This window comes from Homalodisca vitripennis, chromosome 2 (assembly GCF_021130785.1).
Source record: "Homalodisca vitripennis isolate AUS2020 chromosome 2, UT_GWSS_2.1, whole genome shotgun sequence".
NCBI classification, from domain to species: domain Eukaryota; kingdom Metazoa; phylum Arthropoda; class Insecta; order Hemiptera; family Cicadellidae; genus Homalodisca; species Homalodisca vitripennis.
The window spans coordinates 97,920,018-98,064,196 of record NC_060208.1 but is presented as its reverse complement, the minus strand read 5'-3'; the positions used below and the strand labels follow the sequence as shown (position 1 = coordinate 98,064,196).

General features: G+C 33.3%; 5 protein-coding genes across 15 annotated transcripts in view; 3 read left to right on the top strand and 2 right to left on the bottom strand.

The window, feature by feature from the left end:
• Positions 1–2,810, bottom strand: part of LOC124354399 — a 5,119-nt gene extending 2,309 nt beyond the window's left edge. The window contains exon 1 of the mRNA XM_046804822.1: positions 1,674–2,810. Coding sequence (XP_046660778.1) covers positions 1,674–2,581 — 908 coding nt within the window. The 5' untranslated portion in view covers positions 2,582–2,810. The remainder of the gene's footprint in view (positions 1–1,673) is intronic.
• A 27,652-nt stretch (positions 2,811–30,462) lies between these two features.
• LOC124354397 lies at positions 30,463–69,326 on the top strand. Of its 5 annotated transcripts, none has more exons than XM_046804821.1 (3): positions 30,463–30,548; positions 31,339–31,669; positions 69,244–69,326. In XM_046804821.1, the coding sequence occupies exons 1-3, from the start codon at positions 30,539–30,541 to the stop codon at positions 69,284–69,286; spliced, it is 384 nt and encodes a 127-aa protein (XP_046660777.1). In that variant the 5' UTR covers positions 30,463–30,538; the 3' UTR covers positions 69,287–69,326. The 5 variants fall into 5 exon arrangements, 3 of the variants coding, with proteins under 3 accessions (XP_046660777.1, XP_046660775.1, XP_046660776.1); XR_006921679.1 differs by lacking the exon at positions 69,244–69,326 and adding an exon at positions 49,909–50,039 and having other exon boundaries at positions 30,482–30,497; XR_006921678.1 differs by lacking the exon at positions 69,244–69,326 and adding exons at positions 37,145–37,279; positions 49,909–50,039 and having other exon boundaries at positions 30,504–31,669.
• LOC124354396 (uridine 5'-monophosphate synthase) lies at positions 64,904–103,849 on the bottom strand. Its single transcript, XM_046804818.1, has 9 exons — positions 103,449–103,849; positions 99,004–99,264; positions 95,146–95,268; positions 92,673–92,784; positions 84,919–85,201; positions 80,259–80,470; positions 74,445–74,546; positions 69,605–69,807; positions 64,904–68,088 (listed from the first exon to the last, which is right to left on the bottom strand). The coding sequence occupies exons 1-9, from the start codon at positions 103,587–103,589 to the stop codon at positions 68,083–68,085; spliced, it is 1,443 nt and encodes a 480-aa protein (XP_046660774.1). The 5' UTR covers positions 103,590–103,849; the 3' UTR covers positions 64,904–68,082.
• A 4,201-nt stretch (positions 103,850–108,050) lies between these two features.
• Positions 108,051–137,603, top strand: LOC124354392 (zinc finger protein 436-like). 7 transcript variants are annotated; one of them, XM_046804813.1, is made up of 5 exons: positions 108,051–108,954; positions 112,365–112,697; positions 117,183–117,362; positions 123,953–124,135; positions 136,862–137,603. In XM_046804813.1, exons 1-5 carry the CDS (start codon positions 108,298–108,300, stop codon positions 137,207–137,209), a joined length of 1,701 nt encoding a protein of 566 aa, XP_046660769.1. In that variant the 5' UTR covers positions 108,051–108,297; the 3' UTR covers positions 137,210–137,603. The 7 variants fall into 7 exon arrangements, with proteins under 7 accessions (XP_046660769.1, XP_046660767.1, XP_046660765.1 ...); XM_046804811.1 differs by having other exon boundaries at positions 117,180–117,362; XM_046804809.1 differs by having other exon boundaries at positions 112,365–112,925; positions 117,180–117,362; positions 123,956–124,135.
• Positions 131,378–133,336, top strand: LOC124354395 (tigger transposable element-derived protein 4-like). The gene has a single exon (XM_046804817.1). It carries the CDS (start codon positions 131,729–131,731, stop codon positions 132,914–132,916), a length of 1,188 nt encoding a protein of 395 aa, XP_046660773.1. The 5' UTR covers positions 131,378–131,728; the 3' UTR covers positions 132,917–133,336.
• Positions 137,604–144,179: the final 6,576 nt, after the last annotated feature.

Below are 144,179 nucleotides of genomic sequence, written 5' to 3'. Positions count from 1 at the left end.
TTGCTCACGAAAATCAGCCATAGTAAACTTTAGAGGCAAAACCGTTCATTAAACTGTTGCCATTACAACAATAAATATGCAATAATGTTAACAGCTGATTTGGTTGTTGCTAATACTTCAATGTTTCATACCAACTTGAACAAAAAAAATTATTGTACTTTGTTTACATGTACACTACTGTTAGTCTTTATTGAACACCCCTTGTAACAAGAAATAAAATAACAATTAAATAATAAAAAAAGAAACAGAAATAATGGCCAACTTACAGAATATTTAATGAAGAGAAGGATATTGAGGGCAATAGCTGTCACATGAAGAAAAAATTCCAGGTCAAACTAAAAGTGACACAATCATCTGAACTTTTTATTTTCACAATCAAACAACTTGATAGAGCAGCCATATTGTCCCTAGGTAAAACTACTCCACTTGTAGAAGGTAACTCCATGGTTGTAATGAAACTCTACAAAACTCAAATACAAAATAGCTAGTGGTGACAACAAGACACAAAGAACGTCATTATTTTAAAATGTATGGCACTACACATGAAAATCTGAACAATCTCGAGACAGGGAAAAGTAATTTAATAATGACATACACAAATAAGATGGGTATTGGCAAACAAGATAACCTAGGCACACGAAAAACGACAATCAAACTTCATCATTGAGGAAGATACTGTAAAAAAGTGACAAAAATGAGGAACAGGATTGAATAACTCTTAAATTATCCTCATAGTTGATATCTCTACTGATCTCTAAAATTCCTTGTACTTTTTCAATGTGAATGTTGCTATCCCGCTTATCCCCTCGACCAATGCCTCCTTAGCTTAAATTATCCCCCAACTTAAAACCCGATTCCTCTTGGATCCCTACAATGATAGGAATTTTTGAGATATAAACTAAAATTTCAAACATACTAGTTATTGAGCAATTGTGGATTACAATCCCTTAAAAATAGTTTCTGGAAATATAAACATACTATTTCAAGAAATTGATAAAAGTGTTTTAGATCGCTATAGTTAATGTGGCTAATACAAACAATATTCAATCGTGGCTTGGTTCCTTATATATGAGGTGTAAATTAGTGTATGTTACTGTATGAGATTGACTAGTGGATGATGGATAGAAATGGGGGAGGCGCGGTGAACGACTGATGGCACAGGGGCACACAATTACTGAATACGGATGGGCATGGTCGTGAGTGACCTATAAATTACTGTTTGTCAGAATATACAAACATCCGTTTTTATCTTTAACTTCATAACAGGAATTTACATTCTTTATGTACCTAGGCTACATTAGTATAATGTCAGCCATTGTCTTCCAACTACGTAGACAAATATGGTTAGGTGTGTTTGCAACATTTTTAGCTCTAACGCATTAGTGATCGGCCATTTGGAATTTTGTTTTACTCATCGGTACTATCATGAGGGGTGTTTTTTGTTTGTCAGCATCTTATCGTGCTGGACTCTCGCTGATGGCCAAAGGCATTACTGTCAGCCCATTCAACTATTAATTTATTTTACAAGGATTTCAAAACATGTTCAGGCTTTCCAAAACTTAATTGTTTTCTTCTGTCTTTTTTATTTACTTTTAAAGTATTTTCTCCTGCAAAAACACCAAATGATACTAAAGTAAACATTTACCTAAAAGTATAATACATAAAAATCTCACCCAGATTCTTGTTCAGTACTATGTTGGTTTAAATGTCCAGCAGCTTTGAAGAAATGATGTAATCGTTGCAGTCTCGTGTATTTCCTCTTAAACTGATACTCTCCCAGAAGACCACTAAAGTTTGATTTACAGCTTGGCGTACTACTTAAACTGACTTCTCTCCATGTGCGTGCCATAGATTTGTTGAACTGGTTGAACATCTCTGGTTTGACAAAGTTCACAGAGCTTTCAATAGTATATTCGCGAAACTGTTCATCATCAAGGCAGATGCAGATCTTGCTGCAATCAGTCACTACAGTGGTGTTTGGTAATATCCATTTTTTTAATACAGCAAGAATATTGGCAGGTTCAGGATTTATAATAACAACAAAGAATGATTTTTTAGACTCTATCTCCATACCACTTAAGGCTAAGTTATGTGTGTTGGAATGTTTTGATTTTGACTTGTCCAAACTGGATTCAACTTCTACGCACTTTGAATTACCACCCAATTTTTCACTTTTTTCCAAACAATCCCTGATTAATACATCACGAGAATACAAACACAAATCATTAATCAACCGATTACTGAGACCTAGCTCTTCCCTGAACAATTCGTATCTTGGTGGCCTTAAATGGAGTAGCAAAGTAATAAACTGCCAATACACATTGATATCGACATTGCAACTTTCAAAGATTGTATTTACCCTTGCAGAAATCTCCTTGCTGCAATTTCTCTTTTCGTCTCCTGTATTTTCCAATTTGAAACAATAATAATTCAAACTCTCCCTGTTTAATTTTATCAAACTAGTACACTCAGGACAATTTATCTCAGGCTTAAAAACTCGATGTTCAACTAAAAAATCTATTATCAAATCATTATCCAAGTTTAAACTCTCAGTCAGTCCCACATCACACTCTTCGCACATGGCACCTACTCTATTTAGACTACAGTAAATAATGGGATGACTATGACATACTTCACAATGTTAACCTCGTCAATCTGCAAGCCGATGACTCCACACTTCAATTCATTCTAGTTTCTAGTAACTATAAATATAATGACCGACTACAGAAAACGCTAGCAAACAAGTCCATTGAAGTAGGAGCCTGTCAGTAATGTGTCTTCAACACTTCAACGAGCCTAAGCATCACGATGTTTTTTTTTTTTTTTTTTTTTTTCTCTTTTTTTAGCTTTGGGGTTACCATGAAGCTACGTAGTACATTTCCAGTAAAAAAATTTATTAAATATAATTTATAATATACGTAAATAATTTACGTTGTGGTTGCTGATCCAGAGTTTTTAAAAAGGTTATTAGTTTAACTTTAAATGGTATGCTATATTAATTTTTTTGTTATATGTTAGTAGTAACATTTATGTCCCTATTGTTCACAAAGTGTTGTTACTATGATAGTTGCTTTGGGAATTTTCTAAAGAAGGAATAAGCTCCAGGAATTGAAGGTATGGATTTTAGTTGTCTTCTCGCCAGGGGCCGATCAGGCATTCCTAACCCGAAAAGGTAGGCCTCGGAAGCTAGCACCCAGGAGAATGATACATTGATGTCTGCACAGTGTATATGCCTGTTTAGTGTTTCATAAGATAATATTAGCCACTTTAATGTAAGTGTTTATTTCCTCATAAACATGCATATCTGCAGATCTTAATAAACCTACTAAATTATAGGGATGACTACCGAATTTATGTTTAATATAAACGAAATTGTTCTCCCTGACATGGTTATGCATTGGACACTCTAAGATCAGATGCTCCAAAGTTTCCTCAACACCCAACGTGCACTTAAGGCACAATGGTGTGAAATATAGTTTCATCCTATGAAGTCTACTATTATTTCTAGCATGACCAAATCTTAGCCTACATATATTTACTATATATTCTCTATTAAATTTAACATTTTTAAACCAGGGCTGGCCTGGAGGTGTAGACACTATTTCTTTATACCATCTTCCTGTTGTGATAGAACTGAATACTTTCTTAAATTGGTCAAATGATGCTCTACTAGTTAACTTCTTAAAATCTGTTAAAGGCAAAACAGTATTTTGTAAATCAACGCCATCAGTTATAGCCTCCCTAGCCAATTTGTCAACAAATTCATTGTGTGATATACCACAGTGTCCTGGCACCCAATGGATTATAACATTCTTGTTCTTATTCATTATTTCATGCAATACCGTAAGTGTAAACCAATCCCCGTTATTAAAAACGTGTTTCGCTCTTTTTCAAGTGCTTTTATGGTTGCCTGGGAGTCACTATAAATGATGGCTGAGTCAAAGGAGGAACTATTTAAGTATTCTACAGATTTTAATATTGCAATCAGTTCAGCAGTATAATTGGATACCCTATTGTTTAACTTATATTTACCACTGACATTTAACTCAGGTATATAGAAGGCAGCTCCTACGCCTTCTTTGGTCTTTGACCCATCCGTAAATATTTGTATACCGTTCTTGTTTTGTATATATTGTTTTGAGGTTATGTGACATTCATTGAATGATTGTTTTAAAACAATCGTACTATTTTCTTTTTTGTTAATATTATTTCCTATCGTGTCAATACATTTTAGTTTTATATTACTGAGGGCTAGGGGTTTGTCAAAATCGTTTAAGTTTTTTAAATTTAGGTTGTTCTCAGAGTTAAGCCAAAAGCTATCTATCATATCTAAGGAATGAATATATGCTGGCAGTTTTTTATTTTTCCAATAAACCAGATTCGAGGTCAATAATCTCAAATACACGAGTTTATACCAAGTTGGGTGAGTTTTTTCTAAGCTAATTTTATATACCAATCTATCTGTTAACATTTGTCTCCTTATATTAAGTGGGGTAATATTGCACTCAGTTTGTAAGGCTATAATAGGGGTGCTTTTCATAGCTCTGATTGCAGTTCTAAGAGCTAAATTTTGAATCAGATCTAATTTTCTTAAATCTTTCTTATTTGCATTACTTAGGATAAAACTACAATAGTCTATTTTAGGTCTTATAAGGCCCTTATATATCTGTAAAGCCAAATCAGGATGGACACCTTTACTCCCACATGATATAGATTTAATAATATCAATGTCCTTTAAACATGACCTGCTTATATTTTCAATGTGAGGTCTTAGTTTAAGTTTATTATCCAATGTAACTCCAAGTATTTTACATTGTTCAACTACAGGTATGACTCTACCATCCAGTTTAATCTCTATATGCCCTACATTTTTCTTTCTAGAAAAAATTATTACTTTACTTTTTTCACAGTTGAATTTTAAATGTAGATTTTCAAATTCTTCTTCAAGCGAATCAAGAGCATTTTGAGCACTAATTTGAGTCTGAGTACAATTTTTGCTCATGGAGTATAGGAGAACATCATCCGCGTATTGTAATGACTTGGTTGGACTTGTAACAAAATTATTTATCTGTGCAATATAAATTGAAAATAGTATAGGACTCAGAACGCACCCTTGCGGTAAGCCTTTATAGGCATGGCGTGTTATGTTGGAATTTGGATAATTTATAACTAGATTTCTGTCAGTTAACCATTGGTGACAATACTTAACCAACCTCTCAGAAATCCCAAAACCAATCATCTTGTTACATAGTGCAGGAATAGATACATTGTCATATGCACTGCTAATGTCTAATGATACGGCAATCAAAGTTTCATTTAAAGATAGTGCAGTATGGATTTCCGACAAAAACGATAGCATATAATCGTTACAACCCCTCCTCCTCCGAAACCCATACTGAGAATCTGGTATGATATTCATTTTTTCGGTGAACCACTCCAACCTATTTTGGTACTTTGGGATTATACCGACCACACCCAGACATGAATCGTTATTTCACATTTCGTTTCTACTGATTACTAGATTAGCGTAGAACAATATTTCGTCAATATAAAACAGGAATTGTCTTATCGCAAACCCCTCCCCATCCTCAGACAGAGGTCAAAGTCGAGCGTCTAGTAGATAACGTGATTGCAGAGTCTCGCCGCCCGTTCAGCTGGTGCATCGCTTTGTTGTACTTCCGTGTTTTACCTCTACATTTCTCCAAACACAAAAATTCAACAAAAACAAACATTTACCAAACTAAACTTTTTATTAAAAAAACACTCAAAACTTGTTTTTATTCTTGATCACATTCCGCCACCCAAAATGCGAGTGCCTCCGGCCATCAGCGCGGGCTTCGACAGCACCTTCGGTGCTGCCCCGCGCTGATGTCGACGAAAGAAAAACATCCCTCGAGATAGTACCTATCAGTAAAATATCAAATTCTAGAGGGGCTAATCAGAAATATAAATTGAATTGTAATGGAAAGGCAATGATGTACCGTGCAAATCACGTGATGCCGCGCGGCCTGCCGTAATCAGGATTCTCGAGAAAGATAAGATAACAGCGACAACAATACCGATCACAATACCTGGAAATGCTTGTAAGTTTGTAATTTTGTAATTGAAGAGTTGTTTTTTCGTTCTATCATGTTTGTTTCTATAAATTTCTATTTTTGTGTTCTTCATACTGGTGTGGTCGGTATAATCCCAAAGTACCCCTATTTTTTATCATAGTATTCAAAATTTTAACCATGCATGAAATAAGCGATATAGGCCTATAAGAGGATTCCACATGTTTGTCTTTTAAGGGTTTCAACAAACCAATAATTCTAATTTGTTTCCATTTTGCTGGGATTGGTATATGATTATTCCATATATCATTAAATAGTTTCAAAATTAATATTAATGCATTAGATGGTAAATGTTTAATCATTTTATAGTTTATATTGTCAAATCCTGGGGAAGAATCCTTTATTTTAGAGTGAATTGCTATTTCTAGTTCCTCAATTGTAAAGTTTTCATCCAAAAAACCAAAATTGGGATTACCCAGTTGAAATTGTGTGTAATTTATTTCATTTTTATTAGGAACATAATCTGGTGAAATGTTTTTCATGAATAGGTCTCCTAGGTTCTCATTCTTAATTAATTCGGACACATTATTGGTACATACCTTATTGTATTTTAATTTTTTTACTAACTTCCAAGCAAATGAAGAAGATTTTTGTTTACTTATTTCATTACAGACATTAACCCACCCTGCATGTTTTGCTTTTTGTATAACTTCTCTAGCTTCTAGTTGTGCTTGTTGAAATTGATGATAATTTATTGTTGACATGTTATTTTTAAACATATTAAAAGCTAATCTTCTCTTAGCCACAGCTTTTGAACATTCCTCTGTCCACCATGCTTTAGGCCTAAAAGATTTTTGGGGGTTTATTAAAGGCTTATATCTAGGTATGGTTTCCTCTGCGGCTTCCATTATAATATTATAAAATTCATCATAATTTATATCAGCTAATTGTATTTTAAGGATATTAATTTTGTTTTCTACTATCTTGCTATATGTGTACCAGTCAGCTTTCTTAAAATTAAATTTTTTTTCTTCACACAAAATTGGTATTGTAGTTACATTTTTACTTATGCTACTGACATCAAATTTTATTGTGATCGGAAAGTGGTTACTTCCAACTGAATCCTTATTTACTTCCCAGTTAATTAGGAGTGAGTGCATACTAGGTGTTACAAAGGATAGGTCAATAACTGACGGTTGATGCAACGGTGTTGGTAGAGTTGTGACACTACCATCATTTATACAAATAAAAGAGGAATTGCTACACTCCTCAAATATGTCATTTCCCCTAGAATTAGCTTTTTGTGTGCTCCAATAAGGATGATGACCATTCATGTCACCACAAATAATTGTATAACCATGATCATTTCCAAAAATATCCCTCCAAAATGACCGAGGTATATATTTATTATTACAATATATATTATATATATTAATAGGTACTCTAAAGTTTTGAATCTGAATACTCAGGACTTGTACTGCACTATCACTATGTGCATAAATGGTATTGCAACACAGCGATCTATGTACAATACACACTACCCCTCCATAGCCGTCATTTCTATTAACTTTAAGTACTGAATAGTTACTATCCATTAACATGTCGTTATCATTTAGCCATGATTCTTGTATTAAACCTATGTGAACTTTTTGTTTATTAAATATTTGTATGATCTCTGGCCACTTAGGTTTTAGAGATCTAGAGTTCCATTGAAATAGGTTAAGTTCAATTATCATTAATTATTCTTGGTGTTGATGATTAAAATTATTTATTTTTAGTATTGATGGTATTACCTTTACCAATTATATCAACTCTGTTTTGTCTTCCTGGTGGTCTAACATTTTTACCTTTATTTAGACTGTCTGTATTTATAAGGTATGAAGAAAAAATTTCTTCAATTTGTTTTTTCGCTGTATTAGCATTAGATAAATTTATTCTTAGGCATTTACCCCTTAGTTCATTAATTTTATCATGTAGAAGTACTTTTAATTGATCCCTATTATTTTCAGTATCAGACTGTGAAGAGATTTGTTTTACTGTAGGCCTACTTTGATTATAGATTGGAACTGTGTTTTGACCTATTTTGTTGACATTATAGTTACTGTTTGAAGAAGTTTGTATGTAGTTTTTATTACTATTGTAACCTAAGGTGTTATCTTTAGGTTTTCTATATACATATTTACTATCACTAGAACTGTTATCACTGTTAATTAGGTCACTAAGAGGTGAAAATCTGTTAGTGTTAAAGTAAGTAGGCCTATTATTTAATGAAACGGGCAGCTCAGGATAGTCAGTATCATAGTTAGTTTTAATTTTCTCTGCATAAGTTTGTTTTTTAAAACGATTTTCCCTTGTTACTTTATAAGTAATAGGATAGTGTGAGCTAGCAGTGAAGTAGTCTTCTTTATTGGTACTCATTCTGTTTTTAATGAGTTTTTGTCTTTGATATTCAGGACAAAGCTTAGATGAGCTGCTATGTGGACCATAGCAATGTATGCATTTAACGGGTTGTGAACAGGGTTCAGACTCAGAATGGAATTTCTCTCCACAGTCCCTACATAGTCTGTCCTTTTTACATGGCGAGCTAGCCACGTGTCCGTATGAGAAACACCTGTAACACTGTTTAACTGGGATCACAAAAGTTTCAACTTTCATTCTAACATAGTCAAGTGTAATGAATTCAGGGAGATTGTCCGACTCAAAAGTTATTTTAACGAAATGTGTGTCTACCAAAGTATTATTTACTCTCCTTTTAATTCTATGGGCTTGAATTAGAGGATGCTCACTTACCGCTTCAGCTAGAATATCATTTTCATTCACATCAGGCTCTACATATACTACACCTATAGAATAGATCCTGATGGAGGGGACAAAAACATTGTAATTCATTAAATGTTGTGAGTCAATTAGGTTATTTGCCGCAGTGTAATTTTTGCAGATTACTGAAAGGTTATTACCTACACGTGTAATAAAATCTATATCATTGTGATGTAGTTTTATTATTTTCCCTACTTGAAATGGATTTAATTTACGTTTTTCTTTATGTTGGATTATTATTTCATAAGGTCCTTGATTTTTTATTGTATAGTATCTTTTAGTAAAACTTTTTTTCAACGTTGTTTCTATTATACCTTTTGACTGTGAATTAGCGTCATGATCATCATCGGTATGGTCCCTTTTACGTTTTAATTCATTGTCAGTAGTAGATATACTATAAGAGTGGTCTGATTCCATATTATTGAGGTTATTTGAATCAATTATTGATTCTACCGCTTTCTCAAGCTCAAAGGCGTCCATCGCCATTTGAGCTGGGTTGGCTGGACCTGATCCGGACATGTCAGGCCCAGCCTAGACGTGCAGAATTTAAGCTATTTATATATTTATATTAATTTGAAAGGACAGGTTATATGGTAAAATATATTAGTAATTTAGTGGAAAAGATGAACAGACAAGATATACAGGAAGAGAATTACATTGTAACCATAAAACTAAAATACCAGAAGTACAGAGATTTGGTCGAAAGCTATGAGTTCAAGCTACAGTTCACGAGAATCGGCAACCACAACTTAATCGCATAAAGCCCAACACACGAATGACATCACGATGTTGTTTGCTATCTTGAAGTTTGAACGTGTAATCGTAACGAGCTCCTCATGCAGTGGAAGAATAGGACGATCAAGCCAGGCGGAGAGAAAGAGTGGGGGCAGAACCGAGCAGTACCGATAAATCCCGAAAATTCCTGACAAACCCTGTACATGCGGCTGATAGCGACCTCAGTTCGGAACGGTTCTGATTTCTATTATCTTACGAATTAATGAGTCGTTTTATATCCAAACATATCTGCAAACCATAGAAATTATATCGAATTAATTATATTAATATTGAACTTTCTTTATAACTCCAAAGACACTTTACAAAATGTGAGATGGTGCACAACGAATAAAATGTCATAATCTCATCATATTTTGCATAAAACATACCCAAATGAGTGCGCACGGCATTTGCCGTTTGGTCCCATATGAGGGAGCAAGGCATTTTCCGTTGAAGACTAATGACTGTCAGTTCGTTCTCACTGATTTACTGTGACGTCTAGCGGAGATTTTTGGAACTTTTCAGTTGTTCCTAATAGTGTCGCTGTACAGTGTTGCTAATCCTGATCGTGGTGGCACCTGGTGATAACTTTTAAAACTATTTTACGGAGGCGGGACACAAGACCCGCTAAGCCTCATTTTATAAGGCCACTCCCCCAGAATGACAAAGAAGCGTAAACTACTCAGGCAGTGCTATGTGTGCAAACACACCACTCGAACTGGACAAAGAAGAAAAGAAACCCGCTATGAATGTTGAACATGTAAGGTCGCCCTTTGTATATATCCTTGTTTTGAGCAGTATCACACACACTAGGAAAGTTTTAAAACGAGATTATTGCTTTTAACAATCTACAATGTATTTTATATACATTTAAACTATAATAAACAAGTTTATTAACATTTAAAAGTTATTTTTATTTTACTCCCTAAAAGTCTGTCACTGGTCAATGAGGCACTCAGTATGGACCGTCATAGCGGCACGGCAAATGCCGTGCGCACTCGTCAACAGGTTAAAACGACAGTAAATATATTTTTTTGTGCTATTGGAATGTATTCAAATTAATAGGGCAAAAGCAACATATTATAATGTGGAGTCCTTAATTTGTTAGTAAAGAAATTAATAATTACGCTACAAAATCTGTAATAAGAGTTATGTAATAGCTGTAATAAACTAAGGGGATTAAAAAAGAAACTTGCAAGTAAATATTCAACCAAAAACATAATTATAGAAATATGACAAAATCAATGACAACTACCTGACTTAAATACCTAACATAGCACGTGACATCATTAATAAATACAAAATTTTCCTAATTATACTATATTACTGTAACTGACAAATTCAGTTTAAGATCATATATGAGTATATGTTTGGTTTACAATTTTAAACACTTATATTTATGTAAGAAATATTACACTTATATTACAGAAATATTTATGTAATACAGATGATGAAAATAATTTAGTCCTACTGATCTCTAATGCTACGAATATACAGATTTATGATACAATTACAATTACACTATTTTATATAATTTATTGAAGTAAACATTGCGAGTAAATATTCAACCAAAAACATAATTATAGAAATATTTATACAAATTATTACGATCCACTCTTTCTCTCCGCAACTTGCGATCACCCCATCCAGGTGAAGCATGAGGAGCTCGTGTATATCGTATGTTTAACATATTTTGACAGTCTTCAGCTGTTATGTTATGTGACAGCCATGTGCTTACTCAAAGGTTCGTTAGTGGCACTTGATATAAATTAGTAGTCTACTACGACTGAAAGACGACAGTTACAGTCTAATCACTAGTGACTGGTATTGAAACTACTAATAATGATACTTTTACCGTTGTACTACTTGATTGACGGAGTGGTAGCAGAGATTTGACATAACAGGATAAACAACTGTGTTGCCGCTCACTACAGTTGTACCCACAACGTGTTGCAAGCAACTCTCTGGTTCTGTTATTTTGGCAATGTGATGACAGCGAACAATTAATTCTTTTGTTTCATTGCCGGCAACTGTAAGCTTGTCTTCCTCCGTAGACTAATGGTTATAGTCTCGGCTCTCTAACCGAGAGATCACGGGTTCAAATCCCAGGTAGGTCCAGTCATGTACTTTGTCCTTTTAAAATAAAAACCAGTGCACTTCGAATCCGGCATAGCTGACGCTGAGGCTTTAAATGAGATTAGAAAAAAAATTTAAGCTTGACCTCCCCGCAAAGTGTTGCGAGAAACTCCCTGTTATTTTGAAACGAAAAATGAATTCATCCGTTTCGTTGAAGGCAACTGTAAGCATGACCTGGAAACAGTCCTAAGGGGCAGACTCAAAAGTCTTCAGCTGTTATTTCAGCAACAGGGTTATAATAAACAACAGAGTTTTAGAGTAACCAATATTATTTAATTGTTGGAAATCTATGCCTATCAGCTTGATAAAATGCCTATCTGCTCGTACATCAGTTTTATAAAGCCCCATTGTAATATACAGAGTGTCCCACGAAGAGGTTTAAACTTTTGATTTTATATTGCTTGCCCATTTATGCAAAGAACATTTTTAAAGTCTACACAAATAATAAAGTAGGTTTTAGAAATATTCTTTGAAAATTAAAGCTCCCTAAAAATTGTAGAAAAAAAATGATGACAAATTGAAATGTTACCATTTTGCTTCCTATAAACATTCATGTCTTGAATTACTTGATTTGATTACTGCGTTGCAGTTTTAAAGAAGTGCTGTTTAATAATTAATAATTGTTGAAAACAGCTGTTTGATTGAAGAATATTGCTTGTACAATAAAAACATAACATATCCTTCTCCATTACAGTTTTACTCATATTGAAGTTCGAGAAATGGCTTTTAATGTTGAACAAAAAGTGAAGTGTTGTTCGTGAGCTACTGCTTTTGGCAAAATTATAGAAGTAATTAGACAATTTCAGGTTGTCTATCCAGGAGTTGAACCACCCAGAAATCCAACAATAACTAAGTGGAAAAATCTTTTGTTTGAAACTGGAAATGTCGTAAAAAAGTACTCTAGAGAATCAAATTAGGAAAGAGAAATACTATTATGCGCATCAATGCCCCACTCTCCAGGTAAACCGAAATCATTAAGGAAGGTTGAACTTGAAACTGGTGTTCCAAAATCTTCAATACAGAGAATTAAGAAAAACAAATTAAACTTTACAAAAGTCACCTAATTTTACATATTGGTAAAAGTCAAAATTGCCTGTAAATACTAATGACCTCAAGCCTAAAATAGTTAATGTCAACAGAAGTAGCCTAAATGAAAAATCTAAAAAATATTATGACAGAACATCAAAGTCACTTGGTAGTTTTGAGAAAGGTGATAATGTTTTGATTCAAAAAGGTAAAGAGTGGATAGGTGGTAAAGTAATTGAAAAGTTAAGCTGTCCCCCACGAAGCTATGTAGTTGAAGATAAATATGGGCAAGTGTATCGTAGAAATAGAATAATGTTGAGAAAATGTTATTATGAAGTTGGTAAAAATAATTATTATGATTTAATTGTAGAAGATGATGTGGGTAGGCCAAATGATAACAATATAGAAAATGTTGTTGAAAGACCTAATGTTGTTCCTGATAGGCCAGTGCAAAACCAAACAACTAGATGTGGTCGGGCTATCAGAAAGCCTGCTCATTTGAATGACTTTGTTTAGAGATAACTTTTGTTTGAAAGTTTTTGGTAACATCCATTTTCATAATTATATTAACTTTAATCTGTTTGTGTTGTTTTATCATTTTTATTTAAAAAAAGGAGGATGTTACATATTGGTAATATGTTGTATATTTTATATAGTACATATCTATATTGATATGAATGTGGCAGTGTACCAGTATTGTAATGGCACACAGCTCCATGTAAGATAGATTTAAGAAGATGGTTGGAAGAATACATTGTGTTGTGAACATGTGCCGTATTAATTAAATCCTAATTAATATGTAATAATTAAAATATCACCTAAGTGATATTAAACACCTAATGCATATTCTTCTTGAAGATGATCCGGACAGGAGAGTGAGATTTTGTTCTCGTATCATTGAGTTTCATGAGCTAGATCCTAGTTGGCATACTCAAATTGTTGTTTGAGACGAGTCCACTTTCTACTGCAATGGTGCTATAAATAGGCACAATGTAATTATTAATACACCGGTAATCCACACATTCTTCAACAGACACTACTCAAATAAAAAGGAATTACTGTTTTGGCAGCTGTCAGTTGTAATGGGGTGATATCTTACGACATTAATTTCAGACAGTACAATGATTGGGAATATGTATGAATATGTTTTAAATGAACAAATCTTGCCTCATTTTACGGTTCTAGAAATGGATCAAGCAATTTTCCAACAAGCTGGTGCTCCTCCTCATTTCGCAAATCCTGTCAAGCGATTACTAAATGACAATCTTCATGGCCGTTGGATTGGTCGTGGAAGTGATTTTTTTAATTGGCCACCCTGATTCCCAGATTTAACTGTGTGTGATTTCTTTCTACGGGGTTACTTAAAGGAACAAGTTTATACTCGTAGCTTCAATAATGATGAGGAATTAAAACAACCAATTGAAGAAGAATTACTGCTGATACCGCAGCATTTCTTTTTAAGAGCTTACGATTCGTTTGTTAAACGCTTTTATTAGTGTGTCGCTGTGGATGGATTACAGTTCGAATAATTGTGGACTTTAATTGTAGGTTTTTGTATTTTCTATGTTCTAATTTTTTGATTGAAATGCTTTATTTCTCTAGAATATGGCAATTATGTAATTTTACAAAACCAAAAATACTGTTTTTCAAATAAAGTTTTTTTAAATGCCACCATTTTGTTTCAACAATTGTTAGAGAGCTGACATTTTCACAGAAAATGGGGACTCCCGGTATATTTATTAGATAAGATTAATTGTTCAATTATGTTTAATACAAAAAATACATAGTTTAGTTTGACTATGTTCATGGAAACAACAAATTAAAAACAAGCGGGCTGAAATTTGCGTTAGCCTACCAAGCGCCAAACTGACTCAATTGGGATACATACTCATACAATCAATTAGAATTTCTTATATAGCCTAGGTTGAATTTTTTATTCAGTTGTTTTGCTCAAGTAACTAAAAACAGTTGGGCAGTTTAAGTAGGTTGATTTAATTCTATTGATTGTTTTAATTCAGTAACTACGTGAGGAATCCAATCAACTTTATTTTAGCGGCGGTATAGCGAAACCACTATTAGACTATAGTTTACTTAAAACTCATAATATACTTTTCTATAAGTTAATATATGTTTCAATAAGTTAATGTTGTTCTATCAGCTTGTTCATGTTAAACTAAAAAAATTGCTAGTACATTGTAATTGTTTTCGCTTTTTATGTGTAATAAATAATATAGATTAATTATGTCACCGAATGTTTAATAAAAGTATTTTAACGATTATTGAGAATAACCTTTGTTATTGTCCACATATTTAATTTACAGTGATGTTAGTATAATGATAGTGAAATATTAGTTTTGTTTAATAACGTTTAATGTAAATAGGCTGGAAGCAGTGGCGTAGCGAAGGGGGGGTCCAGGGGGTCCGGACCCCCTCCGAAATTTTAAGACCTTTAAAAATGAAGCATGGAGCACGAGAACAAAGGAGAGATCATTACTCTTGTCTACACACATTAAACTGATTGATTTAATTGATGAAAGTGACCGTTGTTAAAAATATAATTGTCCTTTCGTTTAAATCATAAAGTATCAAACGATACTTTTGGGCTCGGCTTTTCGGATAGTGTGTGTAATCACGGTATTTCTATAGGTCGCGGTCACGTGACGTGGCAAAGTAACTTGAACCGTAACCCGGCGAACAGTTTAAATTAGCGACCACTTCGTTCAAATTCGTCTTGGGGACGTAAAATGACCGATTAGAATTAAGTTACGACGTTGATTTTAGGTGTCATTGAATTGTAGACGTGTATATAATTATCAAAAATAAAAAAAAATCACTTTTGGTCGGAAAATACACTTGAAAAACTCTACTGATTAGAACTTCAACTAATTTGGACTTCAGTGATTGAGGTAAACGTGGTGTTTTCGGTTGAGTTAGGACGACGATTTTTGTTATCATTAAACTGTACACTGTACCTATATAATTATCGAGAAAAAAATCACTTCCGGTCGGTAAATACCGAAGAAAAGCTCTCTACAGATTCAAGTTTTGACGATTTATGATTTCACTGGTTGAGTGGTTGAGGTAAAAGTGGTACTTAGAATTATGTGTTCCTCGGTATTTTCCGACCGGAAATGATTTTATTGGCTTTTTTATCGATAATTATATATGTATTAGTCGGCGTTGAATTAATACTTAAAATCAACGTCCTAACATAATTCTAAGTACCACTTTTACCTCAACCACTCAACCAGTGAAATCCAAAATCGTCAAAACGTGAATCTGTAGAGAGCTTTTTTCGGTATTTACCGACCGGAAGTGATTTTTTTTTCTCGATAATTATATAGGTACAGTGTACAGTTTAATTATAACAAAAATCGTCGTCCTAACTCAACCGAAAACACCACGTTTACCTCAATCACTGAAGTCTGAAGTAGTTGAAGTTCTAATCATTAGTTTTTCATGTGTATTTTATTTCCGACCGAAAGTGATTTTTTTTATTTTTTCCGATAATTATGTACTCGTCTACAGTGTAATAATACAAAAAAATCGTCATTATAACTCATTCATAAATACCTCAATCAGTGAAATCCAAAGCAGCCGAACTTCTAATTAGTAGAGTTTTTCCGGTGCATTTTCCGACCGTTAGTTTGATCTGTACCCGAGCAACACTAGAAAATTGCCCTCCTTTTCTAAAGGGTTTTCGGCCGTCAGTGGCCCAATGTCCCTGAAGGGGTATTTCATTTTCTCCACAGAATATAGTTGTGTCAATTATACGCTTGAGTGAAGCTCTGTTTTATTCTTTTTCTTTCCTATCCAGTGAATGCAACATCACATTGGTGCCTTCTACTCGGCCAGAATCGAACTTCGTAAAGTTTCTGTAGCTATACAAGAAAATGTGTGGTGCTAGAGTTGCTGTGAGAGTTGAATTTGCCTATTCCTTCTTTCCACTTTCTATAAGGCGTAGTTACTAAAGCTCCATATTTTTGGTATTTACCTTTTATCAGTGAACTCATTGGCAAATAACACACAAAACGTCCCCCGGATCCCCGTTTTCGGACCCCCCCCCCCCAACGAAATTTCTGGCTACGCTACTGGCTGGAAGTTATTTGTATTGGTAGAATCTTTCATCCAGTTGTTTTATTCCAATGACTTTAATCAGGCAGCTTGAGTCTGTTGATTTATTTATATCAAAGAGTGTTAAAAACCGCTGGTATGTTTTTTTTACCGAGAAGTTGTTAAATATTTTCTGTGATTGAAATACTTGTTTTATAATAATTTTGTTAGTTTATGTTCATTCGTGTTTACTTATGTATTTAACACTCTATTTTACATAACAGCTGAGTTAAATTGTTAGATAAATTTCATAGAAATATTCCTCGCCCTTGTTGATTGTTGTGAGAGTAGCAACACATGTACGTTCATTTTTCTCTGGGAAAATCATTTAATTACTTGTTTGAGTGTATTTATGTTGTATATATTTGTGTTTTGATTTGTTAAAGCGGGATGAATTAATCATGTAAACTCAGTGTGTTAGTTTAGTTACAGTTTTGAACATTCATCGGTTTGATATAATCCGATTGTTTTTTTTTTTAGGTTAATGACTTGTTTGTTTATCTTTCTTTCAATATGGAACAGTACGCTCACGAACATGATCATAATTAATTACATTTCCTCATTAAGGAAGAACTCTAACGTAATGGAATTAGTCAATACAAATTACCGTATGTGCATTATATTTAGTATTTTGTGTGTAATACTTAATTTGACATGTGAAAAAATATATTACATGAATTTATTTGCATTATAATAAAATATAAGATTTTTAAACATTCTAAAATAGCCAAATGGAAATTTAGTTTTGAAGACAAAAATATATAGTTATGTGATTCAAAAATGAAAATGGAAATAATATTGTTATGTTTATAGTGAAAAGAGCAGTGGCAAATTTTCACCCATTTTCAGTTGCTAAGCAATACAATGAAATAAAGATAGTAAAATTTACTCTCGTGCAAATTGATGTGTTTTTTTCTAACTTTTTATGAAGTTAGTTGATGTATAATAGAGTATAAATCATTTTTTTTTAACGAAACAAGATACAATACTTCGACTTCAGACTCATCAAAGTCAGTCATGTCAGATTCCATTTAAATGTCACGAATATCACTCGATATACAAGAATAACCCATTCTGAAGTATTATTTAAGGGGCGTACGGGATCCATTTTGGGTCAAAATTTCATATTTTATTTTTTGACATTTTTGTATTCTTTGGAATCTTACGAGTAATTTGACATATCATACATACAATTTGGATGAGTGCAACCTTATGTAATTAACTTATTTGTAATGGTCTGCACTGTGTTTTTCGCTGGCAGGGGCGTCAGGGTGAGGGACGTATGTTTATACATACTACAGTTGTAGTAATATAAGCTACACATACTTGTTGTGTTGGTAACACTGTTTGTTCTTTACTCTCATATGGTTCTTTGTCATTTGTTGTCATGTCAACGCATGGGCGCACGCCTATGCAAATTGAAAAAGACAATGGGAAAAACTAAACTTCCTGATGATAAAACTATTATTGGGAAAGATAGGTTGACTCTTGAGGCTATAAATGAAATTCAATTATTCTATGGGCTGGTCATTAGAAGAAATGTTGACAGTCTGGAAAATATGAAGAGGGCTGTTTGGGCGGAGTATTTCCATCTCATTTCAACAAATAAAGAACCAGCGCACAGTTTGTGTCCGAAAACTGCTGATACGTGGTGCAAATACCAACAAGCTATCCAGAAGAAAGAAACCTATGACCACAATGAACACTTCCACATTGCCCCTGTAGTAATGGAACAGGTTAAACAAATTTTCAAGGACTTAGCTAACCCCACGCTGCTGGCGAAATTTCTTCATGGACAGACCCAAAATCCGAGCGAGTCGCTAAACAGTGTAGTGTGGTTGCGTATTCCAAAATCGACTTTAGTTATAAAAAAGACCCTTGAGTTTGTGTTTACGAAGCCATTGCCTGTTTCAACAAAGGAAACATTGTTAAATGTGAAGTACTCAAGAAAGTAGGTATAATGCCAGGCAAAAACTGTGTTGAGATTATGAAGCGATTCGACAAGATGCGCATAAGGAAGGCGCAAAAGGCGGTGGAAGAGATTGAAAAGAAGTGTCACCAGAAGCGGGAGGCAGCTAAAAGACGTCAGGAGGATGAGCAGCAGGAGGATCCAGATAACCCAGCCTATGCAGCAGGAATGCATTGAGCTACATGAGTCACTATTGTTTGGGTTATAGCCTGCAATAAATGGAATTCCCAAAAAACATGTTTTTTTACACTTCGGTACCCATATTTTCCAAACTATTAAACTATTCGAGGTAATAGTATAGTTTTTGTTTTGTTCACAATTTCATGGTTTTTATTTACAGCACAGGAAATTTGGTTTTAAAACCTAACACCAATTCTACATGGTTGCAAAGTCAAAATATTTTAATAAAAAAAGTAAATTTTAGAAAAATTTGTTAAAATACCTAAATAAAGTTATTTTAGAAATTCCTGTGCCATAAATACTCTAAAAGACATACATAACAAAATAAAAAAATTAAAGTAGGTTACGTCGTAAGGTTTTAGAGATATGTGTACATTAAAATGACTAATTTAACATGCGCAGCATATGGCTCTCGGACGCCCCTTAATCAACACTGTATGATGCCAACTTTGCTCAGTTAAAATAAAAAACTTTAGCTTTAAATCAAAATGATTCGTTTACGAACAACAATTTCCGCTGCACAGAGGTTAACAACGAAATCACATCTGGAAAAACCACACAGTTTTTAAAGTAGAAACAAAATTAAATTAAATTAAAGACCTATAAACATTAAACTAAACTCATAGGCTTTCGACTAACGTATAAATTTAAAGGTCTTTAACGGGTACAAGTTCCTTTAGCGGTAAAATACCCTTTAGGTGTCGATCGCACTTTGGAAATTACGCGATCGACACGAAACAGGTCGGTCAACGCTTCCAGAAACGCTAAAAGAAATATTAATTCTTCACCAGACCATGGACTCAAGCGCCATTGCTTAAGTAAAGCTACTGGACAAAGAAATTATGACACTATTCGACTCAGTAACAGCTATTAATTACTATCCTCTAACAAAGAAAATTCGATGGATGAAGATATCGTCACTAACAACTTAATAAAAGATTCCTGGCATATTTTTGCCAGGAGTGAAAAATGTTTCACAGATGATCAAAGCCCTAAAGTCAATGGTAAGTAAAACTGAATTCTCGTTTAAGTGTCTTAATCAAGACAGAATTAAACTTTTTCCGTCTTCTCCTGACGCTTACCAGAAAATAGTCAAAGCACTCACAGAGAACGTAACTTTCCATACTTAACAGTTAAAGCAAGAACGAGCATGTAGGGTTGTGCAGAAGGGTATGTATGACTCCATTTCTATTGAAGACCTAAAAATAGCGATTGAAGAAAATTGCCACAAAGTAAGAAATCTGATCAATGTAAGTGCTTGACTTGCATCAACGTTTAAAAAGAAACCACAGCCTTTTAGATATTGTATCACTTACTGTTTCATTTTGGTAGTCATACCATAGAAAATGGCATCGTCCATTTCAAGCAAAAACTATTGTCGTGTCTGTGTTAGAGAAGTTGTGAATAAGGGCGTGGAATGCGATGGAGCCTGCAAACGATGGTTCCATCCTGAGTGCGTCAGAATAACTCCGGCGGAATACAGGAAAATAGCTGATGGCACCCAGAAAACATGGAAATGCGAGCGCGTAGACTGCAACGTTAACACGGATGACCTATCTTTAAAAATTGATCATCTGAACGACCAATTCGCTATAATAGTGCAGAAACTCGATAAGCTTGACAAAATTGACGGTATAATTGCAGGAATTTCGGAAATCAAGACCGATATCCAAGCTATTAAGGCTACTGTGGATTTATTGGAACCGAGAGTGACCTCAAATGAGACGGATATTAAAGTAATCCACGACGAAATAGCCAAAATCAAGCAGACACGAGAAAATTACAGTGGGGGTGAATCTGAGGAGATTGTCATCCAAGAAATCAACGAGCGTCTATTTCGGAAACGGAATATTATTATCTTTAACCTCAAGGAGAGCTTGAGCAGGGACACCAAAACTAAAAAGGAGCATGACACTTTGCTGATTTCAAAGGTAATTGATGCCTTGAATATCGGCATTCATGTCAACGGCCTAAAAATTTTCAGGTTGGGCAAGCCATTAAAAGATAAAGATAGACCACTGAAAGTTGTTTTTTGTTCGGTAGAAGACGCGATGCAGTTCGTTAGCGGCTTCTCTAAAGAGGCAATTTCTGACGTTGATCCCGCCCTCTCTGACATTTCTATATCGAGAGATCGCACCATGAAGGAACGGCAATATCTTAAGAAGCTGAGGGATGAACTGGGGAGACGCAGGATGAATGGGGAAAGTAACATCACTATACGTTACTTGAAAGGATCACCCTGTATAACTACCTTCGAGCCAAAAAACTAGAAAATGCTGGGGTAAACCAGTCAGCTTTGGAACTCTATTTCCAAAATGTCAACGGCTTAAGGACAAAGTTTACCTCATTGAAACAATCAATATCTGTCTGCCATAATTATGATATATTAATACTGGTTGAAACTAATTTAACTCCCGACATTTGTAGTGCTGAGCTTGGTTTGCAGAATTATAATATACCGTATTTCGTTGTGATCGTTCAGAACTGACCTCATCTAAGGTTAGCGGGGGAGGTGTTTTGCTTGCAATAAAGGATAACATACTATCCCAAGAAATCATACCAAAGAATAGATCTGTAGAATGTGTTTTTGCTACTGTCAAATTATCATCTAGTCATCGGATGCTGGTCGGCGGAGTCTACCTTCCACCTAACATGCCCTCAAGCCAATACTTTGATTTTGCCTCAATTGTCGAAGAGCTGCTCTTCTCCTCTGAAAATTTTGAACCTATCCTGTTGTTGGGCGATTTTAACCTCCCCAACGCGGATTGGGATCCTCTCGGCTCTCAAATTCATGATCCTGCGAGCCAGCCAATCAAAGATCTTGCCCATATCTTCAATCTTACACAGGTCAACGGTGTTAACAACGACCGTGGAATATTACTGGATCTAGTTTTCTCTTCCAGGATAGACATCAGTGTCCGAAGGTCTCTTGATCGCCTTGTTCAGGTGGAATCACATCATCCAGCTCTCGATATTACCGTTCCATGTTTCAGACCAGTCACTGATAATAACAGGACCCATATCTACGACTTTAGGAGGAGTGATCTGTTTGAGATATTTAGAGTGATTCAGGGTTGGCCGTATCTGGAACTGAGCAACGTGATGGGGGATAGTGTGGAGACAGCATTCATTGATTTTTGTGGTTCTCTCAGTGGGGTGATCAGGGACTTGACCCCCACGAAAGTACTTGGAAAACGCAACTTCCCTTGTTGGTTTTCATTAGAGCTGAAGGCACTAGTCATTTTGAAAAAGAAGCTGCACGTCAAGTTCAAAAAGTCATTAAAAGACTCTGACTACTTGGAATTTCGTAGTGTTCGTGCAAGGTGTAGGACTCTATCCGCCTCCTGTTACAGGGACTATATACTTCGTATTGAAAACTCCATACCAAGCAATGTGAAGATCTTCTGGGGACACATCAGGAATATGAAACGCAAGTCTTCAGCACTTTCCAACCTGTACCTTGACAACGTGACAGCGGACACCCCTAAAGGCATATGTGACTTGTTTGCTTCTTATTTCTCTTCTGTATACAGGCTCCCACAAACACTTCCAGTTCCTTTGGAGCTGGAAACCTCATTCCATCTGTCAGGTTTTCACATCTCATGTGAAGAAGTGGAGGAGACATTAGCTGGGCTGGATGAAAGGAAGGGCGCGGGGCCAGATGGGATTCCCCCAGTAGTATTGAAGTTTTGTAGTGGTATCTTGGCTCCACACGTCACCCAATATTTCAATGCTCTTCTAACTCTGGGCATTTTCCCTAAGAACCTGAAGTCGAGCTTTATTGCACCTATCCTGAAAAGTGGTGATCCAGTAAATGCCAAGAACTACAGACCTGTTGCAATTCAGCCTGCCCTAGCCAAAGTTTTTGAGTCCTTGGTCTTACGTAGACTTTCATTTGAAGCCAAGAACATCATCTCTTCAGCTCAACACGGTTTTATGAAGGGAAGGTCGGCAACAACCAATCTCGTGACTTTGTAGAATGACATTACATCCTCCTTCAGATTGGGCCACCAGGTCGATTGCGTTTATCTTGATTTGTCAAAGGCTTTCGACAGGATAAGCCACATTCATCTCCTAGCAAAACTTAGGACTTGGGGAGTGACTGGATCTCTCTTGATGTGGTTCGAGAGTTACCTGGCGAATCGTCTCCTCGTCGTGCGTCATGCCGGTGAGACATCTTTTGCATTTGAGGCGGTGTCTGGGGTGCCTCAGGGTTCTCTGCTGGGACCTGCCCTTTTTTCTGTCTTCATTAATGACCTTCAGAATGTCGTCACATCGTCTAGCCTGTTAATGTTCGCGGATGACGCCAAGGTATATAGGGAGATATCCACACTTCAAGACTGCGCCTCTCTGCAATCTGACTTGGAAAGTGTCGTCTCCTGGTGTGTGCGGGATGGCATGGATATAAATTTCGCAAAGTGCTCTGTGGTCTCATTCCATCGCTCAGCTGGGGTCATAGTCTTCAACTACGAGATGGAGGGAACCATACTGAATCGCTCAAGTACAGTTAAGGATTTGGGAGTTATCTTGTCCTCGTCACTGAGCCCTGAACAGCATCTGTCTGCAATTACTAGGAAAGCCACTATTGCCCTCGGTCTTATATTTAGGACTTCTCGAGATGGGTTTTCACCATGGACACTTCGGGCCCTGTACGTCCAGTTGGTTCGACCAATATTGGAATACTGTTCGCCTGTATGGTCTCCCTACCTGTTGGGTCAGGTTGAACTTGTTGAAAGAATTCAGATAAGATTCATCAGGCTGATTGGGTTGAGACTTGGATTTGCCTACGACGGGGTTCCTGTTGAAGATCTGCAACGCCACTTTGGGCTCCTACCCTTGAGCACCAGACGCCAAATTGCTGACCTGATGTTCTTGAAGAAGATTTTGTCGTCGTCTTGTGATTCCCCGAGACTTTTAGAGAGGATCAATCTTCGTTGTCCTCGACCATCTTCAAGATCTGTGCAGCTTTTCGAGAGGGAATTCCTCGCTACGAACTATGCGTACAACAGTACAATACCGAGAATTCACAGGTTGGGAAATGGTCTTCCTGCGCATATTGATTTGTTCAGCATGTCCGACACATCATTCAAGAGGGAGGTCACTAAATATCTCTCTGGCCACACGTGAAACTCTGACAGTGAACGTTATATTTTGCTTGCTGTTTTTTTTGTTTTTGTTTTTTTTGTTAACACTTTTGTTTATATTTAATGGCATCAAACCCTGCATGTATTGTCGCATATTGTATATTTCACTAAATAGAGATGGTTTCTTGTGAATGTTATATATTGCTTGCTATTTTCTTAACACTTTTGTTCATATATTATTATAATAGCATCAAAATTTGCATGTATTGTAGCATGTTTTATATTTTGCTAAATGGAAATTGTTTCTTGTGATTTTTTATATATATATATATATATCAATGAACATAGGCTACGCTAATCTTTATTTTTTCTTTCGTATTGTATTTGTTCATATGCATATGTATGTCTCAGTAGTACATAAGTAACTCTATATTGTATACGCTACCGGTACTTTAATTAAGTCTTTTTTACGGTTCCACCTTCATGTTGCACTTGTTTATGAACTATATTGCTGTTGTAATTTTTCTTTTTATTCACGATGTTGATGTTATTTGGCACTTGTTTTGCTTATTTTTTTGCTTCTGTTTGCTTTAGCATGTATGCATGTAAACTATTTATGTAAGTTGTTTATATCAAGCCTCTTGTATTTTCACAATGCCTATAACAAATGTGAAATGGTGTATACCGTATGTAAATAAATAAATAGAATTACAAAAAAAAACAATATCTGTGTTTTTATTGATTTGGAGCCTTGTGATCATAATAAAGAAATATTTATAATTCAGTATTTACTGAACACAAAAGTGTTATTTGAACCACTCAATAAAAAGAAGGAAGTTGTTCAATGTAAACGTTGCCAACGTTATGGACATACTAAATCATATTGTCAAAATACATGTCGTTGTGTTAAATGTTCCCAGGATCATGACATAAAGGTTTGCAATAAGCCTTCAACAGTACCCCCTTCTTGCGTTTTGTGCTCTGGTGAGCATCCGGCTAACTGCGAAGGTTGTCCTGTATATAGAGAAATACAAATCATTAATTCCCTCCACTTAGTAAAAAGACTTTTGAAACCAACCAGGATCATTCTAGACGAAACAACCCAACTAATGTTAAAGAAAACCAGTCCTCTCAAATTAATAGTTTGTGTAACTTTCGCTCAAGCTGTACAGAATAATCACAGAAATAACAGTTTTCCTTCTATGGAACAAGAATCTAACGAACCGATAGATGAATCTGAAAGTTTTTCTAACATAATTCAAAAATCTTTTTAACGACTTGAAAATATTTTATCTAAACAAGCACAACATGTTAGTACGTTACTTAATCTGATGACTACTATTTTTTCTCGTTTAAAATGAATGTTCTTCTCAAAATCACTTTATGGAATGCCAACGGTTTGACTCAGCATAGCCAAGAAGTCCAGTTATTCATCATCCAACATAACTTAGACGCTTATCTTCTGATTATTCGCCAATTATACTTAATTTAAGTACAGAAGTACCGGTATTTAAAAAAAAGTTAAGTCAAATGTTACATAGTAAATTTATTAACTAGGTTCGATTTCGTGATTTATTAAATGAAAATTTGAATTTGAACATTTTGTTTAAAATTGTTGAGGATTTAAGAAATGCAACAGACTACTTTATCGATTGTTTGCAATGTTCCGCCAAAGAGGCTACACCCTTACACTATTATTCAAAAGTTGACAAGATAGGGTTATATTACCCTAACTGAATCAAGAAAAAAAATCGTTTAGAAAAGAAGATTAAGAAGAATATGGCAAAACAGTAGAAATCCAAATGATAAGGCAAATTTCAACAGAGCAGCTCAACATCTGAAAATATTATTGGTTTAATATTAAAAACCAGTGGTTTGAAGAGTATACCCAGTCTCTGTCAGCAACCGAAGCTACAGACTATTCGTTGTAGAAAGTAACTAAAAGAATTAAGCAGCCTAAGATATCGCATTTCCCTTATTTTAAAACCTGATGGAAATTGGGCGAAAAGTAATGTTGAAAAATCTGAGGCATTTGCAGAATATTTCACCTATGTTTTCAATAAAATGACGCCTTTGTAAATAACAAAGAGGAAATATACAAGTATTTAGATTCTTCACTTCAACTCGATGTTCTGTTACGAAAATTCAAACCATCTGAAGTTCACTCAGTTATAATCCACAATCTCAATCCTCATAAGCTTCCTGGATACGCCTCTATTACTGGAAAAATACTGAAATAACTTCCCAGAAAAGCTATTATATTCTTAACATTATTATTTAACGCTATACTGAGACTAGAACAAATACTTGTTCAATTTAAAAGAGCCCAGCTAATTGTCATCCCAAAGCCAGGGAAGCCCCTCACCCAGCTGACCTCATACAGACTAATAAGCCTCTTACCTATTTTTTTTCAAAACGGTTTGAAAAGCTTCTTCTGAGAATACTATACAATCATTCATCGATGTAGATTCAATAGTACCTGCTCAACAATTTGGTGTTAGGCGAAAACATGGCACAATACAACAAGTCCATAGAATAGTTGAAATGATACGGGAGTGCTTAGAAAATAAAAGTTATTGTTCGGCTACATTTTTAGATCTGTCAAGCGTTTGATAAGGTGTGGCATACTGAAATATTATACAAAATTAAGAAGTTTTTGTCTCACTCTATTTTTTTAATAATAAAATCGTATCTTTCTACCGATCTTTTCAAATCAAATACCATGATGTTCTTACTCAGCTGCATTCAATAGAATGCGGAGTTCCTCAAGGAGGTGTACTTGGTCCATTTTCATACTTACTATAAACCGCTGACCTCCCATAAAATGAACATACTCAAATTGCAACTTTCGCAGATGATACTGCAATTTTATCAGTTCATAAAGATTATGTTCGAGCATCTCATTACTTACAACAGAGCTTAGATGCAATTACTAATTGGTTTAAGACACGGAGAATCAAAATTAACGAAAATAAATCAGCTCACATAACGTTTACGTTAAATAAAAATTCTTGTCCTCCAGTTACATTAAATGAAGCAAGTTATCCATATACAAAAAGTGCCATGGTATGTATCGAATAAAACGTTACATCAAGATTTGAACATCCCAACAGTTAAAGAAGAAATAATCAAATTCAGTCGCATTTATTGAAATCTTTTTCGGATTTTGCTTTAATTTGAAAAATTGAGGCTTTGAAATTTTGTTTCAAAAATATTTCCACACATGGTATTGATGTCGACAGTACGCGTTTGCCAGGTTGAAAGTTGGAATTTTACAAAGATCTGTGTTTTGCCTATTGAAACCGTTCTTAGTTTTGAGAAGCAAATTGGATCTCATATCTTTGCACAAGAGATGAATTTCATCCAATTTGTTATTATATCGAATGGGACATTTTGATGAAGCAGCCGAAATTCTGATCAGACAATTTTAATTTTGTTTGTTCCTGATTTTTTGAGTTTGTCAATTTAGTCCTTCGTTGGAGAGTGGGGTCCATAAAAATTGTTTTATTGCTGGCCGGTGAATGGTCCGGCTGTCGTTTCATCGCTTTCCGCTCTTGACAGCCTCAGCGAAGCTGTTGTGCGGGAGTGTCCTTGGCAGCGCCGGAGACAGCGGTGATGTTGACTGCGAGGTTCTGGACACAGGCGGGGAGGAGGGATGCTCACAAGCAGAGGAAAGGGAAGCTCAAACGTGGCAAACGTCCGTACAGGCATTTTGAAAAAATAAGCTTATCTGTAGCTTATTTGAAAAGACGGAAATTATTAGCAGATCAATCTTTATTCTATTTTATTTAACAACACAATAGCATAACCATTAACAATGAGAATCAACATAAAATACTGTTAGCAAGCATACCAACTATGTTATATACCAGGGCTGCCCAACCTACGGCCCGCGGGCCGCGAGTCAGTTTTATGTGGCCCGCCTTGTTGCCAAAACAACCAAATTTGTTTACAAGCATTTGAAATATTAAATAAATACAAATTTTGAGAACCAAGCAGTCCAGCCGATTTCACGTAGAACGAGCCGTATTCATTTGGTGGAGTATGAGTGTTCAAAGAAGTAAAGTAGTTGCAGACAGATTTCACTGACTACGGTGGTGGCTGCCGGCTGGCGAATAGAGCGCGCATAAAGCACAGCACAGCGCGCGGTGCGGCGACGTAACCCCTACCCAACTCAAGGTCACCACTCGCCACGTCATTTGTATGTCCTAGTATCCTAGTAGGATTAATTAAAATCAATGTATTGGTGACTTTTTTATTGTTCCCTCAGAATTAGAGCAAACATCCAAAAGTCTGGGTTTATATTTATTTCTACTAAAAGTACCTAAACACATAATATATTATAAACCTTTACCTAACAACTAATAAATAATAAGAAATTACAATAATCAGGAAACAAGTGCCAAATAACCTTAAAACTCATATTTTGCACAAGATTTCTGGAACAAACCCCCGGGCAATACGTTTTGTTTGGGATTCCAAATTCCCTGGGATGTTGGCCCGCCTGGCCATAAAGGCTTTACAATGTGGCCCTTGGGTAAAAAAGGTTGGACACTCCTGTTATATACCATAGAATATTTGTAGACTTTCAGCAAACAAAGTCAACTTGTAGCGAAAATAAACATCATTTTATTCAATAAACAAGCTGTGCAAACAGCTATATAATCATATAGTATAAAAGAGAAAAATAATAATAATACGCCGCCAGACATGAAACCGCGACCAATTCAGGACTAGCGCCAAGCGGTCTCTGCTGTGTATATTCACATTTGTCTATGCTAGAGTGTTACAGTGGTACAGTTTCTACTTGTATAAAATGTACTGGATAAAGAAATTTCATACCAGTTCGTAACAGTTTTTTTGGTCTGGTTTTGTAACGGACTTGTATGACTATGTTTGTTATGGTCCTGATATTAGTTTAAAAGATACATCAATAAACATTAGTAAATTCTTTGTTTGAAGTTTATTTTTGACGATGGAAAGATTGTGAAGGAGACAGGATTTTTCGGACAATTGCCATCGTTCAGTGAAACAAAAATCAGTAACACTACGTTTCTAGATCTGCAATCTGATATCTTCTTCAGGTAAATAACTAACCCAATACATAATTACAAACTAGGTTAAAATAAACAAATCATACCAAAGCGTTAGGACAAGACTAAGTCAGGAATCACAACCACCATGTTGTGTGTTAACTTCACTAACTCTAAAACATGCATTTAATAAAGACTAAGCATAACACTAATCATTAAAACTGAACTACAGAATACAGGTCACAATACGTCTGCATTCGTCTACCAACCACCTACGACTACGATTAGGACCTAGTTTGCGCAAAATTGTCTTCAGGCATTTATGTTTTGAGGTCCCTAGCCACATACTGCCATAATCAAGTACTGACGACGGCGTATTATGGCCTAATTTATCCACACCTTTCCTACGGATTGATTTTAAGGGGGACGTGCGCAAACAATCAATTTTACGAGCGTTCAAATTGCAAAAGAAAGCGATTTGAATAATCGCAAAAATAAATTTCAGAGAATCCTGCACACAAGCTTTCAATCAATTGCAACTGTTGACTCTGCAGTCTCTACATTTTGCAAATAATTCTGTTCTGTAAGTAAGAGGTGCCCTGATAAGGGGCCGAGACATAAATGAGTAGGATATCACAGGGAAAGACAGTTACCGAACTGAAAGACACAGAGCGGTTGCTTACGAGCACTTGCCCTTACAAGCTGGTGTTCATTTAATCATCAAATTCCATCAAAAGTTCCCCAACACACAAGCGTTAAAATTTCGCCACAAACGCTTTTTAGTGTCAAAGGCATTTTATAATTTTGGCGAATTTATGGCACACAACTGGGAGATCGATCATTTACAAGACTGAACCCTACGTTTGAAGTGGATAGAATTGGCGTATGAATGAGACTGAAAGAATGTAAAAACTGTATGTAAGAATGGATATTGTGGTATAAATTATAAAACTATTTTAATTTAAATTTTTAGACATTTGCTATACATAATTTTATGTTTTCGCAATAAACAATTTGACTTTCACGTTCCCTGTGTACATACAAAATATCGTTCATTCGGGCAATCGCCCGAACCATATATTCCTAGCCTATGAAGAAATGATATTAGATGCTGTGAGGCAATTCATTATGAACAATATCAATTTGTCGGTGTTGTGGTTTTAGTAGCTATGCTCAGCTACATTACTATTCTGTATGCATAGTGTTCTTTAACGAGCAAACGCACACTGGCTGATTGATAAAGAGAAGGACAGAAGAAGAAGAAGTAGAGGAAGCGCCTGAAATATGTGTAGTTCCAGACTCCAGTAGTTCAGTTAGTAGTTGTAGTATTAGTATTGCGTTTGTTTGGTGTTAATGTTGTTAGGTTATAACAATTTTCTAGCAATTAGATGTTGTAGATGCATAAACTATTTGTTATTGTTCACGACGTTTAATTTTAGTTTGTGGATAAAATACAAACTTTTCAGCAGGCTTAGTAGTTAATATTTTAGTGGATTGATATTGGTGTAACGCCGTATCTAGATTAAATTTTATTCTTTATTAGGATTACTTACAGTTTTCAATGTGCCAACAGTGTGATATTGGACTGATTGAGAGTTTAAGGTTGGATAGTGGTTGGGTAGTAGAATTTTTAGTTGAACATAAAGTTTTTATGAATGAAATAATATGCCCTAAGTGCAGCAGCAGGTTAATACTGAACAAGGAGAAGTTGAATTATCGCTGTCACCACTTCATAGCTAGAAAAAAGAAAAAAAAAAAAAGATGTAATGTAGGTAGGATATCTGCAAAAAGTGGTACACTCTTTGAACGCACGAAATTAGATATCAAGGTGTATTGGCGAATAATTACTTTTCTACTTCATGTAAGACCACCTAGATCCAAATTGTTCGAAGAAGAGCTAGATGTCAATACTTGCACAATTAGTTCTTGGTGTAAGTATTCTCGTGATGTAATGACCCATGATTGTTTAAAAAAAAGTGAAAAACTGGGTGGTGATTCAAAATATATAGAAGTTGTTGAAGCTTATGTAGATATGTCTAAAACAAAACAGAGATCCATACCAAACCAGTTAGTTTTAAGTGGTATTGAGATAGAATCTAAGAAATCATTCTTCATTGTGATTGAAAATCCTGAGCCTGCCAATCTTCTTTCAGCTTTTAAAGAGTGGATACTCCCAAACACCTTTGTAGTGACTAATTGCATCAAAATCTATCTCTCCCTTAAAGATAAACAATTTCTCGATTATACTGTAGAACATTGTGTGAAATTTGTCAAACCTGAGATGATGAGTGAGTGCAAAAAATCCATGGAAAAGACATGGAGAGAAGTTAGTATTAGTAATGTACCTAGGAGCTGTTACACAGACCTTACTGGCTTACTAGCAGAATATCAGTTCAAGCGGAAATACAAAAGGCTGCAACGACTACATCATTTTTTCATAGCTGCTGGAGATTTATACCGACGTGATACCAAAAAGGAATCTGGGTAAGGCATATATAAGTGTGTGCACCTAATGTCACTTATAGAGCTGCAGTTTAGTAAGAGGCCACCACTGAAATCGTATCAGGGTACCAAATTATCAATTAGAAATGGGGAGACTTTAATAAGCGGCCTACACTTGTTACTCGGTTCTTTGATCTAACAATTCGATATATTATCCAACTTCGATATGTAAAAAACGTACACGATAAGACTTATAATAAATTGCTGAACAAGAAGAATTTCGTACATTACAATTTTAAAAACAAACTTAACACTAACATTACAAAACAACAAAACCAAGTATGGCGTAGACTTAGATATCAAAGAAACCTTATAATATTTTTAACTTGCCCGAGCTTAATATCAATGAGTAACCGCTTTTGTGAAATGGAGGAAAGAATTCTCCCTGTGTGTTACCAGAAGCAAAACCTACATGTTGAAGCTGAGTAAACAAATCTCGTTACTTTTTGTTGTTTATTGATTATATTAAAATTACTATAACTAATAAGTTGAAATCATATGCTAAGGTTAATAAATTGTGATATCGGGTACTTTGGGATTATACCGACCACACCCAGACATGAATCGTTATTTCACATTTCGTTTCTACTGATTACTAGATTAGCGTAGAACAATATTTCGTCAATATAAAACAGGAATTGTCTTATCGCAAACACCTCCCCATCCTCAAACAGAGGTCAAAGTCGAGCGTCTAGTAGATAACGTGATTGCAGAGTCTCGCCGCCCGTTCAGCTGGTGCATCGCTTTGTTGTACTTCCGTGTTTTACCTCTACATTTCTCCAAACACAAAAATTCAACAAAAACAAACATTTACCAAACTAAACTTTTTATTAAATAAACACTCAAAACTTGTTTTTATTCTTGATCACATTCCGCCACCCAAAATGCGAGTGCCTCCGGCCATCAGCGCGGGCTTCGGCAGCACCTTCGGTGCTGCCCCGCGCTGATGTCGACGAAAGAAAAACATCCCTCGAGATAGTACCTATCAGTAAAATATCAAATTCTAGAGGGGCTAATCAGAAATATAAATTGAATTGTAATGGAAAGGCAATGATGTACCGTGCAAATCACGTGATGCCGCGCGGCCTGCCGTAATCAGGATTCTCGAGAAAGATAAGATAACAGCGACAACAATACCGATCACAATACCTGGAAATGCTTGTAAGTTTGTAATTTTGTAATTGAAGAGTTGTTTTTTCGTTCTATCATGTTTGTTTCTATACATTTCTATTTTTGTGTTCTTCATACTGGTGTGGTCGGTATAATCCCAAAGTACCTGATATCGAATTATTCCTTCAGAAAAAACATCGAACCATTTGATAAAACCAACCGAATAACGAGTGTAGGCCGCTTATTAAAGTCTACCCGAAATACTTAAACCAACCGAATAACGAGTGTAGGCCGCTTATTAAAGTCTACCAGAAATACTTAAAACTATCAAAAACAAAAACATTTTAGTTATAGTTATTTAAAATTAATGTTTATTAGCTCTTTTTAATGTATTAAAGGGTAGAGTACGATAAGCGGACCCGGTTTTGGGTAGGGTACGATAAGCGGACCCGGGTTTGGGTAGGGTACGATAAGTGGACCCGGTTTTTTATATCGAAATTGGCAAACGATATTACTTAATCATAACCATCGATATAATCAATCGATACTGATTAATTAAAAATGGCTGTCAATCTTAGTAAGCTTCACGAAATTGCTTTAAAAGACGATAAAACATGTTTTTTATGGCTTCAGCATGTTGGGTTAATACCTAAGAATCCATTATGTGATATTTGTGGAAAGGTAACAAATGTGACTGTCAGAGGAGCAAAAAAGAAGGTAATGGTGGACACAATTTTAGTAAAAACGCACTGAAGAATACTTTTTTTGAAGGGTCAAAGTTCGGACTGCGCAATATTGTGACTTTAATGTACTTCTTTTCCAGAAATCAGACAAATTACGATTTTTTAATTCTTGAGTGTAGTTCTGATTTACACAGTCCATCTAGAAGTACGATATCTGACTGGCTGTCGTTTTGCAGGGAAGTGTGTTTTGTTTGGATAGATGATCAGTTTAATAGGGAAGAAAAGCTTGGAGGTCCTGGAGTGGTGGTGGAAGTTGATGAGTGTAAAATTGGTAAACATAAAAATAACAAAGGGAGGTTGGTAGAAGGAACCTGGATTCTAGGTTTAATAGAAACTATACCGGAAGGACAAAAACGTGGGGGTAGATATAGGATAGAGATTTGTCCTGAAAACAAACGAGATGCAAAAACTCTCATTCCTCTCGTACTAAAACACGTACAGCCTGGAACAACCATAGTTATAGATATGTGGAAAGCATATTTTGGATTAAGTGATTGTGGTTTTGTCCATTTTACTGAGAACCAAAGTGAAAACTTTTTAAACCCAGCAATTGGTGCCAACACTCAGACAGTTGAAAGTTCGTGGAGAGCCGTAAAACGTAGTCTAAGAAGTGGTATCCCAGCCGACCTTCTCGCAGATCACCTCTGTGAATATTTATATAGAAGAAAGGTACAATTTTCTGAAGAGGACGCATTCAACCATTTCTTAAAAGCTGTAAAAAATTGCTACCCAGGCGAAGACATGTAGATAGTTTGACAAATTTCCGTTTCCTATTCTAATTATTTTTATGTTCTAATTTATTTTCTATTCCCAATGTTTGTTATCATTTCTTAATTATTTATGGTTTTGCTGTTTGATTGTTCTCGTTCTGATTCATTTAGTTAAAGTTATGAGTTTCCCTGATTTTCGTTATGTTCATTTATTATTTGTTACATCATTAAATTCACATTTTAATTTAAAACATATGATTGTTATTACTTTTATATTGATTGATAGTCTATGATTTTATATGCGAATATTAGGTATCAATGATTATATTCTTCGATATAAAAAACCGGGTCCGCTTATCGTACCCTACCACCGGTTTTTTATATCGAAATTGGCAAACGATATTACTTAATCATAACCATCAATATAATCAATCGATATTGATTAATTATTTTGAACAATTAACTTAAAGTCCTCCTCCGTAGACTAATGGTCTCGTCTCTCTAACTGATCACGGGTTCAAATCCCGGGGAGGGCCAATAATGTGTAGACACGAAACAGTGTGTGTACTTTGAAAATAAACCAGTGTACATCGAAGTCTACATAGCTGAAGCTGAGGCTTAAAAGAGAAAAAAACTAAAATAATCTATATCAACAGCTGTTGACTTTCAAATAATACAAGTAGGGTAATATTTCAATTTTACATAAGTACCATTTGATTATTAAAAATGGCAGTCAATTTTAGAAAACTACACGACATTGCTTTGAAAGATGGTAAGACATGTTTATCGTGGCTTCAACATGTTGGACTCGTACTGAAAGACCCATTACGTGAAGTTTGTGGGAAAGAAACAACTGTAACTGTGAGAGGAGCAAATATGGTCGTCTTCAGTTTTCCTAATTTTGATTATAATAATTTGTTTGATCACTGTAAATATTAAGTTAAAATTTTAATTCAAAACACATGATTATTATTGAGGACTATAGATACTTTTATACCAATTGATAGCCTAGGATTTGAGATGCTAGTATTAGTTATCGATGATTACATTCTTTGATATAAAAAGTCGGGTCCGCTTATCGTACCCTACCCGTATTAAATAACAATATTGTTCCAAATTAATTCTAACAAAGTATAATCACTTATATGGTATTTGAGTAATGGCCACTAGTTTAATTATGTGTTGTGTCACTATCTGTTATTCACATTTATCCTTAAAAACAGTAAAAAGTAACTAAATGTTAAACTATTTTGTTTGTTACATTTTAAAGATACACATAACATTGATAGTTTTTTATTCATCAATCTATATATATAAATGTGTGTTTGTATGTTCCGTTATAACTCTGGAACCAATGCACGAAACATCGTGAAATTTTGTACAGTGATTCTACACGTTCGTGGAAGTAACATAGGCATACTTTTAGAGATTTTAATAGTTTATTTCATTAATTTTTTAATTATAAATTGTTGTTGATGTTGGTGTGTTTTATATTGGATCCGACAGACTGCGCTACAACACGTAATACAAAGCGAACTGATACTTAACAGCTGATAATACTTTCAGCTGAAGTTCATCAAAGAGGCAGAAACATTTGTTTACATTTAAAATTTAAAACATTTTTATTGTAAAGTGCTTGATCAGTAGTGTTTTTAAATTCAGATTGCATCAATGATCAATAAACTATTTAATTAAAAAAAAATACTATTAAACGCTATTATGAAAACAACCTCATTATACAAATCCGTGAATGTTTGCACATAAGTTAATCGAATTTGGTTACATCGAAGGTAAATGAATAGAGCCGAAAGAAGATACTTTATGATCAAAACTTGGTTTCTTTGATACATTTTCTTGAAGGCACACTCCTAATATCACTTTATACGACTCCCATCATACTACATCATAATTGCTTTTACTAAGTAATATAAGGACTTTGGTTCTAAAGATTGCGAGCGAAGGCGCAGGTAACAGCTAGTAAATTATTAATATTTTAGATTTAAAACAGCTGAATTATAATATGATTTTAAATATCTGTAACGTAATTCGTATCATCAACATTTTTGTTTCAATAGTGTAGATAATCATAAACATGATTCTATTGTGATGGTGGCCTCTTATTATACTGCAGCTGTGAAATTTGGCATACATCTAGTCAGTTATAGTGTAAATAACATATGAGTGGCTGAAAGGCAGAATGAACTAACCCACAAATTTTGATTCTTGAGTTGGGTAGATCGCCATATGATGCAAAACAAAATCTTGTTTTTAGTGCAGAAATGGGCTAAACCTCTGGCAGTGGTTTATCTTATATTCAGTAAAATGGGTTAATCCAAGTTGTAATTGTGCATTTCCCTGAAAGGCAAAATGGACTTAACCATAAAATTAACTGGCATTCTAGACTATCCCTCATTAGAGTCCATGTTAAACGGATTTTAATGTTGTGGAAATGCAGAATGGACTAACCTATGACTTTGTTTGACTTTTTTTAATTAATATAATGGACTAACCCACAATAATTGTAAATCAGAATGGACTACTAATTTTTATTGTTATGGTATTTCAAGGTACTGTAGTATGTTGTGGAGGCTACTATTTTTTGAACATTTTTTTCTTACTTGGGACCTTGAAAAACTACATTATTAGAAAGAACAGTATTTGCCTTATTGTGAAAATTAAATGTCATTATGACCATCGGTTCTTGATTTTTACCTCACAAAAGAAAGCAATGTCGGTGAGAATTAGACCAGTCTGTCTTTATTGACTAGTTTTTATTAGGCTATGCATACGCACATATTAAGATATAAAAAGTCAAAGTTTACATTTATGAGCGCTCACATGATCTGAGCTTGAATTTATGTACCGTCTATAGCGATGCTTTTCTTTTTTGTCAGAAGTGTGGAGTGGCGCCACCGAAGCTCGCACTGATGGCTAAGTCATTTCTGATTGGTAATTTCCTGACCTCTGATCACGTACCTGATCGTCCAGTGTGATATGACGTCAGAAAAGTTGGATAATCTGGAACTTAGGTCAGGTGAACGTTCATAAATGTTATCTTTAACTTTGGTACTACTAGTACCATATTTAGGATAACCAAATCTAAACATGCCTTAAATATCACGTAATAACAGTGCCTTACTTCTCGTCAACATCCCTTCCATTTGGAAGGGAGAAAAAAAGAACTGAACGTCATGACATGTAATTTTCACAGTAATTCAAATACAGCTTGTTCTTTCTTATAATGTAATATTTTCCGGGCTCCAGTAGGAAAACTGTTCATAAATTTTGACCTCCGGATAATACCAAAGTACCTATTTAGCACATATTTCACCAACAGCTCCTCCTACAAAATTTCTACGGTCCTTACAGGAATAATAACACAAATTATCTGCCTACCTCTCCATATAAAAAATTGGGAATTTTTTAACTTTATCCTTGAATAGGCCTATCTCAAATCTCACTTTATGGGGTTAGTCCGTTCTGTGTCTTGGCCACTCAAAAATCAATTTAAAAAGCCACAAATATGAGCTCTTTAGCTACGAGTATAATAGTTTTTTTAGCTATTGTGTTTAGAAAATACTGAGACATGACAAAAAAACTGCCTTTTTCCAAGTTTTTAAAGTCTGTCACTCAAAATCAAAAGGCGGAAAAATGTAAAATTCTGCATTTTAACTAGCCTAGTCTTTGTAGGTGCAACTTCCACACACAAAAATCCAAATCTGTGAGGTCAAGGTCCAGACCATCGCTTGATTTGACATGAAATGAAAATCCATGAAAGGAAGATCCATTACTATAGGCAGATACAATATAATAAGCAGCCACCAACACAATCGACGATAATAATCGAAAAATTCGAACCATTGATATTCTTGATCATTTAAAAGACTGAAAGCAAAATGTCAGACCAAATAACGTAATAGATATTTCAAGAACAATTTGGATTTGCTTTTTTTCAATCTTACTAACTAATGTATAAATATTAATATAATTTACAAATTAAAATACTATATATGTTAATATAATTACAACAAAATAATAACATTTACTTACCTTATGTATTTTTTAGCATAAACATGACTGCTTGTGGAACAAAGAAAACACGTACGTAACTGTTCTTGTCACGATTAGTCAATAACGAAAAACTTCATTTGAATTTTGAATTTATTTGTAAACACGTTTTTACTTTGAATAAATTTTGAACCATGATGTCGAATTGAATGCAGTTCTAGGCTTTAAAAACGTGAATATAGAGAAGCTACATTTTTATATGTAAAATCTATTTTTTTTTATTGTATAAAATAACTAAATTGTATTTAAAGTACTCTTGAGTCACGTAGTTTAAACTATTACTTCACATGGTAGACATGTTTGATAGCATTAAAAAAAAAATGCTTGAGTGGATCACCATCAGCTCCTTTTCTTGCAGCCATTTAAAACACTGCTCAGTGTTTATAAAAATATTTTGAACTAATATCTGCATATTCATCGCCATTGTTCTTGTCACTAGCCTTCTCCTACATAAGCGAAATAACAACAGCCGGTCACTAGCAACAACTGGTAATGACGTCACTAGTCTAAATAAAGAGAGCTGGCAATGATTAACTGTGAATATCTATAGCCAAATGTCGTATTCAATAGTATCAATATTTAAAATCGATAATTATCATCAGATTGTGTTGGTGGCCGTTTATTATACTGTAGCCAACATTTTTTGTGTGTCTTAATTATAAATGTTATAATAAAAAGCTAACCGTGAATCCTTCAAAACTTTTATTACTTAGACTTTTTCTCTTATGGCGAATACACCTCATTTTGTTGTGAGCAGCCATTGTATGTTAAGTAATGTACGTACTGTGTTCTGCAATTAGTTAGGTGTGAAATTGTCTCCCTTTGCCAGTCAATGTTTTACTTCTAATTTGATTTAGACTTGTCAATTTAAATATATGGATACGTTTATAGTTGAATTCTTAATGTTAATTTTTCTTTTTCTTAATTTATTTATTAACTTGTTCTTTGCCCTTGCTTAAGTAGCTATTGATATAAATAAATAGACATTTGATTTACAATTATTATTGAGTTTATTTGTCACATGTATGATACGGGGTTTCGTGAATTGTACTGCCATGGGCACCAAAAAAAAAAATTATATCCAACATAGAAAAGGTTTTGTTGCATGTTAGGTTTGAATTTATAAAAAAATAGGTTTGAATTTTGAAAGATTTGGAATCATAAATTGGGTAGATCTTACTTAAGTTCAAGTCCAGTTTCACTTTGTGTGTTCCATTGACACTTATTCATCTTCCAATCATCCTTGTCAGTTTAGTATAGATTTAATACTGGCAATGGTAATCCTTTAAGATCTGAGAGTTCTGGTTGCCATCCAATATTCGAGTGGTCATCATCTAGTAAATGTCTACTCTGTTCTTTTACAAAAATGGAGATTCACCAACTTAACACAAATAATAAAATGTATGACTGTATTTAATAACTCAAATGCTGATTAACCTTGTGTTTTTTAATAAATTTCTTGACAAAAAAAGTTTCATGTCAGTCTCATATTAAGTCATGATTCAAAAGAATAAATTCCATTATTGTAAAGTCACCATCTGATCTAAATTCATTTCATAACTGAAGGTGTTGTAAACTTACTTTGCATAACTCCTTGTTTTTGATATTAAGATTTAATGTAATTTGTGGTATTTGGTCTAAAGAAATTACTTTATTTTGTCTGATGATTCAATTTTACAATAGTTTATGTATTTCTATCTTATATGTATGATAATTTGTTTAATGTTAATGTTAACTCTAAAATAGGTTGCTAGTTTATCTTAATTTTAAAATTTATTGACTTGTATGTGTGTATTGTAAGTTATCAAAATTGTATGGTGTATGTTCTTCTTTTTGTATGGATTCCTCTGTGTGTGTGTATGCACATGCGTGTGTGCGTGCGTGTGCATGTGTGTGTTTGTGTGGTATTAATCTTTTATAAACAAACATAAAATAATATGAACTATTAACTTATCAGAACAAAACTGTAATAATTGGCCCTTAATTATATTTAATTTATCTTATAAATGAAATATAATTAATGCAACTTGCTTTTGCAGAAAACAGTGGTAAATGAAATCTGTTAACTCTAAACATATTAAAAAATTCAATAATTGTTCATAGTGGTTCTTGTATAATTTATTTTATAAGTGTATTTTAAACTAAATAAATAAGTTAATCTAAAGTTTATATTGAAAAAAATCACTCTATTGTCCATCAGAGAAATTATTGTCCATCTCAAATAAGTCCTTTACAGTTTTAATTGAAATAAGTCACTTAAAAGTTAATTTTTTTTTAATCACTCTATTGTCCATCAGAGTAAGATTATTTCTCAAGTCTTATTAGCACACTGTTCATTATTAAATCAGTAATATTGTTCACATTTTTTTTTTTTTTTAATATATGTATATAATCTTGACATTAAAAGAAACTTTAGTTTATTTAGGTTACATCTACACATTTAATTACCTATTGTGTTCATTTTGCATTAATATTCTTTATTATCTCTGTTTACATCATAAAAATAAATTCAAGTATGAAAAAGTTTTCTCCATTACCTCATTGTATTTCAGACTCCACTTTAAAAAATATTAATGCCATTGCACATTATATCTCGCTTCAAAGTTTGTATAAATTGCCATCTAATAACTATTCATTAGTCAACGCACTTAAAATGTTAATTTTTTATCAACATTACAATATTCAAGTTTATTTATTATTTATATTTATTTGTTTATTATCCATTTAAATTTAACTGCATTAGACAGCTTAATATATTGTAAATGTAAACTATTTCATTCCATTCATACATTCCTCTTTACAAAAAATATAACATTTCATAAACATTATACTTCTCAAATAAAATATCATATTACTTTAAGGTAATAAACCAAATCTTCCAAACATGTTTCTCTACAGATTAATGCTTTTTTGAACTTCAGTACTTCTCTCTGTATCATCTAAGTGATGTAACATGACATGGTCCAAGTTAATTATTTGAGTTTTCTTTTTTAATAATATACTGTACGTCCTATTCTATTTGTAACACTAAAAGGTCCATTGAAAATATGAAAAAGCTTTGCTGTTACCCCTTCATAACTCTTTGATACTGGATGTTGTAATAATAGTACTTTGTCTCCTGTCTTGAATTCAGTAGCTTTTCTAGGTTTATTAATTCTAACATACTTCTCTACATTTTTCTTGATTCTATTTCTAGCAATTTCAATATTCTCAAGTTGTGACATCTTCTCTCGTTCTGGTATTTTAATATGTGGTTCCCAAAATCTACGACAATCTTCACTTGTTTGTAGTTCCTTTGGTGTGAATCCGGTTGTTGTGTTGTGTAGCTCATTTAAACAATTATTTATCCATGGAATATACTTACACCAGCTGTGTTGATCATTATGACATAGTATCCTAATAGCTCTCTTTATATTTTGTATGTATCTTTCAGTCATATTCATTTGTGGCCGTCTTATTGGATTAAATATAACTTCTATTCCTAAATTTTCTAATGTGGAAATATATTTGTGACTTCGAAATTGTGTACCATTATCTGATGGAATTTTGTGTGGTGTTCCATATTTAGGGAAATGATCTTTAAGTAATTTGTTCAATACAATGTTAGTAGTACATTTCTTAATTGGAAAAAGCATAATAAATTTTGTGAAAATATTAAAACAACAAATATATATTGTACACCTGCTTGAATTACATTTGCATCGCATTTAATTCCAACATTCTGCAATGCTTGGATGTGTGTCTGGTTTACTTTTCTGACATGAGTCACATGTTGATATAAATTGATGAATACGTTTTGCTGTGTGTTTGAAAGTAAAAGTCTCTTGTAAGATCTTCAAACATTTGTTTGCCCCACAATGTATTTAGTATTCATGACACTCATGTATCATAGGAATTATTAAGACTTCAGGTAAAATAATTTTCCAACAATCAGAATTTCGCTTAGAAACAATGTTGATCTTCAAACATTTGTTTGCCCCACAATGTATTTAGTATTCATGACACTCATGTATCATAGGAATTATTAAGACTTCAGGTAAAATAATTTTCCAACAATCAGAATTTCGCTTAGAAACAATGTTGTCATAAAGAATATACTTATTGGGTACAGTGTTGAAATAAAATCCTGATCTGCTTGTAAAGATAGCATACAGTGGATATAACTTACTTTTAGGTCCTCTTTCTGTAAATTAGATATACCTAACTTAAATACTTCTGAGTTCTCCTTTTGACATTTAGACTCAAAGTTACCCTTTTGGAATTTTGAAATATTAGTGTGCCTTAATAAGTACTGGACTATTTTCATAGTGTAGAAAGTTTAAGATAATCTCAGGTGTATTATTTCCTACTGATGCGACTTCATCCTTGATTTTGATAAAACTTTGATACAAGTATCAGCTACTATGTTTTGCCGTCCTTCACAAAAGTTTATAGAATAATTATATTCCTGCAAAGTGGGAATCCATCTAGTTAGACGAGGGTTTAACAATCTACATGTTTTTAAAAACATAAGTGCTTTGTGTGCTGGCAAAGAGCAGCGCTACAAGAGCCAAGTGGTGAGAATTTGTACTACGCAAGCTCCGGTAACTTTTGGATACCCCCTCGTAGTTTAATTTACTCTTCTTAAGTGTCCGAGATATAAATACTAACTCTGCCTTACTTCCATCATCGCGTATTTGATACAAATGACTGCCAATAGCCTTAATTGAACTGTCAGTCTGAAGAAAGAATTCCTTCTTGTAGTCAGGATCTGATAATACTTCTGTCTCTAAAAATAATGATTTTACATTTTCAAAATATTTCTGCTCCTCTTCACTCCATATGAATTTTGTAGTTGACGTTAATCTCATAAGTGGTTGTACATTTTCAGAAAATCTATCTACGAATTTATTGTAATAATTAATCATGCTTATGGAACCTTTCAATTGCTTGCGATTCTTTGGTGCTGGAAACTTCTTGATCACCTCCATTCTTCTCTCATCTACCACTTTATTTGTCAGCATGTATCCTAAGAATGGTACTTTATCTTTGCAAAACTTACATTTTTCGAAATTAATTGTCATATTTGCCTTTTGTAATTTACTAAATAAGATTTCTAAATGATATAAATGTTCCTCAAAAGAGTCTGAGAAAATACAAGCATCATCAATGTAGAACATGGAGAATTCTTCAACGTTATTTCCTAATACTTTATCTAATCCTCTAAGTAAGGCAGCTGAAGATATGGATAATCCAAATGGAACTCTTGTAAATTGATAAACTTTACCTCTATGTTGGAATGCTGTGTACTCTCTTGATGTTTTTTCCAATCCTAACTGCCAAAATGATGCTGTGAGGTCTAATGTTGTAAGATATTTACATTTCCTACCTTTACTTAGTAGTTCATTGATGCTCCTGTTCATTTCGTAGTCATTTATGATTCACTTATTAATATTTCTGGCATCTGAACATAATCTTATCTCACCTGTTTTCTTTGGTACTATGAAGAGTGGATTTACAAATGGACTCATACTCCTCTCTATAATACCATTAGCTAACCTTTTATCTATCTCTCTACTTACTTGGTTTTGATAAGATGCAGATACAGGATACAGCATGACTTTATACGGTTTATCATTCTTAACTCTAATAGTATATTCATAATTCTTACATAATCCTGGTTTCTTTGAAAAAATGTCTTTATACTTCATTATCAAATTACATAACTGTTCACTTTCATCGGGAGATAATAAGTTTATTTCATATAACGTTTTACTAACGTTACTGTAACTGTTTATCTGTCCATTGTTTAAATAATTAATTTCTATACTATCATCTAGTTCACACTGTTCATATTCATTCATTATGCTATATACCTTGAATCAAAATATTATTTAATTTACACCTTCTATTCTGTGTTCGTGTATTTACCTTACCATTTTCATCTTCTTCTGGAATGTAATTAATTGTCATACTATTATTATTTGCAACAATAACTGCTCATAATTTATTCACAATGTCAATTCCTAATATAACTTCCTTGACGAGAGATGGTACTAACACATATTGGTTGCTAAAATGTATACCTTTCATTTCTCCGGTTAATAAAATATATTTCTTAGTTTTTTAGATTTTTGTCCAGTGGCTGTAGTAATATTTAAACTAGAAATCGGCAATATTTCGTATTTTAACTTGTGTTTATTATCATAGAACCATTTCTCATTAATACAACTTAACATTGCCCCAGGGTCCGTCCACTAATTTTTCTACTTGAATATTTCCAAATTTAATACTTACTTCAGGACATTTAAATTCTTGTAGATTATGTTCTTGTTCGGGATTTTCTTCGGTTAATAACCATTTACTGTAACAATATATGTTCAAAATTAATGTTTTAGAATTATTTAACTGATTTGTTTCATTGATATTTGTGTTATTACTTCCGAGGCTTAAGTTTTCCGCTAAGAATGCTGCACTAAAAAGCAAAAAAAAAAAAACAGCAAAGTATTTTTGCTGTTTTCTGCTAAATATTTCTGTCTGCGGTTGTATTTTTAATGAACTTTTTATGTTAGAGTCCTTAGCATGAGTTAGATTTTGGAACATTTGTATTTATGTTAGGGGATGTCTCTTGTCGAACTCTAACTTGTCTTCTAAACTACGTGACTTCCACCGTTCTTTATCATGTTCGTTTTTAAATTGGATAACGTGACAATGTTGTTCCTGTTCTTTGGTAGGATATTCTTTATCTTGTGGTCTTTTTAAATATCCTGGATTCGTGTTTTGTGAATAATTATCACGCCAGTATTTCTGATTTTGATAACCACCATTCGATTTTCGAATAGACATCCTACAATTGTTTTTGTTTCTGACTTTTAAAATTAACTATTTTCAAACGGGTTGTTGTTGTGTGGCCAATAGTGTTGATTTATGTCAAAATTTCTTTTGTTATAGCGATTGCCATTGTTGTGTTCAAATTCACAATTTAGTTTAAATTTTGAGTGTCTCTCATCAATATCTCCGCGATCAAGTAGCTTCTCGAAATTGTTGATAGTGACTAAATTTTGTACCCGTCTCGCATCTTGAATATTTTGATCAAAGTGCTCACAAAGTATAATGGCATTATCTTCTTCGTCTAATTTTGAGGTTATACTATGCATCAAAAGAACTCGATCAATAAAATATTCTGATCTACTCGAGTTTCCACCGGGTCTATATTTTTCATTGTTCATTCAATTCCAAAATTTCCCCAAGTCATATTCTAAATTGGCAATATTATTAACATCATCTTTAATTACTTTCCACCAACGGCTTACATTTCCCTCCATTGCATAATCTATTTCTTTAAAACTTAGAAATTTCCTTTTCTATCTTGTAATCTCCTAACATAGTTTCACAACTACGTAATAAATTCTTTTGGATTTTTGTGTCAACCATTGAATTTAGGTACCGTATTTATTATTAATAATTATTATTATAAATTTCAACTGGAGCTTTTCCCTTCACAACGAGGTAACGAATGTAGGCGCGAATTTCGCACTTGGCGGGAGATAAGATCGAAATTTTTTGGTGAGAGCTACTGCGCCAAGAGTTTTCAACACACTAACCTCGGATTGGTCTCGTTTTGAAGGGAAGAAGTCAGGCTACGCGGCAGTGTTGCCAACATGTTGAAAAAGTATTCCCTACAGTTGTGAAAGTACCAGTACACCTACTTTCTGGACGCGCCTCGTATTTGAAAAATGGTCCAACAACTATCATTGGATCACTTCATATGGATTGACTCCATGGCTGCTCACATCCAACCTGTGTTTACTCCAGTAACAAACTATATTTTTAAAATAAGAACTCTTTTACATCCCATTCTGAAATTTAGCTTATTTTTATGTAATCAGTTATAGTAATAAAATATATATGTTTAAAAAGTTAAGGGGATGTATTTTCGGTTTTCAGTTAGCTTCAGTAGTTTTTTTAGCTACAGTGTTTAGAAAATACTGAGGCATTCCCAAAAACTGCCCTTATTTGGTTTTTAAAAAACTCACTCCAAAACCAAAAAGCAGAAAAATGTTAACATTTGCATTTCATCTAGTCTTGGTAGTCTAGTCCATACAAATATCATTAAAATATGAATTATTAAGGTCCAAAGTTATTTTTTTATTAGTTGATTTTAAATTGAACCACCCTCATGTAGGACTTATTTACATCCTGAGGTAGAGTTAAATCCCTCTAATGTGTAAAAATCTTAACCTATTGGCCATTAAAGAAAAGCAAAGGCCTGGATCCTCTTGATTTTTGAAATCAAACCACTTAATCCATATTAGTTTGACCTGTCTTCTTATCATTTCTAATTGATTGTTAATGTTTGTGTGTACCATAACCAGTGGGAGGAGGATATAATCCTCCCTCAAGAGTACTAAAAGGTTAACAAATATTGGTATAACAGCCATGCTATTGGTTTAAAATACAGCACTTATGAAGGGTTACTTTCAGTAAGCCTCAGCTTAATCTCTTTTATAATTAGGAATTCCTCCACAATCCTAAATAAAGAGAATGAGGTCTAGAATTAATTTTGACCGTGATTGGATGGTAATATGCCTTGTTAGGACTTATAACTGTGACCTTTTTTTACTGTAAAAATGGTAAAGGTAAATTAATGACTGGAGTGGCATAATCAGATCACTAAAATCACTGGTTAAGATCATTTTTTGTTATCAGTAAAGTTAACGGCCAGAGTTGCCAATCAAACTTTCAACATTATTAATGTATTCTGTTCGTCGTCTTGAATGAAACTATGCATGGTTTTAGGGGGTGCAAATTTCAAATAACTATGTTTTTCAATAATAGAAATGGTAATGTCATTTTGTGGCTATATCTATGTACTGTACTTCTTGTTAAGAATCAAGAGTTTTATTGTCATTCAACACATGGAAATAGACAAAGTCAAAAACTGTTTTATAGGGGTACTAAGTGTAAGTGAAATATTTGAAAAAGTAAAAAAATAACTATGACCAAAAATTGTAACTGTAATTAATTTTTTTTTAATCAGTCTACTTTAACTAAATATATATATATATATATATATATATATATATATATATATATATATATATAAATAAACACATACACACATAGGTTAAAAATACATGTTAAACCTTGTAACATGTCACATTAAAATCTTAATATCACAGGCAAAAATCAATGACAGAATAAAATGCATTTACTTTCATCCTTTAAAAGAATAAGTTTTAATCCACTGAGGTTTACGGATTAGACCACTTTTGGTAGCTTATTAAAAATTGTTATTTTTATAAACAAATGGCTTTTTAAAATTTTCTAGATTTATGGAAGTACAATCAGTGATATAGCTTCTTCTGGTATTATATGTGTGAATTTCATTTCTAATTTTAAAGTTATTTAAGTTTTAAAAAAATACTAATTAAGGTAAAATATATGTACAATCATTATTTTAAGTCCTTAAAAATGTAGAACACATGACTATATCTGGGATGTTTTCTGCCATATGATTACTTGTTGTGAATGGGTGCTATTACTCCAAAGTTTTATGCCATATAATTTAGAATTTAAGAAGGCATGATAAGCTGCAATTAACATTAAGTGATTAACACATTTTTTAACTTTGTTAATAAATAGGTTACTCTAGATAGTTTGAGACACAACTGATTTATTTGATATTCCTAGCTTAATCTACTATATAGATATATTCCTAGCAGTTTTACAGGTTTGGAGTCTTCATTTATGTATTTGTTTACTGAAAATGCAATATTTTCAGTTTTTTTGTTATTAACAAGTAATCCATTAACTTTAAACCACTCCTGAGCTACTTCAATTGAGGTATTTTCTTCTAACAATAAACTATTTTAATCTTTACTTTAACTCAAAAGAGTAGTGTAATCGGCATATAACACTAATTTACGTGGCATATTGGACGCAAAATCATTTACTGCAATTACAAACAGGAAGGACTCAATACAGAGCCTTGAGGGACCCCAACCTGGGTTATTTTAAAATCAGATTGTTCTTCAGATTTTCAAAATAAATAAAAAAATAGTAGAAAGCTTGGTCAACATTGGTGTGCATCCCAAGTTGCGACCAGTTAAAATGTGGCAATAGTTCTTTTAAATGTTATGATGTTATGATTTTCAGCATTATCTGTGCCTGATAGCTCTTGAGTTTTGTGGTCAGAACAGCTTAGATCTGATGTGCTTTTTTGTGTTAGTGGTTGTCATATAGTGATTTTTTTTTTTAAATCAATATACCAGTTTTCTTGATATATTCCAGCATTTTGTGTCTTTTTACTCTGTAAAAATATGCCAGCAAATTTAGTTGGAAATGGGCAAAACTGCAGATATATTGCCCCGTAAAATAGATATGACCAAGGTGCTTTTGGATGAAAATAGTATTCGCAATGGAAAATAGCAAGAAGACTCATTATATCACAAAAATCTGAAAGCAGGATTAAGCTGGCTTCTTATACTAATACTGATCAGTTTCGGTTTTATAATGTGTAGTTGCCCCATGTGCTGCTGCTCAGATCTTGAATTGGTTGTGGCATATGCTCCAGTTCAGTTAAAGTGTAGTGCCTCACGTTGGTTACAGGATGTGTCGTGGGCCGAAGTCGCACCGTACGTCAAATGTATTAGGGTTGGTGTCGTGGTTTGTGATCTAAATTATTATCTTTCAATGTAGGTGGGAATAAATGTTGTGGTTCACTTTAAATAGTCTCAGGGTCCAAGTAGACTAAATCCTTGTGTAGATCAAAAACTCACTGTGTTGAATTTAGAAGATAAAGGTGATTGATTAATTCTATGTTTACAAGTATTCACAGTACTTTCTGGATTGATACTGATTTAAAAAATTTTAAATTGCTTAAAAATGGTATTTTAACGTATGTCTTTGTCTTTACTCTGAAATTTTTCAATTCATCTCAGATTTGTCCAAATTGACTTAATTTATTTAAAAGGTTTTAAATTTTGCGAGTCTATTAATGTTTCCTATAATTTATATTAACACTTATCAATTTTCTCAGCAGATGGGATAGATATTAAGTAGAAGAAACTCATTTTATTATTTTGATTTATTTGCACACCATTTATAACTTAATTTCATTGATTTTGCTTTGTTGTATACCAAAAGAAGGGCGAAAATTTTGAGCTGGCAGTTCCTGTTCCTTTTCCACCTCCTCTGATGGACATCCACGGTGTTCTCTCTTGGGCCAGCCTTATCCAACTCGAGAAACAATAGCCCTCTCAGATCTGACGTAACTGCAGTACGCAAGACAAGTTCTGATCAATTCAAGGCAGTAAACCGCCTTCCTAATAATTTAAAGTTACCAGCACTAACTTGCCAAAGGATTACATATTCGTTTTTATCCTAACTTCTCACAATCTAATTAAAATTAAATCCCAATATTTCTTTCCCAAAATTTTCATTTAATTTAAGTTTTATTAAAAAAAAAAAAAACAACCAATATAGGTTTTAAAACGCTACACCTGTAAATTATTGACACCTGCCTACTACTTTTTTATTGTAAGTAAAATATCCATCTCTACAAATGAATTGTAAACTGACAAGCTGTTTTTTTTTTTTTTTTTTTCAGATGATTGGGGAGCTAGCTACATAGTTCAGGACACTTTTCAATTGAGTACTCAGCAAAATAATTGTTACATGGATGTAGTAAGTCTGCTAAACACCTCTAGAGATTTGATAATAAATCTTTTTTATTTATAATTTTTGCATTATTTCATATTATCCGACTTAAATTATAGTTATTTCAACTCCTAATCCTAGGAGAGTTAATAGGCCACTTTCTGGTTGATCTGTTCATTAATAAGTGCAATCGACCACTTTATGACTGTTCGGTTTCAGAATTATACTATATACATTTAAAAGTGACATTAAAATTCTATTTTTTCAACATAGTCACCATACAAATTCGGACACATCATAGCGGTGAACTAGATTTTAAATTGCAGTGTTAGTTATAAAATGCTGCAATCTGAGACTTCAGCCAGGTAGTCACACCTCCCACGTCGCCATTAAAGCGCTGCGTCGCAAGCCAGGTCTTCATTGCTGGAAACAAATGGTAGTTGCTGCGTGTAAGGTCCGGTGTGTAAGGCAGATGTGGCAACACCTCCTACTTTAAACAGGGTGGCCACCCAGCCGGGAATTTAACGGACCGGGAAAAAACCTGGAATAAGCCGAGATTTTTCTGAGAACATAGTTTGACAGCTTCTTGAATCAAAAACTGATTAACCTCGTAACATCGTATTTTACGAGATGGGGATCATGAAATTGTGAATGAAGATCGACACATGTTCATGAGCAACATCTGACACCGGTTGATCTAAGGTTACCTCCACTAGTGTAGTGACTTTATCTTGGTTAGTTCTACTCCTGTGCCGCGGCAAGCTAAACCCCCCCCATTCCCCAAAAAAATGTAACAATGCATTGGACAATTAAAATCGGCCGACCGATCGTTTCGGATTTCGGTACTAAACGAGTGTTACGCTTTAAGCGGTAAAGCGGCAGAGATACAAACGACACATCGACAGACACAGACATAACAATCAAGGAGCTTAAATTAGGTGATAACCATAAATTGTCACCGAGTTTCTCGTATATCGCTAGCGACGAAATGCTAGAGCACCGCAGCTTTGGGGCATTTCTAGCAAATACTGCTAGTGACGATAAAACGTCATCGTTGCACTCGGCTTAAGGGTTAAATACAGAAATACAGTTGTCTATTTGGTTTGAAAATAAACAAGATAATCGCAAATTTTTTAGATAGATTTTTAGTGGCCACCCTGTTAAAACATTTAAGACTTCTCGAGTCCGATTTGATGTGTGTGGTCGGGTATTGTCATGCGAAAACAAAATTACCTATCTTGCACAAAACTTGTGGTATCCTAACCTCTCCGTAACAATTTCATGTAAGAAACTCCTTGAAATTTAATGAAAACTAAGTGAAATTTCTGTTATTGTGAATCGGTGGTCTTCTTTAACCTTCTCATCAACTTTTGAGACAATTACTTGTTCGTCATCATGCACATTAGTTTGGCCATGTTAACCCTTTTAGTGTCAGAGATAAAATCAAATCCATGTTGAAAAGTGCCGAGTAACTTTGTGTAACTATGCGAAAAGTGTCATCTGAGGGTTTTGGACAAAAACGCAAGGTTTTAGAAGAAAATGTGTATAAAATTTATTTTTTATCATATAAAGTTTCTGTTTACTTCTTTTTAAAGGATGTACTAGGTACCAGAAACTATTAAACATTTAAATTTTTATTTAATTTTTGAATAAAAAAAATCAGTAACATTACCACGGAAACAAAATAAAACTCAAGTTTGGGGTAAAATAGTTATTATAAAAAAGTTTTATATTGAGATTTCATTACTTTCATGATAAATAGAATTTAAAAACAACCCAAAATCATGTGTAATAACTTAATATTGTACCGTAAACAAAATTGTTATAAATAGGTAATTGCTAGAGACTATTTTTTACTAATATACAAGGTTTCATAAAAAATTCACTTAAAATTTTTTTTGATAGTTAAAAGATTCTTTTTAAAGATGAATTAATTGTTTATCAGAAAATATGTGACAATAGGATGTTTATATAATTTAAAGAAGTATAAAATCATTTTAAACAGTGGCTTTTCAACGGAAGCAAAATAAAAATCCAATTTAAGGTAAAATACAGTAACTAATATTAGAAAAATGTATTTTTAAATTTTAATACTTTTATAATAAAGTGCATTAAAAACACCTTAAAGTCATGTGTCATAACCTAATATTGTACAATAAACACAATTATACAAATTATTCAAGCGCTAGAGGTTTGTTTTGCTAAAAAACGCAGGGTTTTGGAAAATATTCAGTTGAAGTTTATTTTTCACTATAAAAAACTTTTTTAATTCTTTTCAAAACTTTAATACTTTAATGATAAAAGCCATTTAAAACAATGCACAATCATGTGTAATATAACAATAACTACTAAAACGAAACTCAAAACATAAACATAACCTTATTCAGGCAATTTTCAAACAAACTCCACAACACTGTCTTCATGGACACTCGGAAGTAACTATCAACACTTTTTTTAAAATTAATTTTAGTATCTAATATAGCGTGGAAACATTTTAAATTAATAAAAATGCACAATTATATAACCTCAAAAACACTCCGCTATTCGTCTTGACACCGCGATCGCGATCCAACTGAGAAAATGTATTTTAGTTAGTTGTTTACGTCACATAACAGCGTTAAAAAGTCGAAATAATATTTGAAAAGGTTAATTTAGTTAATGTATCAGCATTTTGTATGATATTATTCAGTATTGGATAAGTTATAGAGGTAATACAAATGAAATAGAAATTGTCTCGTTCCGAGACTCCGGCACTCTTCGCGTAGGAACGTGTCGTCTCGGAGCGAGACTCTCGGCACTCAAGTGTGTTTTTAAAATCGTCTCGTAGCGAGATCCCTGGCACTTAAAGGGTTAAAACCTAATGCACCACTGACGCATTCCACCTTCAGCAATCACATCGTTCCCACAAACTTTACAGAGTTAGCGATAAATCTCAATTGGTTTATTGTGCTTATCCATCAAAAACCGTATTACCGACTGCACTTGACACCTCGTGGGACTTTCAATTGTGTCACATATTTAAACTGCTATAAAACAACAAGGAGCGACAGTAACATCTCACTAGAAAGACTGGTAAGCCAATGAATGGAGAAACGCACTGAAATCAAAATGGCTGTGATAGTAGCCCAAAGTGGTAACAGAGCGAAATATAATTACTTTATGGATAACCCTCATAAAATTGTTAGTTTGTATTAATGGTTATTTGATTTCAATCTACATTGTTTATCAGCTGTTTCATGTGCATCACTTGATTAGCCAAAACAGTAGGTTTTAAACCAAAATGAGTTTTTTTTCTGTGGATAATAGTTATGTGCATTACAGTATTCAATTATTGTGTTTGTGTTGAAGATGAGCCACCACTAAAGTAAATACAAAAAGTAAATTTGTTTTTAATAATAGTTAGACATGTGTTATTTTAATATTAATTTGTCCTGTGTGGTGTAGTGTGTAAAATAAAATAAAATCATTACTGGAATTATAGTCCAGGAGAAATAGAAGTTAAAAATGGTCAAATAAATAAATGTTTTCTTACAGCAAACTAATGGCAAAATTTAGTCAAATACATCATAAATAAATAAAAAAAAACCATTCCGAACCAAAATCATCTATTAGGGGGTATAGGAGGGGTGGTTTTTTAGGGGTGAAAATGGTTTTTTGCAATTTGTGAGTAAACAATGCATCCTATTGAAAAAAGTCAAATGTAAAAGTTGTTGGAAATAAAAACATCTACAACTTATGTACTAATCATTTTTGCCCTAACCTCAAAAATTTCCCCAAAAAATTCAAAAAAAAAACCGTTTTTTTTTTTTTTGTTTTTAATTTTACAAAAATGGTTCGATTGAGCTGAAAGTTTGATCAAATATACTTTGTTCTATTCTAAAAATACTGTATTTTTTTCATTAAGAAATATTCAGCCGTTATAATAAAATTTCACTTTAAAAAAATATTTTGATAATTTTCAATCACCATTTTGAAACATTTTTTTTAATCAAAAAAGGTTCTCTGACGGCTCATTATTTTTGTTTTTTTGTCTATTTTGAAGAAATGAAATAGAAAATATGTAGTTTAATTGAAAAAACTGCAGAAAAATTGAAAATAAACAAAATATTGACATTTTTCATTATACATTGTATTATTTACGTGGAAAAATTGTTATTATTTATTTAAATTATAATTTTTTTTATGACGAATATTTTGAAAAGTTTAGAAACATTGTTGAATGTGAAAGTTGGGTTACAGGTATATATAGTACAGGTATATAATAGTGTCCTTGAAGCAAAAGGGCGGGGTCAATCCTATTCTTCTATTATGCGGGTCTCAGTATGTTTCTAAGCATTCAATAATCAGCTGCTTTGTCGTCAGTCAAGTTATATTGGAGTAGTGTCGTGATTAGCACTTTACAAGATTTTTGTCCATATAAAATATAAATCGTAAGTAAAACTTTAAAATTTTGCAAAACAAAATTTTATACAAATTATTCAATAAAAATTATTAAAAATAATACAGATCATAAATCTTTGTCTCTGTACATACAATTTTACGCATGCTATTTATCTAGTAATTTTTACGTATTTTCAGTATACTAATTCTATCGTGCTTTCTGCATTTTATAGATTCATGTAAATGGTGGAAAAGGTACCTTCTTGTATCATTTGTAAAAGCCGCGATGGAGATTTGGTGAAAATAAAAAGTCGAGGGATAGATACTCTTATTTCGTCAAGTAAACAAAGCAATGATCAGCGGTACAAAACATTTCAGAAATTGACTGAAGCACACATTCATGATGGTTGTCAATCGGCATACAATAGACCTCGATCAATTGTTACAGCTTCCAAAGAACAAACAAGAAAAAAAATCTATTGGGAAGAAGATTATGAAAGAAGCATGTGATTTTGATTTTGAGCATCATTGTGTTTTTTGTGAAGAACCTTGTAACCAAAATAGAGCATTTCGCGGCATGCAGAAGGTTGAGACTAAAGAAAAATTTTATCAACATTAAAGGGAAGAGATGTTTCAGAATCATTTAACAAAAGTCTGTTAGTTAGACTGAATTTTCTCAAAGAATCAGATGAAGTTCAAGCTTATTATCATAATAGGTGCATGTCATCTTTTTATGATTGGACAAGCTCAACATCTTGTAGACATACATCGAGTTTGATTCTAAAGATTTCATAAGTTACTGCGTGTATTACCTAAAAAAAATTCATCCCAGTGCCAATTTTCCCTTAACGAAATTAAAGAAGATTTTGATGGTGATATCCCAACATTAAATACATTTACAAAAAAATTGAGTGATAGTTTTGATAACGATCTTGTGTTTACTTCAATGAAAGGAGATACAATCATTACATTTAAAAAAGCAGGGACAAAATTGAGTAGAATATGGTATGAATCACGATCAGATGACGTAGAATATGAAAAAAAAGATATTTATATTTTTAAGTTCAGTGAAAAAAATACATAAATATTAAAAAAAAACTTTTGGAAAGAAATAATGGTTTCTTGATGCAATTTCAATAAGAATTGTAAAAAATATTGTAAAGAAATAAAAAATATATGATGAAAAATACAAATTTAAAAAAAATTTACTAAGACTCGAATTCTGTTTTTTGATTTATTTAAAAATTTCCACGTAATTGTTAAATATGCATGATTCATTATTATTTTGCTTAATACTTACAACTAGCACTGGTATAAAAAAATTATAATTTAAATAAATAATAACAATTTTTCCACGTAAATAATACAATATATAATGAAAAATGTCAATATTTTGTTTATTTTCAATTTTTCAGCAGTTTTTTTTACTTAAACTAGGCTACATATTTTTTATTTCATTTCTTCAAAATAGACAAAAAAACGAAAATAATGAGCCGTCAGAGAACCTTTTTTGATTAAAAAAAATGTTTCAAAATGGTGACTGAAAATTATCAAAATATTTTTTTAAAGTGAAATTTTATTGTAACGGCTGAATATTTCTTAATGAAAAAAATACAGTATTTTTAGAATAGAACAAAGTATATTTGATCAAACTTTCAGCTCAATCGAACCATTTTTGTAAAATTAAAAAATTAAAAACCAAAAAAACGGTTTTTTGAATTTTTTGGGGAAATTTTTGAGGTTAGGGCAAAAATGATTAGTACATAAGTTGTAGATGTTTTTATTTCCAACAACTTTTACATTTGACTTTTTTCAATAGGATGCATTGTTTACTCACAAATTGCAAAAAACCATTTTCACCCCTAAAAACCACCCCTCCTATACCCCCTAATAGACGATTTTGGTTCGGAATGGTTTTTTTTATTTATTTATGATGTATTTGACTAAATTTTGCCATTAGTTTGCTGTAAGAAAACATTTATTTTTTCAATCAGGTAATACGACTGGACTATTATATTATATACATTTTGAATGTTATTTTTCTAATCTTCTTGAAAGTAATACTGAATTTTACATGATTTAATAAATCTAAATAATAATAAATAAGTAATCATGTTCTAAATGTAGTGATAAGATAAGTGTTTGTAATGGAAAGGTCACTATTAAGTTATTTCAGAATTATTTGTAATAGAAATTGATGTAAGTGATTTTCTTGAGTTAAATTGGATTTTTGTGTAAATAATTTATTTCTTTTGTTTATTTTATTATACTTTATGACAATTGTACACATGCTGTACCAGATTGCTTCATTAAACAAGCGAATTAAATGTACAGTGCCTAATGAAAAATATATTTTTGTTATAAGTTGTTTAGCAACTGCAGATAGGAGCTAAAAATTGCCAGTTAGAGATTCTTCTTATAATTTAATAAACATATTGATTGACATGAAAGTCCTCCAGTTCACACCGCATCGAAACATTGGCTACACAATTATCTTCTAAAAATATTTCAACCTCTATGGCCATCTTCAGTCATAGATATTAAACAAAGGTTCGGTTTAACATCTATTTAAAATCCACCCAACAAGGCTGAACTATGTCAATGACAGCATTACTTGAATTGTCATTAGGAAGTCCATCAAGGCTCTGCTCTTGGATCTTTTCTCTTCATTGTGGTGATGAATGACTTACCTATATATGTATTGGGGTACAACCTTGATCGTTCCTGACCATTAAATAACCACACAATTCATTGCTTCAATCAATCATATTTTTATTCAATTTATATATGTTTGTACAAAGAATAGTGTGCACTGAAATACAAATCCTTAAAACTAATATAACCTAAGGTTCCTTACTGCTGGTCAGCTCATAAATTCATTAAATGAGTAAAGAGCATGCTCTGTCGGAAAGTCTTAGAAAACTTGTTGTCATCTATATATTTAATAAAATGTAAAATTAATTATGTATTAAGTGAATATCAGTCCACACAGTAAAGATCATCTCTTACTTAGTTTTGATGTAACTGTATTAGACTGTTCTCAATTGGAAGAGACGAGTTGCTCAGGATTGTTGATTTTCTCAATAACAAATGGTCAGGTGGATACAATGAAGTCCTAGTTGTTTTCTTGAAATATTTTAAAATTCATTTAATGAAACCTTTATTACATTTGATTGACTCTTTTGTTTCTGGAATATTCCTAGAAGAGCTAAAAATTTAAAAAGTAGTTCCAGTCTTCAAGGGGGGAGAAGAAACCACCCAGTTTCTATTTACCGGCTGCATCAAACATATTTGGAAAAGCTATGCATAATAGATTAGTTGACCACTTGGTAAAAACAATCTTTTTCATTCGAACAACATGGTTTCAGAGAAAGTAGATCTACTTCAACAGTTCTGATTAAATTTACCGAATTTATAATATAATCTACCAATGTTAAAAATAAAGTAGCTGGTGGAGTTTATAAGGATTTATGCAGAGCCTTTAACACGTTCGCTATTGAAGACGCTCTTGCGCGTCATCGGCATACTGCGGCATATGCGTGTGACACACAAGCACATCATTTTGCATCAAGTCTTTTTCCGCCTTTCCCCCCTCCCCCCCCACTGAACCTTCAGTATCCACCTAATCTTTGATTGAGTGAGTACAATTAGAGGTTATAGTTACTGTGTGAACATCCCGTTTTTCATTCATCTTTACTGATATTTGACTTACAAGCGTTTATTATGGATTATCCAGGTGAAGATACTTCAAGACACTTAACAGTGAGTGAAATTGATAGAATAATTGATTCCGGTTCGGAATATGAGGCAGAATGCAGTGATGAATCGTATAATCCTAACAGTGATAATGGTAATATTTCAAGTGATGATAGTGTGGAGGAAAGTTATCAGATTGATATTTCTTCAAACAATATTCAAACACATAAAACACGATAGCTTATATCGAAGAGTGAGGCGCTCTAATGACCAGATACTTATGGATCAGTACCGTTTAATTCGAAACAGGGTTAAACAACTTCTGCGTAATTCCAGGCTGAGATATACTCGAGGTCTTTTTGAGAATAGGAAACAGTCGTCAAGCGACTTATGGCGTAAGGTTAAAAGCCTTGAAATAGGAAAACAACGTATTTCACAGCCAGTTCTTATACCTCTGAATGAGTTGAACCAATTTTTTACATCTTGTAGTCAAAGTTTTAGTCAGGAAAAAGTGGAGGACTACTTAAAACATCTTCAAAACCTACCTCGCCGTAGTTGTGGTTATCCTGAGTTTACTTTTAAACCTGTGATACAAGGTGACGTGTTGAAAGCTATACGCCGTATTCGCAGTAATGCTGTTGGGTACGATGGCATCCCAATACGCCTCATAAAGAATATTCTATTTGCTGTCCTTCCAATAGTCACATTTATTTTCAACACGTCACTTAGGAGTGGTATTTTCCCATCACAATGGAAGTCTGCTTTTGTCCGTCCTCTTAATAAGATTTCAGCACCAGCGTCATGTTCAGATTATAGGCCGATAAATATTCTTCCTGCATTATCTAAAGGCCTAGAGAGAATTGTGCACTGCCAATTCACTGAATATCTATCTTACAACAACATATTTAGTGACTATCAATCTGGTTTACGGACCAACCACAGTACAGAAACTGCACTTTTAAAAGTGACGGATGACATTAGACTTGCTATGGATCACAGACAGGGCACAATTCTCACTCTTTTCGATTTCTCAAAAGCTTTCAACAGCGTAAACCATAAAGTATTGCTAGCTAAACTAAGGCTAATAGGGTTTTCTAGTCATGTATTAACTTGGCTGAGATCTTATCTGTCAGGGAGACGGCAGTGTGTAAAAGTGGATGACATGACTTCGGACTGGGAAATTGTTACTTGTGGGGTGCCACAGGGATCGATTCTTGGTCCTTTATTATTTGTACTGTACGTGAACGACATTCATTCTGTACTTAAACATAGCTCATATCACATGTATGCTGATGACCTGCAAATCTATTCACACTTTAAAATTGACTCCATTAATGAATGTATCACCAAAATCAACAGTGACATTACAAATATCGTTATGTGGTCCAAAAATCATGGCCTGAGACTAAACCATGCAAAAACGAAACCAATCATTATTTGTCACTCTCGTTTACGAAACTCAATAAACTTCAATACTATTGAAACGTTAACTGTAAATGGTAACACCCTGCCATACTACGACAAGGTGAAGGATCTTGGTTTGACTATAAACTCGACTTTGACTTAGACTGACGCTGTTGCGGAGATTTGTAAACGGGTTTTCGCATCTATTCACTCACTGAAACGTTTACAACGATTTTTACCAGAACATATCAAGCTGCTCTTAACTAAATCACTCGTACTTCCACATTTCAATTACTGTAACTCCGTGATCAATGATATGACCATAGTACTGAGTGAGAAGCTGCAAAGAACTCAAAACTACTGTATACGTTACGTTTACGATGTGAGACGGGAGCAGCACATCACACCGTACTATATTCAGTCAAATATTCTAAAATTAAAAGATCAAAGATCCATCAAAATTTTAAAACTAGTTCATTCAATATTGAAATTTGGTTTTCCAAGATATTTTTCTGAATATTTTAAATCTGTGTCTCATGTAGGTGTAAGAAGCACTCGCTCTGGCTCATACATTTTGAGAATGCCTCAGCATAGGACTGCAGTGTTTGATAAGTCATTCCATGTAATGGCTTGTAGGTTGTGGAATGCCCTTCCCCAAACAATTACTTCCATCGATAGCAGTTCCCGGTTTGTGGCGAAACTGAAAGATATGTATCTTGAACGGTTAGCCGGGGCAGTTCCGGTCTGAGATGCTGTGGGCGTGACACTGGCAGAGGGATGAATGTGAGATTGTGTGTGAAAAAGTTCATTTAGCAATAAATACTTTAATTTATTTGTATATTAAAAATATAAATTTATATTATGTTTTAAGAATAGTAGAGATGGTTAATTTATTAATGTGTTAAATTTTAATTATTACACGTTAAAATATTACATTAATTTCACTACTTTGTGTAAATGTAATTATTTCTTTATTTTATTATCTTTATTATGTTTTGTTTTATTCTTAGGTAATATTTATTATTAATGTTTTAAATTTTACATTGCAACAGGTTAAGTGTAAGAAAGGGCCATGCGGCTCTAACTTTGCCTGTAAAAATAAAGAATTTTTCATTTCATTTCATTTCAACACATGAAATGTCAGCTGACACGTCCCAATCACAAACAATATGGGTTGATTCCCAGGTTACTTATTTGTTCACACAAGGATTGCGTGTTCCTGTACCAGGAAACAATAAGCCACTTGATCATTTTACTTTGTTAGTTAATGATGTTTTCCTAGAGGGAATAGTTCGTGAGACAAATGTTTATGCAGAGGAATTGTTCTTATCTGCTGGGACAGCAGAGCGATCCGAATTACTGAATGGAAGGAATTGACTCTACAAGAGTTCAAAACCTTTATAGGCCTTCTCCTTCACACAGGTAATGTAAAAATGCCAAGACTGCACAATTACTGGCAAAAAGACAAACTGTTCAAAACTTGTTTCATTGAATATATGCCCCGTGATAGGTTTCTGTTAATCCTCCCATGTCCTCATTTTGTCGAAAACAAACCTGATGATATTGACAAGCTAATGAAAATTAGGCCCATTATCGAATATTTTAACAATAAAATGTTATGTGTTTACAATCCAGGTAAAGAATTGTCACTCGATGAGTCAGTGATGCTGTGGTGAGGACATCTTTTATTTAAGCAATACATAAAACACAAGCGCCATAAATATGGTATATAGTTTAACACACTAGCTGAGCCTGATGGTCTGGCTATCAAGTTTTGTATATATGCCGGGGCACAAAGCCAAGGTGATCATGCATTTGATGTCAGAACGACTCGGTAAAGGACATTTATTATATATGGCAATTTTTATAATAGTGTTGAGCTATCAAAACAACTTTTGGATGAGAAGACCTACGTCACAGGAACGTTGAGAGTCGATCTCAAAGGAAATCCAAAGAACGTAACGAAAAAAATCCTCCAAAAAGGTGAAAGTTGCACCAAGTATCGTCAAGATGTTATGGTGGGACAAACTATACGCTTTGTACCCATCTACACAATACGAAAATGAAATGACTGTCGTTAGCAACCGGAGAGGTGAAGAAATCAGGAAGCCACTGCCCGTTGTGAAATACAATGATTTTATGAGTGGTATCGATCGCAACAATCAGGCACTAAGCTACTATCCATGCGAAAGAAAAACATTACGATGGTATAAAAAGGTATTTATATATATACTGTAGATGACTACGGTCAAATCTTTCATATTGTGTAATAAGCACACAATTGGAAACAAAACACCATTGTTTGATTTTAGAATGACAATCATAAAAGTCTACTGACCCGCCAGAAACGTTAGTCAACAAGACTTGGCACGAGCTCACCCAGCGAGAGCTGAACATCTCTCTACCAAGTCTCCTGTAGGGAAAAACAACAAAACTCAAAGAAGGCAATAAAGTGAATGTTACAAGAAGAGAAAAAGAAAACAATATATCAGTGTGAGGCATGTTCTGGGAAGCCTGCTTTGTGCCTCAAAGATTGCTTCAGATTATAATAATAATAAATTCGTTCATTTGTTGTAAAACATGTTACATGCATTGACAAAGTCTAATTCAGCTACAGACTAAATAGCATTGTCTCTAAATAATATTTAATAAGTATAATACATAAATATTATATATATATATATATATATATATATATATATATATATATATATATATAAAACAATATAAGGCATTAATTGTCTAGTTGAAAATTATACTAGTTATATCATGAGTTTATCTTAAAACAATCATTAAAAGTCTATTTTGTTAATAGAAAAAAACTCCTCAATATTATATAAAGGGTTTTTTAACAGCCATTCATAAAGTTTATTTTTATAAATTTTAAGAGGGTATTTTTCTATAAAATGTTTTAATTTGTTATACACCTTCAAGCCAATTATAACATGACTATTCAAAGATTTGCTCAGTCGACAATATTCAATTAAAATGTTATTTTTGTTTCGTGTGTTATAATTATGTGTTTGTGTTTGGTTTATTAAGTCCTTATTATTTAAAATGTAAACAGATAAGTCAAACAAATATAAATTAACTATTGTAAGTATTCCTTGGTTAATGAAAACAGGTTTACAATGATCAAGATATTGAGCTTTACCAACAATTCTAACAGCTTTCTTTTGAAGCACCAGTATTTCCTGAACTCTAGCACTATTTCCCCACAGTATTAATCCGTATCTCAAAATTGACTGAAAGTATCCAAAATATCAATAAAAAAATAATATACCATTTGTGAACGAAATACTTGAAAGTTCTAACTAAAACAATGACAGTTTTGTTTTTTTATATTAATATTTTATACTTTTTACACTCGACAATGGTATTTCAAGTTAATATATCATGTATATTTCCTAAATGTGAGTTTTTATACCTAAAACAACTATAAAAAAATGATGACGCACATGCAAGCATTTTTAATGCAAAATGCAGATGACGTACTTGTGCGTCATAATTAAAAAAAAATGTAATTTATTAATTTTTATTGATAGATACACTTTATAGTGTCAATTGGGGAACAAAAGTACAAATTTTGTTAGGTTCCGATATTTTTTATTGTTCCGCACAGCAGACGGGACCTGCTAATTAGACACGCAGTCAATGTGTTAATAGCTGATCACATGACAAATTATTGAATAAATTGAAACAGTTAAGGACTGGTACAACTTCTTTCAAATGGTTTAAACCATATCTAACCAACAGAGGCAGCAAGTTGAAATTTCATATTGAAAACACATCAGGTAAAAGAAAGGCTAAGGGTCTATTCTTAGGCATGGCAGTCAAATCACGGAAAACTATAAACTATGCTTGTATGCAGATGACTCAAATCTTATTGTATCCGCACCATTACACGTAGAATTAGAACTGGCTTAAAATACAAAACTTTATAAAATTAAGGAGATTTTTCAAACAATAATTTTCAATACTAAATAACAAAAAACTAGTTTCATGACTTGCACCTTGAAAAAGCGAGCTATTGCAGCAATTTTGCGAGCTAAATTATATATGTACCATTTTGAACAATGATCACCTAAAATATCCAACCATTTATCAATCAGACAATAATGGCTGGGTACTGAAAAATGACAAATAACACTTTAAATGGATTGAAGGAGATCAGCTACCAAGATTGTCAGTGATTAACTCCAAACTCAAATCAGGTGTGTAAAAAAATGGGCTCCAAACTTGGGCTATAAAATTAGCAGACCATTTGGTAAATCAACCTTTAGTTGGGATTAGGCCACTTTACAATATTAAAAAAAGAATTAACTAGGAAAACTTAAAAGATATTAACAATCAAACAAACCTCAAGCAATAAAATTCGTACCCACACTATGGCATTGACGTCAAGGACAAAAACATCACCAGAGAGAGCTGCCCTTTATGTCAGTAGACTTGGCTCAACATTAACTTTATACATCAGGGCTAAAAAGTTTGCAGTCCAAATGAATTGTGGTGAAATGTGAGAAGAATCTTAACACAAACTCGCCTAAAACACAATCACGACGTGATTGGCCATATATTGAGACAACTTAAATTACAAGTCAGGGCACAATCACAAGTTTTTCAAATGTAGTTCATAAAAACTCATTATATGTTACTTCATTATTATGTACAAATTTACTTTATGATATATTAAAATAATAGTCTCGCATGAAGGGATAATCTATTATACGAAAAATATTAATTATACTTACGGACAAAGCACATGAGGTCCTTCACAGCAGGAAGCTAGTTGGCTACAAAATGCAATAAAGAAGAGATTACTACGCATGACAATTAGGCTATCATTCTGCCAAGAATTTCATTCCAAGAACATCAGGAAAATATTGATAACCAATAACGAGCTACAGTTTTATGTAAGATGTATAAAAAAAGAAGCGGTAACATAGTTTTTATTTATCACTCATTGCAATGGAACTGTTAGCTGAAACCACTCCACAGCAGTTGTGAAATTGTTCAAATGGTTCTGCATCGGGGGCAGATTGCTAAATAGCTTTTACTGGGTCTCCCTATCCTATCTTATCAGTCTAACAATTGAAGTATAGATGCCCAAATTACATAAACAGATGTATATAAATATTGTCTTGAAGAACAGTTTTGTCATTCAATCATTAACATTAATCACAATAATATTTATTATTCATCCAGAATATTCTATATTACCTTTATTCAAGAAATGCTTTGGTATTCATTTTGCTTCTTCAGAAATGCTGATGTGCATTATTCTTCATATTAAATAAAACCTGGTGTTCAATTAGGTTGCTGTGTGTAGTACCCCCTACGACATCAATGAGACCAATTGACATTGCAATTAATTAGTTGAGTAAACCTGTGACATCTATAAATGCAAACGTTAACCCAAATGTTATTTGAAACAGGGAAGTGAAATCTATCAAAACAAACGCAAATTTCCCTAAATAATCTTTATTTTAAGATATGACTTGAACAATGTCATTAACAATAACAGTAACAAGGAATGTTTACTTTTCTAACCAAGGGAATGATTTAGTACAAAGGAACAAATCTCGTTTAAATGATTTCTCATAATTTAAAGATAAACTATTACATTGTAAATTACTCTAATTGAAACTAATTCTGTCTCAAACTATATGTGTGGAGTTGAATCTTAAATCTATTCAGTTGTAGAATTAACTACGGGTATGATTATGTTTTTACATGACATTTTAAACACTGAAATACCTAAGTAATATGAAGTCAAGAACTGACCCTTCAAAATGTTTAGCTCTTTTGAACAATCAATTCTAAAATGAATGTAGGTATACACAAATGAATTCGTCTGGAAGACATAATTAACTGCAGTCTTAATAATGTTAGAATTAGTTTATGTCTACAGCTATAAAAATATTGCTAGCTCTGACTATTGTCTCCAACTTCACTAATCACAACTTATATTACTAAATATGACAATTCAATGAGCTAGTTTTGTTACATGGAATGTGATTATACCTTCTTCCCATAAACAAGTATAAAATATTTAATTTTGCAGGTCGTGAGAAACTGTTTACTAAAGAACACCAATGCAAAATTATTGATTGATTTATTTGTGTGTACACTTTTCTTTATATGACTGACAGTGAACTTTTATCTTTTTATTTTATTGAATTTTTATCTTTATGTTTTAAGTGTTTCAAACTAAAAGAAAAGGAACAACGGACAAGTAGTATGAATATAGCTCATAATAATACATCATATATTGGATACAAAGATCTATAAAACTTCTAAATCATACTCCCAAACTTTTAAAACTGGTAGCACATGGCCATGATAGTTTCATTACTACCTTCATGAGGAGTAAAACATTGCATATCTTTACTTCCAATTTTAAACTTATATGTTACTGTTTTCAAAACATAATTATATTATCACAACTAAGTCTATAGATCTTAATTAGGTCATCTGATAAGTTATAAAATGCAAAAACACAGCTGCACAGTGTAAATAGTAATTGTAACATTTTTTGTGGTCGTATTTATAAAATGGCTGGTAAAAAAACAGCAATATGATTTCAGTAGGATAAAGAACAATTTATCCTACATTAAACTTTTAAACCCTCTCTATAAATTTAATGAGAACCACCCACACCCAGTTACTTAATAAAATCATGTCATAAAGTAAAACAAATTTTTAAAGAAAGATAGTAAACACAAAAAACTATTCAATGCTTTCGTATCATTTCTACACTCTCTCTTTAAGGTGGTGCATTAAAAATTTGGTAGAGAAAATATTTTTTAGCTTAAAAATAACTTTCCTGAAAGACATAAAAAGTGGGAATAAGTTTGTTGATTGCTCCATGAATAATTTACAGGCATTTAAAGCAGGAAATTTAAGCATTTATTTACTCCGGTATAAATAAAAATGGGCTGAAGATAAAAATTGTAAAACTTTTACAGAAGATATTCTAAAATAATTTATTCCAGACCAAAAACTGATTACACCAAGTTGTACTGGTACATTAAGATACAAGGCAATATCTGAACACAGAATACCTTACCAGTCATCAAATAATTTATTTCCTAACAGTAAAAACTACAGTTACCAGACATTTATGATCAGTCTTAAATTTATTATTAGTTCCTTTGAACCATATACAGTAAGAAATGAAGCAGATTACCCAAGAAGATTCGACAGCCAAGCTAAATAATATGAACAGGCAAATAATTTGAAACAATATAATCTAAACTCTGCTCTCTATACTACTAGTCATATAAAAAGAAACCATTCAATCATAGAAGGCTGTGTTCTATTGTATTAAAATTTAATATGTATCTGGTAAAAATATAGAACAAAACTAATATTTAACCTTCCAAGTGCTAATTTAAATCACTACAGTGCGAAGCTATTTTCTAGGACACTGCTTGAATTCTTTAAATGTTGTTTTTTGAATATGAATGTTATCATATTATATTACCTATTATATGCAAAATTTTGCATAAACATGTCTATAACACACAGAAAAATTCAAATACTTTGGGCCTGAAAAGGAGACCATGTCAACTGGAAGAGTTATAACAAATATTTTCTCTGCACTGAGATATATACAGTATGTTATCAAAGTAAATGAAATTCCAAAATATATCAATTTTTGTTAATGAAAACTACATAATGAGTACATTATCTAAAGGATATACCATTTTCACACCATATTGGTTACAAATATGAATTTAAAACTGAAGAACACAAAACATACTTAAACAATTATATTATACTATACAGCAAAATAAAACCGTCAGTCACGTGGTGTTTGGCACCAGTTGAACGGAAAGGAGCACAACATGCCAACAACTGACTGAATCAGCTAAGTGTTATTGCATATCCTTTTAGAACCTTTGAAATAGCAATTAAAATTTGTCAGAAAAGATTCTTTGTTTACAAACCAAGCATTTATGATATAAACTCTTAAGTTATAGTTTGAAGTAGTATATTTTTCTGTGCAGTACCAACCAACACTTTAATTGTTCAAAGAAACCACACAGTGTGATTATAACACTTGGAGGGTTAAAGTTGAAAATATTGTTATTGTTTTAGTTTAAAAGGAGAATGACAATATAAAAATGCAATTCTTAACTGTAGGTAAATCATTTCAAAATATGGAAAATACAATTTATTTTAACAAATAATAAAACTGTTAAAGTATACATTGCATTGCTAAACATTAACAGTGAAATGAACAGTATTTTTCATCATTAGACACATTAGTAAATGAGGGTTTAAATTAGATTATTCATTATAATAAATGTACAAACAATATTCCCAAGGAAAGAAATCTATTATCTTAAGAAATATACCATTTGAGTACCACAATATGTTCTATGGATACATAAATGTTACAATTATATCATAAACACTATAAATATTTCTTTTCTAACAAAATATTCATCTCAGGTGGGAATATTCATAGAAAAATCTATTCTATTTTCTAACATTACAACCCTTTACTTATTATCACTTAAATCTGGTAAAATCAATGAGTGTTTTACTATAAAATATATGTTGTACGACTTGCTCACAATTTCACCATGTTCAGGAATGCTTCTTCTTGTGTAATAATGTTTGTGGCACTATCCAATCAATCCTGAAAAAAACAAATTTCCTCAGTGTAATTACAAAACAAATATCAGTTGTAAATTAATATAAACAATTATCTGGGGGAGGGAATGATTTTGTGGAGAAAAGGGAGTACCAGGTTATATTGGTGTATGAAAATGGTAAATGGGGGGGGGGTTTATAATGACGTTTAAACAAAGAAATTACTCTAATTTAGTACACTTGTAAAAATAAATTAATAATAACCAATAAAAAATTCTAGAATGTATACTTGGAAAAAAGTTGAAGGTTAAGTTTATTTTTCAGCTCTGGTAACAGATAACTCTTACTAAGAGTAATGGCACAGCAAAAAACTGATATGTCACTTATATCTGGGCAACCTTATGGATGTCCAGGAGCGGCACATCACTAACCGCAAATGTTGAGATTCTGGGGTGGAAGGGTAATTAGATAGGTCTAGTTTACAGCGGGAGATAACTGCTGAAGCTGGTGGGGTTAGTTCGTTAAGTATCAGAGGTTCTTGATAGCCTCAACAAAAGTGTGCCACCCCCTGCCTGCTTTGACTGGAGGGGCTCAGAGCTGGTCTCCCCTTCTTCGGGGGGGGGGGGGAGGACATTACTTTGAGATTAGTGCCTTAATTCTTCCTCATGGATCTCATTAGGAGGTGGCCCCTACCCCTACCTTACACATCCTGAATATCCTGTCACTCCAGAAGCTTCGCTAAGTGCTCCTATAGGACTAAGTGCAATTTATAAGCTTCTTGTCCTAAAAGAAAAAAAGTTGGGAACTACGAAGAGTGATCGAAACAATCTAATTTAATGTGACATATGGTGGCTGCAGTCTTTTATCTGTTGCTGGTTGAACTGAGATACTGAGGCAGTTATTTAAGACTAAATGGATAAATGATGTAAACAAATATATGTAGTGACCCCAATTGAATAAAAATAAAGCATTCTGATTCTGAAAGAAATTGCTCTATACAACCAAAGCTATTAGGATAGCTTTTCATGGTCTTTAACGGAATGATGATATTAGATTATCATATAATGAGACAATAAATGAAGCAAGTAATGTAAAAGTCTGACATGGGATCTTTAGACTGAGGGTTGAGAAACTTTTATTACTGAAAAATTGTTGTGCAACAATGAAACGTTTTAAGATTTTTTTAACTTTATTTTTTTAGCTTTGGAGACTGGCAACACTACAATTTGGGAAGGGAGAAATAAACAGATGATCAAACAGTGAGCGCATAAAGTATTAATATTGTGCAAGTCTACTTACTGTACATTATTTTCTGATCAGAAGGTATTATTTAAGACATTCCTTCGAGAGTAAAATGTAAATTTCCTTATTTATTATTCCATTTACTTTTGTATTGTAATGGCAAAAATATGAAAATAAAAATTTTTCAAAAGAAAAGATGTATTTTATTTAGAACTAAACACAAAACCAACCCACAAATAACAAAATTAATTTTTATTTAATATTTTTCTACGAAAGATCATTACAAGGTTTAAAACAATAACAGACTTTGATTAACGAACCTCTCGTACAGCCTGACTATTCACACGCTGTTGGTAGGCTTCCCAAAGTAAAGTCTTGTACTTTAGTGCTGCATGAGCAGGGTCATCAGCAGACACTATCGCACGACCTACAATAGCAAGGTCTGCCCCACGCTCACACACCACCGCTAATGGTGAGTTGTACTGTTGGCCCAGCGTGTCCGTTGACTCTGCCAAGCTCACTCCTGTAAGCAAAACAGTATCTTAGGGTTTTCAAAGGGGACATTTCTCAGAACAAGAAGGTACCATACATTTATAAGAGGTGTTTGAAAAAATAAGTACCACTATGCACTGTTACACAGTAGAGTATCAATCAGCATTGAATTCTCTGTCTTTCTAGCTTTGCACAGACACCATTATAGCACAGTGCATTGGAATTTATTGTTTATTTGCATTTTTTAAAATATTTAAGGCCAAAGCTAGATAGCAATCAAATTCTAAGTGCAAGATATAGTCTACTGACAAATTGTAGGTAGATATTGACTGAATTATATGTAACAAGGAGTTTTATATTGTAACCATCCACCTAAATAACCAGAGCAGATAACTGAAACATTAGTGTTTGACTTATTATGTGGCCAATTTTATTGTTTAAAGTAGACAGATATTCGACAATAATTCATAATAAGAGGATTTACATTGTAACTGTCAACATTAGGCAATAAAACCTGACTCCAGTGGCCTACCCAATATAATAGTCAAGTTCGTCAGAAGGCTGGATGCTGAGGCTATGTTGGCTAAGTGAAGGGTCAAGAGGCAGCTGTCAACACGACACCTGGGGCTATCAAGTGACAGTCCCATCTACATCAATAAGTCACTGACACCAACCAGGCGGAGGCTTCTGGCCATGGCTCGGGAAACACGGCCCAAGAAAAATTATAAGTGGATTTGGGTTAGAGGTGGAAAAATATTTCTAAGAAAAGAAGACAAAGAGGTCCAGTATCCATTGTAAAATGCCAGTCTAATCTACATAAATTGTAAGTACTGTAGATAAATATAACTTAATTATACACTAGTAATAATCTATGCCTTTACTGCATTTTTTTCTGTTAAATTTTATTGTAAATACTCCTAGTGTTTTTTTTTTATTTATTATTGAAACAGGACATATTTGTATGTATATGTTTCAATTTATAGTATTGCATTGCATGTTTACAGACACTTCTATTATATTACATGGATAGTTGTACATATGAAACAATACATTTTATTGACAAAGATACTGGTAGATACTTTGTAGTCCACAATAATCTTAGAAACATCAGAGCTAACTTCGATTAGTTTTTGGGTAATATGTCATGTCAATTATTAAAAAACCTTCCTAAAGTAATTGTGTTTACAGAAATTTGGATAAAAAATGCTGAGGTTTCTTTATATCAGATACCTGATTATATTTCATATTTCCAAACAAATGAAAATTACAGAGCTGGGAGTGTAGCTATTTATTTCCATAAGAGTATTACTCAGTTCAAAGCAATAATTTCAGAATTACAATTTAAATCAGCCAGTTTTTCTTTTAAATATTTAAGTTACGAGTTCTTTCTAATTTCAATTTATAGGCTACAGCCACATGACGAGGAATTGTTTATGAATGAATTGGGTACATATTTGGATATTCAAAAAATTAAATTAAGTTCCAATATCCAAGTAACCACTAACTCGGTCAAGGTCACAACATCTCACTCACCACCATCGTACCGTATAAATTTTAATCTTCTTGGTGCACAGCTTAATGGCACGGATTGGGGGAATGTTTACTTGGTAAGAACTGCATCACTTGCTTTTGATGTGTTTATTGAAATACTCAAAAACGTTATTGACAACTCTAAAGAAGTAATTAAACCAAAGGATTTGGGAGTTTCTAAGTTAAAACCATGGATAAATATTTCAATTTGTATAAAGATTAAAATAAAAAATTAACTATTCAAAAGGCTAAAAGGGCAACCAAATAATTTACAAATTAAGCAGTATTTTATTGATTATAGGAATAAGCTGCAAACACATATAAGATTACTGAAAAATAATTATTACAGAGCGATGTTTGACAACAATAAAGGGAATTCTAAAAAAATTTGGAACACTGTAAATGAAATTACTGGAAAATGCCACACAACTTTGACCCTAATATTTATAAATATATTTTTACTGAAACAAACTTGCTGATTCAATGTTTCTTTCACCAGTGACTACTTTTGACTACTAAATAAAGCTGTAGAAACTTTAAAAAACAAAAATTCAACCGGTATGGATGGAATTGGTTCAATGGTAATAAAAAGGTTTTATATGAGGTTTAGTAAGGTCCTTTTATATTTAATTAATTTGAGTTTCGAAACTAGTTTTTCCTGAAAAACTTAAAACTGCTGTTAAAAAGAAAGGGTAAAAAATGGGCTGTAACAACTATCGGCCGATCTCTCTTTTTATCTTCTTTCTCGAAAGTAATTGAAAAAATCACAAAGGAAAAATAATTAGTTTTTTGGAGAAAAGTAATTTTTTTAGCAAAAATCAATGTGGTTTTAGAACAGGCTTGAATACAGAAACGGCACTTTTAGAGTTTATGAATAACGTGTATAGTGGAATAAATGATAGCAATAAAGTGGGGTGTTTTTGGACATAACAAAGGCATTCGATACAGTGAACCATGAGATACTTTTGCAAAATCTATACAACTGTGGAATTAGAGGAGTCACACAGTTTTCTAAGGGGTTTAATAGCTATTTGACAGGTAGAAAACAGTGTATAAAACTCAATGGTGTGCTGAGCCAGTAAGCAGATGTAAAGCATTGCGTACCTCAAGGATCTGTGTCAGATCCAACTCTCTTTTTCATTTATATTAATGATTTATATAATGCTCAGCTCTATGGTAAAATAACATCTTTTGCAGATGACACTGCACTCTATTATTGTGAGCGTTCTTTGGCAGAAATTGAGAGGAAAATGAATCTTGATTTAGAGGCTTTACAATGGGGGTTCTCTAAAAAATACATGGTATTAAAAACAGATAAAACTAAAATTATTAATTTTAATCTTAGTGGAGATAGTTGTTTTAAAAATAAAATTTTATATAAATGTATTGATTGTTTTGTAGTAAAAATGTATGTTTATCAGAATGTGAATAAATGAAACGGGAAACTTGTGTAATGTATTTAGGGGTTTTATTGGATAATGGCTTAACCTGGAAGCAACATTTACACAAATTAAGAACAAAATTAACTACTTTTTTTTTTTTTGTAAGAAATTTGTGTGACAGTAATGTATTGAGAACTTTATATTTTCCATTAGTGCATGGTAGGTTTGTATTATGGTATTAATGGTGGGGAGAAACGTATTATTCAAATTTGAGGACTCTTGTCACAATTTTCAGAGGAGGTATTTGTGACTTATAGCCAAAAAGCCTAGGTATGAACCATCTTTTCCTCTTTTTGATTGCTATAAGATTCTTCCACTCAGATACTTGTACGTCTACAAGGTACTAAAAGTTTTTATCTTAAGAAGTCAGGGCTGCAATTACAGTAATGAATACAAATCTAAACTAAGAAATGCTGAAAACGTTAATGTACCTAGACCAATAAGTAATGCTTTTAAAAAGTTTTATTTTTTACTTAGCACCTTATCTATTTAATAAAATTCCTTTGAAAATCAGATGCTGTAAAAATGTTTATATTTTTTGTAAACTAATTAGAAGATTCTTATTTTTTTAAGGGCAGTGTAGAGGATTTCTTGAATTGGTAAATAAGCATGGAATGAATTTTTTATGCCTTGTCTTGCATGTATTTTGTGTTTTTAATTCTGATTGTATTCATTGTTTTAAGACAATTTTTATATAGGCCTCGTGACTCTTTTTTTTAATGACAAACAAATTAATGAGTAATGTAATATAAATTTCGATATACATTTTTAATGTTTGGGGGTTTTTTCTTTTGTTTTCGTAATACAATTGTTTTATAAGTGTTTAAGCCTATTTCAAATTTTTTACATTTAAATTGCCCCTTCACACAGGCTTGGCCTTGGAGGTACACCTTTATTTTCTCTTCAAGCTTTTTTATGTGTTTTTATATCACTGTTATATTAGTATATTCAGTTGCATTGTGCTGGTCAAACTTGGCATTTAGGTTAAGTTAAGTCTGTGCTATTGTAATCGTTATGTACTCTTGTAATGCTTGATTGAGAAAATAAATATTTTATTATTATTATTATTGTTTCCAGAGATATTGCTATAACCGTCATCTTGAATAATCAGCAGATAACAGAAACATTACTGTAGGCTTATTATATGGCCAGTTTTTGTCTAAAGTAAACAGATATTTGACAATGATATGTAGCAAGAGGTTTTTACTGTAACCGTCAACATTATCAGAGACATTACTAAAACGTCAACTTGAATAACCAACAGATAACTGAAACATTAGTGCAGGCTTATTATATGGTCAGTTTTGTTGTCTTAAGTACACAATATTATGTACTAAGACCAGCCCTCATGATAGCTAACAATGACTATAACTTAATTAGGCAGTGTTTTATATCAAGGTTGACAGTGGCTAATTTGCACCCTCTGTATTTCATACACTTTAGATTTTTAAAAATTAACTAAGAATAAAATTGTGTCAATTATATTTTTTACCTAGAAATTACCAAAAAATGTAGAGTAAAAGAATGAAATTGACAGTCATATTAGAAAATGGCGGACATTTACAACATTTTAAACTAATATTTTTAAACCTCTTCTAAAATAAGGTAAGTTCTCCCTTTTAGTGTTTTTGTAAGATTTATAGTTTAGAAGATTCCAATGTGTGTATTAGTATTATCTTGTACAACAGTGTAATACCTGGAGTCAGCTGAAGCAGACCAGGTGACACAACAACATCAGGAGACTGACACACAAACCCGACAATCAGCTGGGGAAAACTGGTTGCTTGCCGCATCACACCTGTAAAATAATTATTTCATGGTAAACTAAGATAATTCAAATGACCAAGATGTCCAGTGTAATCTAACGTTAATGTACAAAAATAAAACTTTTGACCCGAAATTTGTGTGCAAACATTTAAGATAATTCCCTACCTAAAGTAACTTACAAAGAATTCAATTTAGATTTAACCGAAAACATACATTTCACTACAAATTTGTACTCTTTTTGTTTAGTGCAACCAAATCTTTTTCTGTTTCATAAAACCTTACTCATATTTTTAGTTAAAGTTGAGCAGAATTGAACTTTTTTAAATTGAGCTAGCTTGAGCTTTTTTTAAGACATGCTTAAAAATATTGAAATATCTTTTTGTTTTATTTTTCTGGAGTTATAGAATAGTTAACCGTACTAGCACGGTGCACTGACCTTGTTCCATAGCAAACCAGATGCCATCTATTATTATCAGTAACAGTTTCATCAGCACTGTACTGTCAAATTCCAGACTAATAAATATTAAGGATATTTTGCAATTGTAGAAATTGTAGTTTGTACAATGCACTATTTTTAAGACCTTTAGATAAACCAGGAAGGATGCTGATAGGCCTGTATTTTTGTGGAATATATTAATGTGTGGGATATATCGAAACAAGAAGACTATTTCCAAAACTGCAATCAAGATTTACCTGTATAGCCCTACAAATTTATTCTGTGATATAATTGAGACAAAAGATAGTGGTAAGTGCAATAATTTAGCAATGATAATTATTCCCAAACATGCAACTCAGTCAATCATGATTACGTTATAAGCAAAAATGAATTGACATGGTTTTGGCGAGGAGACAGTAATGTGGGACAGATCTTATCTAAGCGATAGAAAACAAGTTACCAAGCTTAGCCAAACCTGCAAGGAAAAACTGACTAATACTTTGACAGGATGCAGCAGCAAACTGCAAAGGCATAAAAAGTCATGGAATGCCAACCCCCCTGTACAAAGAATTAACCTAACTACCACAAAAAAAGAACATACACCCCAGGTAGTTAGAAGCAAGAAGGCAAATGTTTTTAGTGTCTCCCTTAAAGTGGCAAAAGCTGCTGAAAAATCAAATGCCCAGGGGCTTGAAAAACCAGCCAAGTTAAGTTCAAAAATGAGGTTAAGAAACTCTCCACCTCTAAATGCAAAGTTAAAGAGAAGTGAGGAAAGTTATGAGGACTTCTTTCTAAAAAATATTGCTTTCTTCAAGAAGCATATGAGGACACACTACAGTTATGCTGGGACTACAGATGCTCCATCACAGATAAACCAAATATCTCTGCACACAACTATTTTTGACGACAGCTTGCCCGACAGTATCGTGCTTCCTGCAAATCACACTGCTTCCACAGACAACAGTCCAACAACTTGCACAGAGAACACTTTTTTAGAGGAAGGAACACGACAAGAAAATATAATGGAATGAAACAAAAAACCCAGGATCAAATCTCAATAGCTCACCAAAATATAGATGGCCTAAAAAAACAAAATAGAAAGACTGACACACTTCCTCCACAAGTTCAATCCACACATAATAATTCTAACAGAACATGGGCTAAATAGTGATCACTTAAAAAACACCAGGATACCTGAATTTCGAATTCATTGGAGGCTTCTCCAGAACTCACCACAGGAAGGGAGGAGTTGCTGTATTTGTTAGCTCTAAATTAAAAAATACAATCAGCATAGTATCCATCTCTGACATATCATCTGAGCTATCGTGTGAAGCCATTTTACTAAAGATAACATTTAGAAAATCCAACTTTTACTTAATGGGAATCTACAGATCACCAGACAGCAGGCTAGAAAACTCACTGGATGCATTATCAGCTGAACTGGACAAAATACACTGTATAAACAATCCAATAGTCATTATGGGTGATATTAATGTGGACAACTTGACGAACAATAATGACAACCAAACTTTGACAGATGCCCTAGAAGGATACAACATAAAAAGACTAGAACTGCCTCCCACACGAATTACACATCATAGCCAGACATCTATTGATTGTATCTGTACAAATCTGAACGAGGACCATCTATCACATGAAGTAATCAGCTCAGGACTATCTGACCACACAGCGCAAATCTGCTACATCAAGACAGACTTACAAAATGACAATACAGCAAAATCCAAAAAAAGACTAATCAATCACAATACAATAGAGGAAGTGAGGAAAATCCTAGCCTCCCAAGACTGGTCACAAGTTACTCAAAAAACAGGCACAGAAACAGCTTTTTCAGCCTTTAACAGCGTTATGAAATACGCGATGCACATATCTTGCTCACATAAAACTTTTAAATTAAAAACCAATCACGCAAAAAGAGTATGGGATACTGAAAGTGAGACACTACGAAAATCATATTTGGAAGCCTTGAACATAGAAATACTTACTGGAGATGTAAATTATAAAAGGGAAACAGCAACTAGGAAGGAGATGTATGATCTTAAGCTAAAAGAACTTAAGAAGAAGCAAAATGCGGAATTCATAGAGCAGGCTGACAATAAATCAAAAGCTGTCTGGAGGGTAATCAACTCTGAAAGAAAACAAAACACCACAACCATAATTCCAGCAAGCTTCATTATTGAAGGTGAATTACACAATTCTCCAATAGCATTGCCAATGCTTTAAAACAATTTTTTTCCAGAATAGCAGAGAAGACACTTGACAAAAATAGAACACTGAATCAAAATCCTACACCAGCAAATGTTATTCAGGCTCACTTTGTTACTAACTTGCAGCACCACAACACTACTGAAGAAGAAATAGGAACAATTATTGACTCAATGAAAGCTAAAACATCTGCTGGAGAGGACGACATTTCTTCAAAGCTAATTAAACATTGTAAAAGTGAACTTTTAACCCCACTGACAACTCTTATAAACAAATCTCTGGACGAAGGAATTTTCCCTAACAGTCTAAAAGTGGCTAAAGTCTATCCCAAGTACAAAAGTGGCCAAATAAACGACGCTGTTAACTATCGACCAATATCTCTGATATCAAATTTTTCTAAGATCCTAGAGCGAGTAATATTGAACAGACTTATAGCACATCTGCAGCAACACAACCTCCTGACCTCTAGACAACATGGATTTATCAAGAACAGATCAACAACAACTGCAGTAGTACAACTAATTGAATACATTATTGATAAACTAGACCAGGGATGTGTTGCAACAAGTGTCATGCTCGATTTCAGCAAGGCATTCGACTGCCTGGACCACAACCTGTTAATTGGAAAGCTCACAAGGCACTTGGGATAATTGGAAAAGAAGCCAGCTGGTTCACAAGTTATCTCAGCGATAGAAAACAATTGGTTGAGCTCAGCTACAAGGATAACAACACCCTTCTCACAGTAAAATCTGAAACCCTCCCAATGAAAAGAGGAGTGCCACAAGGATCTGTCCTTGGCCCTGTACTTTACATACTTCTCACCAATGATTTTCCAAGTTACCTTACAGAGTTTTGTGAGACAGTGATGTTTACTGATGACACAGCACTACTTGTTGCCACCAAAAATCGACAAGAGATTGAAATAAACTCCTATGTGGCATACAACATGGCAAAACAATACTGCCTTCAAAATGATCTGGTCCTGAATGAAAGTAAAACCTATCAACTGATATACACATCACTTCCCAATGACTACCAAGGCCTTCCAGAACTAACAACACTAAACTCGAATAAATATCTAGGCATAGTCCTTGACAACAATCTCTCATGGACACCTCATGTGACCCAACTTTGTAAAAAACTGAACATGGGTCTCTATGCTATACGAAGGCTAAAGCAGGTCAATGATAACAGAACAGCCATCATAGCCTACTACTCTTTATTTGAAACCCACCTAAGATATGGTTTAGTGGCCTGGGGTGGGACAAGCGCTTCAAACCTCCAAAGAGTATTGGTAATTCAGAAAAGAGCCATAAGAACACTGAAAGGACTAAGACCGCAAGAGACATGTAGAGAAGCCTTCAAGGAGCTCAGGATCTTGACAGTTACTGCACTCTATATTCTTGAAACAGTAATGCATGCAGTAAAAATAGGCCGAGCCAGATTAGGAGACCACCACACATACAACACAAGGCATAGGTACAACTTCGCACTCGACACTCATCATCTCTGTCTATTCGAGAAGAAACCATCTTATCGAGGAGCTGCCTTCTACAACTGTCTGCCAGAAGAAATGAAGAGAATCCCTGAGAAGAATCTGAAGAGAAGACTCATGGACTGGCTGCTAGAACGAACAACATACACAGTCCAGGAGTTTTTGGATTGGAGAACTCAGCAATGAAGATGAATAATGACAAATTCTGTAACTCTTACTGTACATACTTTTTACCTAATTCGAACTTAACAGTTGTAATTCAAATGACACAATCGCTGTACTCAATGTATATGTGAATAAAGATTTGATTTGATTTGAAAACTTCCCAGCTGCTCCCTAAACTGTGTGGTGTCCATCAGGGTAGTTGTTTTGGATCAATATTCTTTAACTTATACACATCTGATTTTCCAGACTATACCAGGTCGTGCTGTACATATTTATGCAGATAACAGTCAACTGAATTTGGAGCTTGAGCCTACAAATATGGAATCAGCCATTTGTTAAGAAAATTCTGACCTCAAACATATATCCATTTGGTTAGTCAAAATTGTCCTGAAACTCAAAGCGAGCCAATGCACAGTTTATGTTGTCCTACACGATCTGAAATGGACCCTTAATGAGAGTGGGGTCATGCTTGATGCCATGGGCTTAACTGTTAGTGATAAAGTAAAATCTCTCGATATCGTGCCTGGCCATGATCTTATTTTTTCTTATCATGACACCCACGTTCTCAGCATGCTCTTGGTAGGTTGAGGGGTCTGCACAGACTCAGAACGCTGCTGCCTGAGACTGCAAAGCTTCAGCTAATGCATTCATTATTTCTGTTAGTTCTTTGCTATTGCTATCCCGTATGTGGAAACAGCATGTGAAGGGAGGATATAAATAAACTTCAAAGACAACAAAAACATTGTAATAAGGTTTGTTTTTAATTTGAAATGCATTTGACTATGTTTTCCCCTTTCAGGGAACTGCCAAAATGTTTATTTGTAATATTAACCCTTTATCATGGTTTCACGTCTGTCTCGGTTGGCAAATCCACAGAGAGGTGATTTCACATAAACTGTATTAAACAGTAATTTGTCTTACTTAAAAGAAGACAATGAAGTTCATCTTTCTGTCATTACTAAAACAAGCTCGATCAAAAGTTTCAATTTCAAACTATTTATATACTCCTAGAGACTTTACTAGAGGGATAATGGCTGCCAGGACACACCACTAGCCATGCATTGACTAAGTTAGTTGCCACTGAAATACTGTTACACAATAAGTCAGTACTTACTATCATTCCAACCTTAAAGTTGATGTTTCCAAACAAGATTTGTTAAACACCCTGTGTGAGTTCTGATCATGCAGTTACCCAATAGCAAAATTAATAATATCTCACTAATTATTCAACATGTCTGCAATTGAGTTACCTAGGTATTGTAATATTGAACATTAGTTGATATTTGTGAATGCTAAAGAGTTTTTAAATTATTAACAAGGTAAGAAGTTTCATTATCAGTTCAATATAACTCACTCTTCTATGTTTTTGGAGCAGTCAGTTAAATTTTATTACTTACTCCTTAATCAAAAAGGAAGCTACTCACTCTTAGTGTATTGAGGGGTGATGAGATTACCACTGCAGCTCAGCTGTGCTATGGGGACAACTCCTCGTGGAGATTCTGGATATTTGGCTATTTCAGCCTGTATCCCCTGCAGCAGCCCATCTCCAGGGAGACCGTGTACAGTTACAAGATCTGCCCAAGGCCGCACCAGACTGTACTGCAGTCCTGTTGTGTGACCAATGTCCGCAAACTTCCTGCCAATGGGGAATATCAAGAGTTACAAACAATCAGTATCTATTGTTTCAATTAAATGAAGAACTTTGAGTGTCCTTGAATGTGATGCCAGAGATGTTATTAATAGACTGAACAACATTTTCTTTAATCAGTTTGATGTTAAGAAATCCTAGTACTGTGATAGATGTTACTTTTTACTACAAGAAAATGTAAAATGGTTTATGAACGGCTTGCCTCTTCTGACACATCCATCTTGTATCATGAACACGTCTTCTATAGAGTAGGAAATTTTTCACCTTATGTGTTCACCTATAAGAACTGGTTAGGGATTTATATTGATATAATATTGGCATACAGAATTTAGATTTTTATTGCAGAAGATTTATCTCTTCTGAGGAGAGCTGTTTCCTGTCGGTAAGGGAACACGGAGGTGCAATCTGGAGAACTGCCAAACTTGCTTCATTGAAGAAAAGAGCAAGAGCTCACTTAAGAAGTGTGAGGGAGAGTTGTATTTGGGATACATATCATAGGATGTTTACCCACCCAATATTCGAAAGCTGTAAGGAGGTCTAAATGACTATCATGGAGAAGATCAGATGAGACCATTTCTGATTTGTATGAGGTGGTAAAACCACTGGTGAATTTCCAGATTCTATTGTAACCTTTTCCACTGCACTTTTCACATCAGGAGATATGGGTCAGTAGTGCAACATCAACCAGCTTTGAATGAAAGCCAGCCGCATTGTTATCCCTAAGCTGCTGCTGCGATTACATACCACCGTTTAGAGACATGTGATGACAAATAGACAGTATGCTTTATTAACAATATCATCAAGACATGTTACAGAGTCAAAAGGTTTTTACAAGTGAATTTTATTATTAAATGATAGGTATAATTAAGATTCATCATTCCATGAGAAAAACTCATCGAATGTGTAGTATGCATGGTTTTGCAGCCAACACCATAGGTTTCTCTTTCTAGATCCTGGGTTGTCTTTCAGATGATCTAGTAGCTTGTTGAAGAGTATCATTCCAGCATATGATCGTTTTATCTTGAACATTGCTGTTCTATGGACTGGTAAAGTGTAATCTCTTGCTTGTCTAGTGTAATGGCAGTGTAGATCTCTTTGTTTTGAAGGATCCTTACTTATGCAGTAAAGTATGGTTTCTAGGATGTAAATGGATGTTATTGTCCATATTTTACAATTTTTGAAAATGTTTCTGCAGCTCTCTCTGGGTCCTATTCCAGCCATTAACCTTATTGCTTTTTTGTGCATTACCAGAACTCTGTTGAGATTGCCACCTGAAGAAGCACCCCAGACTGACTGCTATTCCATAACAGAGGTGGCTTTAAAATAATGCGTGATATGCTATTCTCGTGGCTTCATGAGTACTAGTTCTTTTGGTTCTCTTTAATGCAAACAATGCTGAGTTAAGCTTCAGGCAGAGACTATCTATATGGTTTTTTCAGCACATTTTCTTGTTAGGTATTACGCCAAGATGTTTAACTTCATCAGGTTTTGATTTTTCTCGCTGAGAACGAGGTTGTTTTTAATTGTATATTCTTGAGCCATGTTGAAAGCTATGTATATGTTAAGTTTCAGTTGTTCAGTATTTATATTTGCTGCAAGCAGAACTGTGTCATTGTGTCATCTGCGTACATGATCATTTGGCAATATTCCTTCAAGTGTTCTGTAAAGTCATTTATAAATAAAATAAACAAAACTGGTCCAAGGACCGAGCCTTGTGAAACTCCTGTTCTCGTTGGTAGGGAGTGAGATTGTACTGATTGTGTGAGTCCATTGGTTGTTTCCCTCAGTTCCACAATTTGCTTTCGTCCTTTGAGGAAGCTTTCAAACCAACTGAGTGCTGTTTGTCGGATACAAACATTTTGAAGTTTAGTCAATATGAGTTTATGTCCAAGGAAATCAAAAGCTTTACTGAGATCAAGGTATAAGCTGGTGATGATGTTGCTGATCTCGATATTGTCAATTATATATTCAGCTAGGTTGATAATTGCAGTTGTGGTAATGTTTCAGAGATGAATCCTAAAAAAGCTTGTCAGTTAGTATTTGGTTCTGTCTTAGATACTTTATGAGTCTAATAGAAATTACCTTTTTAATAAATTTTGAGACTGATGGGAGAAGAGAGATTGGTTTGTAATTGGCAATGTTTTTAGGGTCACCTTGTTTAAACTTTGGATAGATTTTGGCTATTTTTAATTTGGATGGGAAAATGCCTTTCTGAATGGACAAATTTTGTAATTTTTACAAGGGGTGTTATGAGTTCATGAGCACATTTGAGGATCTTTGATGAAGTTTCATCTACTCCAGAAGAATATGAGCTCCTTATAGACCTTACAATTTTGTACATTTCATCAGCTGTAGTTAGTTCCAAAGTTGTTAGAGTTTTTCTTAGAATTCCTTGGACATGTTGAGTACCTGGGGCTGAATCATTGTTTATGTTATTTATTTTAAGCGTTTCTTCAGCTATGTTTGCAAAATACTCGTTAAAACAATTAGTTATTCTTCCAGTATCTGTCAACAGTTCTCCGTCATGACGTATTTCTATTTTAGTAGTTTCAGATCCTATCTTTCTTTGCCTCTCATTGTTTAGTGTTCCAGATAGCTTTGGATTTATTATCTGATTGGTATGTAGCGTTGGCCTCTTGTTTTGACTGTTTAAGTGTTTGGTCATATGTTTTCTTAAGTTCGCTGGCAGCCCGTTTGTCATTTTCATTTCCAGTTAAGAAAAACATCTTGTGTTTTCAGGAATTCTTTTTAAGGATAGACATTTCTCTAGTATAAGTAATCATTTTTCTCTTTTTTGCTTAAGATGAGATCTTACCTTGGGGCATGTCCAGTCAATTTCAAACTGGAGAGATGCGCCAAAGTGGAAATATGCTTTGTCTATCTCATTTTAATTCATAACAGAGTCCCAAGTTTCCATAGCCAGTTGGTTCTTTAAGTTAAGGAGATTATGTGTAAGCCTTTCTTTGTAAATTATATATGCTTCCTATGGTCTCTTTTGGCATGTCAAGTGTACAGTATTGTCCTCTGTGGTCTGATAGCCCAGTGTTAGTAATTTCTACACTTATCATGTCTTGATCTAAATCTGAGCATACTATGTCTATTGAGGATATAGAGATTTCAATGATTCTGGTAGGTGGAAAGTCTAATCTGGATGTTATATTCCCTTAGTAGTTCGTTGAATGCACTGCATTCTCTTGATATCTCATCAAGATTATCTATATTTACATCCCCCATAACAAGGTTTTTAGTACCCAGTGGTAGTTTGTCCAGAACTTCAGACAGAACTTGAAGTACACTGTCAAAATTTGATCCTGGTGGTCGGTACACTCCAAGTAAGTATAAGCACTTTTTCTTGGTCATTTTTTATTTTTATAGCTGATACTTCATAAGTCATTTCAATACTATATTGTTCTAAACCTAAGCTTTCGGTTTAATGGGAAACAAATGGAACTTTAATGTGATGGTCCAAGCTTGGCACAAGTCTGTACATTCAGATGGTGGGCAGTAGGAGGGTATACTATTGTAACTGTAAACTGATTGGCCTCATGGTATACTTGCAGGATGCACAAAAGACCCTTGATGCTTAAGTGCATGGCAATAGGCTGTCCCTTAGAAGAAGAAGAGGGAGCAAGGCATATCATCTCCAATGTGAGAAACTGTTACACTTTAGGAGCTAGTGGTCATACCTAAATTACACAGGAGTTAAGTAGCAACATACACCACCAGATTATTTGAAGTGTACTTTTCTTCAAATTATTGGCTCAATGGACAGATATTTTACTCACCGTGACCTGGAATGGTATAATGATGAATCCAAGACAGAGAGGGGAAAAGATGCAAAGATTACGAGGAGCAATCCGGTGTGGATTACTACATTCCCATGGATGAGTACCTCCTCCAGGAGATATGCATGTTGTGTAATCAATTCTTGGGCAAAGGACAAACACCTAAGTCAGGCCACAACTCCCCGGTTCAGTATGAGTACACTTGTTTTACACTCACCTTGCAGAGATGTTGTCTCTGAGACACTAAAGCTAGAGAGAATTGTTTTGTGTCACATAACAGCACTTGTTACAGGGAACTGTCATCTGAGAAAATACAGTCATAGGATGGGATTCTTCAGGAGAGGAAAAGAGACGCTGTGTGTAGGTTGTGTGGACATGAGAAGACTGTATATGACTATGGTGAGCTTGTAAGAGGGAAACCGGCATTGTGATACCCCACAGGGAGCTCATTGGTAAGTTACAGCACTTCATTAAGCTTCTTGAACAAGCTGGGGTATACTGAAAGACTGTCTTTTATTCAGGGAGGAGTGCAAAAAACTTCTGAAAACTAACAGACAAATGACTTTTTAGACCACCTCTTGTGAACAGAATAGAATATATTTAGCCTGATTTGCCTACTTTTATTGTACATAAACAATATAGCAGACTAACCTGTCTTCCATGATGAGAAAATCGTGTTGTTTTGCTAGGCTGGCGAGTTGCAAAGCAACATTGGGCGACCAGTCAGTTATAATGTCGGCATGAGTCTTAAGCAGAGCGACATGAGGTCCCACTGCCTCAGCGAGATCCAACAGTTGCTGTGATGTAGACACGTCTGCAGCAACACAAAGCAGAGATTGCTTTCTTTCCATCAGCCGTAGTAGACGGGCAGCCACAACATGTTGTGCCTTGTCGGCACGAGCACTGAACGACAGCTCTAGACGTGACTCTTCCTCTGAGAACAGAAGAGACAGTCCATTATTTTCTTGCCCATAGAATGTTGTATGGAAAAAGATAAAGCAGACTGAGAAAAAGGAAATAGCTAGAAATTTTAAACTGAGCAGAATGTCTAATACCACTAGATCTGTGTGGCTATTCCCATGCTTTGTATTAGTTTGTATAGCTAAAATTTTTGTTTAGTCCACTTTTAGAAGTCCTATTATATAAAATCCAAAGGTATTGGTCAAGGGAGCACCAAAGAGTTTTACTATCCTTACTTCCAGAAAATCACAATCCGATACTATATATATGGCTGTTTGTTAAGGTTGATTTATAATTAGGTGCAATATTGAATGCTCTAATGCATACAGTTTGTCCCTTGTTGACAAGCGACTTGTCCCAGGTGCTTTGCCTGTGTATTTCCACTATGTGTATGTCTATTTACAGTTTAGTACAATGCCCTCTGTACACGTGTACATACTGTTGGTGTTGCTTTACATCAAAATATAGAAGAAGAAATATACCAATTTTGTAGAGATTATTTTGAATTAAGATTATTAGGTGGTGGAGAATTAAGTACATTTTTCAAATAAGATACCAAGAAATTTAAATAACTACCTTGTACACCATAGCAATAAAGTTTATTTATAAGTAACTCGTGAGGTATGCTGTCGATGGCTTTAGACAAATCAATTAAGGGTGCAGATGATGTTGTTTTATATTCAAAATTATGAATAACATTACAAACTAAGAGTTTCTACAGCTTTTGTAGTATTTACTCCTGGTAAAAACCCAAACAGCTCTTTATAAGTAGACTCAGAGCTCATCTTCAGCGGAACAACATGAACCTTGAAGGACAGCATGGCTTCGTTCCGGGCCGCTCGACAGCAACAGCTCTTGGAGATATCATTGAATGTATGATTAACGATTTGGATGCTGGGAAAACAATTATTAGTACATCACTTGACTTAAGCAAGGCATTCGACTGCCTTGACCACAAGATGATTCTAAGCAAACTTGAACATCTTGGAGTTGTCGGAATAGCACACTCTTGGTTTAAAAGCTACCTAAGCAGTCGAATGCAGCTTGTGGAGCTGAAAGGAACCGCCAATGGTATTACAACTTTGATCAGATCAAAGCCACTGAATGTTAAGAGAGGAGTCCCCCAGGGCTCGGTCTTGGGTCCAATGCTGTTTGCCTTGTTCACAGCCGATCTTCCAAACCATGTCAGCCGGTATAGCAAGGCCATCATGTTTGCCGATGACACCATGCTCCTGACTAGCGACAAGGCGGCAGAAGCACTGGAAGTGAACAACTTCATTGCTGTGAGCTCAGCACAAGACTACTGCATCAACAACGATCTGGTCTTCAATGAAGAAAAAACTACACAGTTGATTATGGGAAAGCTCAAAAATAAGGTCATTGGTCCTCCTAACATTCAAACCCTAACTTCAACAAAACACTTAGGTATAGTTCTTGATGATGAGCTGTCTTGGAGCTACCATGTTGACTCTCTTTGCATGAAGCTGAGCTCTTCAATTTTCGCCTTGAAGCGTATTCGAGCCATCAGCACGGCTGAAGCAACAAGAACATGCTATCATGCCCTCTTCGAGTCTCACCTCAGATATGGTATAATATTCTGGGGTGGGGCAAAGCAAGAAAACTTGAAACGAGTGCTGGTGCTCCAGAAACGAGCTCTTCGATCCATGGCGGGTCTTCAGCCAAGAGAAAGCTGCAGGAACTCCTTTCAAAGCCTTGGAATTTTAACTGCAGTCTCATTATACATCCTAGAGACAGTTGATTTCGCTCTAAAATCACCTCTTCCAAGAAACAGAAATTTTCACAACTACAACACAAGGCACAATAGCAACTTTAATCTTCCCATCCACAGAACTTCTATTTTCTCAAAGAAACCCTCATACGCTGGAGCAAAACTGTACAATATGCTTCCACAGTCAATAAAAGAAGGCACACCCTCCACGTTGAAGAAGAGGCTCCGGCAATGGCTTGCAGACATCCCACTATACAGCATGGAGGAGTTCATCGCTCGCGTAAGACCTGACGTCAGCAGTGCTACTTGACACTACACTACAAAAAATAAATAAATAAATTATAATTATAAAAATTTTGACACCATTCTGTGCTTGAAGCTCATGAATAAAGTTATCTGTATCTGTATCTGTATCTATATAAGAGATCATTTATCATGAAAAAGGTTTGTAATTAATACAGTATTAAAATATTTTGCTAAAAATAGGTATTAAAGATATGGGACAATAACTGGAAGGGTTTGTTTTATCATCCTTCTTGTAGATAGGAACCACTTTTGCTATTTTAAATATTGAGGAAATGTGCCTTCAATTAACATCCCATTAAATAGATAAGTTAGTGGTTCAGCTACGACACTGATAATCTGTTTAGTAATCTTATTTGAAAAACCATAGTAATCTTCACTACCAGATAGATTTAATTTCGAAACACACTTTAAGATATCTTCAATAACAATTATTTTCCAATATAATAGTATTTCTTGAAGTACAACTATTTACATAATTATTTACTAAGTTAAGAGCCTAAAATCAGCAGGTACTTGTGTTTTATTCATATCAATCGCTACATTTATAAAATATTCACTAAAAATATTAGAATTAATAGGAGACTCAAGAGATTGTGATTCTGTGTTTTTTCAGCTTTCATAATATTCCATGCAGCTTTACATTTATTTTGAGACTCAATGTAATCTTCATTTGACAATAGCTTTTCTTCCTTAATCAAAGTTTGATACTGTTTTCTAGCTTCCTTGTACACAGATTTAGCCAACAGTTCTCTTTCTAACCTTTACTATTTTTTACATTGTCATAACAAACTAAAACAAACCTTCTAAAGTTTTGGTGTATATTTGGCCTTTTTGGATTTTTAACTATAACTTCTTTTAAATAACATGTTTCTTTATGTAAACTAGTCAATAAATTAATAAAATAATAAAATGCCTCATCAAGTCTAAAAAATATTGAAGCTTCAAGAAGTAGTATTTAAAAATATCAATGGTGATAGGTGTCATCACTCTTATCATTTTGTCCATGTTATTAGTTTTTACAGTTTTTTAGTTTTTTTGTATGTTTGTCAAATTACATTTATATAAGCTAGTTAAGATGCCAGCATGGTCAGACAAGTGGTTCTACTACTCTTTTAAGTTTTCCTGCACTTATACTAGTGATAATGTTTTGTCTAAACATGCCTCTCCTCTTGTTTTTCCAGGTTCAATACATATTTTCTTTTTTTAGTAAAATTGCTGAAGCTTCAAATAAAAGAGGAAAACAATATAGTTTTCAAAGCTAATTATCTGAAATTCCATCCCAACCCTGGCACATACACTGCTTCCTCCTCTTATAAGGAAAGGTTTTCTGCAATAATTACTGGCTACATTAAACTCTAGTGGATGATATAGAAGTAATTCCTCTTCAACAAGCCAATGTTTATTATTATATCAATAGTTATATTAAGTTCATTTATCCAAATATTTAACATGTCAAGTTTATTTTTAATTGACTCCAAATGAAAGATATTAAATGCCATGGAGTCGGTTAATGTGTTCTCATCAGTGGCGAGGGTGGGTGGCGACTTGGAACTGGGGATTGTGAGTTCCCCGAGTTGTTGGCTTCATTTGTTTGGGCTGACTGCAACACTGGCGATTCGGTACAATACTGATGGACACTCGTGTCTACGCTTAGAAATGATGTGGGTAGCTTGTCTGGATTGTGTCATACTGTTGTATTATCTGAGCCAGCCACCTTTTTCCACTAACACTAAAGTGTAAACCATGTGTAGTATGCAGGTGTTCATTTACTTTACTGGCTTCAACTAATGTCACATTAGGATACTTCTCAGAGAGTTTCTTCAGGATTTCATTGGTTTTCCTTGTCTCTTCATTAAAACACGACCACTCGTCCAGGTCATATCGATTAGGCAGTCCACCAAAACTACATTACTTATGTAACATTTTGCCATTTCAAGGGCTTTTGTAATGTTACTAATGGCAACTTGAGATTCATTTTTAGCAACATCATTTGCTCCACACATAAGAACAAATACATCGTTATTTGTACAATTATCTTTTTCGAAGTTTATCATATTCAGGACTTGTTCACTCTTTCCTAAGGGTTTGACATAACCTATAGCCTCAAATGAGTTTTGTATATTATTAATATTCCAAGCAATATCCCTTCCATGACTGTCTGAACATAGTAGCAATTTCTTTTTTGTAACAATGTTTTCACATTCATCTGCAACATTCTCAGCATCAATACTCTGGGGTTCTTCATAGTCATCCATGTCAAAAGAAAGTACTTCATAGTAAATTGTAGGTTGCAACTGTACTTAACCCATTGGCTTATACATATTTTTATTATCAGCTCAACTGGAGTTATCCTATTAAAAATGCTAAAAACATAAGAGTATTGTTATACGTTTATAAAAAATTTATTTTTCAAGTTATTTGGTTATATTTTATATCTTTTTGGATTAACATGAAATGGACTTTAATAATAAATAGATAGTGATATATTTGGTCATAATTTAAAAATAATAATGCTGTACAAACTAAAAAAGTTTTGGAATTTTTTAAATAAAAAAAAATTTTTTTTACTCATATAAAATTAAACAAAAATTATTTAGATGGCGCTGTACTTGTCACGGAACGGTTCCGTGATATAAATTTTGAGCCCAGACTAGCTGTCACGGAACCGTTCCGTGATACAAGGCCAATGGGTTAATGGCTGCTTTTTTATGCATTTTGCCTTTAGAAGAATTTCTGATGTTCTTACTTACAACATTTCAGAAAAGTTCTTTTTCTGATAATGCTACTGGAGTGTTGTGAGGTTTTTGAATGTTCTTTGCAGGAGGCAAACTTTTTGTTTCAGACTGCCATTGTTTTCCTTTATTTACAATCATTTGGTCCAATAAAGCCTTTAATTTTCTTTCAAGTAACAAGTTCTTCTCTGCTTTTTCTAAGACCAAAATTTCTAGTCTTGAACTATGACTTCTTAATTCTGCTATTTCTTCCTTGGCAAATGTAAGGTCTTCATTCAATGTCTTAACTACTTCATTCAAGTTTTATATTTCTGAAGTTAGGTTCTCATTTATATTTTCAACATCTTGGTCTTCATTGTAGCTCAAGTTAATTAAGTTACATTCATTGCAGAACCACAATGTGTTGTTTCTCAATTTGTTTAAACCCTTCTTGTTTTATGTCTGTACACTTCAGATGAAACCACATTGAGCAGGTTCCTATACATAACACAGCATGATATTTACCAAGATTTGTTTACATTTTCCACAATGATATTTAGGCATTTTTGATACTTTGTTTTTGATCCTGTTAAAAAATAAATATAAAATAACAATAATATTTATTTTTATTATTTTTACATTAATATAATCAATATTTTACATTTTCCACAATGATATTTAGGCATTTTTTATACTTTGTTTTTGATCCTGTTAAAAAATTAATATAAAATAACAATAATATTTATTTTTATTATTTTTGCATTAATATAATCAATATACAAATTTTAATTAAATTACTAAATAAGAAAAACAATTTAATACTTAAAAATGTATAAATAATAAACACGAAAGAGAAGAGAAATATTGATTATTAATAATAATTTGTTATTTTGACTAGCAAAAAGATTCACTGCCTCGAGTAGGATTTGATCTGAGGACCCCAGATTCACTAAACACAAACTATAGCCACTGGACTATACAAGTTGAAAAGAGACTCAGAAGATGAGTCTGTTATCCTTCAGCTGCACAAAAACAAGAATAAACAAGAATTCTTTGGTAGGTTTTATTCCATCCAAATAAAGATATTATTAGCACACCAATTAAAATTAATATCCTTGTACTATGCCTACTAATAAATGTGCTTTGATAATACAAATTGTCACAAATTACAATTACAAATTCACAAACAAAATTTCTTATTTTATAGGTTTTAGGTTATCAAACCAGTTTAGAAATAATTATTATTGAATTACAGTTAACAGTTTTTGTAAACTTTTATTCAGTAAATTTGTTTACAGTTTTAAAAATATATTTAAAATGTTTTAAGCACTTACAACACCAAATTCTACTATTAAACTAACTAAATAATAGAGCTCACTCAAGTTCTGTTTCAATTCAAAGCAGACGACTTCTAACACATGATAATTTGTGAATAAGACCATCAACTACAATATTACTGAGGAGCAGTGATAGTATACACCCTGCGGCCAGACCTTCTTATTTGAGCTGTGATCCTAAGGAGTTGAGATTATATCACTCTCCTTCACATCAAGGAACTTATCAATCTACATATTGGGGAAGGGGGGCAGGCATATGTGGTGAGCTTTAGTGCACAAATACATAGATTCGATCCTGTCTGCTGCTGTCGACTAGCATAGTGTGCTTTAGTGCAAAATGTATGGATTCAATCTTGACCTGCTCCAGTTGGTCAGTGTGCTATACGCAAAAGTTTATGGGGTTCTATCCTGACCAACTGGAGTGGACTCGTGTACTGTGCTTTGGTACAAAAGTTCATGGGTTCAATAGCAGAGAATGGGACTCAAATAATGAATGGATACAGCTCCTAGGAGTGAGTGAATTCCTTTATTGGAATTTAATATCACTAAACACTAAACACAATATTCATGTAATACATTCAACGAATGTTTATTCATTAACTTACTAGCAGTTACCCACGACTTCGCATGAAATTTTCTTCTGAAAAACAGGGAAACCATGGGCATATTGTTTTAAAATGAAATTCAAAATACTTTAAAGATAAGTAATCGTCACTGAAAGATATTTCAATCTCATGAAATTTTATATTTAAATTTAATGAGTAGTGTTTTGGGGCCTCGGAAAGTAAATGAGTTTTTACAAGCACCTATGAAATAACTTGAATTTCTTTCCAATATTTTATTGAATAGCTCCAACAATTTCAGTAAGAATTAAATTATTTTAAGTCAGTGTGAAGGAATCCTAAAGTTTAAGTCCTTTTTTTAGTTGACATACTTATGATGTATAAATGATGCAGCTCTATATCATTTTGAAAAGGAAGTAGGCATATTAAGTACACATTATTTTAGTGTTTATGGTTAAGGTGTTGCAATCGATTTTGGGTGGAGTAACTTAAAAAAATATAATAGTCACAATCCTTCAAGATACCCTTCCTGAAGACAGAAAAGGTACAAAAACATTTGTTGGTAAAATTAATTGAAATTAATTAGTTGAAATGAGAAATTATAGACATTTGAAATAGTAATTTTGGGTCTTTATATAATCAGGCCCAATTGAAAAACACAAGAGAAGTACCAAATTCATGGCTTTTGCTGGGAGTTGATGAATCATTCAGGATATCTCCTTTTATACATATATAGATTGCTAATAAATTTACAAATTTAATTAAAAGTTTCATCTACAAATAAAGGTTACTCAATCACCACTTTTTATAGGTTCTCCTCTTGGATCCAACTGGTTCTGCTGGACATAGGTTTGAATTCTGTTGATGGTATTGTCATCAATCTTCCCGGCTGCCTTCAGATGACGCAGTATCTAACACAAATGGAAGAAGCATCTCAGTTTTCAATGGCTAGACAATACTTGTAATTACGTTCATTCAAATGCCACAATATTCTTAGGTGACATTTAATTCTGATAATTTGAATTTAAAAGATAAAAGGAGGAAAAGAATAGCACCAGAATAGCAATACTTAAAATAAGATACATAACAATTCAAGAACTACATTTTAATCATCTCCCATAGCAACCAAACGCTATGTTGTCAACTACTTTTTGCTGAATGTGTACCTTAGTAACAAGCATTTACACGTACAGATGGACATTATCCCTTTAATAGTTGACCTCTAGATGTTTCAGCATTGTAAAATACCAAGACCACCACAACTGCTTTTACACGCTTAATTATTAAATTTCATAACTTTTGTAAATATTGTGCTATCACCTAAGTTTTTGTGTTCACGAATTCTAAGTTTGAGGTGCAATACTCTCAAAAACGTAAGTTGAACCCAAATAATATATCATAACTTAAAAGTACATATTGTTTTGAGCATATAACAAGAGTTGCATATTCTACAGAACAAGCATAAATAATTTAATTTTAGTAAAATTCAAAAGTTGTAAAAATGCCACTCTAAGGTGAAAACATATTATATTACTACAGAAACAAGCAAATATCTAATATTTTATTGTTAAAATTATATTAACATTAATAAAATATGTATACCAGGAACCACCAGAGAGTGCAGTTGGCAGCAAAACATTGCCACAAAACCTCCGTCTGATACGGCATGGTGTGCTGTGGCCGACAGACCGTTGCCACAGTTGTACTATACAATCCTCAAACTAACACTGATACTGAACATTGAAATCTTATCAGTATAAAGATAAAGGCTCAACAAAAAGTTATTAAAAATGCTATGAGAGTTTCCTATATTATAGTTTAATAATGTTATTATAAACTAACCATTGAATAAAACAAAAATAAATCGCCCTGTCAGCTAGTCAGTGTAAAGTGCTTGCTTATTTACCATACAATATATACGACAATCTTTTCAGATGAGACTATTTAGGCCTGTATTATAAACATTTTTAAATGATTACTAAGCATTGTTTTTTAATATATAATATGATATGCCACACTGTGTTGCTTAAATTGAACACTAAATATATTGCTTGATTGTAAGAAATTACCCAAAATTATAATATATAATTACAATTTTAATTTATCAAATAATCCCAATTTTCACTAATTATTACAATTGTAAAAAAGTAAGTTAAAGAGTATGAATGAAATTAATATTCTTACCTTTACACTTGTATAGGTATTATTTATTCGTTCTTAGGAAGCAATACTGTAGCCAAAACCTCAGAATCATTATCATTTCCACTTTCTGCCTCACTCATACTTGTGTCGAAATTATCTGCCAATTTTATTATTATTATTATTTGCTCTATAACACTTGTGCAGACACATTCCTTTTCAAAATCAGCTTGCTGTAAGACTTCTGAGTGAAGAACTCTGGATTGCCAGTCTGCTTAAACCATTTTGTCCAGAGTGTCATGAATAAATTTCTCAACGTCGTTTGTTTTAAATATCTTATTTTTTGTGATAAAAACAAGTGATGGACGGTGATACAAACAGTTACTTTTGAATTGTAGAAGAAAGTGTATTCATATTATAAAAATACTTGTGATGCATGATATTCTCAACTGCTGCCAGTTTAAATATTTAAATCACCCAGGTGTGAAAATAATCATACATAAAAAAGGGATAAATTTGGCTTCCAATTCCAGTTATCAATATCAGATGCTATCATCAGTTTATCTGACTCTGAACTGACTGCTTTGGACCAGGGAGATGCAGCCAGTGGCCTGTTCTATGACCTCCAAAAGGCTTTTGACTGTGTTGATCAGGAATTATTATTAAATAAGTTGGAACACTATGGTGTTAGAAGAGTTCCTCATAAATGGTTTAGGACCTTTCTGAGGGGCTGCAGTCAGGCAGTGAAGATTAGTCACAGTAGTGCTGGCTTTTTTATTTATTTTTATGTATTTTATGTCAAAAACCAAAGGTCAATGACATAAAGTTCCACGCAGAGCCACTATATGCTCTAGGTACCGCACACATCGAACCTCTATGGCTCATTGCAGTCAAAATAACACTTATTAAACAAACTGACAATTAATAATTATTCACATGTTTTTTTTTTAATTGTAAGAATGGATTGAAATATACATCAACTATACCTGAACTGCGGTTTTTATGACAATAGCATTAGAGTACAAATCTAACTACATCAAAATGGTTATCTTTTTACTGCTTGATGACATTTGTGAAAAATTGTCCTTACAAAATCTTGAACTTCCCAAGTTTTATCAGGATTGGATTCTTACCTGAGTGAGCGTCATGAGAGGCTTCAAGGAGATCCCCTGCCTTGCCAAGTTGCCAATGCCTCCTTGCTCCCTGTCCAACACTGCCACTACCTCCTTCACTACCAACCCTTCATGTTTCAGATCCTGTTAGAAATATACCTCAATAGAATTTACAGTAAAAAACAGGTTAGATTGAGAAAGTATAAAATAAACAAACATAACATTAACATTAAACATTCTTTTTGATAATAACAAGGTGTCTGGAATGCAAGTAACCCTCTTGCTGCACAATATTGTCATTACTCTGAGTAGATGTACTTATAGTACATCATCTGATCAGCTCCACACTGATGCCACTACAAAATGACTAGTTTTGTACTTACTGTGGTTGTCTAAAATGTTTAAAATGTTTTCACCGACTGTAAGACCAGGTTTGCCATTTAGCTTTTTCATGTAAGGAATATCAAGGCAGCAGAAATATGTCGTAAAATCACGGATATTTACAATGAAAATGCAATAAGAAATGGAATGGTGCTAAATTAATTAAACAATTATATGAAAGGTAGAGAAATGTCCATGACAAAAAAAAGTGTCATTTACAGGAACAAATGGTGATCAGAGGGTACCAGAATTGGTAAAAATTAATGTAATAAATAGTTTAAGGTACAATACGATAGTTCTCCCACCCACCTCATAATTTACTGTTCATATAAATTATTAAGCTGAATCAATGTATATAAAAGACTTTATGTGGTCTTGTAAGTGGTTGACAATGCACCTTACTGCAAATTAAGATTTATGGCAAATAAATAATTTATTTTTTATACAATTACTTTGTTAACACACGGCATTAATACCATTGTGTGTATGGTATGGTTTTGTAGTGCAGTTGGTTTTATGTTGAAGAAGTTGTTGTTTCTTGAATCAGTTATTACTTCTTTTTGTATAATACAATTCAAAACTTATTTATTTTAAATTATAAGAGTATATAGCTATTAATAATTTATTGACAACACCCTAAGTAAAATAAAAGCAACATTTTTTAGACTACATAAATTTAAAACTTTTTACGTTATGTAGACAATATGAATGTGTGTTGCATTTGTTTCTCTGTACTCTTGAAGTTAGATATTATGCTATAGAAGTTAGACTGTTTTATAAACTTTTGAGACTAATAAGATATCTACATAAGTAGTTTTTAAATACAAATTATTTAAAATATTTGAGAATTTCTTATTAAAAAATATAATTAAATATTATAGCTGAGATATTATTAAGAAGATGAGTTTAAAAAAAATGTGAACAAGAGGTTTTAGACATTGAATCTTTATTAGTGAATTTAAATGCCATATTTTGGTTGTTTATGACAAAACATATTCAAAATAAATATGTAATAAAAATGATGTTGTTATTAAGAATAATGCATTTTTGTAAATCTTTGACTAAACTCCTTCCAAAATGTTAATTAATGGATTAACTTAAAGATACCAGATTTACTAAGAAGAATCAAGGGTTTTAAAACTCCTCTTATTTAGATACTGTATTACAACAGTTGAAATGTTGAAGATAGCCTACAAAGACGACGCTATGGGGAAAACCCAAGCTGCTTCAAATCACAGCAGGCTTCAATTCGACGTTCCTTTTGAAAGTCAGTGAGAGCATGAGGCACAAACTTGGCAGCAACCCTTTTCATGTTCAAATCTTTGGTTAAAATCCTTTCAACTGAGCTCCATGACAGCCCACTAGCCTATGATATTTGCTCGATAATCTGTCGTCGGTCTGCAAGCACAATTTCTTTCACTTTCACAAGATTTCCATCTGTTTGGGAAGTCGATGGTCGTCCAGAATGAGGTTTGTCCTGAATTGACATGTCACCATTTTTAAACCGAGAAAACCATTTGTACACTTGGGTTTTCCCCATAGCGTCGTCTTTGTAGACTATCTTCAACATTTCAACTGTTCAGCGACGTTTTTGCCAAGCAGAAAACAAAATTTTACAGCTACACGCTGTTCACTCAAACTTGCCATCATAAAAAACGGCACGATCGCAAAACAGCACTAGCTAAAACTATTACTGCACGGGGACAGAACACGTCATGTCAACGCAACAGGAGACACTGAGCTGGCAGATAGCAGCGCTATAAGAGCCAAGTGGCGAGAATTTGTACTACGCAAGCTCCGCCTACGGCAGAGCTATTCCGGCAACTTTGGGGTACCCCCTCATATAAAAGAAAATAACACAATTATTTTTATTAATTTTCCTCTTATATAATATTTAAATCTATGTGCCACATTTGGTTTCTTTAGCCTCACTATTTTTAGAGATAATAATTTTTTTATAAAAAATATAAAATGGTGGCTAGAGGTTAAACAAGACATTTCTCGATCTATGTTTATATGACATTTATTGTTTAAAATTATAACACTATCAACCACAGAAGTTTGTGAACTTCCTGCATATATCCTAAATAATACATTGTTTCTCTTGGAGAGTATGCAGTTCACAAAAAACCTATTATGTGGCAGAGGCATGCTTTTTGCTTATCACGGTTGGCTGGGAAGTATTTTTAAATTACCTAAATTCCATGGCAGGGGGAGAGGGAGACCATTACTCTCGCCTCGCACATCTGATATTCTTCCTTGCGTGTTGTACAGAGCCGTAACCAAACATCTGTTGACTGCCAGTGGCATGTGTTAAACTCAATATGACGTCACAAATGTGTTTACTGTATATCTCGTTATTGTGTTTTTCTTGTTAGGATATTGTTCACGTTAATTGTTTTATCTTGTGTTATAGTAAATTGTAGTTGTGTTGAATTCAAATTATACTATTATAACAACTATTATAAAGTACTTGTTATATTAAATTATGCTGGTTAAGTTTAAATTATAAAATAAAATAATAGACAAGACAAGAAAAGTGTAATAATTGGTAGTTAAAATAATTGTTCAAACTTGCTATATTGTAACATGCATTTGAATTTGGGTCAAATGGTCAGTTTTGTAAATAGTTTATTTGTCAATAAAAAGGCTAGTTTTAATTAATAGTGACAAATTGTGTACAAATTGATTTCAAAGGAATCTGCCTTTTGCAATCACTCTCATCTTTTTATATCTCAATGCAATGAGCGTACAAAGTTATAAGAAGTATACAACATTGAGGGAAAAATTGTAAACACGATAATTACTGTCGTCCTTACATTCAGACTTAACAGAGATATTATTAACACATTGCTTGGTTGAGGTTGTTGCCAGTCTTAACCAATAGAACATATCAAAATGGATGTCATTTGCATTGAGATCAATTTTTATTTTGGGTATTTTATAGATGGTGGCAGTTAAAAGTTTTAGAAGTATACAATTAAACTGTTGTACAACAGTGTCTACAAACATGATTTTAGATTAATTGTAACTAAATTAAGTTCATGTTTTTACAAAAGAATTTATACACTTATAACAATTTTGTTTTGTGAGGTTTCAAGATTATGAAGTTTAAAAGTTTTAGAAGTATACAATTAAACTATTATTGAATATGTTTACAAACATGATTTCAGATTAATTGTAACTAAATTAAGTTCATGTTTTTATAAAAGAATGTATACGCTCATAAAGATTTTGTTTTGTGAGGTTTCAAGATTATGAAGTTTAAAGTGCTAGGACTATATTAACATGCCAACATTGAGAGTTATTGTTGCATCAGTGCTACTCAAATTAAACGTCTAAACTAATAATGCATCTTCAGTTTGACATTACAAGATGAAAGCCACATGTGAAATACACCTTTTATGATCTAACGAATAGGTTGAGGTGTTGGGCCACTTAGTTCAAATTTAAATTCCCAAATCCAATTTTCACAATAGGTTTAGTAGGACTACTTACGTTTACTGTTTCCAAAATACTGGAACCAGTGGTGACTACATCCTCGAATATAATGCACAAATCATCTTTGCTATAAACACCTTCGATAAGCTTCTTGGTGCCGTAATCTTTTGCTTCTTTCCGTCTTATCAACATCGGTAGATCAGCTTTTACTGCAATCAGTGTGGCCAGTGGAAGTGCAGTGTAAGGCACTCCGCAGACAACATCGCACTCCACACCCTCTGACTTTGCGAAGTCCCAAAGTAGATTGGAGAGAGACTCCTGCAATTAAATATTTAGTGTCAGATTTCATATAAATTTGACCAGCGATGGTGCTACCAATGCCATGACATCATCACTAGTTTCAGAATTTGGTTTTTAAACTTTCTGTGGCAGTACTTACAGATAACAAATAATAAATATATGTATTTAATCAAATATAATTTGTTATTCTAATAAAGCATTGTGGTTTGTGTCCCTAAGTATTTTAAGAGATTAAAACTATATAATATTATAACATATAGCCTATAAGCTTACAAAAAAATTTGGCTTTCTTCTATGTTTAGATGAAAGGAAGGTTACTATAGACAGCTACAACACATCTGTCCTATATAAAATTCACCTATACTTTTGTAAGGTCTTTTTATTAATTTTACATTGAGGAACTGCAAAACTTATAAAAATCAGGGTACATTTAAGGAAATATGATGGACGCCTGCAGGGTCAACTCTGACAACTGCAGCTTCATGGCCTTGAATTAGATGTTTAAAAGTTATTAAAAACTGTCTCTCAGACCATTCAGAATTTTGCAACTTGACCACTTTTTAACTTAATTGAAATTGAACACCTGTCCACTGAAAAAAATTGCAACAGGCAGTACAAACATAACGACCATGCAGTTAGCAATCCAGAGATGGAAAATATTACAGTTACTGTATTTTCCTTAAGCCTGCAAAAGAATCGCCTAGGAGATTAAAATACAAGGATAAAGCTTTCAGCCCAAAAGAAAATTAATGTGTTAAACGTCTTGAGAAAAAAGCAAATGATGAGACTATAACTCAATAAAATAACAAGAGCAAGACTACTGGGTTGTAATCAATAGTAAAGGGCTTCAGAACAGTATTCTTAATATCTTAGTATATTCGGTTTTAGTTAAATATTTTATCTGTAAACTGCTATATCAGATGTGGTGTGGCAGTTTAATATTACAGATGGTACAAGTGCAGATCTGGAAAAAATTACAAAACTTTTTAGTGACTATTTTATAAATATAGCAGACAAAACCGTCCCACTAATCTTTTGGGCTGGGTCTTCGGGTTTGTTAAACTTTATATATTTTTGTTCTTGTAGATCCCAGTGTAAATAAAATAATAATCTTTATCAATGATGTAATCCTTTTTTACAATTTTCACAAAGAAGAATGATATGCACATACAGTAGACCCTGATTTGAATGTGTATAGAAAGTTTTTATCGAAATCTTTACCTAAGTTTCTGAGGTACGGTCATTTATAGATTTTTTTTTTTTTTTGCATTTTGTCTGTGAAATAAAGTACATTTTGTTCATGAAAAACGGTATTTTTAGTTTTAGAATGTATGTTAACCCTTTCCGAGCCAATGACGTTACTAGACGTCATGCCTAAACTAGCGCTAAAAGCCAACGACGTCCACTGACGCAAAATCAATTTAAAAAAATATATTATTTAAAAGCATTTCTGGGTAACAAACTTAGTAAAAACTGTTAAACAAGTTTTATTTAAACAAGGGACAACCGTTTGTGTCTATTTTGAAGGTCACGGCACTTGTTCGAGCAGCAAAAAGGCGGGCAGCCGGATGTTCATAGTCTCCCGAAGAGCCAACGACGTCTATTGACGTGCACTCAGTCTGCCTGTAGCCTTCCGTGGGGTTAGGTGTTTATTCGCCCTTCCATTTTCGAACCGCGTATTTATCTTTTCAATTTTGATGTTAATCAATATTTTTAATCAATGTACAGTGTAGTTTATGTATTATTACGTGATGTCAGAATGTCAAAATAAAATTTTTTCAGCGAAATTATGATTTTACCATTTTTTGGCTGTAAATTAACAATAAAGAGTGAAAAAAATATGGTACTTTGGGATTATACCGACCACACCCAGACATGAATCGTTATTTGACATTTTGCTTCTACTGATTACTAGATTAGCGTAGAACAATATTTTGTCAATATAAAACAGGAATTGTCTTATCGCAAACCCCTCCCCATCCTCAGACAGAGGTCAAAGTCGAGCGGTCTAGTAGATAACGTGATTGCAGAATCTCGCCGCCCGTTCAGCTGGTGCGTCGCTTTGTACTTCCGTGTTTTACCCGTACATTTCTCCAAATACAAAATTCAACAAAAACAAACATTACCAAACAAAAACTAAACTCTTTATTGAAAAAAACATTTAAAGCTTGTTTTCGTTCTTGATCACACTCCGCCACCCAAAATGCAAGTGCCTCCGGCCATCAGCGCGGGTGCTGCCGAAGTCCACGCTGATGTCAACGAAAGAAAACCATCCCTCGAGATAGTACCTATCAGTAAAATATCAAATTCTAGAGGGGCTGATCAGAAATATAAATTAAATTGTAATGGAAAGGCAATTATGTACCGTGCAAAAAGCTTAAATAATCATGTGATGCTGCGCGGCCTGCCGTAATCGGGATTCTCGAGAAAGATAAGATAACAGCGATAACAATACCAATCACAATACCTGGAAATGCTTGTAATTTTGTAATTAAAGAGTTGTTTTTTCGTTCTATCATGTTTGTTTCTATAAATTTATATTTTTGTGTTCTTCATACGGGTGTGGTCGGTATAATCCCAAAGTACCAAAAATATTTTGTCGCTTTTTTACCTCTTATGTTATAAGAATTATAAAAACAAATTGGTTTTGATTTGTGGGAATTTTTTTATTTTTAAGGTGTATGGCTCTTAGGAGTAGTTTTGATTATTTATTTGTGGCTCGCTAAGGGTTAAGTAGATTCCCTACATTATGTTTTGTATTTGTTTGTTTTGTTTTCAAATAATAAAATTAATTTAGTTTTGTTAATTGAACTGGTTCAGGAACTAGGTTAGTGGTAGCAGCATTGCAGCTAAACCCTTCTCATTGTTGTCTTTAGATTTACTATAGTAGGATCTGAAAACACACTGTGCCAGTACTTAAAGGTTAGGTTTTTCCTTTTGGAAAAACAAAGGGTAGAGTACGATAAGCGGACTCGGTTTTTTATATCAAAATTGGCAAAAAATATTACTTAATAATAACCACTGATATAATCAATCAATACTGATTAATTATTTTTAACAATTAACTTAAATAATCTATATCAACAGCTGTAAATACTTTCAAATAATACACCTAAGGAAATATTTCAATTTTACATAAGTAAGATTTGATTATTAAAAATGGCAGTCAATTTTAGAAAACTACACGACATTGCTTTGAAAGATGATGACATGTTTTACGTGGCTTCAACAAGTTGGACTCGTACCAAAAAATCCATTATATTAAATTTGTGGAAAAGAAACAGGTAGGGTACGATAAGCGGACCCGGTTTTTTATATCGAAGAATGTAATCATCGATACCTTTTATCTCAAATCCTAGACTACCAATAGATATAAAAGTGTTTGTAGTCCGCAACAACAAACATAGCCTTTGTTTTAAATTAAATGTGAATTTAATATTAACAGTGATCAAATAAATTATTATAACCAAAATTAGGAAAACTGAAGACGACCATATTTACCTACTCCTCTCACAGTTACCTACATTTGTTTCTTCCCACAAATTTCACATAATGGGTTTTTCGGTATGAGTCCTACATGTTGAAGCTACGAAAAACATGTATTATCATCTGTCAAAGCAATGTTTTTTTTTTTTTTTTTTTTTTTTTTTTTTTTTTTATTGACTGCCATTCAATAATCAAATGTTACTTATGTAAAATTGAAATATTACCTTGCGTGTATTACTTGAAAGTGTTTACAGCTGTAGATGTAGAATATTTAAGTTAATTGTTCAAAGTAATTAATTAGTATCGATTGATTATATCGATGGTTATGATTGAGTAATATAGTTTGCCAATTTCGATATAAAAACCGGGTCCGCTTATCGTACCCTACCCAAAGAAACAACTAACTGTGAGAGGAGCAAATATAGTTGTCTTCAGTTTTCCTAATTTTGGTTATAATAATTTGTTTTATCACTGTAAATATTAAATTCATATTTTAATTTAAAACATGATTGTTATTGAGGACTATAAATACTTTTATATCGATTGATAATCTAGGATTTGAGATGCGAATATTAGGTATCGATGATTACATTCTTCGATACAAAAAACCAGGTCCGCTTATCATACTCTACCATACAAAATGCTGAAATATAGCCTGTCACCAAGGAATATTTAACTCATAGCTATAGGTTCCGTTAGCCTAGTCTATTACTCACCATAACTGTTGGATAAGATATCATCATTCTTAAATCAAAATACACAGGAGAGTTGACACCAACTTTCATTTTAAAATCTCCAAATTTCAAAGCACCAATTTGGTACAATTGAAGACAAAGATCTCTAACTCTGGATTCCATGTTTTAGTGAACAATTGTCAGATGAATTAAAGTATATATGATTTAACTATAAAATAAGTAAGCTTAATAATTAAAGTCTACTAAAAATTCGACTGAGAATTCTATCCTTTCAGTTCCAGCACCTATCCTGCTTCTTCCTAGAGTTTCTCTTTCTCTTTACGCTGAACCTTACTTACTTTAACCTTAAACTTAACCTTAACCTTAAAAATTACACGATCTTTAAACTTTCCCTCAACAAGTCAACATGTGATGATGCGACGTGTTTTCATTTTTCTATTTTTTTATAGTACAGACAGTGATGATAAATTCAAAATAATCGATAGTTACGTTTGGTGACTTTTGTGATTATCAACTTTTCATTGTTAATTAAGTTACATGACGATATGGTTATAATACATATATGTAATATATAGTACTCTTTTTTATTCTGCTTACTATTTTAAGTAGGTATTACATGAAATAACGTATTAATTAATTTTACGTCATGTGATATATTATAGGCTTGTTCTTCAATTCACTCATGATGCACGATTGCGAGATGTTGAAGTTTTCAAATGTGCAATTTCGAATCTATAATTAATTTAATAAATTTGGTATAACAGTACATGTTTTTATAACTACCATATTTTAAATAAGATTTATATGTATTATGAAAATGCTATATATATAAGTAAATGCGTAAATTTTTAGTATTGGCGATTCTGTATTGTCTTCTTCCACTTAGCCCTTATTGTTTTGCTCGTGCTTTGTTATTTGAAATAACGGTGGAGAATCGGTACTTTTGCCATATTATGTACAAGTTAATGGGGTTATTTCTTAATACTATTTATTATTAACTTTTTTGTTGTGTGTACAAAGTTAATTAGTTAAACGATGCGAAAGAAGAACTAGAGAAAAGGCTTGGAGGACATGAAATTACTAGAACTAATTGGGTCCTTAGCATGAGTAAAATTCTTCACACCTTAGGTTCTACTCTGACGGGGATCCAGATCTTGAAGATTAGAACATTTTTAAGCTTACAAGAGTGTGTAACATTTTAAAATATAAGACCGTTTGGAAGACCTATATTCAATACTATTAGTTCGGGCGTATTACAGTCAAGGAGATTTTACAATCTATATACTTTAAAAGATATAAGCAAATGATAAGGCTATAACTCGATAAAATAACAAGAGCAAGACTACTGGGTTGTAATCAATAGTAAAGGGCTTCAGAACAGTGTTCTTAATATCTTAGTATATTCGGTTTTAGTTAAATACTTTATCTGTAAACTGCTGTATCAGGTGTGGTGTGGTAATATTCAGATGGTACAAGTGCAGATCTGGAAAACATTACAAAACTTTTTAGTGACTATTTTATAAATATAGCAGACAAAACCGTCCCACTAATCTTTTGGGCTCTGGGTCTTCGGGTTTTTTTTAACTTTATATATTTTTGTTCTTGTAGATCCCAGTGTAAATGAAATAATAATCTTCATCAATGATATAATCCTTTTTTACAATTTCACAAAGAAGAATGATATGCACACAACCAGACACGTTAAGTCTGGAGTATTTTATGGATAATATTTATTTTAGCCACGTTACCTAAACCGGATTTATAATTTTAATTGCTTGCTTATAGTTTTCAATATTTGATTATATGTTTCAATGAAGGCTTGTCCTGTGTTATCCTGTGACTAAGTCTTTGAGTAAAGTGTATGTAAAATCAAGAGTTTTGCGCGCCTACAACAAGATGGCGGCCGCCGGAGATGGATCAACCTAAGTTTATGTAGTGGCAAGCGTCAGAACAACCTACCCTCGCTCTTAGCACATCCCTCACTCATTCAATACCCGGACTCTATAGACATACTCCACGGACCACGTATTAATGCTGATCAATCGAAGTCTATCATGTACTGTACTTAAAATTTTATAGTTTTTTTATATTTTCTCCTTTATAAAATTATGCATAACTCGTGCGTTGTGTACAGCTGTGTCAATAGATGAAAAATAAAAGGAAATATCGAACAGGGGTAAGTTAACTATATTTAATAGATACATCTCATTATTGATAAAAGCAATGTACATAGGTCAATTATCACGAGGTTAACTAAAAAAAAAATGGATTCGTTATAATGTATTTTAATTGACTACAGGCCAAACAATATTGTTACGTTAATATATTACCTACTACATGTTCATAATACTCAAGCGACCGAAATAAACTTGTTCCATGAATCTTTACACATATCAAAACAAAGTAGGTTACTCCATTGAGTATAGCTAGAGTGTTTTAGACCACATGTATAGTATGTATGAATATGATACTATACAAATGAAGATTCATAAATATTTGAACTAAAATCGTATATTAATGTTTGACTCTTTAAAATGTAGATGTAGTATTATCAATTCCCAAAATGCATCTAATTAAAACATCTTAGGTTGATTTTTTAATCATTCATGTGCATTATCCATTATTTTATGCCTAAACATTTTATTTTGAGACATTGAAGAAATAAACCTCTAATTATTTATACAGAATGGAACCGTATTGGATTTAAAAACCTGAGTATGAAATATGTTCTTTATTTATAAATATAAGATTCTGGAATAGTAAAACTCGGGAAAACTTAGTACGGCATGCTTTTAATTCAGTTTAAATTTTAGCCATTAAATAAACATTTTAATTTATAAGGAATTATAAAACTTTCAAAGATAAATTTGTAGACTAACTAGGTTGTGGTGTTATATGAGTATATTGTCAACAAGGCCTGGCATGGTTGCAATAAGCTAATCAAGTAAGACCCCAATCGATATATTAGCGCAAATAGTAAACTTTATCACAACTTCATCAAACGAGACTTGCAAACAAGCCTTGAGTGATTGCGATTTTAATAGTTAAATTAAAGTAGTTGATTTACGCATGTTTAATATATGATTTATGTTACACAACGATGTTGTGAAACTGAAGTTAGATGGGGTTTTATAGGACGAAGTTTCCTGTATAGACTTACATATAAATCAGCTTAGCTGATTTTCCATAAACTATAGAAATTGGCTATCTTTTTATAATTTAGCTTGTTACAGTATAGATGTGAACTAATATGTTACTTTGATTAGGAATAATAACTATATTTGACTTTTAGATGGTACCATTAGTGTCCTTGACTTATCACCTTCACTCATGCAAAGTTTCAAAACTTTATCTTTACTCTAAGTAGACTAGATCATAAGTTATTTGCAACAGGAACATTGACATTTTGCACCATACTGAGCTTAGTTTTGTATATTTCTTGCCTACGACAAGATGGCGGACATGGCTACAGCTGATGTAATGCCAATTATATAGGCATAGTCCATATATTGGCCTTATGTAGTCTATGGTCTAAACCTTTACAGTAAATCAAAAGTTCAAAACGCTTTATACTGATTAACACGTTTACTCAGCACTATCAAACGATCTGATCGATCCAACTGTTGCCATGTTTTTAATTGCGTTGCAAATATCCGTCAGTTGCCAAAAATGATCGTAGAAATTGTTATCTATAAGGATAAGTGCACTTATAGCACTTGCAGGCGTTTCCAGGAATATTAATGAATATTAACGGAATTTTGTTTCACTTTCATAGCGCACAGGTTATAATATTGTACTCGGCACTTCCACTGTCTGTTTTATATTCTCCTCGCGATTATAGAGTAAAAAGGAAAGGCTCAAATAAAGACTTCAAATTAACTTATAAACTTTTGGCCGTGGGATACAGGTGTTGTGTGGTTACTGCATGGTTAATTTGAGCAAGGGGGTAAGGGAGGTGTAGGTCAAACCAGGATGACGTGACGTACGTCACAGCAGCAGACACAGTAAGCATTTTTGATTTACATAGGTTGATGTGATCTGCCATTCAATGTTCCAACATTATGGTACAACACAGTAAATTACAGTATATCATGGTACAATATCGTACAAATACTGTAATTGTATTATTGTTGAATACAAACACATCACCTATAATAATTATATGAAAAATATAATGTATGATGCTCATAGTTTTATACGCTCATTTACAATAGCATTGTTACTCTTTTAATTGAAAGTATACTTGTGAAGTATACAGGTGGATTGTTTCATTACTTAATAATAAGCAGCGTTTGCAAATTTGTACATTTAGATTTTCATTAATTTTGTACACTGAAGGAAGTAATTAGTTGTATGTTTGCTTGGTGTTTTATATTACAGATACATATCAAACATCCACTCCTATAAGAACAATTTGAAATGTGTAATTGTTAAAACATTTTTATAGTATAAAAGGTGCTACCGGAATGAGTATGTCATTGTTTTTGAAGTTAAAAAGTATTTTCTCGTATTTTAATAAATTCTATATGACGATATATTGATTCAATAGTAACACTTAATTCTAATGGCATTGCCTTTGACTACATCTGTCAACGATGATTCAATACAGCTGTTTAAATTTTGTATAACGCCGTTTAATTGGACTTCTTTTATTATTTTGTCTAGTCCTTTTATTGAATAATTTGGAAACCTGTGGTCATGTTACAAGTGTATATCGTGTTTAAATCATACATAGTAATTATTATGTAAAGTTTAATTGTGATTCTCATATTCTTAAGCCAATAAATGTTGAAACAGCAAAGAGGATTTGTCTAAAAGCGGTGCCATCATAGTATCAGTTTGTAAGTAAGCACTCCCTTCAATCTATATAATGAACCACATAGCCCAGTACAGAAATGGCTTACACCACCAAATACATCACAACCCTTGTCCTCCCATCCACAACTTCACAGGGAGGTTTCCAACTCCTAACTTGGGACCTTTGCCTGACAATGTGATGATGCCTCAGATAGTCACTGAGGGGATACAGTACCATAATGCCCCTCTGCAACCATTCCTTACAGCAACTGATAATAGACAGCAACAGGATGATAACAGTGTAAAAATTCCAAATCACAGAAAGCAAGTTATGACTCCACGTAACTTTCAGCCTGTTCCTGCTCCAATAATCTCTACACCATCATGTTCTTCGAGGCAAGAGCCTCAAGCAAAGGCACCAGATACTGGGCCTACTTGTACTGAGAACAACTATAAACCTCCTCAGAGTGCAACGGTCGACAATCATCAGTTTGTTCAACATTGTGATCAGGGAGCAAAAAACTGTGTACAGTGTTACAATTTGGCTAAAGGAGAGCCCTCAGGTACAATTATTAAGGTTATGGTTGATGCAGCTACAATGACGGATCAAGATGAAATGGATCAGACTGGGGGCTGGTCAATAGTTTCAAACTCATCACCTCCAGCCAATACAAAAGTCACCGAATATCTAAGCAGTTTACGACAATTCCTTAAAGTGGATCATCCAAAGGTAGGAAATTAGTCAACTAAATCATTATTTCAGACAGCCTAGAAAGTCACATGTAAGTTACCTTCTCAATAATACTTTTAGAAGTGAAACCCTAGCCTATGGCTAAAACAGTACTTTGATATTATCTGGAGGCAACTATTTTTGGAACAGTTTGTCTTACTTGGGACCAAGAAAGTTATTAAAAAGAACTCAACTTCGAAAATTACATGCTATCATTAAAGGAAGCAATGTCGGCGAGAAGTATGCCACTCTGTTCCTTTGTTCTTCTTATTATTATGCAATATAAGTAAGTTTAGATTAGTTTATCATAAATATGTTACTAGTAGTATCAAAGTTAAAGATAACCTTTACAAGCGCTCACGTAATCTGATCTCAGATCATGTTTGAGATTGTCCAAATTTTACAATGTCAGATCATATTGCGCGATCTGGGATTTGATCTGAGAATGTACTGATCGGAAATGCCCCAGGGCATCAGTGTGGGCTGCGGTGAGGCACCACTTGACACTTTTGGTGAAAAAAGAAAACGTTGCTCCAGGTAGTATCCAAATTCAAGCTCAGATCAAGTCAGCACTAGTAAATGTCACCACCATTCAAACATTTACTTACATACGGCTTGTGGAATTGTTTCATAATACGGTACTTTCTGATTAAACACTTGACAGTATTAAACGGGATTTAGCAACTTTGGGTGGGTAGTTACAAAATAAATACTGTTGAACATATTTGTTTATAATCTGTACACAATTATCATGTTATAGGAATTGTTATCTGCTCCGACAGTTAAATCAGTGAAAGTATGTCAAGTCGAGGTCATTAACCGGTGTAGGTGCAGTGCTCTTATCAGATTGTACTCGATTCGTGTCTCTGTTTATCATACATAACCTAATTCTGTAGCTTATTGTTATGTTTGTTTTCGTACTGTACCTACACTTGTTCTAGTGATTTGTAGATAGTACAATGAGTGATGTTATTTTGATTTGGGATTTATCAAAGAGCGAGAAAGAAGCTATATCGTTTTTACAGAGTAAAGGATGTTTGCTGTCACTGAAACAATGTGTGAATGGTCATAACATGAAATTGTATTTTACTGCTAATAATCCATTTTTGCAATGTAACAATAGACCGTGCTGAAAAAAAATCAGACTTCGTGTGGCTACATGGTTTTCTCACAGTAGGCCACCATTTTTCACAATTGTCCGATTTTGTCACACTTATCACCGACCTTGTTGAGTTTTGGAATACTCAGATATAATTGTGTGTTTATAATTTTGTAAAATACTTAATAAAGGTATAGTTTTTATGTTCATAATCTAATTGGACTTTTATACCTACTTTTTTAATCGTTAAACAGGTGGCCTCCGTTCAATCAGAAAGTTCCAAAACAATAACTGTACCAAGCAATAAAGCCCAAACAAATCGAAACTTGGTACAAAAATGTATTTACAAATATCTCGGCTAAGTAAAGATATAGACAGTTTTAAGATATTGAGTACATTTATAAATCCCATAATAAATTAATATTTCAGTTTTTGGTATATTAGTTATATACAGAGGCCGCTATTATAAGTGTGTTGCAGTCAGCAAATTAGATTAGATTATCATTGAATTTAGATACTATGTCAAAGGATGTTATTCTTTTCTCATCAGTCTGCACTGATGGGCAGGGGCATTTCCAATCAGTCCTTCTCGACTTCAGATCGTTATCAGCACTATCAAAACTTAATTGCATTTTGTTATTATTTGAAATTACTTTTTAAGTATTTTCCTGTTGAAAAACAACAAATAATGTAAAGTGGCTATAGTAGAGATTAAAAAAATATGTATTACAACAACAAAAATAAAAAACCAATTATATCACTTTTTTTAATGCACTTGGCAGTTAAAAAAGCCTGTATTGGCAGGGTTATGTTTGCTGTGTTGCAAGCTATACTTCAAAAATTAAATATATTTATAGTTTACGTATCATTTTCTCTACCAGAGACTTTTTTAACTGCATGTCCCCATAATAGGCCAGGTTTTGACATTTTATTGAATCTGTACATAAGAATTCTTATAAAAATTATTTATGATCAGCTATAATTTTGTTTTTTTTTTCTAAATAAAATTAGTAATAGAAATGGTATTAAACTTTATTACATTATAACTTTAAAAATAAGAAATATGTGTTTTACCTTTTTTGGAGATTAATACAAAATGGACTTGGCACAGAATATTAAACAAATTAATATTTCTCCCAAATTCACTCGGAAACATACATTATATTTTTGTTCCATGAAGAAAAGAACTTTATAAATAACATTTTTATGGGTGTATAAATGAATCGCTAATTGTATTGTTAAGTGCTGATCTAAGAACAGCTGGACCAGAATGCTTTCCCCTAGAGAAGAAGTAGGATTTTCCCCTAGACGTTAGGCTTCTCAGTCCTTTTTATGTATATATATATATATATATATATATATATATATATATATATTTCTTTTTCCGCATTGGAACAAGGGAAACTCAACTATGGCACTGCAAATATCCTAAACCGAAAATAAATTACAAGAATAGGAAGTAGACAATTTTTTATCGAAGTAGATTTCAGAAAACTACATATGTTTAAAGGTTTTTGATCGGGACAATAAGGCATACTCAACTTAGGTAGTGCAAGTGAATTTAAACGACTGGAAATAGACATCTTTTGACTGAAATAGACTTCTCAGTCATAAGTATGTGTATATATTTTCTACATCAGGACTACATTGACAAATGCTACTATGGCACCAGAAATATCAAAACTTTCTGTATGTATCAAGAGCTAAAAGTAAATGCTTTTTGACTAAAATACAGTAGGTACCCAAGATCTATGTATTTGTATTTTGTGGTCATGGAAACATGACACATGGAAACAATTTGAGAAAGAAATGCTCCTACACGAGGAAAACATGGTATAAGAGTCAGGTTTCCAATTCTCTTAACCTTGAACATTGCAATAATATGTACCTGATGTATGAAATTTATTGAAAATTACCTGTGAAGCCACTTAAACAGCTAATGGATTAATACAAACCCTTCCGTTTATTTATGAATACATTCTGTGATCCGTCAGCAGACCAAAAGTGCGATAGTTTCTCCAAATTTATTAATGTTGAAAGTAGGTTACAATTAATAAAACCAATAATCGATTAATAATATTTGATGTTAAATAATGTTAAATATGTTAAATAACTCTGACTTTGTCAATACATAATATCTTATTTTTCCATGAGTTCCACAAATAAGGTTAATTGTATTAATACCATTTAAGTAGCTTAAGTTTCTTGTTGAACTTTTCTGGTACCTTAGATGAATATTCTTAGACTAAACCTTACATTAGGTTAAGAATAATATTAATTTGAAATTTTAAATGAATTGGTTTTCCTGCAGATAACACAACCGCATGAAAGTAAAAAGCAGCGACAGGGTGACATACGGATAGTGACGTCAGCAGATGGCACACGTCTCTACTTTTGTCCTGAGTGTCATGCTGCTTACCCAGACAAGAATCTACTGGAACCCCATCTAGCCGCACACAAGATTGAGCGCAGGTTCATCTGTAATGTGTGCGGTGCGGGGCTGAAGCGTAAAGAACATCTAGACAGACACCAGCTGAGCCACAGCGAGGAGCGACCCTACAGCTGCGCTGTTTGCGCCAAGACGTTTAAACGCAACGAGCACCTGTCCCGACATTCAGTCATCCACTCGGGACTCAAAGCACAGGTGTGTACTGAGTGCGGGAAGAGTTTCTATAGGCGCGATCATCTACGGAAACATCTGCTAGGCCACCGGTTCAAACAGTTCCGACAAAGACAGAAAGAGGCTGGCTCCGTAGTTGTTCATAATGGCTCAATGAGTGGGCCAAACCATTTGCTAAACGCGTCGAACGGTCCGTTGAATGCGGTGAACGCTGCAGGTAGCTCCATGACTGCAGACAATCAGTTCTTGGAGGTACATAGGCCTAAGTTTAACTAAAAGAAATAAATTTCACTGCATGGTCATTTTAAGATCACAACGTTTCCCTACCATTCGTTTTAACCCTTTTCACTGTCATATTCATCACATTAAATTGTCCAATCTTATTGTCAGACCTATATTTTTTATCAAAAGGAAAAAGATGCATTCATGTAATTGCAAGAGCATATAAATTAACTAAACTAGAAATATAATTATCTCTAGGCCTGTGCGATTTATAATTAATTTCAGGAGACCATTGTTGTACTCCTCTATTACACTATATATATTAACTGTCAAAGGTGATTTACATCCATATTGTAATTGCTTTGGTAATCTATATCATAAATCAGCACGAAACATAATATGAGTTCCGTTCATATTTTTTAGTAACAAAACAACAGAGGAAAAATATTGTAATATGGGGCGGACCTCTCACAGAATACTTTTGTAATAAAAATAAAGTCTAGGATAATTTATAAACTTTCCAAATTTTATAAATTTTCTCTGTATAAATATTTCTTTTTGGTTTTTATAATCAAATAATTAACCCTTTGAGTGCCATAGCTATTTTTATGTTAACCCCTTAAATTGCTAGCCTAATTTTTGTATATTTGGAAGATTTGTGGGGAACATTGTTCAATAACCACTACATTTTTATAATTTTTGTGTTGTGTTTTTTGGGAAGAGAATGAAAAATATAATAATAATAATATAATTTTTTTTTCTTGTAAATAAAGTGTTACAAAATTTTAAAAAAACTTTTGAGTTTTAATAAAAAATTTTCCACTTTTTTAGATTTTATTGAGCTATATCATATGAAAAGCCGTGGAATTATAAACATAATTCATGGATTCTGTTATATTTTTATGAATGAAAACAATTGTTAAAAATATTTATAAAAATGACTACCCCTTAATCACCAGCATCATATGCTCTACTACTGAGGAATGTTGAGCTAATAACTCTCGCCTTAAGCCTTTAAGAAACAGTTTTAACTGTATGAAAAGTTTTCTTCATTCATTGTTATAAATAAAAGATATCAGATAAAGCACAAAATAACACTTCTTACGCATTAAACTAATGTCAACAATTAATAGATCGTTAAACTTTTATGCACTTGACAGCAATAAAACAAACAAAAGCTCATTACTATGAAATATCCAATTATTAATATTATTAGAGGAATAAATGTAAATTGTACACTGCTTTATTTTTTAATCCGCATCTGACGAGTTCATTGGCTCATAGACCATAATATTATCATGCCAAAAACCTAAGTAAGTCAAGTAAGTCAAAAACCTTGAGGAATCAAACGTGAAAAAACGGGCATTAATCATTACATCGAAACATATTGAATGCAGATTTATGATTACTAGGATATTTCAACTATACTATATTAAATATCACCTAAATGCAGAAAGTCACACCAATCAACACCGGAAATTTACGAGGTTTTTATCGCATCAAATTTGCCAATACTGTGACACTTAAATGATTAATATTATTAAAAAAGCAAACAATATGAGGGTAAATAATTCCATTAACTTAGATAAGATTTTCTTCAAAAATTAACAAAAAATCTGAAATACTGTAATTAAAAACACCTACTAGAATTTAGAGTATAGCATATACCAAAATAAAAATATACATAGGCCTGCTGAAATAATATTTTCAACATCTCCAACTATCAGCTTGTGGATACAAATGAGTGTTAAATTACTTTGTCCGATAGGCTTCCAAAATATAAAACTTCTTTGTTGGAATTTTTCTAGCAATACAAACTGTTTAGGTAGCAATAAAATTAATTTTTAAAGAAGATGTAAAATGCAAACTATTTGTCCAACTACAAAATAATTTAATTTGATTCGATCATTTTAATTTTCAGTAGTAGTCCAAAATTATTTAAAATGTGATGAAAACTTCCAATTTATAAATGTATGCTAAAATTGCAAATTGCACATTATTGAAATGTGATAATCTGAATAAAAATGGAAACTGATACTATTATTTATTATTCCATAACAAGTGTTTATAAATGCTTTACAATTTCAGCCTACAGGTCCTTTTCATATACTATTTGTCCATTAATCACCTAGCTGGTATTTTCAGAACATTTTTCTGTTATTCAAAAGCCCCTATCAGATATCTATAAAACATCTCTCTTGTAAGTCTCCAAATCACCCATTTATAAAAAGCTGTCCGGTTTTGACAAAATTATACAAAAACACTTGTTGCACTATCTAATTTTACAAAAAAGGAAACATTCCTCCCACTGCCTTAATTCTTTCCCATGAGCAGAATTAACAGTGGACTTATAAACAGTGCAAACAAAACATTTGTTGCATCTAATTGTTTACAAAAGAAACATTCCTCCCATTCCCTTAATTCTTTCCCATGAACAGAATTAACAATGGACTCAAACAGTGCAATTCTCAAAACATTGTTGCATCTAATTGTTTACAAAAGAAACATTCCCCCCATTCCCTTAATTCTTTCCCATGAGCAGAATTAACAGTGGACTCTCTTAAACAGTGCAATTCTCAAAACATTTGTTGTATCTAATTGTTTACAAAAGAAACATTCCTCCCACTGCCTTAATTCTTTCCCATGAGCAGAATTAACAGTGGACTCTTAAACAGTGCAATTCTCAAAACATTTGTTGCATCTAATTGTTTACAAAAGAAACATTCCTCCCATGCCCTTAATTCTTTCCCATGAGCAGAATTAACAGGTGGACTCCTAAACAGTGCAATTCTCAAAACATTTGTTGTATCTAGTTGTTTACAAAAGAAACTTTCCTCCCACTGCCTTAATTCTTTCACATGATGAACAGTGCCCTCTTAAACAGAAAAATTCCTAAAAAAGAGTATTGCAAGTTCAATTCCATAGAATGTGAAAATAAAACAAAAAATAGCTGTAGGCAGTATGACAGACTTATTAAAAATTATCTATTATGACGCCAATTAGAAAGAAGCCTCTAGAATATTTAAACATAAATAATTAAATTAATTCTGTGATAAAATTATTTTAAATCGATGTGGAAAATCTTTGAAGATAGTTTTATCAGTCAAGATAGAAAAATTATTTTTAAACATATTAAAAAATTGTTTTCTTTGGTCTACCAGTGTTTTTAAATTTGTTTAAACATGTTTAATATTAGATTTATCTTGGTTTCATAGCTTTCATTTTGATAGAATCCATTTTATAATAAGGTTTGATTAGCTATTGTTATGTTATATTGTTTTCACAAATCTCCAAATCGTACTTTAACTTATCTAGCTGTTTCTTAATTGTTGAAAATTAAAGGTGTAATTTCTTGATTTCTTTTTAGCATTGGATAGATTATAAAAGCATGGTATTTAATTTTTAATGTTAAAAAAGATATAACAATGGGAATATCCAATATCCTGTTTTCCTTTCAAATCACCTGTGAAACAACAACAATCAAATGTTGCTTCTTTTTCTGCCTCACCTGGGCAGCAATACAATCTAAATCTGTGGGGCCTTGTTCAGTGATCTTGTGCCCACCGTCAGGACTCTTCTCTATCATGTTACTCACTTTAACGAATTTATTTCAATACTTCTTTTTTCAAAGTCTGTACATACAAAAACTTAGTTAGAAACAAATCGAAACTTGGCAAAATAGCTGCTTCATTTGTAGCAACGTGGCTAGATCTTAGGTATTACATTTTCTAATGACTGAGAAGGCCGATGACTTTTTATAGCAGTCTCATAAATTGGGTTATAAAAATAAGTTATTCAAAGCCCGGTAAGCTTTGATAGTTCACATTTTCTTTTAATTCATTTATATCGTGTTTCAGCATGAAGTTATCGTATATCTGGGATGTATTTTACACTTTCATCTTTAAACCTGTAATTTTATTTTATATTAATCATATTCTTGTCATTGTTTGATAGTGTTGCATGTCAGTGTAATTCTTCCGCACACTTATTCGGACTGAATCGAACCGAACCATTTTTGTGGGAAATTTCTCATTTATTTGCTGTTAATACTTCAAATTTTGAATATCAACTCATGATGTGACGGATTAATGTAAACTGAGTTAAAAATAATCAAATTTAGTTTTGGATTAAAGTAGGTTTGGATTCTCCTAATAAGTGTGCTTTTTGAAAAGTTGTAAAAATTGTTGACTTGGTCTCAAAATTTGTAAGGTAAAAAGGTTCGATTCGGTTCGAGTGAGTGCGATCAGTGCGCGTTCTTGTGAGCAGACATGACTGTTTGATTAGAAGGAGCGGCCGTGGGTCTGCGGTGTCTGTGGGGCTGCGCACATACGCAAGGAACACCTCGACAGGCATCAGCTGACGCACACAGACGAACGACCATATGCCTGCCCACTCTGCCCGAAGGCGTTCAAACACAACGAACACCTCTCGCGCCACTTGGTGATCCACAGCGGGCATAAAACCCAGGTCTGTACTGAGTGCGGAAAGATGTTCTACCGGAAAGACCATCTTCGGAAACACGCGGAAAGTCACCGCAACAAACGGCTCAAACAGGAGCATCCCCCGATTGGTATCAGTAACGTTTAAGTGGGACGTGGGGCAGAGTTAATGTTGAAATCCAGCACCTGTATGATTTTTCGGCTATCTAAATGTTCCAGCGTGTTCGCATCTTCTTAAATAATGATTTTGCTGTTTTGGAACAAAAACATCTTGTATTAAATATTTAAAAGTATTGTGAATAATTAGATTAAGTTCCTAGTATTTAAATGTGAATCTAATTTCATCAGAATTTTAAATAACTGTGCTCTAATGCTTTACACGTAATTTACGTTATAATCGCGCATTATCATAATCTAGTCATAATAGATTTTACATGCAGAAGATGTTTGTAGTATATTTAAAAATGTTATCAAAATGTTATGGCTTATTAATTTTATTAGTAGTATATGATTCATTTTTAATATTACTTTTCTTTATTAGGAATAAATATAGAATGTGAAATCTTAAAAAAGAATTTCATATATGAGTACATACATAGATTTGTATAAGAACCACAAATGTAATTACGAGGCGTATCCTGAAAGTAAGTAAAACAATTAATACAGTGACAAATATTTTCAGTTTTGAAACACTCACCATATTTGTTGAAATTCAAGAGCTTATCACCAATCTCGCGTGCTTCAAGTACTAGAGATAATAGTTGTGTTAAGTCTGAACCACATAGTGACTAAATCACCCCCTTGTGAAAAAAATGTGTGTATGGGTTTATACGTAAGGTTTCAAGAAGGTAGCTGTGTAAAATTGTACAATTATCTCAGCTGTTACAAAGTGTCAGACATATACTAATCACAGTTTCATCACTGAAATTCAATATATTTGAAACTAAAAAAAAATATTAAAGTAAAATTATATAAGTATTCAACACTTTACATATTCTACTTGCTCTATTGCATAGAATTGAAATTTACTGTTTTCATATTCAGTCACGATTGTCAAGATGGTCTAATTTGGTACATGTTGCCTTTGCTAATTCAATTTTTTTAAAGATAATAAAATGTTGGACATTTGCCATCGTTATATGTTACAAAATGTATATTGCTCTGTTTCGTGGTTTGAAATTTACCCTCTTCTTCAGATATAAAAAACCGTAATACATAAACAAGTAATTAAAATCAGTAACATGCAGCAATGGACTGCCACAAAAAAATGTTATCATACCTGAAACAGCTTTAAGTCCAGACAGGAGAAAATTAATGATAGATTTCAAAAATTATATTGTCCTTTCAAACATCAATCGTCAATTTTTTGTATGAACAAAGTGACACCAAGAAATCGAGCTGGTCTAACAAATTCTTATATGTGTATGGGTCTGTATATTATCTTGAGAATGGTTTGACATATAGTAGAGTGCATTAGCACTAAATTTTGTGTATTGAATAGTAAGGCTCAGCTAGAAGATAGAACCTTTTACTCAAACTCTGAGATTGGAAGTATATTACATAATATTAGATGCTTTTTGACCGAAGTAGACTTTTTAAGCTTAATTGGGGTAACAAGGCAAACTCAAATATTTAAAAATTTACTTAGACAAGAAGCTGAGAAACTCTAAGTGCACTTAGTCCTCAAAGGTCCTTAGCACATGCTTCTGGAGTGACAGGATATTCAAGATGGGTAAGGTTGGCTGCCTCTTGTTGAGATGCCATGAGAAGAGTGAAACGTAAAGGATGTATTATTTCCCCACCTGAAGTTAGAGTTAAGACATCTCTCTGATACTTAACCTGGAGACCAGAGCAAAGGTGATTTCTGAAACACAACCAATGGCCAGGCAGGTGGGCTGCTTACAAGGGTAGACATCCAAATAGCAGCCTTGCTCGACATTGCTTGATTGGGTTCCCCGCAACACTGTGCATTAGCCAATGGCACCCATAAGAAGGAGTGGTGGGCACTATATTGCCATATCATTCATAACGGCTATGGACAGGACTTCCTAATGTACAGGCTAGCAATAGCCAATGAAGGGAGCTCTACGCACTCCAACAGTCATCCTCCCCAGCAAACTAGACCTATCGATCCATCCTTGCCCACTCATATACTGACGTTTGTGATTAGTGGTGTGTTGCTCCAGGACATCCATAGGGTTTCCCAGATTTAAGTGCATATAGATTTTTGTTGTACCCAGTGTAGGTTCTTGAGGGTATATACTTGCCAGAAGTGAAACATTTTTTGGGGTAGGAAATACCTTTGACCAGAAGTAGGTCACAAGACCATGGAATTAGATATGCTTTGACCAAAATAGATTTCTTATATCTATGTATTATATATTTTCTTGATCATATAAGTAAAACCCAACTATGGCACTGGCATTATAGTTCTTTGAACAAGAAGTGCTCCTACATGTGTAAACTGGAAACAAGTGCGGATAAAAGTGTAGATCACTTAACTTTGATAAGGCTTTCACATTTAGAATGAGCATTCTCCTAGTGTTGAACTAGGCATGACATTGCTATGACAAATTTATAGGTTGCACAAAAATTAATTAGTAACATCTATATATTCATACAAGAGAATAAAAAAACTTTTTCTGACACAAAGTACTTAAAAGAAGAGAGTAAATCTTAATGTTACAATTATAAATTTTTTTTTCAATTCCAAGAAAACATTGTCTCAGAATTTTGAATAAAAAAATACATTAAGGTGTTAAAATAATATTAATTGCCGGTTACCCAAAAATTTCCTCATAAAAAGCTAAGCATGTTCATGTTTTAATCCAAAAAGTAAGTATATAGTAGAATTTTGCTAAACATATTTCATTGGGACAGAAGCCTGTTTGTATTACTGTAAATTTCACATGAAACCACTAATAATGTGATATAGAAAAAGGTAAACCAATGGAGTTAAATGTATATTATAATATTATACACCTGTGGGTCCCAGTAAATTTTATTTTATAATTGTATAATACAAAGAATAATCAGGCAAGTTCGTACATTAAGTTCATTCAATTTCAAAATTAAAATGTTATTAGAGTTATTTATAAATTTATTTTTTTTTGTTCTGTGACAAATGTCTTATCAGCTCTTCTATTTGAAAAATACAGAAAATTGTAAAAGTAGATTATCTGTTAACTGATACAAACAAAAAGTTTATTTATGCCAATGATATTGCCCTAGCCTCTCAATACCAGAAGGAAGAATGAAGTTACCAGCTCTAATAAGTGACCTTGCTGCTCTTAAAAAACTACTTTAGACCAAACCTCAGATAGACAGAAGTCACCTGTTTTTATCACAGCAGACTTTTTGACTACAAGCTTAAGGTAAATTTTTATGGTGCTCTTCTTATTCATAATGAATAACCACAGTAACTGGTTAGCCAACAAATTATATCGTTTTCCAACATATGAAAGCCATTTCTTAAAGACCGCAGGGAAGCTTACAACCAGGCTGAACATGTGCGGCATCTACCTATTATAACTTGTGAAGTCGTTTAAAATTTCTGTTTATTTCAGCTTAGTCCTTAGTATTTTTTAAGTTGTATAAATTGTTCTTCTGTATGGTTCACGGAGATATTTATGGTCAGCTTAACAATGTCATGAAAACTATAGTGATATTCTCTAGCCAACTCCATTTTCCTGACTCCAGGAATGTGTCATTGGATCTCTTTGAAATTTGACTCAGAGAGTAGCTTGTAAGATCATGTTCACCGCTTCTTTACTCCTTGTAGTATCTGTGACCAGAGAGATCACGGTTACAGAATTTGCCCTTGCAGTTAGAACCCTTGCTCTTTTCTTAAAATCTTCTCTCCTATAAAAGTTTGAGGTGAATCTTGGGAAGGCTGAAGTGGGAAATCAAATCTTGATTTCCCATCCAACAATTGTGGTGGTTGGTATGGATCTTCCCAGGTAGGAGTGATTGTAATATACAGATTTTATCAGTGTGGGTAAAATTTTCAATCCTTCGAACAATACCTTGACGTTGGTCAGATTACCAAACAACAAATCATATAGTAAACCATTCCTATGCGCTTGTTCTTGAGTGGGGGAGGATGTTTCTATATACAGTCATTGTAGTATCCCTAAATTACCTACAAGGCATTGATAGAATATATATAAGGAAAATCAGCTTTTACCACTGATACAAATCCTAATATTATAAATGCGAAAAAGTTTTTGTTTGTTTTGCTTTCACACGTAAACTATTAAACTGATCTCAGTGAAATTTTGCATGGCTATTCTTAGGGTTCCTGTGATGAATATAGGCATATTCTTATTTTGAAAATCCCTCTGCACTGCACCCCACTGGTCTCTAAAGCTGCAAAAGAAGTTAAATGTAATCAACTGTTTGTGTCAACATTGTTTTTGACAGTGCAACCATATGTTTATTTATTTAACCAGTATTTTAATGGTAATATTTTTGTTTCATAATAACTGTGAATGTTTTTGTGCAAGAATGTCTAGATGTAGGCTTCTTAGCCCTAAATATATTTCTTTCATTGGGAGAACGAGACAAACTCAACTGTGGCACTGGTAATACTGTATATTAAACTGGAAGTAGATCACAGGAGCTGGAACTAAGGGGTTTTTTTTGCCAAAGTAGGTTTTTGAGATCTTTTTATAAATTTTCTCACTCCCACGCAACAAGGAAAACTCAGCTGTGGCAACGGAAATATAATTAATTTGAACCAGAAATGCTCCTATACACATAAAACGTGATATAGAGTTAGTCCCTCAACCTTTGATTGTCTATTCATGAACGTTGAAATACTAGGTACCTGATCATATGCCTACTTACGTTTGAAAATATCATAGGGGACCATTATATGATATCATAAGTGCTTTGACTAAGTAGACAACAGACTTTGATTTTAAAAATTGTGTGCGAAGCCTCGGGTAACATCTAGTACAAGATATATTTAAATTTAAATGTATGTTTGCGAAATGAAGGAAGTTGGAAAGCTAAAATTGCATACATAAGTTCTTTTTTGGTGACTAAAAGCTCATCCTGTTTGGAATTTCTGTAAAAAATGGTCTATTTTAAAGAAAGATTGGCAAACACAATTCAATTCAAAAATTAGTATAAGCAACTAGATGGCAGATGGCATTGTTCTTCTCTTCAATCAAAGTTATCCTTCTGATTGGTTTACTTGATTTTCAGTTTCTTAAGGATTGTGGGCATGAACAATATCAAGCCCATCATTTTAAAGTTGTCTGATCATAATAAAATTCATAATTTTTAAGTCTAAATAACAAGAAAACATTATTTTAATAATACACTGTATTACACTGTTTAATTTCCTTGTACTACATTGAACACAAAGGGATTCTATAGAACAATATTACATATCAACTTATTCAATGTGAATATTGATTTTCACGTTATGTGTAAAAAACTCGGTTACTACAAAGAAATGGTGTAAAAAGTTTAAAGATGACTAAACTGATGTGCGCGATGAAGGAAGTCAAGGACGCATGTCTGTTGATATAGACGGCCTTGTTAATCTAGTTGACAAAATGCTTAGAGAAAACCATAGATTCACAATTAGTGCTTTGTGTTTTGAATTTCCAGAAGTATCCAGATCTTCTTTTTACTCTATTGTTATGTGCTTGCTGGGTGCTAAAGATGTTGACTGACACAAAACTCGCAAATGGCTTCAGCTTTAACATTTCTTGAATTGATCTTTGAATTTGACATTCGTCCATCTTTAAACTTTCAACACCATTTACGCACTACACCATCACTCATAATATTTTCTCTGTAAACAGACATAATAGATGTTTTGATCTATCATGTCAGTGGGTGGAGCTTGACCTACCATTGCGGTATCAAACATTCGTACACTCAGTACACATCCAGTGGCGGTAGTGTGCAGGTTTTGCCTTTCCTACTTTGTTCTCTGTGGTTTGTTAAAGTCTGTGCTTCAATAGAAAATTCCATGGGGTGTGATCTGTGATTTTCCTTTGTAAATATGGAAATGACACTGCTTTCTGAACCTGTCTTGTACAATGACAGCAGCAGCATTCATAAGGTAGTAGACACTTTGAACTAGTAACTGATAACATCATCTCTAATGCTGTTTAGTGTGGAATTTTGTTTTTTTTTATGCTCCATTTTGCAAAATAAAAGTTGATCTAGTATTTGTTAAGAATATATAATCTTTCCAGTTCAATCATTTCTCCATTTAACCAATTTTTTCAGTGTTTCAAATTTTAGGTTAAAATATAATTTTTGTAAACTTTATTCTACTTTACTGTTAAAATGTAGTACAATAGGTCTCTTACTTGACTTATTCAAGCGTGGTTAAGTAAATCTATGAAAAAGTCAACATATAATGGTCAAACTGCACAACTAGTTAAAACAACATAATCTAAAAATTATGGTTAGCTAAAAACCCAAACACTATTACATAAATCGGTAAATCTAGTAATGTATCTGATAAACACTGTATATAAATTAGGTCATTTAAAACATATTTAATTTGTATAAATGAAACTAAATTTATAGTTTTCGAAGGTAGAAAGTTCAGTGCGCGTACTAGTGAGCAGATATGAACTGTTTGATTAGAAGGAGCGGCCGTGGGTCTGTGGCGTCTGCGGGGCTGCGCACATACGCAAGGAACACCTCGACAGACATCAGCTGACGCACACGGATGAACGCCCATACGCCTGCCCACTCTGCCCAAAGGCGTTCAAACACAACGAACACCTCTCACGCCATCTGGTGATCCACAGCGGGCACAAGACTCAGGTCTGTACTGAGTGCGGAAAGATGTTCTACCGGAAAGACCAACTTCGGAAACACACGGAAAGTCACCGCAACAAACGGCTCAAACAGGAGCATCCTCCGATTGGTATCAGTAACGTTTAAGTGGGGGTGAGAATTAATATTGAAGCTTAGCTAGCATATGTCTTAATTGTTGCCATCACTAAATTGTATAATATGTCTTTCCCCAGTAATATTTGACTATCCAGGATTAAATCCATGTTATAGTATTGTGTTTAATAAAAATTTAAATAAGCAGACTAAGTAATTTTTCAACATGGTTACTTATCTTATATGGTGCAGCTTGATCAAGAGTTCCACACACAATCTCTTCTAAACATGTAACCCTGTAATATCATGTAGGTTGTTAAAAGAAATAGGATTAATAATAAATGAAGGAATTATGAGGAGCGATCATATAATAAGGTTTTCTTGTTATAAAAATAGACAGCACTGTTTATTTCCTTAACATTATACATTGTCTTAAAGCTTAAATCTTTTGCTATTTTTCTATATAAGTTCCATGTGTATTTAAAAATGTATTCACCTTATTCTTTTGTATTCATATGTCATCAATTCTTTCGGTAAACTTTAATCTCTTGATTATGCTATCCTGAGTTGTAATTTTGACAACTTGTTAACTTAGCTTTGAAAGAATATATCCCAATATCAAACATTTAAAAATATTGTACCAACTTAAATAGGTAAAAAAACACTTCCAAGTTGGAGAATATTATCACTTTGTTTATTTACATCGCCATAACTGCAATCTTCTGACTGAAGCCTATTGGATATTGACGAAATTGAGCAAAATAAACCAACTAGAATGAAAACCAATATAAACATAATCTTTGTTTTGCCTACAACGATACTCAGTCAGAATAATTCGAGAATGGTCCTTTGGTCTTAAAACACTATTCTATTGACCTTATCGTATGAACAATCTCATCTGAAACTGAAAGTATGTTACTCTACTCTTCATTGTGAGTTTCCATGAACCTCCAGTGAATTCTGAACACCATTTATGAATGTGTTAAGCAGAGTGTAGTTACACTTGTAGTTAAAATTCTTTCTTTTTGAAAAACCTATCAGGGAGCATTTTGCATCTGACACTCGCTGTGATTGAGAGCTCCATCTTGGTGTAGCAAAACAGGATTGGTAGGGGTAGAGATTGGCAGAGTTACTGTATTGTTGGTTTTGCCTCATAAATCTTTCTATGGCTTTTGGAAACTTATAATAAGATCTCCCCTCGTATCTTTTAAAATATCACTATTTTAAATATATAATAGCTTCTAATATAGCTTGATTAGCTTAATAGCTATTTATATATTCAATTTAAGTAGTTTTGTTTACAAATAAAAGAAATAAATCTTACTCAGTTTTGCTGGGTGATAAGTGGAGTAATGCAACTGAAACTGAATCCTCATGCAGCACACTTGCCATATAGTTGCTACTCTACATATATGTGATGCTCAGAAGCCAATCTGACTAACTCCAAATAATTGAAATTTTCAGTACAAATGCTAAGTTTTTATTTAAATATAAAAAAACTCTAGTCTTTGTTTAGTATGATAAACTCATGTATATTTTAGTACTTTAGGACATATTTCCATCACGTTATTCATTTTTTTAAAGAAATGCACACAAAACAAAACTTTGCATGAATAAATAACCATTATTATTTTAAGTAACTATCATGGTAGCCTGGGTTCAGAAAACAGAACAAAAAACTGATCCTAGGTATAAAATAAAAATAAAGATTTGTTCTTAAACCCCTCTAGTGTGTGTAAGTTAGGCGTCATCACTTTCAAGTTCACCCTACAGGGTACTTCTTTCAGTTTTTCAGATATTTCTTTCAGTTGTTGTGACAGTTATGATGAACTGGAGGCATGAATTTCAGTAGGTCGATCATATCTTTCTTCTTAGGTATGGTGATCGTCCTACATGTAGGATAAAAAAGATTTTGAGGAACATTGGCCAGGCTTTGATGTTTATTTTTCCAAATGGCATGTCTGGTAAGAAAGTAGATTTATACTTATTAGTAAATGGCTCTTCCTTTTCAATTCTAATCCATTTTGTTTTTAACCAGTTACCTGCCCAACTCCAACATTTTTTCCTGTTGGTAATAGCTTTTTCTAAGGTTTCAGTTGAAGTGAAGTCTTCATTGTTCATTTTGTAAGTATCTATCTTTTTCTGCAGCCAAGTATAATGTCATACCAATTGCTTGGTGAAAAGATATTGTTACTAATTTTTGCTCTTTTTCAATAAAAGAAAGATTTGAATCGTTTGGGAGGTAGACATGACCTAGTTCATGTCAGTAGTTTCAGTGTTAACATTTTCATTGAGAAGTTTTTCATAAGAGATGGAACAACTTTGATGTTGCGGTTTTGGCCAACGCATGATTCGGAATACATGACAATGTGTTTTGCATTATTGCCATGAATGAGTCAGGTGTTTTGTTTGGCAAGAACATATTTTCTGCAAACCCCTAGAACCTCCAGTTTCAGGCCACACATAGATGTAGGCTTTTTTGTCGTTGAAGACGTGAACACCAAAGTCATAAGATTGTACACATAAGTAATACTACACACACAAACACTGTACACTCCATATACAACACATTTGCACTAACAACCTTTTACAAAAGTCAGATCAACAATAAGCATCAGCTGTCATGGAGCCAGGGAGTTGATCACTTTGGCCTCTGACACAACTGGTAAAATGCTGTCACCTGAGTGATTAGTGCTTTCTAATGGCAAACAACTATGGAGTTAATCGTTTCTCCCACTGAAAAGTATTCTCTGATGTAGTCCAACCATGATATTAATCAAAAACTAAATAAAATGGAGTTAGTCAGTTTGGCCTCTGATCGCCTCATATAAAACTCAGTCTTGCATTCTTGAATAGACATATATAGGTATAATAACAGAAAATTAATAGAATGATATAATATGAGGGTCACTTTTTAAAGTAAACACCATTCTGTAATGGAATAAGTGAAATTTTTTGGGCTGATCATCATAGAACTATGCTACATAATGTTATGTCATTTAATAACAGTTTCTTTAACTTGTCATCACTTTCCAATTGCTTTCTATTATAACTATTATGATTTCTTAAGTTTTGGAAAAAATAAAATCTGGTTGTGCTTTATGATGAATAGTTCAATAATTCCAAATGAAAGTTGCCCAGTTGCATCTTTGTTGGTGCATCAACATAAGGTCAAGTATTGTTATAAAACAGAATGATGCCGCAGAGCATTCCTCCACAGTGTTTTTGAATGACACACCCAAGCTTTAATAAGGTGTCAAAATACCTCTCAGTATTAATTATCGTTCCTCTTGTCAGAAACTCTATTAGAAGGATATCTTTTCACTCCATAAAAACTGTAGCTATGATTCAAACGATAGCTTGGTTTTGAAGTTTCTTGGTTGCTTGTATATGGTTTTTTGAATGATGCCAATCAGGGATTGATTTTTAGTCTCTCGAATAAATATACAACCTACTTATAATTACTGCACAGACTTGATGCGCATTCTATTCTTACTTTAAAATGAATCCTGTACTTAATGTTTGTTTAATTTATTTAATTAATGGTCCAATTCCGCCTTTTTTTGTATATAAGAACTTTATTACACTTTGAGTGATTGAATGTAATATTTGTAAAGTGTGTAATACAAGCTGATTCAAAAGGGGAGGGTACCAGAACATTATTGTCTCAGTCACAGATGCACATCAAATATATTTCTATTGATCTCTATGTCAGTTTCTTTTTTTATCTTATAGTCAGTAAATTATTTTGTTTATTTTATTAATACTAAACAAAATTAATTTACATTAGGAATATCTTAATAAATGGATCTACAAATGCTTCCAAACCTTTTTTAAGGTGCCAACCTGCAAACGTAGCTTATAAAAATTATCTTTTGTTACTGCAATGAAACTAATAATTGAACAATAACACATTTAGTACTATGGGTGTAATGAACATAAAGTGTGAATCACATTTTGTCCCTAAAAACTGTGTGGCTTCCTTTCCAGGGTAGTCTTGGGTTACAGTTAATGTTCAGGGAACTTACAAACTGGCTGCACTGCGCTGTAGCTGATGACGTAGAATCAGGTGATTGCTCTCCATTGGCCAAAACAATTTAATATACCCCTGTGGTTGGTACATGAAAGGGTTAGAAATTGCTTGGAGTAAGGTCATGGCTATTAGCACTGTATCCGGCGAGTGGTTGAACAATTCCCAGCCAAAAGCATCAGATATTTTCCCAAGCTTGGATATCAGTGTGAGGCTTTGCATTGTCGTGAAGAGCAAGAGTTTATTTCTCGGAATACTGTGTGTTTTGTTCTGAACCACTTCACAGAGCTTAACAGTGTATCTTGGCATAAATCTACTAATGTAATGAAACACCTTGCCCATTCTAGAATACAGTTGCTACAAACTTGCCTGTGAGAACATTTGGTTTTGATTTTGACAGAAGAAGTTGTGTGCCATCAATCCATGGATTGTTGCTTAGATTCAGAGATGATATGGGATAACCTTGTTTCACCTGTTGTGTTGATTTAACTGAATATGTTATCCCCTTCCTTGTCGTAACATGTTAAAAAGGTCAAGGAATTGTTCCATTCTTGCGTTCGTTTCTGTTAGGAGTTAGGGTACACATCGAAAATAAAGTTTCTGAATTTTAGGTTTCCTTAAACAGTTTTACACAGGATAGACCTACCTTTACCTTCACTTATTTCATAATTACTTTAAGCTGGACAAAAGCTGATGATGAAGCAATGAACACGTTTCTTGTGTTAAAAAGAACGCATGCTTGTTACGCCACTTGCCTGAACTATACGAGTATATGAGACAACAGCCCTTACTTAAAAACAGCATGATCACATGTATAATTGCAAGAATTTACTTTACTAACCAGCTGGTATTATACTATTTAGTTTTCGGTCAAAGATCCTCTCCTACTCTGTAACATCATAAAAATTACTTGCAAGTAAGAAATTTTGTGTACAGCATCATATAAATATTTAGACAGAGAATGATAACTTGGTCTTGTAATACATTTACCTGTTTTATGTCGAGGATGGTATGAGGTTAGGGTTTAGTGAGACTTTCTCTGATATCCCAAAGATAACACAGAGCCTTATGAGGGTGTTAAGGTCTATGCAAATCTAGCGATATTTGGAATTAATGATCTGATTTCAGAATCTACAATTAATCACCAAGATATGAATATCTGTGGTTCAACTGCACACACAACTTTAAACTCCCTTGTTGGAGCTATTAATACTTGTTAAGCAAGTTGGTCTTAGCTCCTAATACTGTAGTGTTTACTCATTGCATATATACTTAAGTATCTCTACGTCTAAGATTAATAATCGAATAATGGTTGTTTTGTGTGACTAAAGATAGATATATTTTAATTATTTGTGGTGCAGGAATTTGTTTTAAATTTAGCATGATTGGTTGGGAGAGTAATAAGTAATATGCAAATGGTACCAGTAAGTTCTTAAGTGGAGTTAGCACTCAGATCTTTCCCTCATATGAGATGTCTGCATGAGTATGCACTCTGTGCCTGCACAAAGTGGATCAAGAGCATAAGAACGTATAGTGAACATCCTCTATTACCCGCTGATGGCCACTTAGTGTGTTGGACGAATCTTATATTGTCTTGTAAGATAAAATATCTTGAAGCTACGTTGTGTTTGCTGACTGATATTCAAATTATCATTAGTCAGCGAAAACGTTGGCACGTGAAATATCATAATTAGCTTGATATTTAGTTTCTGTATTTTTTCTGATGTTGGTTCTGTTGTGGAGCACGATTTACATTCATCTGAGGTTGACCGTTTATTGTTATTCTTGATGTAGTATAATATTTTACAACATTAACTATTGTAAACATTGTAATCAGAATAGCACTAGCTAAGTATTGTTATTGGTTATAATTTAGTGTTACAATCTTATTAAATTTGCCAATACATTATTTATCATTAAACTTTTAATAATGTTGGAATTTCCCCATGACCTGGAAGTCTGCCTATAGCTATCCACTTTAAGGAGGGACGTACAGATCATGTCTTTGATAGCACAAAATAATTTGTACCTGCTGATGTTGTCACTGAGATAAAAAAACTGAAAAAACCTTTCACTGTACTTAAAAGTGTAAGTTATTCTGTGCGACTTGAAGTGTGAGAAGATGAGTGATTAGAGCTGCAACCTATCGAGATTTCATTGGTACACACACCATAAGGAGGTATGGAGGACATTATCTAAGTCATACCTTCTTGGAAGAGACTACCTGTATCTTGAAAGGGGAGGATTCTTCCTTTTGTTTGGGCTCATAAAACCTTACAACTTTAAGGGAGCCTCACCCACTCCAACAATCATCCTTCGCAATAAACCAGACATATTGATCAAGTCCCCAATATCTGAACATTAGCAGTTAGAAATGCCACTCCAGGACATCCAATGGACTGTCCAGATGCAAGTGTGGATTCTACTGGCAGGCACACATAAACCAGCTAGAAATGAACACTCATGGGAGAAAATATATTTTACAACATCCGTTTTATATACTGTATATAAATGATCCGTCACGAGTAGTCGTGATGTGTTTTTGTGACATTTTTCACTAGAGCTATTGAAACCTTATTAAATATTGCAATGCTAAATGTTAATTTAAGTAGTTGGGTAAATCTTTTGCTTTTGCCTTATGATCATTCCTCTGTTAAGAACTGTTGTTACCTATTTCAACGTGTGAACATCCACTATCTTAAAAGCAGTTGAGGTATACAAATTTGGAAAGAAAAGAGCTTTTTGTAGTTATCAGCTTTATTGTAGATGATAATGAAAGATGTTAAAACATTTTCTGAAAGTGTTTCAATGTGATAGAAATTGAAATAATAACTGGTTTTTTTTTAACAAAAAATATTTGATTAAAAAATATAATTTACGTCTTAGAAGTAAATTGGTTAATTAAAAAAGGTTAAATTTCTCAAAGTCACAAATTTAGATTACTAGACAATAAGAATAAAAATACTGTATCTTGCAGTGTATAATGGAAATTAGGGTAATAGGGCTAATTGTAGGATAATCTTTGTAATACAGTCGACTCTCGATAACTCGAACCTCAATAAGTCAAATTCTTTGATAACTCGAATTTTTTTCCGTTCCCTTGAGAAAACCTGCCTAAGTCGAAAAAAAACCATGCGTAACTCGAATTAATTTTGCACCCGAATTTTACCTATATAACTCGAAGTGATAGAAAAATTACCTCTATAACTCGAAGTTCAGTAGATAAGTCGAAGTCTTTAAATACATTACCTCTATAACTCGAAATTTTCACATCAACCCTCGCTAACTCGAAGCTGTGCTGTGTTTACAGCGAACCTGTGTTAGGTCATAGACCTAACCGAACAGGTCTGAACATGTCGCTGAATTGTCCGACTGTCTGCCAAACGTCAGTGCCGTGTGCAGTCAGTTCCCACGCATTTAGTCAATAGAGTGGCACGTTCTCGTTCCCGGTCTAACCCTGTTTTGCGTTTAGTGAATGTGAGTGACTACAGTGCAGTATGAGTGACAACATGAGCACTAGAAAAGTGAAAACTTTGAATATAGGGGTCAAGTTGAAGATAATAAAGTTAGTGGGTGAAGGGAAGAGGAAAAAGAAAGACATTGCCGCAGACTTCAACATTCCTTGCAGCACGCTGTCAACGATCTTGAAAAACAAAGAAGAAATTCAACAAAGGGCTATCGAAGGTAACTTAAAATGTAAAAGGAAAAGAAATGCTGAATTTAAAGATGTAGAAGAGTGCATGATTAAATGGTTTAAACAGTGGAGAGAAATAAATATTACATTAGGCAGCCCATTGATAAGAGAAAAAGCTGAGCACTTTGCTAGATTTTTGGGCCACACAGAGTTTAAAGCCAGCAATGGGTGGCTTGAAAATTTTAAAAAAAGGCACAACATTTCTTTTAAGAAAGTTTGTGGAGAAAGTGGAGCTGTAGATGAAGGCGTAGATGATTGGAAGGCGTCATTACCAGATCTCATTAAAGATTATGACCCCAAAAACGTATTCAATGCTGACGAAACTGCTCTGTTCTTTAAGTGTCTCCCTGATAAGACTTACGAGTTTAAAGAGGAAAAATGTCACGGGGGCAAACACAGCAAAGAACGAATTACTCTTTTGCTTGCGTCAAACATGACAGGTACGAATATGTTAAAACCTCTAGTGATAGGGAAATCAAAAAAACCTCGATGCTTTGCTGGAGTAAAGTCATTACCTGTTGACTACACAGCAAATAGGAAAGCATGGATGAATGCGGAGTTGTTCGCAGATTGGTTACTTAAGTTAGATAAGCAAATGGGCAAAGGGAAGCGAAACATTATTTTATTTATTGACAACTGCAGTGCTCACAACACTATTCCTGAGCTCAAATGGGTAAAGGTCCAGTTTTTACCAGCAAATACGACATCAAAATTACAACCTCTGGATCAGGGCATTATTAAGAATTTTAAAGTTCTTTACAGAACTGAAGTTGTAAGAAGATTTGTGGCTGATATTGAAGACGGAAAGGAGTGTTCAATCAACCTGTTACAAGCCATGCGGTTGATTGACAAGTGCTGGAAAAGTGTAACAAAACAAACTGTTGTCAATTGTTTTAAGTCGTGCGGGTTTGCAATAGATAGGGACCAAGATGTTCCAAGTGACAATGACCATGAACTAGAACCGAGACTTCCCAACGCTGAAGCTGAGTGAACCGTGATAAATAACGAGCTCCCGAATTTAGACTTTGATGATTTTGCAAATGTCGACGAGGGTGTTTCAGTCTACGGATCATTATCGGACCAAGACATCATCGCAACTGTAACAAGTGAAGACGTCCTCTCTGATGATGACAATGACGACGGCATGGAGCAGCCACCGGACATCACAACCAAGGAAGCCAAGGCCGCAGTGAACACTTTACGTAGCTACTTAGAACAATCAAGTGACGTACCAGACAACGTGTTCTCTGCTGTTGTTGTTATTGAGAACATTATAGACTTAAATTCTGAAAAAAGCCTGAGGCAGAAGAAGATTACGGATTATTTTCAAATTTGAATTGTATGTACGTATGAATTGTAGGCATACATTGCAGTGTGACAGTAAGTACAAATGCTGTATGTAGTTACAGTACATAAATTAGTTTTGTAAAGGATATAGGGAATAAAAAACATAGTTTATTTGTACCTCTATAACTCGAATTTTATTTTGTTTACCTCTGTAGTCGAATTACCTCTGTAGGTCGAATTTAGTGAAATATTACCTCTATAACTCGAACTATTCTTAAGTCGAACTATACGTAACTTGAATAAAACAGCCGTTCCCTTGAAATTTGAGTTATCGAGAGTCGACTGTACATAAAGTAGTTGTAAAAAAATTGATGTGAAGGGGTCTCACAATATTCCTCAAGCTACCCTTAGAAAGCGTAGACTCGATGAACTAGAACTTGATATGAAAATTATAGGTTAAATTAATGGTATTATTAGTAGTGGCCGACGGATAGTTCTATAAAAGATTTTTAGTGAGATGGTTGTTTGTTTTTGTCTTTGGTTTACAGGGCAACCAAAGACAAACAGAATGTATATAAACAGAATGTATCCAACATGTATTGTTACCTTCAGCAACAGCTCATGTTTGTAGCAAGTAATTATCTTTAAGAAGTATTCACAGTGGAGGGTAATACTACTTACAGTTACCTCCATCACGTGGTGTCAATGCTGCATTGCCTCAGTACCGTTACAATCAAAAATTTGATTTTTACATAAATATCATTTTATTTTTGGACGATACATGATGGTCTTATTGAATTTTTTCCCTCGGGAGAAATAATAAATGGCGATTTGTACTTTCAACCCTAAAGAAAACTATGAAGGGTGGTACAGAGCAAAATATTTTAACAAAAGGAGTGTCCGTGTTTGGTTACAAAAAACATTTCCACACAGCCAATGCTACCATGCACGTCTGGGATCCATTTAGTTGGGACATAATCAACCAACTCGTTCACAGCCCTTATCTTAAACATTTTATCTCCTTACCTGTCTGAAGTTGTTACTGTGTAATAAATGTTTTATAAAGATATCAAAAAGCTCCCTTTAGCTCCCAAAGTGCATAGAGAACCAAGGTAACTACTGTACATTGAAAAATAGTGTTTGACGTACAGTATATCAATACATTTTTTAATTTTCCTTAATTTATTATCATTTTGATTTGCAACTTAGTACTTTTAATTTCTGAGTATGGCACATTTTTTAAAAGATAAGTTCAAAAATTGTTTTTGGAATTAGGTGGAGTCAGTGGCTTACTAATGGACGGTAGTACTTTGAAGGGAACTAAATTGGTGTTACTGTAGATCAACTCATTTCAAGAATTGTTTTTGGAATTAAGTGGAGTCAATGGCTTACTAACGGACGGTAGTACTTTGAAGGGAACTAAATTGGTGTTACTGTAGATCGACTCATTTCAAGAATTGTTTTTGTAATTAGGTGGAGTCAGTGGCTTACTAACGGACGGTAGTACTTTGAAGGAAACTAAATTGGTGTTAATGTAGATCAACTCATTTCAAGAATTGATTTTGGAATTAAGTGGAGTCAATGGCTTACTAACGGACGGTAGTACTTTGAAGGGAACTAAATTGGTGTTACTGTAGATCGACTCATTTCAAGAATTGTTTTTGTAATTAGGTGGAGTCAGTGGCTTACTAACGGACGGTAGTACTTTGAAGGAAACTAAATTGGTGTTACTGTAGATCAACTCATTTCAAGAATTGTTTTTGGAATTAGGAGGAGTCAGTGGCTTACTAATAGACGGTAGTACTTTGAAGGGAACTAAATTGGTGTTACTGTAGATCGACTCATTTCAAGAATTGTTTTTGGAATTAGGTGGAGTCAGTGGCTTACTAATAGACGCTAGTACTTTGAAGGGAACTAAATTGGTGTTACTGTAGATCGACTCTTTTCAAGAATTGCTTTTGGAATTAGGTGGAGTCAGTGGCTTACTAATAGACGTTAGTACTTTGAAGGGAACTATATTGGTGTTACTGTAAATCGACTCATTTCAAGAATTGTTTTTTGAATTAGGTGGAGTCAGTGGCTTACTAATAGACACTAGTACTTTGAAGGGAACTAAATTGGTGTTACTGTAGATCGACTCTTTTCAAATTATATTCTAAAGGCTGGTTTTTTTGGGAACAATTTCATCTTTATTTTTCTTTTATGAGTAATTCAATATATTGACGTTAGACTTTGTTATTGTTGAGTAAGATATTGTTATGGATAAGTCCTTGTCTTAAATAATTGTTTCTTCACTTTATTAATATTTTCTGTCTATAATGTGCAATTTTCTATGTAACTTGACCTCTTTTGATTTTGTCTGAGTCAGTCTGATATGGTTGTGACAATATTCTAATCTCTCGATAAAAATTATTATGAAAGTCATAGTTTTATTAATGGCGGAATATTGGACTTAGGCTGTAAGTGTTGTGACCAACCCAGTAAAATGTTCAAACAGTTTAGATAGTGAATATTGATAACAATTATTTGGAGCTTTAATTGTTGAAAATCAAAATTTTTTGTTCACAGTGTCTCTGTTAATAAAACTAACAGTATTTTTGACAATAATCCACAAACGGAGGAATTTTGAAATAAATTTTGTATATGAATTCAATGGGTTTTAAACAACTGCTTACAAGATTGTGAAATTTGTTGATTTTATTAGGATTGTATGTTCAGTAAATAAAAATACTTTTTACTAACAACATCTTTTTATCATGAACTTGTAACACTCAAAATAGATTTTAATAGTGCTATTGAAGGTTAACCATTTAATTGAACCAATTTTAACTATTTAATTGAAACTTTACTAATGTTTATAAACTTTATATAATTGTGAAGCATGTTAAAAATTGTGTAACTGTAATAGAGTTTACACTTTGTATTCAAAAAATATATTGCAAAGAACGTAATTTTGGCGTATTTAAAAAAGAATAGTGTTGTCGGGTGAGGTCATTAAATATGAAATGACTTGTGCATTAATAGCAGTTGTACCCTGTGAATCTTTGACCATGTCAGTCTCATCTAGAGCTAGGACTGTAGATTACTCGCATAAGTGTTCATGATACACTTGTTGATAAGAGTACATACACACTCAGCTTACACTGAGGGCTGACATGACTCAAAATTGTACAGGCCGTAATTACTTATTGTCTATATTAATAGGAGTATTTTCAAAATTCCAAGTTAATACTTAGTATTTTTGCATTAGCTATGGAAATTGTTTTAACTTAACTCATTAAATCCATGTACATTCCATACGCAACATTTTAAAATTCCATTAGATTCTTAAAAGATAGTAAAGAGACTTTCATAACACATTTTTTTTTACATTTGTAACTCGAACATCCTTAAACCGTCACAACTCTTGTTTCAATATTTTTCACTACACTAATATGCATTCTGGCCATGCTGTGCATGAATTGCTATTGTACAAGTTAACATAGTCTCTTGTACAGTAATTTGTAAGTATATGAAAAGAAATTTTAAAAGTTACAAGTTAAATACTTTTTTAATTAACAAGAATAGTAACTAAATTTGTAATTACATATTCAGTAATGTTTTTTCCTCCAAAACTTGTTAACACTGAATAATTTTACTGGGTTGGCAGGACCGGCCGTGGGTGTGCGGCGTATGTGGGACGGGACATGCGCGCAAGGAGCACCTGGAGAGGCATCAGGTGACACACTCGGACCTACGCCCCTATGCGTGCCCCGCGTGTCCAAAGACGTTCAAGCGGAACGAGCACCTGTCGCGTCACTTGGTGATCCATTCGGGACAGAAGTCAGAGCTGTGTCGGGAGTGCGGGAAGACCTTCTACCGAAAGGACCATCTGCGCAAACATGCAGAGAGCCATCACAACAAGCGTGGCAAACACACGCTACCAGCGATGCCCCCTGCAATGCCTCCAGGGGCTGCTGTAATGCCTCCAGGGGCTGCTGTGATGGCCCTGTCATAGTGGGTGAAAATAGATAGGTAGGTTATCAGGGATTCAAAATAAAGATTTGTACAGTTCGAAAAATCGTTAAGAGATTCAAATACAGGTTTTTATCAACAATATTATCTTGATCATACATAAATTCTGTTTAATTAAAAACATTTATGTTAAACTTAGCTGGTCACACATTTTCAGTTACTGCATATTTCAAAGGAAGGAGCCCACCAAAACACAATTAAGTCTGAATTTATAATTGTTTTAAAATTATACTTAAAGATATTATTCCACAGGATAACCATTACTTCCCATATGTGTTTTCAATGAATTTCTGTATATTTAATTTCTTTATGGATTATTTTAGATATAATTATACTAAATATCTCACTAAAGTCAGTATTATAGCTTTAAAGCAACATTTCATGTTAATTTCTTGCACAGTCCTTTTTTTAAACCTTAAAATTTTTTTGTCTTTCAAATTATGTCCATCTCTATTTCAGAAATTGTAACTGATTTAAAGCTCAAAAAGCAAATGTTTTGTGAAAATGTAAACTGAAAAAATCCAAATTGTACAGTTCATATCCTTTAAAGACTGTCTCTGGAAAACATGTTACAATTGTGCCTAATGTAATGAGCAACTATTACAAGGTATTTGCGTTCTTGACAGGTTGTTCTACAATGAATGCAGGATGTACCTCATTTTAGATTATGTTTATCATAAAACTATTTACATGGGAATACATAATATATTTGGACTTCTATAAAAAAACTATATAAAACGTCAATTAGCATCAATTACTACATAAAATACTATTGGGATTACAATATGTGCGTAATAAGAAACATTGTTCTAAGGACATTTTATAATACAACTAAAATTGCCAAACATGATTCAATTGTATATCGATATCAGCCATTTTTCTTGGCTGATCCATGCATGAGTTTAAAAGATGGTTCTGAAAATAAACCTTGGATACAGTTTGTGTCTTAATCACTATATGCTATGAAATGCACAATATGTAATGAACACGCACAGGATTACATAGTCAAGTGTCCCAAGTCCTAGTCAAGACTGGAAATGTAAGTCATTACCCCAGATCAAGTGATAACAATGAAATATATTAGAAAATAACTTTATCTTTAACGAAATGGCGTCCGCCGCACTTGCCTTAGTATCATAAAATGCTAATTGGCATTTGCCATTGTGAACATTTTTTTATAAAGCAGATTAATTGAGTTAATTGTAAGAAAGTGTCTAAACTGTCTGAGTTATCTTCTTTCTGTGATGGTTTTCATGGGAGATGACACTCAAAAATGGGTGAAGACGTCAGCTGAGCTGATCTTACTGTTTTCATTCAGTTACACTATATAATAGTTAAGTCCCAAAGATAAATTGATATAATTTATTTGATTATTTTACTTATGTCAGGTATGAGCGGTCGAATCAGACATTAGTGTGTGATTTCAGCATGGTCCATCAAAATGAAATTTAAAAGAAACAAATTTTTCCACTTAATTCTTATGAAATGAGGGTTTTTAATACTCTTGAAGAGTAAAATTCCCCTACCATCTGGTTGTCTGAAATAATTATGTGAGACGGCTGAAAGAGAACTTTACAGCCACTAAAATTGGTCTTATCATGCATTCTGAGTAATGCTCTACCGATTTCATAGCATGTGTAACATTAGACCTAAAACTATGCAGAAATAGAATTTTGCACAAAAATTAAGGTATTGTATTTTTGTGCTTATTTTCTGAGCGTTAGTGAAGCCTATCACTCGTGGGGCTGGAAAAATGTCATTTCTGTCTGACTGTCTATCCACATTATATCTCAAAAATTAACTGACCTTTAGACTAGAAATTGTGCATGAAAATTCATTGCCACTGAGTTTAAATATGATGCATGTCACTCCTTGGGATTAAACTTAACGTCATTGAATATATTTATATTGGTTTTATGGGTAACCATGATGTCAACTAGATAATAACAGAATAAATACATTTGTAAACAAACTCAGTATACACATAAGACATTTAACATGTGACATTTTGATGTGTGTAAAATTTTGTAAAATAACAATAATAATGTGAGTCATTTGTCATTATTATAACAATAATGTCTATCCATGAAATTATGGCTGAGCGTTGTTGAAACCTGTTGCTTAGTTAGCTGACACAGTTTTTATTTTGTTTCCCTGGGTTGTGAAAATGTCCTTTTCATGTCAACAGCTATAGAATTAAAATTTTGCATGGAACCTTAGCAAAACCTTTTACATGACACATGGTGTGGTGTGTTGATTGTAGAATTGCCGAAAATAGTTTTGTTTCAAAAAAATATTGCGTCCCTCTTTTACAATATAAATAGCAAAAAGCTCTTTAAAAAAAGTATACATTTTATAAAATTTTTTACTTTTAGTCTTATATTCAAAATTTATAAATTAAAAATCTTATACTACACAGGATAGGAGTACACCACTCCATGTGTTGTAAAACTAGCTTCACTGAGGCAGCATGTAAAGTTTCAAATGTATAGCTCATATCATTATCAAGATGTCCTGTGGATAAACAGACAGACAATTCAATGACGCTCACCCAGCACATCGGTTGGACATGCTTCACTGAGGCAGCATGTAAAGTTTCAAATGTATAGCTCATATCATTATCAAGATGTCCTGTGGATAAACAGATGTCCTGTGAACAGCACATCGACATGCTTCACTGAGGCAGCATCAAATGTATAGCTCATATCATTATCAAGATGTCCTGTGGATAAACAGACAGACAATTCAATGACGCTCACCCAGCACATCGGTTGGACATGCTTCACTGAGGCAGCATGTAAAGTTTCAAATGTATAGCTCATATCATTATCAAGATGTCCTGTGGATAAACAGACAGACAATTCAATGACGCTCACCCAGCACATCGGTTGGACATGCTTCACTGAGGCAGCATGTAAAGTTTCAAATGTATAGCTCATATCATTATCAAGATGTCCTGTGGATAAACAGACAGACAATTCAATGACGCTCACCCAGCACATCGGTTGGACATGCTTCACTGAGGCAGCATGTAAAGTTTCAAATGTATAGCTCATATCATTATCAAGATGTCCTGTGGATAAACAGACAGACAATTCAATGACGCTCACCCAGCACATCGGTTGGACATGCTTCACTGAGGCAGCATGTAAAGTTTCAAATGTATAGCTCATATCATTATCAAGATGTCCTGTGGATAAACAGACAGACAATTCAATGACGCTCACCCAGCACATCGGTTGGACATGCTTCACTGAGGCAACATGTAAAGTTTCAAATGTATAGCTCATATCATTATCAAGATGTCCTGTGGATAAACAGACAGACAATTCAATGACGCTCACCCAGCACATCGGTTGGACATGCTTCACTGAGGCAGCATGTAAAGTTTCAAATGTATAGCTCATATCATTATCAAGATGTCCTGTGGATAAACAGACAGACAATTCAATGACGCTCACCCAGCACATCGGTTGGACATGCTTCACTGAGGCAGCATGTAAAGTTTCAAATGTATAGCTCATATCATTATCAAGATGTCCTGTGGATAAACAGACAGACAATTCAATGACGCTCACCCAGCACATCGGTTGGACATGCTTCACTGAGGCAACATGTAAAGTTTCAAATGTATAGCTCATATCATTATCAAGATGTCCTGTGGATAAACAGACAGACAATTCAATGACGCTCACCCAGCACATCGGTTGGACATGCTTCACTGAGGTAGCTTGTAAAGTTTCAAATGTATAGCTCATATCATTATCAAGATGTCCTGTGGATAAACAGACAGACAATTCAATGACGCTCACCCAGCACATCGGTTGGACATGCTTCACTGAGGTAGCTTGTAAAGTTTCAAATGTATAGCTCATATCATTATCAAGATGTCCTGTGGATAAACAGACAGACAATTCAATGACGCTCACCCAGCACATCGGTTGGACATGCTTCACTGAGGTAGCTTGTAAAGTTTCAAATGTATAGCTCATATCATTATCAAGATGTCCTGTGGATAAACAGAGACAGTCATATAGAGAAGAAATCATTTTTACATTTTCCCAGCAGACAAAAGAGAAATTGTGTCAGGCTACTTAGGGGTAGACTTTAATGACGCTCACCCAGCACATTGGTTGGACATGCACCATCAAAGAACTAATTCTGGTCTATGTTGAAGTTTTATGCAAACTTTATAGTCTAAAATATAATAATTTCTCAAGATATCTTGTAACATGGTAAATTCACTTTTTTGTTCATTAAGTTAGGTTTCATAGCAGTGGTCAAATAATAAAGTTCCGGTGAGCTAGGAGGTACTACAGTGCAAGAGTCCACTAAAATCAAATCTTGTCACTGACTTTTAACATTGACTTTCCACTATTTTTTTCATTTTACTCTACAAATGTCACATGTTAAAATCTCATATGATAGCACACAGTTCCCTTTCAAATTAGTTTATTCTGCTATTTTCAAGATAGCATGCAGACAGACAGAAATGAAATTTATCAGCCCCTCGAGTGATAGGCTTTGATAACTCTCAGCTAATAATTACTGAATACTTCACTGGTTTGTCTGTTGAATACTCTACTGTAGCACATGGAGGGTGTCTGTACCTATATCTTTTAACTTAATCTTTAATATTTTTGAATTGAGTAAGAGTAAGCTGCTGAGGGGAAGCTCGACTTCACTAATTATTTTTGGTCACAATCATGGCTTGGTTATGTCTGTGGTTGTAATAGTACTTTTCGTAGACATGGTGCAGTGGCTTTAAATGTAGTTTTATTTAATACATAATTCTTTATGTACGTAAAGCCATCTGCTTCAGTTCAACCTGTGAAATTGTTTAAAAGGTAGCGCTGTTTATTGTGTTATTGTTCATATTGTGTTTTTAATATTGATTAGATTTATTTAGCATCGTATTAGGTTGTATAAACCTATTGGTATTTGAAAATTTTATACTTGTTTTTATTGTTCCTTATTAATATATTTTATTGTGATATTTTTTATAATTTAGTTTATATAGGTTTATTTAAATATATATATAGGTGAGCTAAGATTGTTTTTCATACTAGTCTCAATGTTATTGCCGATAGTATATTTATTTTACTAAGATTTTAATTATTAAAATAGATTATCAGATGGTTTATTGTTGTTCTTTGTTTGTTTTATTTTTATACTACTGAACACATTTCATAACGCTTTAATAAAATTATGGAAGGTTTAAGTACTATACAGAAAATAATGTAAAACATACTTTATTATTAATCGAATTTTAAGTAAGTAATTGTTTACATCGGTATAAATAAGCAGCTATCAAGTGAACATGTAAATTAAACAAATAGTGTTTTAGTTTGTTGTTATGAAGATTGACACTGTAAATTACTTCTAGATTATCAGTTATTAATTTTACATTAATAATATTATCAACTCATAATTTACTATACAACTGGATCAATGCAGTTACTTGTAGAAGTGAACGTTTTTAATTACTTAACCATGTAATTAATCGCTTACTGAATTAAGATTGTATAAAATGTATGATACTACACCATACCATACTCTGTGTCCACCACAATTGTATAGTGTATCATATTTTGTATAAAAGCTGTATCTCACATTTCTGTAAGTATTGTAGAAAGAAACTGGAACTCGTGTGTGTCATTACATAGTTACGGTTAAGTAGTATGTATGGAACAGCAAGTTGTTCATTGGGTTAGTGTGCACAACGTATGTATACATCATAATGATTACATTGCTAACAATTAATTGTATGTCTGTCTTTATGATATTTGAGGAGATTTTTATTTATTTATTACAATTTTAGGATTAAAGTAATAGTACAAATAACAGAAAAATTTGTAGCTTTAATTTTATTAACCAGTGAGCATAATTAAAGCTTTATTAATTTATGTTTTTAATGCATACTGAATTGTTAAAATGTCTGATTTGGAATAATACTGTGTGTAATTGCTGTTTTAACACGTTCACTATGGTAGCAAATTAGCCTGTCCAACTCCTTGTTGGTCCTCGTTAGCAATGAATGATTCCTTCAGTACATTATCAGATCTGTGGTTGTCATACCTAACCAGCTATTTACTGTAGAAAATTGCTTTGTGGCCAAGATTATTTGAATTAAAGCTGATAGCAGGCAAAACTTCAATATTAAAACACACAAACAGAAAGAACCAAATATTTTATTGCTCCAACTTGAAGATTTCAATTGAGACCATCTTAGCATAGTGAAGGTGTTACGTAAAATATAGAACTGATTTTATATGACGGCTTAACAATTCTATCTCTGTATTAATGCAAGGTGAACGTTGCCATTTTATAGATTTATAATGATCTTATCATATTTTTATTATTTCTATTTATCCATTAAGTGCCATAAGTGAAGTCAAACAAGAAAAAATGTAAATTAATCAAAATGTTGTAAAAATGCTCAAAAAGATAAAAATTTTGTGAAAGTATTTTAGTTTGCTAATGAAGATGTAAATAATTTTTAAACAATATTATCATTTCTCATTTCCCATTTCTCCCTATTAGTTCTCCTGTTTTGTAAATAACGTGAGAGTTAAAATTTGTAAAATCTACAAGAGAAATAAAATTTATAACATTACTTCATTGTCTTGATTGTTGTAATATTAATTTAAGACATTATCAGTCATCTCATGCATTTTAGCAGTCTTCTTAAAAGATTATTTAACAGTATATATCCAGGTTTAAAAGGTAGTTTTAACTCAAGAAGTTATACACATTTTATAGTTTTGCACTGATTACATCTCTTCAATTATTAATCAATGAAACATGAACATTCAATTTCGGTACTAAAATGAGTACAAGTATCCACGTAATAAGCTTCTAATTCTTTGAAAATAAATGTTTGACTTCCACTGCCACTATGATCTTAGCATCATGTTTACTGTGAGTTGATGTATTTTTTGTGTTGTGATTTA

Coding starts and splice junctions, on each gene's coding strand:
- LOC124354397 (XM_046804819.1), top strand. CDS start 30,747: ATGTGCCAACAGTGTGATATTGGACTGATTGAGAGTTTAAGGTTGGAT. Junction 31,670..69,243: donor GATACCAAAAAGGAATCTGG/GTAAGGCATATA, acceptor TTATTTTTTTAG/CTTTGGAGACTGGCAACACT.
- LOC124354396 (XM_046804818.1), bottom strand. CDS start 103,589: ATGGAATCCAGAGTTAGAGATCTTTGTCTTCAATTGTACCAAATTGGT. Junction 92,785..95,145: donor CTCTCATGACGCTCACTCAG/GTAAGAATCCAA, acceptor CATTTGTGTTAG/ATACTGCGTCATCTGAAGGC. Junction 74,547..80,258: donor CACCCCTCAATACACTAAGA/GTGAGTAGCTTC, acceptor ATTATTTTACAG/GTGTGATGCGGCAAGCAACC.
- LOC124354392 (XM_046804808.1), top strand. CDS start 108,298: ATGAACCACATAGCCCAGTACAGAAATGGCTTACACCACCAAATACAT. Junction 108,955..112,364: donor TTAAAGTGGATCATCCAAAG/GTAGGAAATTAG, acceptor GTTTTCCTGCAG/ATAACACAACCGCATGAAAG. Junction 117,363..123,952: donor ACAGCGGGCATAAAACCCAG/GTCTGTACTGAG, acceptor CTGTTTGATTAG/AAGGAGCGGCCGTGGGTCTG.
- LOC124354395 (XM_046804817.1), top strand. CDS start 131,729: ATGAGTGACAACATGAGCACTAGAAAAGTGAAAACTTTGAATATAGGG.